Source organism: Tasmannia lanceolata, unplaced genomic scaffold, assembly GCF_043159265.1.
Source record: "Tasmannia lanceolata isolate RefF3 unplaced genomic scaffold, GAP_Taslan_0.1 ptg000037l, whole genome shotgun sequence".
NCBI lineage: Eukaryota > Viridiplantae > Streptophyta > Magnoliopsida > Canellales > Winteraceae > Tasmannia > Tasmannia lanceolata.
The window spans coordinates 8,114,031-8,257,082 of record NW_027518714.1 but is presented as its reverse complement, the minus strand read 5'-3'; the positions used below and the strand labels follow the sequence as shown (position 1 = coordinate 8,257,082).

The following is a 143,052-nucleotide window of genomic DNA, read 5'->3' as shown; positions in this document are numbered from 1 at the left end:
ATATTAGTTTTTTTCCCCCTTGTTCTCTCTTTCCTTTTCCTTTTAATAAAGGGGAATGATGTTCGTTCTCTTGTGGTCACGGATTCGAGTCATGGAAACAGCCTCTCTGCAAAGCATGCGTAAGGCTGCGTACATCTAGCCCTCCCCAGACCCCTCAATGGCGGGAGCCTCGTGCACTGGGCTGCCCCCTTTTGATGTTCGTTTTCTCTCTGACTTTGAAAATGGAACTCCTTACCTATTGATCACTTTTTTGATTGGCTGTCGATACTTTTCTGGGAATTGTAATTGCTTTTATCAGCCAATTAGAAAAAGAGTAAAATGGAGAGAGAAGTATCATTATGGAAACAAGGGAATATGGATTTCATTTTCCTTTAGGAAAATCAAATTTATCATACTAATAACTGTATTAATTCAATTGCAGGTTTGCTTAACAATGGCGATTTTGAGACAGCTCCAGCTAATGGATTCCCAAGCGGTGCTCTAGGACAGGGGCCGGTTACTATTCCTGGCTGGAATATGAATGGAACAGTTGAACTGGTTGAATCAGGGGAAAAACAAGGGGGGATGATTCTTATAGTCCCACAAGGTATGCTAGGGGTTGATTCTGCAACTTAAATTTCTTTTTGATTACTAATAGCTGATCCAACAGTTTTAACAATTGGATTATCTTAGCCATTTGATTAGTCATCTCATCAGGCAGTTAAAAGGAGTACGTCAAAAAATGAGCAATGACTTTAATCTATAGATGTACAAGTATTCTTGTAGAACTGCCATTTGTCCCCACGAACACTTAAAATGTAATGTAATGGACCATTCATTGACCACACAGCTTGAATTGCTGGATCAATGATATATTTTGTGTCCCTCCAAATAAACCGCCCACATGTCCGGACCATTATGTCACTGTTAATTGTTTGCTTAAACTGAGTATCATATAAACTTCATTTACAATAATATATGATTGGTTGCATTTTGTATCTAATCACAAGGGCTCACAAATCACAATGTCTGTAGCTACTTGATTTTACCACACATTATGTGAATGTAGAAACAGTTCCAGTCATTCAAGTGATATGTTGCTCAATTTTGCAAGGACTACTACCTTCTTGGGATGGTCAATAGTCCAAACTGTCGGATTTTGTGGGCATGGCCCATCCAAGGTGATTTCCAAGAAGGGATAGTCTGATGATTGGGTTCCTAAAGTTGGTGTTGGACAGTTGTGAAAATAGAAAAAACAATCATATAATAGAAGAGATTTATGGAGTTCGTTGCGTTGTTTCTCTACATCCACAGGCAAAGGCAATCCAAGAGTCTCCAATATACGTGAAAATTTTAAGTTACAAGATAAGATTCCCAACTCTAATCGCAGTATTACAACGGTTTCTCCCAATTGATTGTGCTTATAATTTTTTTCATATGGCAAATATCCCATTATAAGGTGCAAGGTAAGATTCCCAACTCTAACCCCAGTACAACAGTTTCTCCCAAAAGATGGTACCTATGAAAATTTTCCTTGACAGATGTCCCATTCTATGGTACAAGATTAGATTCCTAACTCTAATCCCAGTACAACAGTTTCTCCCAAAAGATGGGACATATAAGATTTTTCATATGACAAATATCCCCTTTGTGCTTCTGACCCCCTTCCCGGCAGAGTTTATTTTGGGTGGGGAATTCTTTAGGCCTCCATTGTAATTGTAAGAGGATGTAGGGATATATGTGGGATTGAATTCGATACATATACCGAACATACGGCGAAGCTCATTGCATGTGAACATTCTCTTCTTACTGAACACTCTCAAAAGCTAAAGATTGTCGTGGACATGTTAAACTGCTTCAAATTTTCTGTAACTTGATAAGTTCAAGGGTCATCCAAAGTATTTAGTCTTATATAAAAGATCAATTTTTGATTGAATTACATTGTCAAACTACTGATAATTTTTGGATTGAATTGGGTGAAAGGTTTACATGCTGTTAGGCTTGGCAACGATGCGGAGGTGAGCCAAGACATTAAACTAGAGAAAGGGTCTACATACTCCATCACCTTCAGCGCTGCTAGAACATGTGCCCAGTTGGAGTCTCTTAACATATCCGTTCCTCCATCATCTCAGACCATTGATCTCCAGACACTCTACAGTGTGGAAGGTTGGGATTCATATGCATGGGCTTTCCAGGCCGAGTTGGATGGTGCACGGATAGCATTTAAGAACCCAGGAATGGAAGACGATCCCACATGTGGACCCATCCTGGACGACATTGCCATCAAGAAGCTTTTCATCCCTGACCAAGCTGAAGGTACTGAAATATCAGTTCCTGCAAAAATACCATTATGCCCCTAATTTTATTTCTAATGGCAAAGTTAGTTTGTCCTTTTGGAAAGATCATGCTAGAGTTGATTGCTTATAATTTAGAGGGAAGAAATATCAATTTAGAGCTGCCCCTATTCAGTTATACTCTACCCTTCAAGATGTGATTGAAGGGCATTTTTTTTCGTTTTTATCAAATCTAAGATCTCATCAATGACATTCGGAGAATCTCCTTATACCAGTATCTAACTTCTTAACAGAAACATCTTTTGAAAAAAATCTGGTCTGGTGAGAATAGTTAGACTGAAATTTCATGAATCTTATCCTTTTTAAATTTGCATCTTACCCAAAGTATCTTCACAAAAATTCTGTAGTGGAACAATAATTTTACCTGAATTTCGTTATTCTTTGATCCTCGTGGATCCAATACTGCCATTAGTACTTTACGTCATTTCTGACATCTTAACAAGCATGGACTTATGAATTTTATTGGAATCGACTATAGGATCTCACTCTTGTTAATATATATGTATATTTATATGCATATGTATGTAGATTCTATTTACTCAGCTAGCATTTGCAATTTTCCTTTCTACAGACAATGCTGTTATCAATGGTGATTTTGAGGAAGGACCATGGATGTTCAGGAATGATTCCTTGGGTGTTTTGCTTCCAACCAACCTTGATGATGAAAAATCACCCTTGCCCGGTTGGATCGTTGAATCTAACAGAGCAGTAAGGTACATTGATTCCTACCATTTTGCCGTTCCCCAGGGGAAACGTGCCGTGGAATTGCTCTCTGGTAAAGAAGGCATCATCTCTCAAATGGTCGTGACCAAGCCCGAGAAACAATATAGCCTAACATTCTCATTAGGACAGGCCGGGGACTCTTGCCAGCAACCCTTGGCAGTTATGGCCTTCGCTGGGGACCAAGCCCAAAACTTTCATTACATGCCCACAGGGAACATGACCCACCAAAGTGTCAATCTGACCTTCACGGCCAAGGCCGAGAGAACACGTGTTGCCTTCTATAGCGTGTATTATAACCAGAGGAGTACTGATAAGAGTTCACTGTGTGGGCCCGTGGTGGATGAGGTTAGAGTATCGGTGTCTGGGTCCACAAAAGTGTGGGCAGGGTTGGGTCCAGGGCTTCTAGGAATGGTTCTTGTTTGTGTTTTAGCTTTGTTTTAGAATCTTAAGAATCTATAAGCCCGGTGAGGAAATAGCTTCCTGAGTCATATCATGCATGGTAATGATTTTGGATTGAGTTGTAGTCTTTGTGGCGTTTCTGTTAAAGAGAGGTCGTATTGTATATTTTAGATGTGTTGGGTGGGAAGAGGAATAGATATATCTGTTAGTCTTTTTTATGAATTTTGATTTTTTGCTGTGTGGGTGTTGCTGCTATCCTGTATCATGCATGGGAACGTTGGTAAACCATCTTCCCGGCTCTTTGTTCTATAGACCTTTTCTAAGACTCTTGTAACATTTTCTCATTGAAGGCATGAAATGTGTCTGAGCAAAGTATAATTATCTGGAAAGTTTGGTGGATTTACCTGGAAATACATTAGTGGGCAAAAGTAAATGTGAGACTTGTTTTAACTTCAAAACCATTTGCGTAACTTTTGGAGGGAGCCAGAGAGGCCCTACGTGTTTGAAAAGAGAGGCAGGGGTCTTCCCCTTTATCTCCTCATAATCACCTATGAGGTATTAATAATTTGATCCATGGCATTGTTAGAGTAATCAAGTCAAGCAAGAGGTTGCTTGAAGCATTACACCCAAGGTATCTAGTCTGGGATATCAAGTTTGTTGCCTTCAGCCCCTATATATAGAGATACACTAGGGTTTTAATAGGTTAATGGACTCTAGCCCAAGTAGGCCCACTATACCGGTCCGTTATTTTATTGGGCTTATATTAGAACATAATATGGTTATATTATATACCCAACAATCTCCTCCTATGTTCTACATATAGCACAATCCAATATATAGTTAATGTGATGTCCAAACAAAATTATTGAATCATCCATATCACCATATCAATAAAGATCTGTACTCAAACTGAAAACAAGAATACTTTATGATTAACCAAGAGTTTGAGATACAATCTAAACTCAACCAAAGGTAGTTACACATATAAGTGAACCCCACTGATCTTAGAAGAATTCATTCATGGGGTACGATTCTCATCGAGATCCAAAATAAAGTTCCACAAAAAAGTGAACTCGATACATACTGAAATGAAAGTATAGTCTTTATGACTTTAGAAGATTTACTTATCAAGTAAGTCATCCTCCTCAAAGTCCAAATCAAGACAAGTTCCTCCTTTTTCGTCAATCCCTGTGAATTATCAAATATGGATTTCATAAAAATGAATCCAACCAATATTATAAACATGAAAGTATCTAGTTCTACCTAAAGAAAAACTTAGTACAATTCCATAATTCATGAAAGTATCTAGTTCTACCTGAAAAAGAACTTTGTACAATTCTAAAATGGCTGAAAAAGTATCACTATCACTCTCACCATAAGCATCATTGTCAAGTTTCAATAAAGAACAATACCTAAATAGCTTCTTTTGCAAAGAACCATTACTAATTGTCAAATTTAAATAAAGAACAAGACCAAATAGTGTCTTTTGCAAAGAACAATTTCATGTTTCTTTTTGGAATGTTACAATCATCTTATCTATATTTGAGTTAAGATGTATCATCAAGTTTGTAATGTACAACCTTTCCCAAAAAAGGACATGTCATCAAATGTGAAATGACACACAACAACTGTAAACATCATCAAAACATATCAAGTGCCTATCTTGGCCAAAAGGGAGGTTCGAAAATTTAAAATAACATGAATGTAGGTTAAGTCTTGTCTATACAGACTTTAACCCCATCTCCCCCACAGTTTTGAATATTCGATCTTTGTTCAGTCCCTTGGCGAGAGCATCGGCCATATTATCCTTCGATCTCTCATCAATCAAAGTGATAATTCCGTGTTCAATGAGATAATTCAGCATGTCTTGTTTCAGCCTAAGATGTCTCCTCTTACCATTAAAGAGAGTTCTTTACAATCGTAATTGTAGCTTGATTATCACAGAACACACTTAATGAACTAATCTTTAACTGGGTCAGTGGAATGTCCATAACCAGAATCAGAATCTTTATCTCCTCTACTTTCATTTGCAACTGAAGCTAGAGCAGAAAGTTCCAATTCGACTTCCACACAACAGCAGTAGATTTGCTGTCCCATGATTCTGATCCGCATGATTCATCAGAATATTCTTCCACGATAAGTGGATGGCCACCATAGTTTTGAGCATACTCGTGAGTACACGAAAGGTATCTCATCAGCCTCATAAGGGCATTTCTATGCTCATGGTCAGGATTGTTAGTAAAACGACTCAGCATGCCAACTATAAAGGCTATGTTTGGCCTAGTGCAACACAAATCATACATGAGACTACCAATCAGTTTAGAATAAGCTAACTGATTCACACTGTCTCTTTCATTAGAAATCAGCTTCTTGGTATAATCAAATGGTGTCTCAATCGGTTGGCACTTACTGATTCACACTGTTTCCTTCATTATAAATCAGCTTCTTGGTTGTTGTTCTACTGTTTTGACTCACTCGTTTTGGGCTCTCTTGGTCGGTGTTATTTGGACGAAATCCACTCTCGATTTTAATTTTCTTTGCCGTTTCTAATTTGGACCAAGTTCTTTGCCGAATCACTTTTTGGGTTACAACAACAACCCGAGGGTGAGATTGTAAAGTATTTCCTTGCAGTTTGTTAGAGTAACAACCCGAGTGAGTCAAGCAAGAGGTTGCTGATTCACACCGTTTCAATTTGCTAGCCACCTTTACAGAAAAGTATTTCCTTGCAGTTTTCACCGCGTCTAATAAGACAAATCTCTCCACACATTTGTTGCAAAGGATGGGCAAGAAGTAGCTTTTGGAGAAGGTGGCTAGCAAATACCTATAAAAACTAAATACAACAGAAAAAGCAAAAAATTACTAAAACACGGGTCAAACTCGTGTTTAGTTCTAAAGAAAAACTTAGTACAATTCCATAATTCATGAAAGTATCTAGTTCTACCTGAAGAAGAACTTTGTACAATTCTAAAATGGCTGAAAAAGTATCACTATCACTCTCACCATAAGCATCATTGTCAAGTTTCAATAAAGAACAATACCTAAATAGCTTCTTTTGCAAAGAACCATTACTAATTGTCAAGTTTAAATAAAGAACAAGACCAAATAGTGTCTTTTGCAAAGAACCATTTCATGTTTCTTTTTGGAATGTTACAATCATCTTATCTATATTTGAGTTAAGATGTATCATCAAGTTTGTAATGTACAACCTTTCCCAAAAAAAGACATGTCATCAAATGTGAAAAGAGACACAACTGTAAACATCATCAAAACATATCAAGTGCCTATCTTGGCCAAAAGGGAGGTTCGAAAATTTAAAATAACATGAATGTAGGTTAAGTCTTGTCTATACAGACTTTAACCCCATCTCCCCCACAGTTTTGAATATTCGATCTTTGTTCAGTCCCTTGGCGAGAACATCGGCCATATTATCCTTCGATCTCTCATCAATCAAAGTGATAATTCCGTGTTCAATGAGATAATTCAGCATGTCTTGTTTCAGCCTAAGATGTCTCCTCTTACCATTAAAGAGAGTTCTTTACAATCGTAATTGTAGCTTGATTATCACAGAACACACTTAATGAACTAATCTTTAACTGGGTCAGTGGAATGTCCATAACCAGAATCAGAATCTTTATCTCCTCTACTTTCATTTGCAACTGAAGCTAGAGCAGAAAGTTCCAATTCGACTTCCACACAACAGCAGTAGATATGCTGTCCCATGATTCTGATCCGCATGATTCATCAGAATATTCTTCCACGATAAGTGGATGGCCACCATAGTTTTGAGCATACTCGTGAGTACACGAAAGGTATCTCATCAGCCTCATAAGGGCATTTCTATGCTCATGGTCAGGATTGTTAGTAAAACGACTCAGCATGCCAACTATAAAGGCTATGTTTGGCCTAGTGCAACACAAATCATACATGAGACTACCAATCAGTTTAGAATAAGCTAACTGATTCACACTGTCTCTTTCATTAGAAATCAGCTTCTTGGTATAATCAAATGGTGTCTCAATCGGTTGGCACTTACTGATTCACACTGTTTCCTTCATTATAAATCAGCTTCTTGGTTGTTGTTCTACTGTTTTGACTCACTCGTTTTGGGCTCTCTTGGTCGGTGTTATTTGGACGAAATCCACTCTCGATTTTAATTTTCTTTGCCGTTTCTAATTTGGACCAAGTTCTTTGCCGAATCACTTTTTGGGTTACAACAACAACCCGAGGGTGAGATTGTAAAGTATTTCCTTGCAGTTTGTTAGAGTAACAACCCGAGTGAGTCAAGCAAGAGGTTGCTGATTCACACCGTTTCAATTTGCTAGCCACCTTTACAGAAAAGTATTTCCTTGCAGTTTTCACCGGGTCTAATAAGACAAATCTCTCCACACATTTGTTGCAAAGGATGGGCAAGAAGTAGCTTTTGGAGAAGGTGGCTAGCAAATACCTATAAAAACTAAATACAACAGAAAAAGCAAAAAATTACTAAAACACGGGTCAAACTCGTGTTTAGTTCTAAAGAAAAACTTAGTACAATTCCATAATTCATGAAAGTATCTAGTTCTACCTGAAGAAGAACTTTGTACAATTCTAAAATGGCTGAAAAAGTATCACTATCACTCTCACCATAAGCATCATTGTCAAGTTTCAATAAAGAACAATACCTAAATAGCTTCTTTTGCAAAGAACCATTACTAATTGTCAAGTTTAAATAAAGAACAAGACCAAATAGTGTCTTTTGCAAAGAACCATTTCATGTTTCTTTTTGGAATGTTACAATCATCTTATCTATATTTGAGTTAAGATGTATCATCAAGTTTGTAATGTACAACCTTTCCCAAAAAAAGACATGTCATCAAATGTGAAAAGAGACACAACTGTAAACATCATCAAAACATATCAAGTGCCTATCTTGGCCAAAAGGGAGGTTCGAAAATTTAAAATAACATGAATGTAGGTTAAGTCTTGTCTATACAGACTTTAACCCCCATCTCCCCCACAGTTTTGAATATTCGATCTTTGTTCAGTCCCTTGGCGAGAACATCGGCCATATTATCCTTCGATCTCTCATCAATCAAAGTGATAATTCCGTGTTCAATGAGATAATTCAGCATGTCTTGTTTCAGCCTAAGATGTCTCCTCTTACCATTAAAGAGAGTTCTTTACAATCGTAATTGTAGCTTGATTATCACAGAACACACTTAATGAACTAATCTTTAACTGGGTCAGTGGAATGTCCATAACCAGAATCAGAATCTTTATCTCCTCTACTTTCATTTGCAACTGAAGCTAGAGCAGAAAGTTCCAATTCGACTTCCACACAACAGCAGTAGATTTGCTGTCCCATGATTCTGATCCGCATGATTCATCAGAATATTCTTCCACGATAAGTGGATGGCCACCATAGTTTTGAGCATACTCGTGAGTACACGAAAGGTATCTCATCAGCCTCATAAGGGCATTTCTATGCTCATGGTCAGGATTGTTAGTAAAACGACTCAGCATGCCAACTATAAAGGCTATGTTTGGCCTAGTGCAACACAAATCATACATGAGACTACCAATCAGTTTAGAATAAGCTAACTGATTCACACTGTCTCTTTCATTAGAAATCAGCTTCTTGGTATAATCAAATGGTGTCTCAATCGGTTGGCACTTACTGATTCACACTGTTTCCTTCATTATAAATCAGCTTCTTGGTTGTTGTTCTACTGTTTTGACTCACTCGTTTTGGGCTCTCTTGGTCGGTGTTATTTGGACGAAATCCACTCTCGATTTTAATTTTCTTTGCCGTTTCTAATTTGGACCAAGTTCTTTGCCGAATCACTTTTTGGGTTACAACAACAACCCGAGGGTGAGATTGTAAAGTATTTCCTTGCAGTTTGTTAGAGTAACAACCCGAGTGAGTCAAGCAAGAGGTTGCTGATTCACACCGTTTCAATTTGCTAGCCACCTTTACAGAAAAGTATTTCCTTGCAGTTTTCACCGCGTCTAATAAGACAAATCTCTCCACACATTTGTTGCAAAGGATGGGCAAGAAGTAGCTTTTGGAGAAGGTGGCTAGCAAATACCTATAAAAACTAAATACAACAGAAAAAGCAAAAAATTACTAAAACACGGGTCAAACTCGTGTTTAGTTCTAAAGAAAAACTTAGTACAATTCCATAATTCATGAAAGTATCTAGTTCTACCTGAAGAAGAACTTTGTACAATTCTAAAATGGCTGAAAAAGTATCACTATCACTCTCACCATAAGCATCATTGTCAAGTTTCAATAAAGAACAATACCTAAATAGCTTCTTTTGCAAAGAACCATTACTAATTGTCAAGTTTAAATAAAGAACAAGACCAAATAGTGTCTTTTGCAAAGAACCATTTCATGTTTCTTTTTGGAATGTTACAATCATCTTATCTATATTTGAGTTAAGATGTATCATCAAGTTTGTAATGTACAACCTTTCCCAAAAAAAGACATGTCATCAAATGTGAAAAGAGACACAACTGTAAACATCATCAAAACATATCAAGTGCCTATCTTGGCCAAAAGGGAGGTTCGAAAATTTAAAATAACATGAATGTAGGTTAAGTCTTGTCTATACAGACTTTAACCCCATCTCCCCCACAGTTTTGAATATTCGATCTTTGTTCAGTCCCTTGGCGAGAACATCGGCCATATTATCCTTCGATCTCTCATCAATCAAAGTGATAATTCCGTGTTCAATGAGATAATTCAGCATGTCTTGTTTCAGCCTAAGATGTCTCCTCTTACCATTAAAGAGAGTTCTTTACAATCGTAATTGTAGCTTGATTATCACAGAACACACTTAATGAACTAATCTTTAACTGGGTCAGTGGAATGTCCATAACCAGAATCAGAATCTTTATCTCCTCTACTTTCATTTGCAACTGAAGCTAGAGCAGAAAGTTCCAATTCGACTTCCACACAACAGCAGTAGATATGCTGTCCCATGATTCTGATCCGCATGATTCATCAGAATATTCTTCCACGATAAGTGGATGGCCACCATAGTTTTGAGCATACTCGTGAGTACACGAAAGGTATCTCATCAGCCTCATAAGGGCATTTCTATGCTCATGGTCAGGATTGTTAGTAAAACGACTCAGCATGCCAACTATAAAGGCTATGTTTGGCCTAGTGCAACACAAATCATACATGAGACTACCAATCAGTTTAGAATAAGCTAACTGATTCACACTGTCTCTTTCATTAGAAATCAGCTTCTTGGTATAATCAAATGGTGTCTCAATCGGTTGGGACTTACTGATTCACACTGTTTCCTTCATTATAAATCAGCTTCTTGGTTGTTGTTCTACTGTTTTGACTCACTCGTTTTGGGCTCTCTTGGTCGGTGTTATTTGGACGAAATCCACTCTCGATTTTAATTTTCTTTACCGTTTCTAATTTGGACCAAGTTCTTTGCCGAATCACTTTTTGGGTTACAACAACAACCCGAGGGTGAGATTGTAAAGTATTTCCTTGCAGTTTGTTAGAGTAACAACCCGAGTGAGTCAAGCAAGAGGTTGCTGATTCACACCGTTTCAATTTGCTAGCCACCTTTACAGAAAAGTATTTCCTTGCAGTTTTCACCGCGTCTAATAAGACAAATCTCTCCACACATTTGTTGCAAAGGATGGGCAAGAAGTAGCTTTTGGAGAAGGTGGCTAGCAAATACCTATAAAAACTAAATACAACAGAAAAAGCAAAAAATTACTAAAACACGGGTCAAACTCGTGTTTAGTTCTAAAGAAAAACTTAGTACAATTCCATAAGTCATGAAAGTATCTAGTTCTACCTGAAGAAGAACTTTGTACAATTCTAAAATGGCTGAAAAAGTATCACTATCACTCTCACCTTAAGCATCATTGTCAAGTTTCAATAAAGAACAATACCTAAATAGCTTCTTTTGCAAAGAACCATTACTAATTGTCAAGTTTAAATAAAGAACAAGACCAAATAGTGTCTTTTGCAAAGAACCATTTCATGTTTCTTTTTGGAATGTTACAATCATCTTATCTATATTTGAGTTAAGATGTATCATCAAGTTTGTAATGTACAACCTTTCCCAAAAAAAGACATGTCATCAAATGTGAAAAGAGACACAACTGTAAACATCATCAAAACATATCAAGTGCCTATCTTGGCCAAAAGGGAGGTTCGAAAATTTAAAATAACATGAATGTAGGTTAAGTCTTGTCTATACAGACTTTAACCCCCATCTCCCCCACAGTTTTGAATATTCGATCTTTGTTCAGTCCCTTGGCGAGAACATCGGCCATATTATCCTTCGATCTCTCATCAATCAAAGTGATAATTCCGTGTTCAATGAGATAATTCAGCATGTCTTGTTTCAGCCTAAGATGTCTCCTCTTACCATTAAAGAGAGTTCTTTACAATCGTAATTGTAGCTTGATTATCACAGAACACACTTAATGAACTAATCTTTAACTGGGTCAGTGGAATGTCCATAACCAGAATCAGAATCTTTATCTCCTCTACTTTCATTTGCAACTGAAGCTAGAGCAGAAAGTTCCAATTCGACTTCCACACAACAGCAGTAGATTTGCTGTCCCATGATTCTGATCCGCATGATTCATCAGAATATTCTTCCACGATAAGTGGATGGCCACCATAGTTTTGAGCATACTCGTGAGTACACGAAAGGTATCTCATCAGCCTCATAAGGGCATTTCTATGCTCATGGTCAGGATTGTTAGTAAAACGACTCAGCATGCCAACTATAAAGGCTATGTTTGGCCTAGTGCAACACAAATCATACATGAGACTACCAATCAGTTTAGAATAAGCTAACTGATTCACACTGTCTCTTTCATTAGAAATCAGCTTCTTGGTATAATCAAATGGTGTCTCAATCGGTTGGCACTTACTGATTCACACTGTTTCCTTCATTATAAATCAGCTTCTTGGTTGTTGTTCTACTGTTTTGACTCACTCGTTTTGGGCTCTCTTGGTCGGTGTTATTTGGACGAAATCCACTCTCGATTTTAATTTTCTTTGCCGTTTCTAATTTGGACCAAGTTCTTTGCCGAATCACTTTTTGGGTTACAACAACAACCCGAGGGTGAGATTGTAAAGTGTTTCCTTGCAGTTTGTTAGAGTAACAACCCGAGTGAGTCAAGCAAGAGGTTGCTGATTCACACCGTTTCAATTTGCTAGCCACCTTTACAGAAAAGTATTTCCTTGCAGTTTTCACCGCGTCTAATAAGACAAATCTCTCCACACATTTGTTGCAAAGGATGGGCAAGAAGTAGCTTTTGGAGAAGGTGGCTAGCAAATACCTATAAAAACTAAATACAACAGAAAAAGCAAAAAATTACTAAAACACGGGTCAAACTCGTGTTTAGTTCTAAAGAAAAACTTAGTACAATTCCATAATTCATGAAAGTATCTAGTTCTACCTGAAGAAGAACTTTGTACAATTCTAAAATGGCTGAAAAAGTATCACTATCACTCTCACCATAAGCATCATTGTCAAGTTTCAATAAAGAACAATACCTAAATAGCTTCTTTTGCAAAGAACCATTACTAATTGTCAAGTTTAAATAAAGAACAAGACCAAATAGTGTCTTTTGCAAAGAACCATTTCATGTTTCTTTTTGGAATGTTACAATCATCTTATCTATATTTGAGTTAAGATGTATCATCAAGTTTGTAATGTACAACCTTTCCCAAAAAAAGACATGTTATCAAATGTGAAAAGAGACACAACTGTAAACATCATCAAAACATATCAAGTGCCTATCTTGGCCAAGAGGGAGGTTCGAAAATTTAAAATAACATGAATGTAGGTTAAGTCTTGTCTATACAGACTTTAACCCCATCTCCCCCACAGTTTTGAATATTCGATCTTTGTTCAGTCCCTTGGCGAGAACATCGGCCATATTATCCTTCGATCTCTCATCAATCAAAGTGATAATTCCGTGTTCAATGAGATAATTCAGCATGTCTTGTTTCAGCCTAAGATGTCTCCTCTTACCATTAAAGAGAGTTCTTTACAATCGTAATTGTAGCTTGATTATCACAGAACACACTTAATGAACTAATCTTTAACTGGGTCAGTGGAATGTCCATAACCAGAATCAGAATCTTTATCTCCTCTACTTTCATTTGCAACTGAAGCTAGAGCAGAAAGTTCCAATTCGACTTCCACACAACAGCAGTAGATTTGCTGTCCCATGATTCTGATCCGCATGATTCATCAGAATATTCTTCCACGATAAGTGGATGGCCACCATAGTTTTGAGCATACTCGTGAGTACACGAAAGGTATCTCATCAGCCTCATAAGGGCATTTCTATGCTCATGGTCAGGATTGTTAGTAAAACGACTCAGCATGCCAACTATAAAGGCTATGTTTGGCCTAGTGCAACACAAATCATACATGAGACTACCAATCAGTTTAGAATAAGCTAACTGATTCACACTGTCTCTTTCATTAGAAATCAGCTTCTTGGTATAATCAAATGGTGTCTCAATCGGTTGGGACTTACTGATTCACACTGTTTCCTTCATTATAAATCAGCTTCTTGGTTGTTGTTCTACTGTTTTGACTCACTCGTTTTGGGCTCTCTTGGTCGGTGTTATTTGGACGAAATCCACTCTCGATTTTAATTTTCTTTGCCGTTTCTAATTTGGACCAAGTTCTTTGCCGAATCACTTTTTGGGTTACAACAACAACCCGAGGGTGAGATTGTAAAGTATTTCCTTGCAGTTTGTTAGAGTAACAACCCGAGTGAGTCAAGCAAGAGGTTGCTGATTCACACCGTTTCAATTTGCTAGCCACCTTTACAAAAAAGTATTTCCTTGCAGTTTTCACCGCGTCTAATAAGACAAATCTCTCCACACATTTGTTGCAAAGGATGGGCAAGAAGTAGCTTTTGGAGAAGGTGGCTAGCAAATACCTATAAAAACTAAATACAACAGAAAAAGCAAAAAATTACTAAAAACACGGGTCAAACTCGCCCCGCCCCACCTGTTTGCCGGGCCTAGGTGCAGTGTCGACTGAGAACTCTATGTTTGGTTTCTGCCTGGAATTATTTTTCATGCGGGTTTTACTGTAGGGGAATGATATCCACACTCCGGTTTTGATAATGGCACTCCACACTTTATTAATACTATCTTGGGGTTGTAAATTAGAAAAGTGTAAAGATTGGAGTGCTACTATCGAAATAAGGGAGTGAGGATATCAATTCCCTGTTATTTGCACGTGTGTTTTTTACCAATAAATTCATAATCTATCAATATCCTCCAATTAGTCATCGTGAATCATGTTTTAGTAAAAAAGTTCAGCCTTTTAAAATATATATATTTCCAAATCCATCCTTAGAGACTTCTTTTTTCAAAATCTGCCCCAGATAGGCAGATAGTCAGATGCTACTTTTTTCAAGCATTCACTTGTACTCTCACTCCTTTTTTTTAATAAAGAAGTGTTTCAAGTGACTCTAATGGCACGACTTATTTTCTCCAACAAATTTGTTTTTATAATCTTATGAAATTCTAAATCATTTTTAATAAGAAAAAGCGTGAGATCAGAGATTTTAGACCAAAAAAAAAAAAAATCACGAATTAAGAATTGGCTTTGAAGGGCATTTTTTGACAGCATTGATTGATGTAGTATTTAGGGTTAGGAAATATTTCTAAGAAGTTAATTTTTGGCCATTTCACCCTTAAAAAGGGGGATCCGCCCGCGCTGGGAACCGGGATTTAGAAAATTCCCAGAAGTGGGACGGGGCCCGCCCCGATTCAATACCTTACATTATGCCATTATAAGTACATAACTTGCATTATAATTTTTTAAAAAAAATTCCCAATCTGCCCTTTTGGACTTTGTCTTTTAGTGTGCGGGTTGGGGACATGGCGGGGATGGGGCGAGGAGTTTTCCTTGAGGCGGGGACAGGGAATGCAACATCCGGCCCCACCTTACCCCGTTGCTAGCCCTAATAATTTCCAATGACTAAAAGAAAATGGTCCGCATATTAGGGATTTATAGGAAAAAATCCCTTTATTTTTTGAAATGTTATATGATCCAATTGCAAGCGTGCGAACCCACATCACTTGAGTTGTGATTGTGAAACAAGTAGTTACTTCAAAAGCTTAATTAAGCTGTTAAAGTTGGTGCTATTTAATCATTTATACTTCGTGACTGGTTAGAATTTGGTTGGACGACCACACAAACACATATAAGATGGTGACATGGTGTGACAATATCCACATAGTTAAGGTGTTACATGGTGATCATTCACTTTGCAAACCGACATGGCTTGAGCCATGCTGCCCGGACAACCACTCACTATTCACAACCCCCTTATTTGCAAATGAGGTGTTATGGTATATCCGCCCCTTTTGATCACCAGGAACACCCCCTGTCAGTGTATCAATGACTAAAGAGGGGCTGTTGTACTTATGTCAGAAGAATTCAATGCCCCATTGCTACAGACACTGACAGGGGGTGTTCCTGTGATCAAAAGGGGCGGATATATCACTTCCGTTTCTAAAGCTATTATAATGCAAATAATCATAATTTAACTTCCAAACCATTTGCATATGAGATTATGAGCAAGTATTTTTTAGCAGCAAAAGACACGCATAGGCTTTTTTCAGAGCCATTAATTATTTTATCATTCTGAATTTACTGTAACCATTATTTGCAAATAACAACATTTAGGGAAATTACATTTACACCCCCTCTAGTTTCTGACACATCCACTTCTACCCCTATAGTTTAAAACGTGACAACTACACCCCCGGTAGTTTCAATTTGTATCAGGTAGGCCCCCTCAGTTGACGGTTTGTCCACAGATTGAAGGGTTAGGATGATCCTATGGATCTGATTTTTTAGGCACACCCTTTCTATGTCAGGGCCCATCCAATGAATTCGGGTATGGGCCCACATTGTTTGGATGATCCAAAGTGTTCATTTGATGGGCCCTGACATAGATAGGGTGTGCCGAGAAAATCAGCTCCATCGGATCATCCTAACCCTTCAATTTGTGGACGAACCGTCAACTGAGGGGGCCTACCTTATACAAATTGAAACTGCATGGGGGTGTAGTTGTCACGTTTTAAACAATAGGGGTAGAAGTGGATGTGTCAGAAACTAGAGGGGGTGTAAATGTAATTTTTCCTAACATTTAACTTCAAAAACATTTGTATGTAAAATTATATGTAAATAAATTTTTAGTCCCTGTTTGTTTTGGATTTTTAGAATTGATTTCCAAAACTGATTATTGGACTCAAAATTAAACGCAATTTTGAATAGGGATTTTTGCTAATTAGTCCCAATATGGCAAAATAATTGCTTATTAGTCCCTAAGAAAAGCATATTAGCTGTACAGTTGGACTTTTAGAAAATATTTGCTAAAAGGTCCAAAAAACTCCCGAACTTCAATTTTATTCCTTTAAAAATTTTAAAATGGCAAATTTACCCCCCAACCCGTTTAATTAGTTTTAGCGTTTTTTATTTCCCTTCCAATATTTTTGGAAAAAAACTAGGAAATAAGTAACAATATTATCTCTTCCATTATTCTCGTAAAAAAACCTTCAACAAAAAAATCATTTTAGGGATTAAATAAATTAAAAATCCCTCTAAAATAAATTAAATAGGGTCAGTTTGAGTTATCTTTTCTTCATAGATAAATAAAGTAAGAAATTTTAGGAATATTTTTCGTTTCCAACTTTTTGAAGAAATTCCTATCTTTGTTGGATTGCAAGAAAATATCTCTGATGGAAAATTATTTCTATGACAATTTTTTTTTCATTGAGGAATTATGTCTGATTAATTTAGAGGGATAACATCATAAACCGAAGGTCCCTAACTAAAAATTTGAATAAGACTGGTTTACCTTATCTTTTTTTTTTATGTGTAAGAAATAAGAGATTTTAGATTTTTTTTTTCCTTTCCTAACTTTTCCCATAAAATTCCTACAAATCCAACGGGGCCATCTATGAAGAAAAGATAACTCAAACCGACCATATTTAATTTATTTTAGCGGGATTTTTAATTTATTTAATTCGTAAAATAATTTTTTTGTTGAAGGTTTTTTGACGAGAATAGTGGTTTTTTTTCCTTTCCGAACTTTTCCAATAAAATTCCTACAATTCAACATGGCCTATATATGAAGAAAAGATAACTCAAACCGACCCTATTTAATTTATTTTTGAAGGATTTTTAATTTATTTAATTCCTAAAATGATTTATTTGCCTTTTATACTTTTTTAACGAGAATAATGGAAGAGATAATATTGTTGCTCATTTCCTAGTTTTTTCCCAAAAATATTGGAAGGGAAATTAAAAAATGCTAAAACTGATTAAATGGGGGGGGGGGGTAAATTTGCCATTTTAAAAATTTTAACGGAGAAAATTGAAGTTCGCGAGTTTTAGGGACCTTTTAGGAAATATTTTCTAAAGGTAGGACTATTGAGCGAATATGCTTTTCTTAGGGATTAATTAAGCAATTATTTTGCCATGTAGGGACTAATCAGCAAAAATCCCTTTTGAATACAATAATCATTTTTGGAATAAAACCCTAAACAAACATGCCTTTAGTGGTTAGCAAAGATGTCCTAATAATCGAAGTCTTTGATCAATTGAACATTTATTTTCACGCTTTCCTTGTTTTTTTGTTCTCTTTGCTCTTGTTTCATTTAATATCTCTAAGAGACTTATCTTGGACCACCACCTTTCTCATTCATTGGCCCCCTTTTCCATCAAAAAAGAAGACTCCAAACTACCATTGTCTTCTTTCCTTGAACCTTTCCAAAAGAAAGGATCAAAATTATGGATGCATTCGTCTTTTCTTGTCTAAGTTGGGAAACCCACTCAAACTTCTTGAAAGCAATGCACTTGAAAGAAGTTACATGCTTTCATATAGAAGCCACGGATATATGATTGAGGGACGTCAAGTCAAAAGAGGCTTTTAGGCCCTAACCATGTGATCCCATTTACACCCTCTCTCTTCCCCCTCTACCCATCTTCATCTTGAAAGAAATGGATAAGTGCAAGTGCCACCACTAAATGAATTTCTTGAGTGTGGACCATTGAAACCTCCCCCACCACATGAAAGGAAAGTGACATGGATGTACATCCACATGACACGCCTTATTGGATGAATTTGGTCCGCATATGCATCCCAACAAGCGGTGTGAGTTTGTGCGTCCACGCACATTTGTGTGTGTGTGCATGCGTCCGGGGGGGGGGGGGGGGGTTAGGAGGTTGGGATGGCTCCAAACACACTGCAAAGTGTGTGAATCTAGGAATCAATTGAGAATCCCATCATGGATATTTATGGCATGTGCATTTCGACTTAGTCTTTGGCAGTTTGGGATATAAAGTAGAACTTGACTAAGTTAATAACCGAGGGCCCAGTACGACGATAGTAATATAGACGGGATTTGCTAGTCCATCGCATATGGCATTTTGCAGATGGTCTGTTGCATTTCAGACCAGCCACTTCATGATGACAAAATCTGCTGAACAGTGATCCTCTGTGGCTGGTCTGACTTGCGACAGACCATGTACGAAAGGCCTTCTGCAATGGACGCTAGCAAATCCCAATAGACAAGTTATTAACTTATCTATGGAGTATTTTCTGAGGACCTGCTTGTTTTGGATTTTGAGAATTGATTGCCAGTCCAAAACTGGTAATTGGATTAAAAATTACTTTTTTAGTTTTGAGTCTAATAATCAGTTTTGGACTCACAATTGGATCTCAAAATACAAAACAAACAGTGCCTAAATGTTAACTGTCATCTCAATTAAAAGTATAACACCCTCAACCAATGGTTATTCTGTCGGAAAAACACCCAGAGTACCAATAATAAAGGGGGCGATGATATTTTCACTCCCCCTGGTGTACGCATTCGCACCCATTACAATGTGAACTGTGGACAACTTTAATGCTTTTTGATGTCAAATCACGTCAAAAGGGGAGTGAATGCGTACTGCAGGGGAGTGATAATATCATTGCCCTCAAGGACCCCTTGAATATAAACTTATATAGGTTCATTAAATAGTAATCCTCCTAATGTTTTAAATAAATTTTCTTCCATTAACATATTTTTTTTGAAAAGGGCAACAGAATATGTATATATATATGTAAAAACAGAACCGAGGTGGTCCTGAAGGAACAAAGATAATACAAAGATAGCAGTACAATAATTCAAGGTATTAAATCATTGGGACTCAATAAAACCTTATAAAATGACCCATTCAATGTTGAGAAATTGACAAATTATTCATCAAATTCATGTTTAATTTGGAAATTTTGCCTTAAATTAAAAACAAATGTGAGACTTCTTGAATTATTTGTGATTTTTTAAGTTTAGAGGGACATAAAAATTGGGATTTAAAAAAAAAAAAAGGTATTTGAAGAAAGGAGAAAGCTTTATTTTATAAGCAATAAAAGTACCCTTATACAGTATATCAAACTTTCGGGTATACTAAAAAAAATAAAAATACAGCACTTAACACCCTGTGAGTTTCCATCATCCGCTGGGAGTGTTAAATTTCAAGGTATATTTTTTGGAAGCTTATTTTGTTTAATTTTTATTTTATTTTATTTTGAGACATGTAGTGAGGACAAAAAATGTAATTTTGTTTCCAAGGGCATCTTGATCATTATGCCTTATTTGCACATGTGAGTCACACGTTTGTTCCACTTTTTCTCAATCTTCTCATCTCCCTCGTATTTCAAATTCAAACCCTTCTTTGAGACTCTAAACCCACCACCACTGCCCTATGTCATTAAGGCCATGTCTGGGGAATTTATTTTATTGATAAATTAGTGTCTTCAATTGGTGAGAGAGGGCTAGGGCGGGTGGGAGAAGGAGAAAGATTTGAGAGGGCACAATTGACATGAGCATGGGTAGTGGCTAAAAATCAGGAAACAAAAAACTCTACTCAAAATAAGATTGACATTTTCCTAATTTTTAGCCACTTCTCATCCTCATCTCGGTCTCGCACTCTAAAATCTCTCTCCTTCTCCAACCCGCCCTACCACTCTCTCACCACTTGGAGAAACTAATTAATTTATCATGAAAAAAAAAAATTCTATGCTACCAAACATGAGCTAAGTCTCCACTTTCCCACACCCATTACCACTTTACTAAGCTACTAACTCTCTATTTTCCATTGACTAAGCCAATCTCCATTACTCATTTTAGTGGAAATTCTTCACTAAGAAGACCTCCATTAAAGTTCTCGTGTAAAAGTTGTAATTGAAGAAAAGTACCAACTTGCCCCATTCTCTTCTTGTTTTATTATTGCTCTTATCTTGTAGTGTTGTTCTTCTTCTATTTTGGTTGTGGATCTTGGGCTAGTGTAAACCTTGGTTTCAATATTGAGAAGTGGAGAGGTTTTGCAAAATCCGTCTCTCTTTATGGAGAAGGAACCAAAAAGAAATCTTTAAGTTTTGGTTTAGATTACCTCACATCAACAATTTGAAAGAAAAACAAATTAGAAGACCGAACAACTCTCTCTCATAGGAATTAGCTAAATTTTCGTAGTTGGGCATTTTGAGAATTAATGTTGTATCTACTTAGATAGGGAGTGGATTTGCTATCATTAGGGTGGGAACTCTTGGCTTGAATGGTACAGACATTTAAATAGTTTTTAAACTAAGAAAAGGTATGGGTTTTAAGAAGAAATGACAAAACATCAGGTTGGTCTCTGTTTGGTTGCACAAATTCCCGACTTATCGAGGAATTTTACTTGGGCTTTGGGTGCCACATCATAAAAAACCACTGTTTGACTGTGTAGACACCCCATTTTGACCGGACCCAAGTTCGCTATGCTTGGGCGAAACCCCATCCAATCATTTCCGCCATGTTTCACATTTTTCCGTTAAGTGTTGAGAGAGATTAATCATAAGAATCCGAGCAAGGGAGAATTTGGACCCGTTTGGTGGGCCCGCATTGAACATAATTCGAATCAACCAGGGGGCCCACATTGTTTTGATAAAAAAATGAGTTTCGAGCCTATGTCGATCCAGTGCATAAAAATGCCCATCAAGGGAACAATCAGGATTTCAGGGAGGTTACCTTAACAACCGAATTCTGTTGCGATCATCAAGTTGAGTTACTCGGATCAGCCCATTAAAATGATTTAGGAGGACACAACCTACTTAGGTAGGGGACCCATCAATTGGATGGTCTGGATCGTCATAGAGGAATGATCTAAGGGGGCACAACCCATTTACATTGCGACCCACCATTTGGACCGGTTGAGATCATCTTACGAAGAAGGTTTGAGGAATACAAATTGCTTTTATTATAGATCAATAAATTGGATGGTTTGGATCATCTAACGAAGAAGATTTATAGGGCGTGGGTAATCTATTGGATGGTTTGGATCAGCCCATAGGATTGATTAGTGGAGCACAAATTAAATCACATTGTCGCCCATCAAATGAACGGTTCGGATCATACTTTGAGTGAGGCATATGATTAGTCACAATTGGGAACTTGGTCACATATGGGACCCACTTGGGTTATCTTTTACCTACTCAAAAGGACTTTAAAAAATATGCATGGAGCCACACACATGTCAAAATTCAAACATGCATGGAGCCACGTACCATGGGATAAGTCCACAATGGTGGCCACCACCCTCCCATTCCTTTGCTATAAATGGTTCAATGAGGAGAAGAAAAAGAAGAAGAAGAGAAAAACCCCTCTCTTAGAAAATTCTCTCTCTCTCTCTCTCTTTCTCCCCATTCATAGTGAGGAGAGCAAAGAAAAAGATCAAGAGGAAGAAAGGCGGAGCGGATCGCACATAGGCGGGATTATTCGGCTTTTGGATTCGGCGAGGAACTCATCACAGGTAGGTACACTGTTTTCGGAATTTTTCAGAATTATTTGGTATATTTTTCGGATTTTTGCATGATTTTTAACGAAGAAAACTAAAAGATATACTAAACAGATTACAAAAATAATGAAATTTCGTGGGAAAATAATATGATAATGATACATTCTACCATGAATTTGTGAGAATTTTTGGATTTTGTTTGGTATATTATGTTACGCATTCTTTGAAAATTATCAGATTTTGGGAGAATTTTTACTGACGTCAAATTACAGATAAAATTCTCCAAATTTTTACAGTAGTCTTAAATTCTATACTTCTTGCTTCTGTAAAATTTTCAAGTGATTTGGATCTTGTTTCATATGAGCTGTAGTGTTAATTCATAATCTGGTTTGAAATTTAAAAAATCCGAAACTGATAGTAAATAGTTTTCTAAATTCATGGAAATCTCACAGCATGCTATTTTCACTTATCTATTACTACTGTAGAAATTTCATGGAATTTAGATTTCTATTTCTAGTATTTTCTGTGTTATTTTTGCAATCTGGTCAATTAATTTTTAAATCCAAATTAAATATGACTTTAATGTAAAAATCTGTAAAAATTTTCCAGTAAGTTACATCTCATCATATCTTATTGCTGGAGAAGTTTCAACTCATTTCGAGTTCGTTTGCAACAGCTTCACTTGTAAAATCACTCATATGATTAAAATTGATAAAATTCATTGAAAATCCGAAATTAATTGAAATTCATCTGAAAATCTCTGAAGAACCTTAAATCTCTGTCACATATTAACTCTTTAATCCTTTGAAACAGAAATCTTAGGATCATTAGATTTTTCCGGAAAAATGGCCAGTGCATCCATAATCGTATCCCAACTGCAACCGATCTTTGACAATTGGAATACTTAAGCTATAGCATGTTGTTGGCTCCGAGGTTACTGTCCACGGAAATCCTGAGATATGCCAGGCAATAAGATGTTATAACCTAAGTATTAAATTGCGCAAGGAAAGGGCGCACGATTCCCTTCCTTGGATGTTATTCTGGGCCGAAATTGGTGAACCCTAGAACCATTGGATTATGGTTTCCGTCATAAGAACCCTTATAGCCCAATTTAGGAACACTGGTGTCGTGTCGTGTCCTAAGTTTTAGGGAGTCTCTGACTCATTTATCCTTTAGTTGGTATTAGTGGAGTCTTTGACTTGTGTTTTCATTTCTTTTAGAGAGTCTTTGACTCATTTATCCTTTAAATTGGTTGTTTTGGAGTCTTTGACTCGCATTCCGTTTCTTTTAGAAAGTCTTTGACTCACTCGTTCTCTTGACTGGTATTAGAGAGTCTTTGACTCACTTGTCTCTTAGTTGGTGTTATAGATAGTCTTTGACTCATTTGTTCTTGTTAGGAAGTCTTTGACTTGGTTGTCCTGCTTATCAGTGTTATTAGAGAGTCTTTGACTCATTTATCCTCTAGTTGCTTTTATTAGAGAGTCTTTGACTCATTTGCTCTTATAATGGTATTATTAGAGCATAGTTTCCCTTATTCCCCCTAGGGTTTTGCTTTGTATATTCCCTCCGGTCTTTGGCCAAAAGGGTGAAAACATTAGAAATTTTAAAATCCATAAACATTGAAATTAGTAAAAATCTCAAAAACATTAGAAATTTAAAACATAAAAAAACATTTGAAAACCTCTAAAAAGCCAAAAGTGTTGAGTGTTTTAGAAATAACAATTAGGAGAGTTCGTTTCGAACTACGTTGGCTTGATCCTCTTTCACGAGGTACGTAGTGCAGCTTGGGATTTACATCCCAAGTCCAGCCAAACTTTTTTGTAAATAAACGTTTTAAACCTTCTTCAAAAACTTTTAAAATCTTGTTTTCAAAAGATCTTCCTCTAGAGTTAGGAGTTTCTCATAGATAGAGAGTTTTAGAGTTAGGGTTTTTCTTTTGATAGGTTGTTTGATTGTTGGTTTGCTGTGTGCTTGTTTTAGAGTTAGGGGTCTGTCCTAGAGTTATAGGAGCGCCTCCGTCCGGTCAGTCGGCGATCCACATCGCCGAGTGATGACTAGAGTAGAATACGCTAATCCACCATTGGTTTTCCTTAGGAAATACAGCCTAGTCACACATAGGTTGTAAGAACCACCTGCATTAGCGTAGGGCTAATCTGCATTTAGTTAGGGCATATAGGGTGTCCTAAAATTCACAATTCACTAGAATTTAAATAATCGTACAATAAACTTTAATAATTAGTCCGGTCTTTTAGATCGAGTTTAGGATAGAGGGCTAGGTGTCTTAGGCATCATAGCTTAGAATAGGCGCGAAGAACTACGTTGCCTTGATTCTCGTGGAGGCGGGGATAATTAGGCTTCTTTGGATGAATACCAGACCATCCGAGGACTCAGGCTAATAATTTAGAGTCTTAGGATTTGTTGTGTAGTCATCGTATGTTTTGATGTGTTTTCTTACTTTCTAGTAGTGATCCTATACCTTTAGCTATAGCTTGCATGTGTTTGCATATCAGAAATTAGATCATAGGGTGCATGTCACGTAGTTCGCACATTAACAGAGAGTTGAATGAGCCATTTAAAAAGAATTTAAAAGAGTTAACTTTTGGAATTGAAGACCAATTATCGGGCAGGAATGGTGCATGTGGTGGATAAATCCCCATACCTTCCATTCTTGTAACCAGGTAGCGAGTCTAGATTTCAAGTTAATTATGGGTCCTAGATCCCACATCTAGGTGGCGACTCTGTCAGTCTCTTTTGTGTGGAATTCGGATTGCCTTAGTGATCCCAAGTTCACATAAAAGACGAATTAAAATCAATAATAAAAGGCACACGCCAATCGCGTGGGTACGAGAGACCAAGGGAGAGATCGCGGCGGCTCACGCCCCACCACCCCTCTCGCGAGATCGGGTCCCACAGACTGCCAAAAGATGAATAAAATACCTAAAGACTACCAAGGATGTCTCCTGGTTGTCTGTCTAATGACGTGTCATCTCTCTCTCTCTCTCTCTCTCTCTCTAGGTAATGGAACCTGCTACACCACTTTACGAGATTGATAACCAAACGCTACTTATCACTATTCTACGATGTAAGTTCCAGGTATAACCCTGCCGCTACCTTGGAAAGATTTAAAAATGGCGCTCTTTATAATCGAGGGGACAAGATGTGGATAAGATCATCCAATCACGACGGGACCCAAGGCAATTGGCCGAACTAGTGGCTGTATACTAGATCAACTAATGTGATCATAAAGTTGCATGTTCAAGGTGATTTAGGTTTGTGTTACCCAAATAAGGGTACAAGATCATGTTTTCAATTCAACTCTCATTGTCTTTTTATAATGGAACCCTATCAACCCAAAAAAGAGTAACAATATCGTGTATACAGACGGACTCCCTTGTTTTAGCAATGATACTCTCTTAATTCTACAATTAAAATGTCAAAATGCTTGCCAAAACGCGCGCATAGACAAATGTTAAATTGGAGGGCGCCCTTAAAACTACCGACAGGGCCGTCCCCATTGGATACTTGATGACATGGATCCAATGAGGGCGCACTGGCAGCTGGTTTTCACAAGGGCGACCTTAAGTTTAGCATTCCTCGTATAGAACCCAAATTTCAAATACATGTCCCCAATATGTAGGTGGAGAAGGAAAACGGAGTGGAAGGCCGAGTCATCTCTTTTGTTGGATTGGCCGGTTTTTCAAATCTGCCATTATCCCTTCTCTTCTTGCAACGTGGGAGAAATCTTCCTCGTTTTGTGGTTTTCATGTCACCCGTTGCAAAAGAAAGCTTGAAAAAATAAAAATATTTATAAAATAGTTGAAGATTTAACAAGAAGGAATACAGAGAATGGATGATCCTTTAAAAACCTATGGGCACATATCCGTTTTTGGAAAGTAATTTTTTTTTTAATGCGTTTATTTTTGGGGACAACCCCCTGACGGATAAAATACCCCTCTTTAAGGTTATTCGTTAAGTTTTGAAGGCAAAGAAAAACGTTTAAGGGGTGAATTTATCCTCAAGCTTAGAAAATGATGTTATTTTATTTTCCTTCTACTTCTACCTTAGCGTGCATCCAAATGGGCCCTAAATGCTGTGTGGAAATACTGAAATAGCAGAAAGTGAGTGTGACAATTGCCGTTCGAGAGTGCTAATTGTTAACTTACCAACTTCTCCAAAAGCTTAAGCTTATGAAGGAAGGTGTTATTTATCTTTTAACACTCCCCGCACGTGTGACCCACTTGGTAAACATGTGGCACATGTGGTCCCAATTTAGGCTGATTATCGCGTGTGGATTTTTACTCTCTGAGAGGTTTGAACACGAGACCTTTAGCTCTGATAACATGTTAACTTACCACATTCTCCAAAAAGCTTAAGCTTATGGAGAAAGACATTATTTATCTTTTATACTTTAACACTAATTGATAGTGTAATCACTCCTAAATAGATAGCTAATTGATGGTATAATCACTGAAAGGACTCTAAGGCGCTGTTTGTTTAAGATTATGACAACCAATTGTGGATGCTAAACCGATTATTGGACTCAAAATTACATTTGAGTCCAATAATCAGTATGACTCTCAGAGTTGGTGGTTGTGAATACTATTTTAGTCTGATTATGCAAACGAACACTGCTAGGACCAATTTTAATGATCAAAATTGGGCCCCATTGTGTAATCCTACATGTGTGTGGAAGCGGGACCATTGATCTGGTGGACCATCATTAGGTCAGGTGACCCATACTGTCCTAGACTCACGTTGAGATATCTGATCCATAAAGATTAAAAGCCTATGAAACCCAAGAGTTCAGCTTCTCTAAGCGGAATCCTATACGAAACCTACGCTGAACTTCTGTCTGCTGGTCAGATCAACTGATAAGATCACGTCCACATGGCACAAATGGGGATAGAACCTAATTAGAATGATTCTCTTTTGAGCATTTCTTAAAAGTGCAGAGATATCCCCCAACCGGTGCAACCGTGCAACACTCCACCAAACCTCTCTCTCTCCAACATGAACCGTTGGTGGGCCCAGCAATTTGATTTGTTGAAATCTTTGATCAAAGGTAGGCCCCACCCATTTTTTCAAAAAGAACCTACGGCCCACACCATTGGATGATCCAAACCGTCCGTCTAATGGGCCACAACGTAAATAAGTTGCACCCCAAAATATCATTTCCATAGGATGATCGCAGCCCTCCGAATCTAAAGAGAAACTGTATATTATGGAAACCTCTATAGATCAGAGGGTTGCGATCATCCTTTGGGAATGATATTTTGAGGCACAACCTATTTACGTTGTGGCCTATCAAATGGACGGTTTGGATCATCCGATGGTGTGGGCCGTACAGTTCATTTTGAAAAATCTGAGTGGGGCCTACCTTTGATCAAAGATTTCAACAAATCAATTGCTGGGTTGGAGAGAGAGAGAGAGAGAGAGAGAGAGAGAGAGAGAGAGAGAGAGAGAGAGTGTTTTCCCGGTTGTAGACTTGTGGGGGGGTTAAAAGGGGAATGATATAGGCAAAACCATGTTTTGATAATAGGTGCAAATTCACCTTATCCTATATGCTTAACCAGCCGCTACAATTCCCATAAAGCTGTCAGCAGCCTTTGACAGCTAGTTAAAGCAGATGGGACAAGTTTTGTTCATGCCTATTATCAAAACATGGTTGGGCCTATATCAGTTGCCTTATAAAATAGTGGCGTAGATCAATATTCTAACATGTTTAGTTCTCTCACGAAACAATGGATTCTTTTTGCAGGTTCACATGCATTTCGTTGATGGTAATTGGCCTAATAAATAAGGTGATAGAAACTGCCCATCCAGATGGCAAATGCACTTATGACACGCAACTTGAAATCCGGCATTTACGAAGACAATGATTTTGTTAACTTTGAATGAAATGCCTCCCCCCCCCCACCCCCCCATGGTGCAGGACCTATTGTCCTAGCTTAATGCCAAGGGAAGGACCACTGAACAAGGAGGGATTAGGAGGGACCACTTTGCAGGACCACCATTTGGCCACCCAATGATCACGAAAATTCCATCTTCCTTGTGGGATTGGAAATTCATGACACTTGCATTCAGTGCTGATGGAAATTAGAGCTTTAAACCCATATAAGAAATCCAAAACTGAATTTTCTTAAATCTTAATCAAACCCTGTAAACAAAAAAATTAGTTTTAATTGGATTGCGTAACATATTTACATTTGTTGTGACTTGTGAGTGATGTTCCTCCTAACCACAGGGGCGGAGCCAGGAATGTGCACCAGAGGGGGCAAAAAATAGTTATTATACATCAATTAATAAATTATTATAAAGTAAAAAAATTAAAGTTGTACAAATTTCTATTCAAATTAGTTTCACTTTTAAAATTATATGATGGGTGGCTGTACAAACCTTTCAATTAAAAAATTATATGTTGGGTGGCCGTACAAACTCTTATTTTTCAAAATGTACAATACGGCCCACTCCATAGGATGATCCAAGCCGTCCAATTGTTGGGCCCCAAAAACCATTTCCATAGGATGATCCTAACCCTCCAATCTATTGAAGTTTCCATAATGTGCAGTCTCCTTATAGATCGAAGGGTTAGGACCATCCCATGGAAATGATTTTTTTGGGCACAACCGATTTACGTTGTGACCGAACACATGGGCGCTTTGGATCATCCTATGGAATGCGCCGTAGTGTACATTTTGAAAAATATGAGTTCGTATGGCCACCCATCATATAATTTCTCGTCAAAAGGTTATTACATTTCCGAAGAAGCTCTCAAAAGCCTACTAAAGAAGAAAATAGAGCTGGGTTTGTGCAAATATCAACATATGGTTGCGTTGATAACATTTCCCAAACTAGAAATATAATAATTTTCCTTGTATAAAAAAAATGGAAAGTAATGATCTATTTGGGACAGCCTCTCTAGTGCAATTGTGACTCCTCTTTTACAATAAAGTGGGCTGTCCCAATTAATAAAAGGGTCGAGTATATCATTTGCCTATATTTTATTCCGGAAACTTCTCGTTTAAGCGCAGCGAGTCCTCTTGTCACGTTTCGATTTTGAACAATGAATGGGACCCACATCAAAAACCTTACCATTATGCTGTTGGCTTACCTAGGGGTGCAAGTTTGGCCCCGTCAACCCTGACCCGCCCTGAGCCCGAACAGGGTTAGGGCTGGATTTTCCAGTCCTGAGGGCGGGTCAGGGTTCATTTTTTTAGACCCTGACTCAGGTCAGGTCGGGTTCTTCGTTAATGCCTCGGGTACCCTGACCCGGCCCGACCCTAAGTTTTCTATTATATAATTGAACCATCTGTGCATGTTTCTTTTGCTAATATTTTCTATTATCTTGAATTGATGTTTCTTTAGATTATTATTATTAATTGTCTTTGTTGCCCGTCATCTTGTTGAATTCATATTGTCTTATTTTATTCCCTTTCTTTGTTTATTGATCATTTTGTTCTATATGATAAGTGATTGCTTTATTTTTGGCACTCTTAACAGGTATTTGAACTAGGGTTAATTAGGGCCGGCCGCGCCAATCGGGGCCAATCAGGGCGGGCCAGGGCCAGCACTGAGCCCTGTAGGGCGGGCAATGGGTTGAGGTTTTTCGGCCTTGACTCAGGGCGGGTCAGGGCGAGTCAGGGCCGAGATAATGGGTTCTAGGGTTGGGTTAGGGTTTTGAAAAACCCGGCCCAACCCGAGCCTGTTGCAGCCCTAGGCTTACGTTTTGATTTTGAACAACGAATGGGACTCACATCAAAATCTACCACTATGTTGTTGGCTTTTCGTACTGAGGAAAAAAAAAAATTGGGCTTTCTAAAACCAGGCTTATCCAGTATCCAATCACCTCGACTCAGAAAATTTTATGCAAAAATCGAGTGCCTAACGAGGCTATTCTCCACTGGAATAGAAATCCTTGGATAAGCTGTTCTAGGGATTCACTACTTTGGAAGGGGCTGTTCTCGTCATGAAGGAAGGATAGTAAGCCTATTCAAGGATAAGAAAAACCCCAGCTTGCTAGCTCTATTGTTTAACAACCCTAATAAGACTAAACTATTTAGAGATAAGTATAAATTTGTTTTGGAAAAAGCGTAGCTCCCCATGTGGTCTTAAGTTCTATTGGTTGGAGCTAGGAGTGGACATGGTTCGGTTCGGTTCGGTTTTGGGGTATACCCAGAACCGAACCATATATAATCGGTTCCCTGAAATTGGAACCAGAACCGAACCATATATGTTTGGAACCAAATCGAACCAGAACCATATATAATCGGTTCGGTTCTGGGTTTACCCAACCTTCACCAAATGTAGATATTTTACCTAATCGTATTTATAATCATTTCGATCCTGTTTATATATGAACTACAAAGAATAACATGTACGAATTTGGAATAATCAGGCACAAATTTGGGCAATGCAAAAATTATATATGACCTACAAACATGCACAAATTTGAAATAATCAAGCACAAATTTGGGGGATGAATTAAAATTTTAAAGGCAAAGCAACACGTTAAAGAGGGGTGAATTAAAAGGGGGTGAGGTGATTTTATCAAGCGATGAGGCATTGGGTTTTAAGGTGAGGGTCGGTTCTCGGTTCGGTTTTCGGTTCCGGGATCCCAAACCCAGAACCGAACCGAATTTCCATCGGTTCCAGGATATCAGAACCGGAACCGAACCATATAAATATGGAACCGAACCGAACCGAACCATATGTGCCGGTTCGGTTCGGTTCCTCGGTTCGAACCGGAACCATGTCCACCCCTAGTTGGAGCAATGGGACCCATGAAAGATATGGACAGTATCATTAGCGAAAGTGATTGTGGACCACAGTTTCCATGATCCGTGCATTTACGCTTGCCTGCACAGCTCTTTTTGTAGACAAATATTGGCGTGGTGTTGAGTCTGATTGGGACCCACGAAATGGCGTGGAACGATGTGGATCCCACCCGTTTTGGTAGTGGGGATAGTTGGGGCAGAGCTTCTATTATCCTTGCTTTCTTGAATCAAAGGTATGTGAACGGGACAAAAGACAGAGATGTATGTACTAGAGACAAAAAGAAGACTCTTTAGTAAACTTTTTACTTTATTAGGGACTGATATCCGCACTCTCATATTTTGATAATGGCACTACTCAGAGGGACAGAGATAAGAGATTAGATACTTAGGACAAAATAAAGAGATTTGCATACTAGAGACAAAAAAAAGAGGCTTTAATAAACTTTTCCCTTTTTAGGAACTGATATCCACACTACCATATTTTGATAATGGCACTACTTTGTTTTGCACATTTTTCTGCCTGTTGGTAGAGCATCCTAAAACGAGTAGTGTCACCATTAAAATGTCGTAGCGAGTTAACAGGTCCCTTTTTAAGTAGGAAATATAAAAGTGGTATTGATATTTACACTACCATGTTTTGATAATTGCACTAGGTCGCTTGTCTTTTCTTTTCTAATTGGCTTCCTAGAGCTCTTTTGGAATTGTAAGGACCTGACTGATGCTTAAATAATAAAAGACGTGTTAGTGCAATTATGAAAACATTTTTTTTTATAGGTAAGCTGGGAACGAACCCCGGAGTGCAATTATCAAAAACATAAAGCTTCTTCGAACCCTGTGGCATGTCACAAGTGACATACATGTATTGAACCTCCTCCCGTGACCTGCCTAGAGCAATCTAAACCGTCCATACCCATTTCAATTAATTAATTCAAAGCTGGGATTTGTGCAGGAAAGTTGGTGCCTTAATTTTTAGCTTTAAGATGGATCTCAAGCAAAGATAAGATATATGGGGACTTGAATTTTAAATGCGTGATTGAGAGGACAGAAGCAATGCAGAGAAGAGTACCAACTAGCCAATTTTTAAAGCTCGGATTTCAGATGGATAACACCACGCGAATTCTTGAATTTTCGAGAACTCAAATGTAAAAGTTCAACCGGCCAGAAAATCCTTGTTTTTTCCTCACTACTTTGATGTGATATTCAGAAGAAATACAAAACCGTATCTTTCTAATTCAAGAGGAATCAACACACGCCTCTTGAAGGTTGAATCCACCTTCTAGAGAAGGCGAATGAAAATGAAACACGCATTCTTCAGAAATCTTATTTAAAACCTTGCCATTAGCCCATTACTACCTACCACTTCACTTCATCGAGGGGCCCCTGTTTTTTTATTTTTATTCTTTTCTCCTTTAATACAGATAAGCTTTAGTTTAAGCCCATCGTTGAAAAAAGAAAAAACCAGGCAACTGATAATGCCACTACCCACTTTGTTTTTAGTTTTTACACACTTTTTTTTATTAGCTTTTCATAATCATGGATATTCCACCACTCAAGATGCTATCAACGTCAAATCATAACAGTGCAAAGTGTCGCATTATCAATTATGAGTGTGGATCTCAGTCCCCTAAACAAAATTTGACACATTCACATTAGTCCACATTGACACCAGCTGTTCTGTTTGCATGTGGGGTGGGCCCAACTGTGCAAGCCAATGAGAGAGTCTGTTTTTGGGTCAAATGGGTAAGACTCATTACCCACAAAAATCTAACTACTATATAGAAAGGCAAAATGATGGGTTAAGTTTTTTCCACCATTTGCCGTTATTTCCGCTTGTGTCCCACTGCCATAATTCCAATTGTATCCTACATGTAAGGGCATTTGTATCATTTACCGTTATTTCCGCTTGTGTCTCACCTTTTGATCCACACGTCAGCTTTACTCTTTTACCATTAACCCCTTTGTTGATACTATGAGAAATTATTTGAGGGTAAAATAGTAATCTGCATACGAAAAGTACCGACACGGGTATCTGTCTATGACAATTACGGCAAAACACTACCAAGAAGAGGTAAAGACATATAATAATGACGAAAGAACTACTTTATATTACTCATGCAGGACACTTGGAAAGTATTGATGGATTCCGAGCACCTAAAGAGGAACAACAATTATGGAACCCCTATTAATTGGAGGGCTAGGATCAACCTATGGAAATGGTTTTACGGGCACAATTGATTGATGTCGTGTTCCATCACATGGATGGTTTAGATCAACCTATAACCCTCTATAGTCGGAGGGTTCGGATCAACCTATGAAAATTATTTTTGGGGCACAACCTATGTAACAAGTGGCCCATCCAAAAGAAATTTCTTTTCTTTTTGTCTGGGATTTACACGTCAGCATTACTCTTTTACCATTAACCCCTTTGCTGATATCAAACATCTATCTCTATGAGAAATTATTTCAGGATAAAATCGTAATCTACATATGAAAAGTACTGACACAGGGTACGGGCCATACCGTACATTTTAATAGAGTGAGGAGTGCGATCATCAAAATACGGTGAGTAGTGCCATTATAAAATATGGTAGTGAGAACATTATCACTATATATAATTTCAAACCGTCGTTACTTGGATGTTCCCACACAGGTCGGGTTCAACCCGAATTTGGGTTGGATCGGGTTAAGCTTTTTCACAGATCAAGTTGGGTTAGGAAAAATCAACCCCAATTGGAAATCGGGTTGAGTCGAGTTGGGCTGTTGGGCAACCCGGCCCGACCCGAAACCCGAATTTGGATTCCATATGAAGAAGTTATGTATATGTGTGTTTTTCTTTTTCAACATTGAAATAGTCTCCACAATCCACAATGGACGGTTTGGATAATCCTATTGTGCAGGCCATACCGTACTTGAATAAAGTGATGAGCCTATGGAAATGATTTTACAGGCACAACCTATTGATGTTGTGTTCTATCACATGGACGGTTTAGATCAACCTATGATGTGGCTTGAACAATTTTAAATGGATAGCACGTGCGATGCACGCGCATTTTTACTAGTAAAATAAAAGGCCAAACAGTAGGGAAGATTTTTGTTAAAATATATTGACATCATTGTGTTTTCTCTTTTAATTCTCCATGAGAATAAAATAAAAGTAAAAGAAGCTTCCCACAACTAAAATCTAGGAGACTCCAGAGGTGGCTCGGATAGCCGTTTCATGCTAGAGAAGGAGAGGGGGTGCGTAGCCTCAAAATCCAATTCCCATTGGTCCACGTGACATCATGATTTAAACATCTTAACCTCAAAGCCCTGTCTGGCTCACTTTTGGATATCAATTAATGAAAACACCATTTGTTACATGAATTCCATTGTCCTTTATCCTTCGAAGGTTTGTATTCTTCTAACCACCACCTCTGTAATGGAGCTCCCACCATTATCCTCACCAGTACACCTCTTCCTCAGACCTCTGCAATACAATTGCAGAAAACCCATGTCTGCCACTTCCAATACCATAACCTAACCCATAATTTCACTTCTTTCTTTTCTTTCTCCAGACAAATGGAAGCTTTGCCTTTTCTCTTTTGATCTTTTAGACCCACTAATCGCTTTTTTGCGGGGCTAATCCTGCTGATTACATTCAAACTCACGTCGGCCCTGCTATTTATAACAGCTCTACCATAACTAACACACAAAAGTTTTGCAGCATATAGCAGTAGGCTTTTCAAAGCATTGCAAAGAAGATGTCGTTTTCTTGCGTAAAATCCTTCATAAAGAGGTTCTGTAATGACGAGTTCCGAATGGAAAGCAGTGGCTACAGCTTCTCCAGCGATCTGTTGCCGTCCCTTGGAGCCCAAATCAACCAGAGAACCAAGCTTAGGAAACCCATTGTTTCTCCTTTCAATCCGCGTTACAGGTTACACAAAACTCTTCTTGTTTCCTTTTGATTAAAAAAAGATGAAAAGAAAATGAGTATCAGTTCAATTTTTTTTCTCCTTTCAGGGCCTGGGAAATGTTTCTGATTCTTCTGGTTGTTTACTCGGCCTGGATCTGCCCATTCGAATTCGCATTTCTGAGTTACAAGCCAGACACACTGTTCATCATTGACAATGTAGTCGATGGTTTCTTTGCCATTGATATTGTTCTCACCTTCTTCGTCGCATATCTTGACCGTAGATCTTATCTTCTGATCGATGATCCCAAGAAAATCGCAACCAGGTTAATACGAACTTGTTTTTTTTTACCAAATCATGAGTTGTACTTTTCTCAAAATATACGGGCTTACACAATTTGAGACCAGGTACATATCCACCTGGTTCATCTTTGACGTCTGTTCAACAGTTCCTTTGCAACCTCTCAGCCTCTTCTTCAAGAAACATAGCAGTGGACAGGGTTTTAAAGTCCTTAATATGCTCCGACTATGGCGTCTCCGGCGGGTGAGCTCTCTGTTTGCAAGGTCCAACACTGAATTCCAGTCTCAGCCTCTCATTTCTCCAAGTTCCAAATGATCTTTGAAGAACAATATTCACTAAGCCAGTTTGCCTTCTTACAGACTAGAGAAGGACATCAGGTTCAACTATTTCTGGACTCGCTGCACAAAGCTCATCTCAGTAAGTTTTCTGCATTTTTCATTTTCCTTTCTTTGGCTCATAACTGCATGGAAAATGTTGGAAAATGTTCTCTAAATTATACTCTTTTTTTTTTATGTTAGGTCACTCTGTTTGCAGTTCACTGTGGTGGATGTGTTAACTATCTGATTGCTGACAAATACCCAGACCCGAAGAAAACCTGGATTGGAGCAGTGATGCCGAATTTCAAAGAAGAGAGTCTCTGGGATAGATATGTAACATCAATATACTGGTCCATTACAACACTAACAACAACTGGTTATGGGGACTTGCACGCCGAGAATCCAAGAGAGATGTTGTTTTATATTTTCTACATGCTTTTTAACTTGGGATTGACAGCTTACCTTATCGGAAACATGACAAACCTTGTTGTCCATGGGACTAGCCGCACGAGAAACTTTGTGAGTTTTCTTTGATTCCCAGTTCAGGAAAGCTATCTGATAGTTATGCTGTTTCTGCTTTACCCACTTACCTGCTAAAAGGAACAGTTTAGAATATTATGAAATATTTGTGCCTTGTGAAAACAGAATGACAAGCAAACACAATTTCCTTAAAGGTTGAAAAATCTAAATTATCTCTATATTCATTTTAAAGAACTTCAATAGAGCTACCAAATTTCAATGTTTTCTTTTCAGAGTAACTCAAATTTTAAAGCATGTTTCAGAAAATAAAGAGGTTTATTAACAGATGATATTCGACAAGAACTTCAAAAGCGGGCCTATCTTTTCTACAACCATCACTACCAAATTTCAATGTATTTCTTTTCAAGAGTAATTAAAATTTTAAAGCATGTTTCAAAAAACAAAAAGGATTATTTGCAGATGATATTCAACAAGAACTTCAAAAGCAGGCCTATCTTTTCTACAGCCAGTTCGCTGAATCAATAATAGTACTCACTTGAGTTGATATACTGTCTTTTTCATGTGGTGGTTAACACCTTAATTTTTACTAATAGATTACCAAAGCTTGTCTCGTGGGGTTTACTGCTCAGAGAAAACTAGGATATTGCATTAGAAAAACCAATGGCCCTGTCATTATTGGAGTACTGGGACTCAGTTCACTGAGAATTTTGTATGATTTTCTACACTTTCATGTAGGAGAGTTATACTATGTTGATTCTGATAAGTCGTTCTTGCTTTTGATAATGTAGAGGGATACAGTCCGAGCCGCTTCCGAATTTGCAGCCCGAAACCAATTGCCCCCATGGATAGAGGATCAAATGTTATCCCACTTATGTCTCAGGTTCAAAACAGAAGGATTGAAACAGCAAGAGACTTTGACTGGTCTCCCAAAGGCCATTCGTTCAAGCATAGCTAACTACCTACTCTTTCCCATTGTTCATAAAGTCCATCTTTTTCAAGGGGTCTCTCTTGACTTCCTTTTCCAACTGGTATGACTTCAAAAATTTTATTGTATTGTTGACATCCCCCTATGTTACATAAAGTTTGATACAATCCTCCCTGCAATGGAAGGTTTCAGAGATGCAGGCCGAGTATTTTCCACCCAAGGAGGATGTGATACTACAAAATGAGGCTCCAACAGATATTTATATATTGGTATCAGGAGCAGTGGTAAGTAACACTTGAATTTACATTATGCCAGAACACTTAACAGTGGCAAAAGATCCTCCACAATCTAATTTTGACTCAGTTGAACTTGCTTGTGATTGGTATGTGGTTGCAGGATTTGATAGCATACATAGATGGCAATGAACAGGTAAGAATTCGTCTTTTATTGTTCTTTTCATGGATAGGAAAGTATGTATGGCATGCATGACAAACCTAATTTCAACAGTTTTGGATTCTAGGTTCATGGAACAGCAGTTGCAGGGGAAATGTTTGGGGAGATTGGTGTTTTATGTCACCGGCCGCAGCCATTTACAGTAAGAACCCGTGAGCTTTCTCAAATCCTACGACTTAATAGGACTTCGCTCATGAACATTATTCAGGCAAATACGAATGATGGAAAAATTATCATGAACAACTTTTACCAGGTACACATTAGATAAGGCAGCCCTACTCTATCCCATGCTTTAATTAATTTATTTATTTCATTTTTAGGGGAGATGTGGACTGACGTTTTTGTGCTCAATTTGTACAGGAACTGAAGGGAAGATTAGATTTTGGAGACCCAGATACAGATCCAGGGCTGATCCTCAAGGAATGGCTTGATGGAGGACCTATAGGAGGAAGGTATTTTTCTCATGTAGGACCATCGATACCGGAAACAATTGAAACAGGGATTCAGTGCAATGCTGCTGAGAAGAGTGAATTAAACACCGTCGGTGAACTTCTAAAGTACGAATCTGACACAAATTCAACAGATGCACTCGGGAAAACAGCCTTACATGTTGCCATTGAGAATGGGAATCTTGACAAAGTAAAGATTTTGCTAGAAAGAGGAGCAAACATGGATAGACCAGATGCGAGAGGGTGGACCCCAAAAACACTGGCAGAGAAATGGGGACATAAAGCCATCTATGATTTCTTACTATGGCATGAAAATAGAAATAGGAGTTTACAGGAGCATACAATAGAATTTACGGAGGCAGAGGCAGTTAATCATAGCAGGAATGATAAAAACCAACCTAGGAGAAAAGGGAGCTCTAATTTTGTGAACTCTTGGTTTGCCAAGACAGCAACAAATCCCGGTTCAAACAGTTACAACCATTGTAATGATCCCAGAGGCAAGGTATCGACCAACAAAAGAGTCACAATTCACATGCATGTCCAAAAGTCAAATAGATCAAAAGAGCATCTACGAAAATTAATTATCCTACCAGAATCTTTAGAAGAGCTCTTCAGGATTGGCGGTAAGTCTTACTTGCTATCTCAAAGATATTTATAATAAACCTGGAGATAACACTAGAGTAACTATGATTAGTTTAGCAATTCAATGATAAGCACATTTGGGTGAACAAAAAATAAATAAAATAATGAAACAAAGTAAAATGTCACTTTTAAAAAGTTCAAATGCAATAAAGCTATGTGAATTAGGAGCATTCTAGGCTATTTATATTCTCTTCATGCATCATAGGGTACCCTGAAATTGCAGGTCAAAAGTTTGGGGGCCGCCATCCTACGAAAGTGGTCAATGGAGAGAATGCAGAAATAGATGACATAAGCGTTATACGAGATGGGGATCATCTGTTTCTCCTTGAAAATGAGTGTGAAGGTGCACATAGCGATGTGGCATAATCATGATTGAAGACACAATGTATCCATGGAGATATTTGCAATTTTTAAGCAATGTATAATGAGCAACTGGTAACAAAGATTATATTTTTAAACCAAACTGGGTCGTTAAAGCCAGCAATGGTATTGTTGAGTATTTCAATTACATTTTGCTGCAGTTCCTGACTGCCCAAGAAAGCCCCCAAAATTAGACATAACATTAATGTGAGAAAATACATTAAATCTCAGGGTGGGGGTGTGCGGCAAAAGTGGTTGGAAGTATTACACATGGGAGAAAACAATTCGAAGGAATAATGCTTTGTGAAAAACTTTAAAGTCAACCTATTAAAAGGAACAAAAAGACACACAGAAATTTTGTGAGCCCACAGGCCTTCGAAGTCAAAATTGGCCCAATAGATAATCTTTTCACTAAGGTCCACAAAGAGAGAGCGCCCTTTCAGGATACACCTGAAACCTAGCCCATGCCAATCTTTTCGTCCCACGTATAACAGAGTAAGCATGTCAGTCAGGCTACATCTATGATACCAGAGGGGGCAACTGGGGGTGCTTACTCCCCAGGATAATGTGGAGATTCCTTGTGCTTTTCTTTGCACACTTTACTGAGGAAAATTATCGTGCCTTCCTAGTATCTCAGTTGACTGGTAATGGGTGAGCTTCTGTGTTGAAAACGAACTTATCAAGAGGAAGAATATGGTTGTGCCTGAACAACAAGTATAAATACTTCAATGTTTCCCCCAAAAAGAAGGTCTCCATCTTGTCTCCTCTACGAGGAGGCACAGTAGTGACATCATCCAAAGAACTATAACCCCCAGAATCAACCTTAGTATATTTTTCAAAGGCTTCAAAGATCTGCCAACCCCATTCAAGGTACCTGTAGAAGAAAAGTTAAATACAAACAAACAATCAGACAAGTTATTTAGTTTTCCAGTTTTGGTTGTTAAAAAAGAAATTAAATATTTTTTTGAGTAAAAAAAGAAATTGAATATTAATATACAGAATTTTCATATAAAATGAGAACAACCGGGAAAGAAAGAACAGCGGATCTTAATTTGGATCTTCAGTAATATGATGCAACACAAACAATGATTCCACAGTTTCAGGGCGCAAAAGATTGTGGCGATCAGCATGTTTAATTATTATATCATTCAAGTACTCAGAACTTTTGTTACCACCATCAAGGCCTCTTCGGAAGCTCCCTGATTCAAAGGAACACAAACGATCAGTTTTTTTTTTTGAATGGCAACACAATAGATCAGTTCACCAGACATAACCAAATCAAAGCGATGCAGCTCAATTATGCAAATATGAAATGGACTGAATGTTTAAAGAAGATAATTTTTCTAATATTAACCGTGGTCACCTCTACATGGAAGTAAGCTATTTCGGGAGCAAGACCGGTTGAGGTCACTGAGTACATCTGAAAGCATGTCTTTGCCAGCTCTTCAGCAAGGTCCAAATTTTCCAAATCTTCAAAAGTGAGCAAATTACCTTCCATCGCCTTTTTCTTAGTAATGTCATTTGTGGCACCTAGAGCAAGAGTGCCTGGCAGGAAACATACCTGCATAGGGCGGAAGATATTCCTACATCAAGAACTCAGAATTCACTGTAGATTTTGCGAGTATGGAAGTCAGTAAGAGCGAGTTTAGTATCTTTTATAGCTATATTTTGGGATACAATATAATTTCGGAAATGATTTTCGCACTCCTTTTTTCTGATAATGGCATTGCACACTATATCTGTTGGGGTTCCACGCAAAAGCAAATAGTCCCACATTGGATAAGTGAAATGGATGGGGATGAGTTATAAGGGAATGGGCACCCTCCTTCTAACGGCTAGCTTTTAGGGTTGAGTTCTACCCGGTTAAATTCCCTACCAATCACCTGTTTTTCTTGGATGTTAAAAGCATTTTGAGAATGGCATTAGCCTTCAGTAGCCAAAAGTTTTGCTACACCCAAATTAAACTGTACAACCAAGTCAGCGGTCACGTAATTGTGCATCTATACACGTCATGTGATTAAAATTTGATATTAACAGGATGAAAGGAAAGATACTATTCATCTGAACAAACTAGACAAAATACACGATCGAGACTTCAAGTTTGATTTCCAATTCATAAAAACCACAGATTCCAGGCAAATCAAGTACGCATTTAAATCTCAACCGAACCTAAATCAAACAAAGTTATCAACCTAGAGAGATTTGATTGGTGCGAGTGTGAGAAGCGTTTAAGACTTCTAGTAATTTCAGGCATTGAAAGAAAAGCTAGGGTTTGATACGAAGAAACAAATGAAACACACCTTAAAGAAAGAAAGAAAGATCTATGGCGGAACTTGGCGTTATCGTACACTATATCTTTCATGGAATATGGAAGAGCCTTCGACTTTCTCTTCCTCTCTATTGCTCGCTCGCTACCGATCTAAGGAATTTGGGGCTTTCTTTTATATGTTTTTATCAGAGGAGAGAATGAAAGTTGTCTTATATAGGAGTAGAGGTGTCTGATTCAAGATGAAAAAGGTCTACATGTTTGTTTGCTTTGATTGTAAGCCAACGAGCCTCCTCTACTCATACGAACCCAAGTAGGATTATGTATGATCAATTATCTTATTTTCGTCTTATTATATTTGGTATCTCATCATCTACACGCTCAAATTTTCATCGAAGTCATCAAGGGGGCAGAGTACAGGTGGGCCCAATGAAAAGCTTTCATCTGCTAGATTACATTACAAGGTGGGAGTGCATTTAGAGTTTCATGTTAGACTATATGCCCTGAAAAGCCAGTAAAATAATATTTATAAATTAATAAAGATTTATTTCATGACATGAATGGGTAATTATAATAATGAATATGTGTGATGCGCTTGTTTATTGACACATGTTCGTCCTTAGGTAGCATAGTAGAAATGCCATGCTCAAAGGATTCACAGATTCAAGGGAACAAGGAGATATGACATTTCGGTTCTATACAAGTCTTAATAATTCCTAGTTGGGAAAGAGACTGGACATCTCTGTATACAACTAGCACCGGTCTTGCCTACATGCACGTGTCGTGAGGTGACTTATCTCGGTCATCTGGGCAGTGTATCCTAAGCAAGAAGAGTGTGTACGGCGATTGGATCACGTAACCGAACTAGATCAAATAAAGAACAACTTGTGGACAAGAAAGTATAAAGTTGTTCTTCCAGACATTACCCTTAACATGTCCTTAGACCTGAGGGATATTATTGGTCTGTCGGCCCATTCTAGGGCCTTAGTCTATCTTATAGTGATTCTATTTTAGAGTCACATTCGGATAGAGGTATATCCTAGAGCAAGCCCTCGAGACCAATAGTGATACTCAATAAGGGATTCTTTGTCATAAAATTTAGGGATTGACATCTGCAATTTTGTCAGAGCGGTAGGTCTATTAAATAGCCTGGCCAGGCGGATTTGATAAAATGTTTATCGGAAAGTTTTATAAATATTGAATTATTTTTCAAAGGATTTTACAAATGCATTTGGAGGCCGAACACCGTTTGATCAAAATGGTATACCAAGAGTGGGCCAAGGGGGTAAATGGTGTCCACCTACCGTATGACTCAACTCAGTAGACGTGGTTACGAAGAAATGACTTCCACATACATGATGTGATTAGGGGTAAGATGATCTGACCGTCATCTTCAGGGTTACGTCTCGTTGGAGGCCACTGACCTAATGCGAGTGTAGTTTAACTACAGAGCGAGATCGCAGTGGGGCCTACCATAGGGTTCTGCAGGATTGACCGTCGGATCCCTGCGACGATCCCACTCACAACTCAAATGACCCGGTAATATCTAAATGGATCAGGGTTCCGCATTTTATGTAATTGCACGGACGGATATGATCCGTTAGATTAATGTGGATATTAATTATATATATATATATATATATATACATGTCTTTGTTAGGTAAGTAACAAGAGACAGTAAGAGAATTTTTCGAAAGCAAATTGGAGCCGAAATAACTCCTATTGGATGTGAGTAATCAATTAAATTATTAATTAATTAATTATTATACATTATTATGTATTATTAATTTGATTAATAATTAGCATAATAATGTGTACTCCAAATGAGGATAGTTATTCCCAAACCGGTTTTGCAAAAGTTGCAGAATTGGAACAAAATTAGGAATTGGGATAGGACTACACATTTTGATAATGTTTGTGGGGCCCACAACACTCCTAAATCAGTTGGAGAGCTTGGGAAAAGAGTCACAATTGCTCAAGGACTTTGAGTTGCACTCAAACTCCTTGTTGGATAAGAATTGCAAAATTGTAGGATCTACAAGCAATTTGTTTCCAACACCAACTCTTATGAGATAAGCCACAAGGCTGGAGGGAGGCATCCACACACGTTCTCCCATGTATCTTTAGTGTCCTCACATAGCCTTGGAGGTTTGGGAGAGTCTCATTTACTCGAGGAGTCTCAATTCAAGTCGGTTTCTCAATTGGATTGGAATTGGGAGAGAGAAACAAGGATTTATCAAACCAAAACTCTACTTTATATAAAAGAGAGAGGGGAGAACGAAATTTCAAGTGTGGAATACTCAAAAATTCGTTCTCCCTTGCTTCCCCCCTTTGGAAAATAGTTTTCCATCTATCTCTCCCTCTCTTCTAATTGAAATATTTTCAAAGAGAAAGGCTTCAAATTAATTTCTCTATTCTCTACAACAAAGGTACTGATTAGATCAGAACTTACATAAGTAAATAAGAGTTATTCACATCCACAATAGTCTATGCAAAGAAAAAGAATCCATCGGTTCAACTTGCGGGGTCCGCGACGTTTAGAACGATCGCAACCGTTCGAGGAGTAGATCAAGCAGCGTGATTCCTTGATTTCTTCTTCAAAGAGGTATTTATTTATGTTTGATTAACATAATTAACTAATCTAGACTCTAGGATTTTGGGCAAAAGCAAGATCAAAAGAAATTTTTTAAATTCTATGTGATTTTTGTTCCGCTGCGCATAACGATCTTGCCGGAAGGGGATAACCTTCCTTCATTTCAAACTATATTGCTCTGTTTGGTTGCCAAAATTTTTGGTTCTTGGGACTTTTGTGAAATTTCCATAGGAAACCCACGTTTGGTTGGTGACCTCAAAATAATCCCAGGAACCAAAATAATCCCGCACGAAACCCTAGGAAGGGAAAAAATACTCCTAGGAACCAAAAATAAGCTTGCAGAAGAATTTTTTTTCTTCCCAGTAGTTCAAGCAACCAAACAAAGCATTTTTTCCCCACCATAGTCCGGTCAACCAAACATGGGATTTTTATCTTATCGGGAGACTTCCAGGGAGTTTTTTTTCCCACCAATCTCCCAGGAAGTTTTTTGTTCCACAAAAATCCCAGGAACCAAAAAAATTCCGGCATCCAATATATGACATTACAATTGAGGGATTTTGCCTCGACAATACTATTCTTGTCTCCTCCCCATTGGCTACTTTCTACTCTACGAGGGTCACACGTGCATCCAAACGGACCCTTGGATGCTGTTTAAATCTAGAAACATGCAAAATTCAGGGAGGAAACGGGAATTATAAATGGGAATCCCTAGGACTTTTCCTGAGGTTTCCCCTGTTTGTTTACTAGTAAAATTGGAAGGTAGGAAAAAAACTAAAAAAGAAAAACAGAAGGGTAAATGATATTCTCCCGGCCCTGCTTGCTTTGATACCACTTGTTGTGACCCGGGTAGAACTCAGCCTCAAAAGCTAGATGTTAAGGGGAGGTTGCCCAAACCCTTATAAGCCCATCCACTGATACCGAGCACGCTCACTTTGATGTGGGATCTTTGCTTTCACGGAACCCCCACCAACACTCCCTTTTGAAATTTATAAAGCAGAGCAAACCAAATTAAGCATAAGACTCGCTCCTCAACTTCTAAAATCTAACTCCTTCGTAAGACTAAGTGCAAGACGTGGAATCTCATTAAAATGACTTAAACACCTTTGATAAAAAGGAGATACTTGTTTGGATGCCCAAACACATGATTCGAAGGAATAAAAAAAAGAAGTGGAGACGGTATTTAGGTGAGTTGGAACGAAATCATACAAATATTTTTGAGAATCAGCAAACGAATCACTTGCTTTGGCATTTTGAAAAGATCGAATATGGAATTCTGGCTACTTCTAACTTCATTATTGATTTCCTTCCTTTTCCTTTTCCTTTTCCCGGTATTTGGATCCAGAGAAAAGAAAATTATTGAGAACAATATTTTCCATGAAAAAATATTCCATAGAAAATAAAAGTTCTGGGTCTTTTAGGTTTACTGTTTACTTGAAAAATAAGGAACATTTTCATTCTTTGAAGAAAAATTCCATGGAAAATAATTTACCAAACAGTAGAAAATTATTTTTTCATGGACATAAATATTGGACTGGGATTGTCAATGTCATCCAGTGGCCCCATGACCCAAAACATAGCATTGATTTAATAATCTGATGAATGGTCTTTTGCATGCTGAGCCTACATCAATTTTTGTTCACTCATTCTTATGATCGTCCAACAATTGGGAAATGCCTTTTGCGATGGACATAGCAAATCCCATTTAATAATGTGTTTTTTACCCTTTCATGTAAATTGTGACTGATTTTTTAATTAGGGCGCGTTTGGTAACCATTCTTCTGGATTTTGCTTCTGAGCACGGAATTGGGAAATCATTCCAATGGATTCCAACTGCAGAAGTGATTCAATATCGTTTCTTTACGTAAACTCAGCTTTTATTAGGGTGAAATTGGGCTCGGCATTCCTTTCATCAAACATCATTCTTCGTTCTGTTTCCTTTTAATTATCTAGAGTGACAAAAACGAAACAATTTAAAACCTAGGAAGTTTTTAGTAAAATTTTCGTCCCATCCCATGTTTGGTTGCCTTTTAGCACTGGAATTTTTTTAATCCCACCCTTGTAATGATTGCTTATAAGTATGGCATGGACTCCTTGCCCCCTCTTTTTCTTTCCAAGGAAATGATGTCCTCTCTCTCTCTTCCTCTCTCTCATCCCTTCCCATAATTGGTAATGACACCCATAAATTTTGGCGGAAATTTTAGGAATTGTGGGAAAAAAAACCCTAGCAAATCCCGTCGACTTCACTGTTGGAATTAAAAAGCTCCTGGGATAAAAATATTACTGGCAACCAAACGGAGCTTAACTCAACTCGCTCTACTTTTTGGTGGACACATTTAATGATGAAAATTACATGCATTTCATTGACAAATTTGTTATATGATCCAAATCCTTGATCGTTATACGATCCAAATCCTTTATCTATTAGACCTTGCTATGGATTGCCATGCTTGAAAATTCACTATCATTGGATGATTCAAATCCTCCAATTAGTGGCCATGAATATAGACAGTTTATTACCATCTATTAGGGGGATTCAAATCTCAGGGTTAGAATCATCCAATGCATGGCCCACCCATAGCAATGCCGAACAGATGAAGGGTTTGGATCAAAGTACGAGTGGGCCTCGCTTGTACTTCCACCCGCTAGCATTCATCCTTGGCAAAATAATCCATTATATAATCTCTCCCAAATACAAAGGGTATTACGTATATTTACCACTAAACCCATTTATTTTCCTCCAAAAAAACCCAGCATCATTTCCCCCCTCCAGCCCCCATCTTCCCCTCGTAATTTCCACTAAAAGTAGTGTCATTTTCGTAGTCACAGCAATCCAGTCCATTGAACCCAACCTCTCCAAGGGAAAAGGACGTTTTAACTTTAAACACTTCACCCCAAACCCCTTGTCTGCTTGGCCTTGCAAATTTTCAAACCCTCTTTCCGCCCTGAATCTCGTAATTCTAGCAAACAACAAGGGTATTCTTGTGATCCACCACCCTCTAAACACCTATAAGTCCACCACCTTGTCCCTGTTCTCTTCAACAAGTTGGAATCCATTTTCTTCTTCCAACCTCAAAGAACAAACAAATGGGGTCTCAACAAATTGAAAATTACCGTGAGAACGCTGAAATATACCACGGAGACACCCTCTGCAAGAAGAAAGCACTAGAATTATTCCAAGAACTGAACCTCCCAAAGGGTCTTTTACCCCTAGACGACCTGGTAGAAGTGGGCCACAACCGGTCGGCTGGTTTCGTGTGGCTCCGGCGTAAAAAGAAGAGGGAACACTTTTTTCCGACGACCGGAAAATTATGTTCGTACACCCCAGTGGTGACCGCGTTCGTTGAGAACCGTCGGATGAAGAAGGTGACAGGAGTGAAGAGCAAAGAGCTGTTTATCTGGGTCACGATTTCCGACATTTATATCGATGGTCAGGATTATGGGAAGATCACGTTCAAGACTCCCTCCGGTCTTGGACGGAGCTTCCCGGTCTCGGCGTTCGAGTTGGTTGAGACTTGAGGAAGAGGAGAAGAAACCCCTGAAGGAGAAAAAATGATATATATGGCAAGACGGTAAATATGGGTTCATGTTTGGGTGTTTTGCTAGAAACTAGAAAGGAGAGAATAATTCCTTGTATTGGGTACGACTATTTTGTCTTGTTAGGGATTATGGTAAGCAGGAATATTATCATGTATATCGCCTTTGGTGTATCGAATAAAAGTAAATCGTTGGTTTTTATTTAGTTTGAATTCGGGGTTTTCTTTTCTCATGGTTACGTATCTCTATTTTCTAGTTCTTGATAATGCATATGTTCTTTAGTTTTAGTTTTTTTTTTCTCACCTTTGTTCACTTTAGTGAGGATTGACAAAAATACCCATAGTTCAAGGGTTTTGTTCTTGACAGTTATGGCTGTTGACAACTTTTTTGGGAATTGTAGCAGTTGGTTAAGCACTAGGGCTGCAACTCTAGCCGGGTTTTACCCGACCTGCATCGGCCCGACCCGAGAATAGCCTGGGTTGGGTTCAGGCTTCATGGGTTTCGGGTCGAGCCGGGTTGAGCATTCAAAAGCCCGCATGAATCTCGGGTCGAGCCGGATTTGAAGGGGCCCGACCCGACCCGACCCGAGTTACATAAGTTATAGTATGTACATTTTTTTCTATTGTTAGTTAAAAGTTAAAAAGTGAAAACCCACGCACCCACTGTTATTGTATGTGAGTGTAATTTCTGCTTCTATGAGTTGAGTTGATTCAAGTGTTTGATTCAGCATTGTTTGATTGTAATTACAACATTGTTTTATTCAGCATTGTTTGATTGTAATTACAACATTGTTTTATTACAACATTGTTTGATTCAAGTGTAATGTGAGTGTAATTACATCATTGTTTGATTCAAGTGTACTGTGAGTGTAATTTCTACTTCTATGAGTTGAGTTGCCTTGCCAAACAAGAATTTTCCTTAAAAAATTGCGTCAACGTGAAAAAACCCGACCCGACCCAACCCGAGATATTTCTCGGGTGGGTTGGGTTCTCCAAAACCCGACCCGCCCGACCCGTGTTGCAGCCCTATTAAGGACATAGGGCAAGGTGGATTCACGAGTATTATCAAAACATGATTGTGCTGATATCATTTTCTTAGGATGACGGCAAGTTTCCAATCCACTTATTAATGAAGTAGTTGGACAGTTGACTGCGTAAACGTGTGCAGTTCAGATAGTTTTTGAGCATTCTCAATCAGCAAGGCCACATTTGGATACCTCAAGTTTTTGTGTATTTGAGTTTTGGATACAAATACATCAATCATCCTCATGCTCATGTTGTACAAGAGAGGGAGGGAGGGAGGGAGTGAGGGAGGAACATCTTGCTGTTGCTGCAGCAAGGTCGAGGGGCAGCAAGGATGAAGACAATTAGATGTGGCTAAAAATCAGGAAACAAAAAACTATACTCAAAATTGGATCAGCCTTTGCCCGATTTTTAGCCACATCTAATCCCTGGAAACACTAAGTTTCCTGGATTTGGTTTCCAAATTTTTAGGGACTTCACCCTCATATCCACTTAGAGAAACCCATTTATCATGAAAACAAATTCATGGTAGCCAAATGTGCCATGAGTTTCAAGATTTAGAGGCTATTTTCAAACTGGAAACTCTTCACTATATATAAGCTCCCTACTTTACACCAATAGTTTGGATCTTGCCAAATGCAATCATTCAATGGTCGTAACTTGTAATTTGCAGGGGTTTCTAGAGTACTCCAAATCATGGTTTTAAATTTTGACCGAAATTTTGGATTTCGGTCAAGACTGAAACCGAAACGTTCTGAAACTGAAATAGCTGAAATTTCAGATATTTCGGTCAAAATTTTGGCTATTTCGGCAAAAATTTCTACCAAAAAGTCCGCAGTTTCGAGCACTTGTACCAAATTTCGGCTGAAATTTCAGTTCGGATAAGTTCGAAATTTTAGCCGGAACTGAAATTTAAAACCATGCTTCAGATAAGGATTTTAGCTGACACCTCTAGGTTTAGTTTGTATGCTACTTGATTATCTGTTTTTTCTTTTTGAAATGGATGTGCAATACCAGACTGGAGCTTGAGCTTGCAAAATGGTGCTATGCATAGTATCAATTCTCGGAGGGCAACACAAACACCTGGACACATGGTTGTATTGATATCATTTTTTTTGTTTTTTTTGCGATAAGTTGACATTATTGCATTAGCAAACATATGGGGACAAGTTGTCCAATGATCTTGCAACAGTCCCAAATTTCCACGATAATATTTGAGAGTTTCCAAGGGCCCAACATTGTTCCATTCGCCCAAGATATGATGTTGGAGGAGTCTCCTTCCACAATCAGGGGGCCAAGTCTATGGGAGACATACCACTTACAATAAAGCTCTCGCCTCCGCTTCATTGGCTTCGCATATCCCGGCCAAGCCAGAATACAGAAATATGGTTGTTCCCTCGATCGGCATCTTGAAAGAGTCCGCCAAACCCTGTCAGGCCCGACTTACCTTCTACGCTTCTATCAAAATTGAGTTTAAGCCATCCACCAGGTGGTGGTTTCCAAGTATAAAAGCCACAAAGCTCTTCGTGAAAAGAGTAATAGCAAGAGTGGCGACTCAGGTTTTGGGGTGTGTCAGCAACCTTAAGTGAGAGAGGAGAGAGAGAAGGAAGAGAGGAAAAAAAGAGAAAGGAGTACTGAAGGGAAAGAGGAAAAAAGAGAGAGAAAAAGAGAGTTTCTTCCCAGTTTTCTCTTGGGTTTTCTCCTGGGGTTTTCTCTTGGGTTACTCTCGGTGTACGGTGTTGGGTGGGAGAAGCAAGGAAAGGGTTGCGGGTTTGTTGATTTGGTTTAATTCCATTGTAATCCTTGTATATTGTTTTTCTCATAGCGGAAGATCATGTCTCTCACCCGTGAATGTAGGCTTAGCTGGACCATGTAAATCTTGGTGTTCATTTCGTGGCCTGTTTGTTTTATTTTCTAATGGTTGGTCTTATGATTGTCAGTCAAATCATAAGAACCGTGCCATTATTAAAACATGGTTGTGCTAATATAATTTCCCTAAATATTAACAGTTTTGTTTTTCTTGATAGAACCCTAAACCAGAGTTTTATGGATGAAGTAGCAAGGATAGTCTGATTGGTGTGGGATTAATAGAATGGGTCGGTCTTATGATAGTCAGTAGGATCAAGAGGCCCTACAATAATATTGACTTGAATTTTTTCATTGGACGGGCCCACACTACCTCACACTATAGGGGACCATCCTAACCATCCAATCGAAGGAGCTGAAAGTGGGGACCATTGTTCAATTTCTCAAATAGTTATACCTGGCAAACGGATGGGTCGGGTCAACCCGCGGGTCATGCGGGTTTGGGTCACACAGGTTGCGGGTCAAAATGACCCGCATTCCTACAGGTCAGCAACCAGGTGACCCGTACCCAGTGCGGGTGGGTCAGGTCGACCCGCGGGTTACCCGCATGTTTTTCCAAAACAGAGTTTTTTTTGGGCGGTGATAAATTCACCCCCTTCTATGTATGAATTCACCCCCTAATTTTTAAAATGGACGGTACAGCCTACACCATAGGATGATCCAAACCGTCCATTTGATGGGCCACAACGTAAATAGATCGTGCCCCAAAAATCATTGCCATACGACGATCTCAACCGTTCGATCTATAGAAGTTTCCATATTGTCAGTCCCTCTTTAGATCGGAGGGTTAGAATCATCCTATGCTAATGATTTTTTGGGCACAACCTATTTACATTATGGCCCATCAAATGCATGGTTTGGTTCATCCTATGGTGTGGGCTGTACCTTCCAATTATCCATTTTGAAAAATAGGGAGTGTATTCATGCATAGTAAATTAGTAATGCTCATGAGCTGCTGGAAGTTGGGAGTCATCAAAAAGTGAGATGCTGTTAGAAGGGTTGATTTCCAAACACAAGTGCACTATTCCAGCTCAAAAAGTGAGATGCTCTTAGCCCTTGATCTCATTTTCTATTTTAAAATAAAAAATGTTAAAAAATCAAAAAAATCATGGGTTCCCGCAGGTTGACCCAACCCGACCCGTGTTTTTACGGATTGGGTCACCAGTAGATCGGTTTTGGTGGGTCACTAAAACCCCGACCTGTGCCCTCAAATTTGCGGGTGGGTTGGGTCGACCCGCGGGTCGCGTTTGCCAGGTCTACTATTCTGAATTGGATTCTTTGTGTAAAAGGCTTGTTTTTATGCGCAAGGAAATAAGATGCTTTTGTGAACATTATTTGCCTGAGATTGTGGTTGAAAATGTTCCTGTTATCACTTCATCCACTCTACGGTAGATAGCTATCCGACCACGTGGAACTACACAAGCCGCAAACAAGTAAGACCCTCGTGCTTGTATTTTAACTATGCGTACGAAAATACCCTTGTTGATAAGAACGATAAATTGACGAGGGTTAGTTCAATTAGCCCAGAATGTTTTCGTAATTTCATCAAAAGTAGTGACCATTACATAGTCCTCCCTACTTCCATATACGTAATAGATACGCATTATCTCTATATAGAGAAATGTCCTAGCAAACTTGTAAAGTCTATAGAAAGTTTAAACCATGGCCACCTATCTTCTTAAACTATCCTTTCTCTTCCTCTCAATTTTCATCCCATATACTTCCTCACGTTTCACTTTTCCGGCATCATCTTCGCCGGAATCCTTCAAAAATGGGAGGAATATCCGAACTTTTCCGGCCAGTTGCAAAAGCATCGAGTGTCCTAAATATGATGTGGTTCATGAAGGAAATGGGTTTGAAATCCGTCAATATAATTCAACTATGTGGATTTCTACTGCACCGATTGAAGATATCTCCTTAGTCGATGCCACAAGAACCGGCTTTCTACAGTGAGTTATTTCATACCCATTTTACCCCCATTAATTTTCGTTATGCCTTTGATTTTGTAGGCTTTTTATTAACCTTCTTGTAGAGATTTAGGGCGTTTTTGGATACCTCTAAAAATATTTTGCATATAATCTAATAGTTAATGGCTTTTAAGAGGCGTTAAATAATCTTATTTGCAAATAAGGATCAATTTAGGTGGAATCCAAAGGGACACTTTCCTGCTTAAGTAATTCTCATAGCTTCGAATTCCTTTCAGTGTTAATGAAATTACATCGGATAAACGGTAATTTGATATTAAGTTAGTTGTTTTAGATTTGGGTATCTCTAATTTCCTCAATGGAGACAATTAGACTCTAATTTCGTGTTTACCATGATGTGTACAATCCACTCCTGATCTTTAATTTATCAAAGGTTATAGACTATATAATGAGACTCGGTGTTTGCATCTGTACAACCATTTCTGCCGTCTGGTAATTGTTCATGTTCAGTGATCTAGACCGTCCATTTATTTGGCCTTTCTCATGGGTCAACATTCTAAACCTCACGCCAATGGAATGATCCTACCTGTCCATGTTAAATTTAAAGTGTTTTTTCTTTTGAGAAAACGTTTTCCACACACGTGTAGCTACACACTAGCTTAAAATACAGTTGAGGGCATATTGTTTGGGTGATCCAAACCATTCATTTGATTGGCCCTCACATAGATAGGGTGTCCACAAAAAATCAGATCCATAGGATCATCCCAACCCTACGATTTGTGGAGGTAAAATGGACGTGTATGAACCTTCACAAATCTGTCCATTTTTTTGCCTCCATGGTTCCAAGGGTGAGGATGATCCTGTGAAGCTGATTTTTTGGGCACACCCTATCTATGTGAGGGCCATCAAATGAATGCTTTGGATCACCCAAACAATGTGGGCCCCACTGTATTTTAAGCTAGTGTGTAGATAACTTATCTACACTTGTGTGTAGAAACCGTTTTCTCCTTTTAGAGACTCATTTTGTTTAGTATTTTTATTTTATTTTATCTTTGAAAGATGTAGTGAGGACAAAATTATAATTTTGTGTCCAAGGTTATTTTGGTCATTTTGTTGGCCTAGCTCTAAACCCATCACTGCTTCCCTAAGTCATTAAGTCTCCACTTTTCCATACCCACTACCACTTTCCCAAGCGATTAACTCTCTATTTTTCATTGACTAAGCAAGCCTCTTATTGCTGGTGAAATTTGACCTAAGGTTGAATAAGTCCCAACTGGTAGGACACCTGAGGAGGTGACCTGCGCTCACGAACAAAGAGTTAGAAAACCACCCTAAGTTTGGACTCCGGGGAGGCTCTCTGATGCTTCAGTCAGAACCGGCTACAATAATATGAGCTCTCATATGAGAATTCTAGAATTGACTGAATGATAAAGTGATGGTGTCCGATACCTTGGAGATTGTGCCTCTGTTTATAGGAAAGATTAGACTCATTATCTGCTATTGGTTGGGTGCCCACCACCTGTCTGTTTCTGATTGGATGCCACATGTCCACTCTTAGTTTGTGCCATGTCTCCACTCCTGATTGGTAGCGAATTTTACCCCCAACACCTCCATTTACTCACTTTTACTGGGATTTTTTTTGTGGAGATTCTCCACTGGGTAGACCTTTATGGAAGCTTCATTGTGTGCAAGCTTGTGATGTGAAGCAAAGTACCAACTTGCCCAATTTTTTCTATGTTTTGATGGTTTATTCTTTCTATTGTTTTTATCCCGTGGTGTAGTTTTTCAATCACATATTGGGTACATCTTGTTAGTGTTTGTTTTTCTTCTACTTTGGTAATGGATCTTGGGCTAGTGTAGACTTTTGTTTCACTATTTGAGAAGCGGATACTCCGTTGTTGTGAAATCCATTTTTCTCTTTAATTCAGTCAATAAGATTTCTTATGGCTAGTTGCCCATAACTTTTGTTGGTTGTCACTAAGCTGGTAGATTATTAAGAACATACCATTGATGCAATTTTAGCCTATGCGTTGCCCAAAAGGTGGCAAGTCAATTGAACAGTCTTGATCAATAGGAATGGTCACCAATTATGGGCATGGATGGCTTATACTCTATCTTTTAGGCTGCGTTTGTGTTCCCAGAATCAGGAAGGGATCGCTTCTACTCTGACTTCAATGTATAGTTTGTACACAGTACAATTACAGTTAGGGCTCTACTAATTAATTTTGTTTGAGACCATTAGAGTTGGGACCTACTAATTAATATTGTTGGTGGAAACAATTTATGTAAGAAATTGAAGAGTCTTTAAGTATCAGATACGTGTAGTATGAACCTTGTCCTACCCCTAGCTAGTCATGTGACTCTTCATCCAACATTTTGCCCACGTCCTGCCCATGCGGCCATGCCCACATTTTGTGCATTGGGTTTTCCACATGTCCGTCTAATAAGAAAAAAAATCCAATGACCTCCTATTGTCATTGTCACGTGAGTGTCGGTGTTGTTGCCTTGTTTGCATCTGTCATTGGTGCCACTGCCATTGTCACGCACTAATTTATGGCTTTTGCGACCACTCCAACGAATTCCACTAAAGAACATTTTGTACGTTCACTTAGATATAGTTTGTACTTTGAAAAACATATTGTTCACCTTATGTACTTTGAATAAATTTTCCTAAGAAGATGCTTTTTTATATATTATATCACTAGATATTGTATGAAGTATTGGAAATAAGTTAGTATAAAAGGGAAGTGATAAATTCACCCCCCCTTTTTTTATACTTGGGACATCCCCTTCTATTATATGTCCCAAGTTACCTAATGGGGGCGAATATATCTTTTCCCTATTTTAAAATATCAACATAGGAATAATGCTAATTCCTAGCTGAGCAATAAGATACCAGAGATTATAAATTTACAGAGCATTAATTATTAGAGCCTCAATTGCACTCTTATATTTACTGGCCCGTGACACCACTTAGTTTACACTCATGACCCCAAATTATGGTGATAACTGTGAAAAGTCGGCGTAGCTAAACAAAGTGAAATTAAAAGCTAAATTATCAGGGTCCCTTTAATACCTGGGAAATGATTTGTTTTGAAACATCTTCCCAGAAATCTATCTTTTAATGGTGTCTATAGCGTGGCACGTCATGGTAACCGATCATCAACTGCTTTCGATCTTGAATGCTCATCACTTTCTGGGATGACAGCCCAGACTCCTACTCCATGAGAAGTCTGGGAACAGAGCTTCCCAATAGAACTAGTCGTTTACTGCCCCTGAAATGAAATGGGGGATCACCAATAGAGAAAACTCGCCTTCCCTTTATACTTCGAAATGATTTATTGTGAAACCCCTACGGCAAAGACTAGCCGTTGGTGAATCTCATTGCCAAATCGATCAAAATCTTAAGTTTGATGAGAAGTAGGGCCCAAATTGCTTTGATTGTGTAACAGGATATAATGGCCCCCACACATTTCCACCGTCCAATGTTTCATCAGACAATGATTAGATTCATCAAGTTTGTCTTTTCACTGTTGGTGTTTCACATTTGATCATTATCTTTTATACTGTGTATGTATTAACTCAATTACACACTTGAATTGTTCTCTATCAGGCTATTTCAATACATTCAAGGGAAGAATGAGTACAATGAGACCATAGAGATGACTGCTCCAGTGATCGCTGAAGTCTCCCCTAGCGACGGACCGTTCTGTGACTCATCGTTCGTCGTCAGCTTTTATGTACCAGAAAAGAACCAGGCCAACCCACCTTCTGCACAAAACCTCCATGTCCAAAAATGGGGCCTCAAATACATTGCAGTGAGACAATTCAGTGGATTTGTGAAGGATTCCAATGTTGGAGAGGAAGCTGCCGCATTGTATGACAGTCTTACTGATTCCAGTTGGTCAGGCTCCATCATTAAACGTGGGGATGCCAATACTACATATATAGTCGCGCAGTATAATTCGCCATTCGAATTTGAAAACAGAGTGAATGAGATATGGATGATGGTTGATACAGAGGGTGTTAATGCAGTTTAGAGAAGTTTAGAATCAAAAGAAGATGAGGGAACTCCTAACCTAAGATATTGGCCACTGTATGCCTTGAATCTGCATTCATCTTCCTTTTTGTATTTCTTAAGTACTTGATGAGAATATGAGATACATTATGTTATAAAAATATGTCCTAGAATTTACGATTTGTTTATGAAAAGACCTATCTTCAAATGCAAATGTGGGATATGATGTACTATTTATGCCTTCCTTGGGCCACTGGTCAAAGGCAGACCTAAAACAGGGGAACCCAAATTTTTGAATAATCAAAACACACTTTTTCTTAGCCACTCATTGGGGACTGATAAATCGACTCCCTAATATCTTAAATCGACTCCCCATGTGTTTTTCTCTGTCCACTTTCTCTCTCTAACCCAGAGGAGAGAGAAAGACACATGGGAGTCGATTTATCACTGCCCTATAGTCTAATGTGCAATAATAGACAACTGAAGTGTGACCCTAAACACTTTCAAGATCTAATATCTAGACTACATGTCCACATCATTGCCAATGGGTTATTAGCTTATTACCAAAGAAAATGCAAGAAAATATTCCCAATACGAAAATCTACGGGTGTAAATGGATATTCGAAAATTCGATTACCGTCCGCATCCGAATCCGTTTAAAGCGAATATTATCCGAATCCGCTTCAAGCGGATATTATCCGAATCCGTTTAGGAGATATCCGGTTCTTAACGATCTGAATCTGGTAAATGGTGCATCCGATCCGTTTAACATCCGAATCCGACAAGTACATCCGTTTATCCCGAATATCCGCATCCGTATCCGAATTCGTATTCGGATATCCAAATTCGCATGCAAACTCGGATATCCGGTTACGGATGCGGATATTTGCATTCGAATTCAACTTCAATTAGATAATTTTGTATATTTAACCAGTTGATTTAAAGTTACAGACATGAATCGAATTCGGATACGGATACGAATTCAGACATTCGGATATGATTTATTCGAATTTGAATATTCGGATACGATTTGAATCCGGATAAACGGATACGGATAATATCCGAATTCGAATAATATCCGTCGGATGTGAATTAAGTAACGAATAATAATTATCCGTCGGATTCGGATACGGATACGGATATTGAATGTTGTAATCGAATTCGAATTCGGATATAGCACTATCCGATTCGATTTCGATCCGTTTACATCCCTAGGAAAACCCATGGATTGTGTGACCATTAAACTGTTCGAGTAATTTTTTGTTATTGCTTCCCAGGCCTTATATTGCTAAGTTGATCTCAATCTCAGTTATACTTTCCAATTCGCAGGAAAATCAAACTGTCTCCTGTTAATTCCCAAGCACTGGAAAAGAATCATCCGTAATCAATTCCTATTTTGTTAATATCTTTCTTTCCCTTTCAAGACTGTTTTCATAACTTTATGTCTCCTCCTTTTCAAACATTTTAACCACCAATAATAGCTAACATGTGTACGCTAGAAAAGATGTGGCCGAAACCATAATAGAAAACTAAAGCTAGTTTCCACTGGATCCACCACATTTCCAATCACACAGTAAATGAATCATCTTTAGGCACTTTCAATTTTTTCGCATGCAAGCCCATCTATCTTCCCATTCGTTCTCTCCTTCTTCTATTCCAGGCACATACAGAACGTACAAATGATATTCTACAATCCTGGCCTGGCCATGTTATAAAGTTACTTGTATTTTATTTATCAGCTTTAGCTGTTGACATTCCTAGATGTGTAAGCTAATCACATAAGTAGAGAGGATTGTAGTAGCATTTTGAAAACAATAGAAGCTCTTGATTTCTTCAAATCAGCAGGATTTACCTATGTAATCATGGATCTAAATATCGTCAGTGTTTTTATCTCTAAGTTCAGCACGGAGATATCGTTGGGATTTTATGGCATTTTATGTGGCCTTACAAGACTATTTTTTTTTGCCAGTAATCTAATTATCTCCTATTGTACTCTAATATTGATCATGTGATTGATTTTTTTTTTGAATGGCATAGATCATGTGATTGATGGAATTAAGAAAATCCTCTTAGCCAATTAGGATCTATGTTTCCACAATGAGCGGGATGTCATGAATTTGTGTTGATCTAATTAGTTATGGGCCAAGACCCCGGAATACCTCGGCAGTAGTTATATGACCATGGTACCTATGGATGGAATTTTAGCCCTCGATATGATATTAGAATGTTCTATTAGGATTTGCTTGAAGGGTTTGGCTCGTGAAGATTGCTGACCCAATGTGTTTGAGGAAGCACATGGATCGTGGGTTGGTGTGTTTCACACTCGAATGTACTCATTCACAACATGTGAAAACACACCCATACATACGCGAGAGATCCGGTAGTAATTCAACATAATTGGCCTCATGTACATTTTTTCAAGAATATGTTAAATTGTGTGCACGGCATCACAATAGTTCGTATACAACATACTTAAGTAGAGACGTCGTTGTGGTGAACTCTTTTATATGATGACATGGGGCACTACACGGTACAGAGTGAAGAATGCCATACTTAAGTAGAGACGTCGTTGTGGTGAACTCTTTTGTATGATGACATGGGGCACTACACGGTACAGAGTGAAGAATGCCTATGATGAGACTCATTGTAATGTAATAATGATCGAAGTTGAGGAGTTATCTGTGGAATTTCTAATCATTTTATATTTAATTTGGGTGCATTAAGAGCGTTCAATAGATGCACGGTCATTAAATATAATTACCTTGATAATTCTGATGATTGATGATGACAGATTAAAATTTGTATTGGAATATTTTTGAAGAAAAATAAGTGACGTAATTTTTGTAAGATTAATCTATTATTAAAGATTTAATTTATCAAATGATTATGTTGTGGTAATTTGCAAAATGATTAAACATTTTGGTTGATCGAAGTCAAGGAATATTTTGAATTGAGTAAGTATGAAAATAAAAGGAAAATTGAAAAGTAATAAAATCCCTTGATTAAGTCAATTCAAAATGATGGCTTGATAAATATATTTCTAAGGGTTTAATAAACATTGTGGCTCAAGAGAAATGATCAATTCATGATAGCTAGATTGATAACTAGAGTACTGGTTAAAGGGTCGACCAATTTTTCTCTTTCAAATTGGGAAATGCAAATATAGCCGTAGATCCAGGGCTTAATTAGGGGATCGATGTCTATAAAATCCAAAGAGATTCTAATCCCTGGGGCTTTTTAATTAGCATTGAAAAATTAATGAATTTTAGGATTGGAAGAGAGCAGCATCGATCTCAAAGGTGAACATGGAGTAGATTGATTTGGTTGATGAATCAAAACGTCCAGATCTCTGTTCGTCTATCCGTTGCAAATAAATCGATTTAATCCCTCTTGCTTTCGAACTCTTACGATTGTTGCTTTCACAAGTCCATCGAAACCCTCGAACTGAGGTTGGACTTTTGCAAGACAAGAGTCTTCCTTAAGAAAGGGATCTAATTAGATGACTTATTAAATGCCACCATTGTCCATGTTTACAGAGATGGCAATTTAAATATCACTTCTTAAATGCTAGGAAGGTTTCTAGTTCTAACGTGGCATATTGGGAAAGAGAACATAGGTCCATAAAAAAATATTCAAGATTTCAAATACATGGTCGAGGTAGCCATTTGCATGTATGGAGTATACACTACGGAAATCATCCTTGCCACAAAAGTTTTTAAAAAATCCCAAACGATGCAAAACCACTTGCTTCCCTTCTCTTCACTTAAATACCACAAGACAGCTCAAATGTCATATATCTAACAAAAGCATATTTAATTTTCACGAATGAAAAAGGGAAAACACCAAGAAAATTAAAACCTCGTAAGTTTCGGGTAATGGATCATATGAAGACACCATCTCTTATTATCCTTGATCACATCGAAACTCAAAAAAGCATATCTTTATTCATTTCCCTAGCACCATCGCTCGTTTTTCCTTAAATACATGAACAGATGCATGAACAACAAATTGCCTTTACTAGATTCAAATCCACCCTTTAAATGGCATCCTTAAATAACCACAAAATTCACCATAAAAGAAGACACCCCATCCCCTCGGTCTAATTCGAGAAAAGATAAAGAAAGAAAGAAGACCCATCAGAATAGAACATATTAGTTAGCTTCCTGATCTTTCATCAGTAAGGAAAAAATGTGTAGAGAGAGAGAGAGAGAGAGAGAGAGAGAGAGAGAGAGAGAGAGAGAGAGAGTTGGGTTTACAGATTCGTCCACGAATAGTTGCAGAAGAAGGCGACCGAATCAGGAACATAATCTATCTTTATTCATTTTCCTTAGATACATTGACAGATACATGAACAACAAATCGCCTTTACAAAAGTTAAAGCTATCCTTTCATTGACAGCTTACATAACCCAAAAAATTAATCACCATAAAAAACCTCACCACACAACCCTCAATCTAATTCATGAAAAAGAAAAGAAAAAAAACACCCATTAAGACTAGAAAATCTTAGCTTTCAAATCTTTCTTCATTAAGAAAAAATATACCCAGAGAGAGAGAGAGAGAGAGAGAGAGAGAGAGAGAGAGAGAGAGAAGCAAAATGATAAATGAAAACGAATTGGGTCTATGGATTTGTCGTCGAATCTTCGCAGAAGAAGGCAACCGAGTTGGGAACATCATTGTGGCACAAAGAAGAGCCAGAAGGAGGGACATAACCTTTTGGTAACATGGCTGAGAAAGGCCTTGATCCCAAGTTCTTGACATTCTTCTCCTTCTTACTCTTCTTGAACTCTTCATTCAAGTAAGGCCTTGTGCTCTTGATCTTGGGCACTTGGTATCGGGTGTGCACTTGTGAATGAACATTGGGTTGGATTGGCCGTGATAGAGAAGGAGAAGGCAAAGCAATGAGGAGAAGGAAGTGGAGAAAGAAGAGAAAGGCCCAAGAGGCAAAGGAGTGGTTGAAGCCCATGGGGAGTTAGGGTTTATGGGGTGGTGATGGATTAGCATTAGTGCAACAAGAGGAAGAGATGTAACGTATATTCAAAGAGTTAGATATATTATAGGTTATATAAGACGAGAAGGGCAGTAAACAAAACTAAAAACATTCTTTGTTTTTTTTCTTTCTTTTATTATATCACTCTTTCTTTTCTTTTTCCTTTTGGGTTATGTTATTATCTTGGAAATTATTTGTTTATGTTTTAAAAGGGTTTTTGTTTCCCCTTCTTGGGGGGTCTTGCCTCAATACTTATTGTACTTCATGGTCCCTTTATTCCTTCTTTTTGACCTAAAAAAAGGAGAGATGTCCCCATTTCTTTCAATTATTTTTCTTCTTTCACTTTTGCAAGCCTGGTTTATTTTGTTAAGACAATTACATGATGGAAATTAAATAAGTTGCACAGGAAAAGGGTAGAGGGGAATGTTACAGTATAATTTTTTCATCGATCAAGGTGGTGCGATCTCAACTGCACATCTGGTGGACTGACCATAAATTAGAAATAGCCCGAGAAGTCACAATAATGGGGTGTACTTAACCATTTGAACCAAGGATTTTTACTCATTAGTGTAGATTATATCATCATTTATAGTTTTCTCTAATTCCAAGATTCCAATTTAGAATCACATTTCCAATCGCAAGGGATCATAGTTTCAGTTGGTCCAACTAAGTCTCAGCTGGGAAGATTTTCTCACAGGAACAATGGTGAAAATCATGAGTTCAATCGTTACTATTTTTTTTTTTATATAGTGAAGTGCATTTGGAACATTTAGAAACATTAAAATTATTTTCTTCTAATAATGTAATTAAATGGATAATCTTCTGATTAATGATGGTTTAAGTAAGTCTAAAAAGCTTAAATTTCAAAAGATTACATAAAACTACCTTAACATGATTAAAAAAAATGAAAATTGGACATCCTTAAAGGCCAAAAGTAGCCTCGAAGACAGAACCTGGATGAGTGAGAAGTAGGACAGTTGGTGTTTGTTCACCCATATTTTGTTGGGTGAACTTTTAACTTGTTGAGGGTGCATGGTTCAATTAGAAGGGTAAGATGGTGCCTAAATTGCACCAATCAAGGATCGCCACTTGGCATTTCGGGAGGTATGGGTTCTTTTGGGCACGTGGATGCTTTTGGGCAATCATGAAAAACACTGGACTATATAATCTCATTAATGAAAAATAGTAATAAGTGTTTTCAATGTGTAGTGAAAATGTAGCAATCCTCTTTGGAAAATATATGTACTAGTAGGTGAGATGAAAAACATTAGGAGCTGTTTGGATGTATGGAAAATTTTTTCCATAGAAAATGAATTTTCCAATATTTGGTAATATTATTTTTCATGATTTTTTTAATAAATAAAAAACCTTTCGATGGAAATTAAAATTTTCCGTATTTCCCCCCCTAGATCTAAACAAGTTTTATTCTTGGAATGAAAGGCAGATCCCAGAAGTAGGCTTTCAAGGTATTTGATTTTTTGGGTGCTCATTTTACTAAGTTAACTTCTAACCTTTTAATCAATCTGATACATTTTCAAGATTAGGGCTGTGATTTTCTTGCTAATTAAGTCGTAAGCGGATGAGATTGGCACCATATGATACTAAACAATGGTTTCTATAAAATGATAGAATGGCTTAATCATAGTCGAGTCCGACAAGTCCCGTCCCAATCAATCCTAATGATCAACTTTTATGTCTCACGTGGGCTGTTGATCTTGTAGACCATGATGAGGGGCCCGCATGGTCTTGGTCCCATGCCTACCTAGCCTTTTCTAAAATGATGTTTGATAGATCTATGGGTTAGGATCATCCAATCAAGGTGGTCAGATCAATGAATCCAACCAAGTCCACTTACACTATTACAAAAGAGCCTAAAAATCGCGTCTTTTTGGGAATTTTCGTTACAATTACTCAATGCAAGGATAGTAGATGAGAATATGAGAACAGCTATTAGTTAGGAATATGGGTTTTTAGACAACTGGAGGAAAACCAATTGGATGGTCAGTAGTTCATACATTCGAATGCCGTGATCTAATCTTTGATTGCTGATAAAATCTCCCCGGCCTTATATCAAATCGTGGCCATCAAATTTGTCCGCATAGGTTTCAAGTTCAAATCGCTCCCTCGTAATTAATAAAATGTACCAAATGAAGGATTGAAGGAATACCAGTTAGCGTGCCCTACATTCCATGGTAAAAAGTTGAAAGAATCGGTGCAGCTGAGGACAAGTGAATCCATGTTTACCTACCATAAAAAAAAAAAAAGGTTAATCCATGTAGTTGGCCAACTAGGCTCTCATATGTATGGACTATGCCGTGGAGTGTTAGACAGGCAGGCCGCCTTCATAACGCAACAAGCATCGCCCATGGTTAGGTTAGGACTGTTGCAGATTGAACTACCTTCTGATTTTTGGGTGTTCTAACAGTAGCCCCTATATGTAATGGACCCCACGGACAAGTCATGGCATACATGTTTGAGGTGGGCCCATTCATCTGGCGGCTACATAACGCCAGGTCTTAAACATCTTTTGATCAAATGAATGTCTTTTGGGATTTGCTAGGGTCGATCGCATAAGTGCCTTTTGTGATGGACCCTAGCAAATCCCGTGTTATTATTATTATTTTATTATTATTATTATTTTAAACGGTGAGATTCATTAGAAAGCAAAAGACCAAGAAAGTCTGAGGTAGCAAAGATTACAAGGGAAAGAGGTGAAAAAACAACCAATACTACAAATCTCAAGGTGGGATGAGATAAAAAGTCTTCTAAGCTGATCTTGACACACACACATGCGAGCAAGTCGATCCGATCACAGACCTCACCTACTAACTCTGAAAATTGCCAACGAGAAGGAACTCTCCTATCTAATCATCTGATGAGATTGAGGGAGTTGCCCTCCACAATGAGATTGTCCACGTATCTCTCTGCCTCCAATCTAATACCCTGAAGAGCTGCCTTGATTTCTGCCTCATTAGAATACTTAGTACTGATCAGCCCAGAGAAGACCCACTTTAGTGAGCCACCACCATCTCTTAGAAAACCCCCAATTTCTGGCAGTCCAGGATTACCCAAACTGGAACCGACAAAATTTAACTTTAAATACCGGTTTTAGGAAGATTTCATCTTGGGGCCACTACCTCCTCATATTCTTAACCATAGAAAATCTTCTTCAGCATTGTTTGAAGTTAGGCCGGATATAGGCTTAAGGTGGGAAGGACTTTAGCCCAAGAAATGAGTAAAGATGTGATATTTTTCTATGACATAGGGTATCCCAACGCCAATTTTTAGGGAGGGGCTATTCCCTACGGATGCACGCAATCACCTGTAAACCACGCGCATCGGGTAAGCCCGGGGGGATTCGAACTCGCATCAATGTGAACTTTGCAAAGGAAAAGGATGCACTTTTGATAACATTCTTGAATGTGCTAGCGTTCATCTCTTTCCAAAGCACCCAAATAAGGGCCATAAGGATGAGTTTATAAAGGATCCTTTCTTTGCTAGGCCACGACACCAAAAACCAACTATTAAGGATATCTGAGAGGAAACCCACAAAATCCAGAACAAGTCCAAAATTTAGCCTAAACATCTCTAGCGTACCTACAATGGATAAACACATGGTCCACGGTCTTGCATGTCCCCACGCTTACAGCCATGGTTTAAAATTTCGGTTTCGGTACCGATTTCGGACCCTTCAGAAACCGAAATTTTGTAACATACTTTTTTTTTTAAAATTACTTTTTCTCAAAATTTCAGACCGAAATTCTCGAAATTCAAGCCGAAATTCAAAATTTCACCAAATTTCGGTTTCAGCCTCCACTGAAATCTGAAATTTAAAACCATGCTTACAGCACAATGGCCGAGTATAATCATCATGGCAACGATGATGGTAGCATATGGTATGGATATATCCTGTATCAACAGGTTGTTCATCCAAAAGCCCAAACTTTAGGAGCTGGAATGGACCAAACTTTAGAAAGCTACAAGGAAGGAGATGAAAATTAAAAGTAAGATAGCTAGAGGCAGTACGACTTGACAAAGAACAATCTAGCTAGATGCGTTCAAGATCCAAACCATTTTATCACTTCCATACTTCCCAATGCAATAAGACTATCACGTCCATGAGAGTAGATCAACTAATTTTGTTAAACGGTGCTATTCTTTGATAAAATCTTTGGAGTTTAATCTTCAGTACTTGTAGAATCGATTAAACCAATTTGATTTGATCGAGACTTATCATACTAAATAGAAGTATTTCTATGATCATAGCGTTAGATCGATATCTTATGCATAGGTTTCACAATATCAAATTATGTTATACTGATTTCAGTTTACCTAATCATTGAGGAGTTAGTGAGAGGACTCTTTTTTGTATCTAAAACACTAGTGAGATTAAGTTGGAAATGAATTACTTTTAAGGCATTAGAAATAGGAGACAAGTACATTAATCAAGATTGGTAGTAATGCATCCCAAATCAAGGGTATAGATTAACTCATGCTTGGCTAAATCTCAAACACAGTGTTACATAAATTCCTAGCACAGTTGTAGGGTTCCAAGTATCTTCATGAAGTGGCTTCAGCACCAAACCCCTAAACTAAGATTCAAGCTTAAGAATTAGTCTTTCTTCAAGCTTATTTATAACAATTCACGAACCCAGAACAAGCGATCGAGGCATTACCAACCTTGGGTAGCAAGTACATAGATAAGTCCTATGACTACGTGATAATATAGTGCATGATATTCACCTAGGAGCTTTAATAATATAGTCCACTGGATGAACGATCCTAATCGTTCATCCAGTGGACCCACTACAGATATATACGCCGCATCTAAAAAATCTCACGGATTGAAACCCCCTCGATAGGGCCCACCAATCGATGGAACCTCATGAAAGGTAGACACGTAGTCCCCCTTGTAAGGTCCACATTATAGCATTCATTCCAAAAAGCTACGACTATGTTTTTTTTATTATCAAGGGCAACATCACCGACTTTTCCCACCCCCTATAATTTATAACCGCACCACCGCCTATGTTGGTGCGTCTTATCTTCATTTATATATAAAACTCTAAATCACTAATCTTATAGATAACAAATCACACTCCATGATTTCAGTCTATCCCACCTTTTTCTCGTTCGAGACACGTGTATTGTATATCTCTATTATGCAAATAAACACGCCATGTGTTTCTTCATGGCAGGGGACCTAGTGGAAAAACTTGTCACTAATCTTTTCCAACATGACATATGGACATCATGCAATAATTTTAAACGTCTTTACATCAGATACTTTGATATTTCCACCCCCTTTTCGCTATCAAACCCTCCTAGTATCATACTCTTTAGAACGGTGGCGCCTCGCTTGTGCGACGCGTGCCCTTCTTATGACACATGCGCACCCAAACCCCAGTTAACGTGAGCCACGACGTGCCACGCACTCACCTCGCCTTTTCCCAACAACTGGTAGGGCACGAGGAGGACTGTATTTTATTTCTTGGATTTTGAATATAGATAAAGGTAAATGATATATTCGCACCCCTGCAGGATTATTCGCACTACTGTAACTTGAATTGACGTCAAAAAGCGTTAAAGTCTACTCACGTTACCGTCTTTTTTGACGTTAATTCACGTTAAAGGGTGCGAATAATCCTACAGGGGGGTGCGAATTTATCATCTCCCTAGATACATCTGTAAAACAAAAAAGAAGAATGTTTAGATAAGAGAGAATGTTTATAAATGATTAAAACGAACTTGCCTTTTAAACTTAATATTAATCTCATACACAAAATAATACTAGCTATTTGATTTATAGAGATCTTTGAACTATTAACTGAGGAATGATAAACTGATTACTCTTGCAAAAACCCAGCCACAAGTGCACCACATTGGATCCACGTCACCAAATTTCATTTATAATGGGCATCTATCAAACAAAGGATTCCTGTTTATCAATAAAAGAAGAGACCAACAATAGTGTAATGGGGTGCTACATTGTATTTCAATGTGGTCGCACCCTAATGAGGCATTCATCTTTGATAAAGGTTGCATTTAGATCGCTATATTCAAGAATCGGAACCAGCATCCCATTACGATTCTTATTCAAATTGCCCGCAAACAGAATGGAAAAAATTAAAATGAAAAATTTTAATTAAAAAAATTTCATTCCAAAAGGCGCGGAATCGGAATAACACCTCTTGAAGCAGGAAACATATGGTGGCATTTTCTACTTTAATTATGCCCCGGTGTCATTCCATTATTTGTTCTTTTTTTTAACCAAATGCTAAAATTAGGTGGAATCGGAATAAGATGTTGATTCCCGTGCCTGATTCCGGCAATCGGAATAACACCTAATTGGAGTCCATTGTGTAGTACTTAAGGTTTAGTCCTTCATGCAATTACAGCCACGTCATACTGAAAAATGAATTTAGGGCTCAACAGTTAAATATTCCTTCTATTAATCTTCAAAACCTTCTTTTGCCACTAGTATATTTTATTGAGATGGCCTGCCTTTAAATAGGCCTGATTATCCATCACCACCACCACCAAACGAAGTGATTTGGCTTAGTTGTTTTGTTGAAGCTTAAGATGAATTTCTGCGTTTCCTCCTCTGTTTCCAGTGTTCGTATGCCTCAAGAACATGGGATCGTATTTGGTGGGCCCTTTAAAAAAGGTTGCACCCTTGGTCACAAGTGGTTGCACTTGGGCAAGCCAAGGTTGGTAGTCATAGTCCATGCATCTAGAGACAAGGGTGGTATCAAGGGTAGGAACAAGAAGGCCGAAAGAGATGCTTACCTGTTTGCTGCTCTCGCTTCATCCATCGGCATCACCTCTATGGCTGCTGGTGCTGTTTACTACCGTTTTGCATGGCAAATGGAGGTTTGCCTTCACAACCACCCACATACTTACATATCCTTACACATACATTTTTGCATGCATATATAAATACATACATGTTGTGTTACGCGGACCTGCCTATGCATGAGAGTACGGGACTAGGTGAGACCCAACCTGGTATGGGACAGGCTTAAAGGGAGTATGGGACTAGGTGGGACCCAAACTGGTATGGGACAGGCTTAAAAGGCCTAGCCTAAGACGTTCCATCATCTCTAAAGCTTCTGTTAGGTATTTGTTAGGTACCTTACATAGTGCATGTGGTGAAGATGGCCATTAACAAATATCTCCCCGGTGGAAAACACCTTATCAAAGAAGGGGTGTGTCTCACAGACTCACACCCACTATCAGCACTCCCTTCTTTTGACAATGACACTCCTCACTTTATTAAACACTTTCTTTGTTTCTTGTTCATAGGTTTTCATGAACTGTATTTGGTAAGAGCAAATTACAGGTACAAAATTAATAGCGGAATTGGCGTTATTATGAGAAGGGAGTGTGGATATCAATTATCTTATATGAATTATGTATCATATGTATGCACATGGTAGGCATATATGTATGTATTTTGTTTCTCTCACTATATCAATTGTGAACTATATAGGGTGGAGAAATTCCGTTGGAGGAGATGTTTGGGACGTTTTCTCTAGCGGTTGGAGCTACGGTGAGTTTGTTTTTGGTTAATAGGGTCTTCTTTCGGTGCACGATTATTTTACTACATATGTTTTAGTAAAAGGGGTTTAGAGGATGAAATGTGTGGTGTGTAGGTTGGAATGGAACGTTGGGCTCGTTGGGCTCACAAAGCATTGTGGCATTCTTCACTTTGGAGTATGCACCAGGTATTTAAACTTGAAGCCCTTTTACGAAATTGAAAATGTTTAGGTTAAAAAGTGATTGTTTTCTAGAGTTTTAGGTTAAAAGACTAAGCAATAATAGTTTTGCAGTCTCACCATAGGACGAGAGAGGGTCCATTTGAGTTGAATGATGTGTTCGCCATCATCAACTGCATTCCTGCAATATCTCTTATTGCCTATGGCTTCTTCAACAAGGGCCTTTTCGCGGGACTCTGCTTCGGGGCGGTATGAACAACATCAAAATCATCATTATCATAACCATGGTTTTAAATTTCTGATTTTGAAATCTGAAATTTCGGATTTTGGCTGGGATCGAAATTTAAAACCGAAATCGCAATTTAAAAATTTCTGCCGAAATTGTAAGTTACCACCAAAATTTCGTTTTCGGCTGAGGCTGAAACCAAAGCCAAACCGAAATTTCAAACCATGATCATAACCATGATCATAGTCAGTATTATAATTTTAATAGTTCGTGATCGCAAATTTTCAGGGGCTTGGGATTACTGTCTATGGAATGGCCTATATGTTCGTACATGATGGTCTTGTTCATAAACGATTCCCAGTGGGCCCAATAGCAAATGTCCCCTACTTGCAAAGGGTCGCAGCCGCACATCAGGTTTGTTCCTTGCCTCTATATCATCCTGCTTTCTACGGGGGTGCGAGTATCAAAACAGAGGTGCAAATTATAGTTTCCAAATTATACATTGCCATTATAGAATACAAGTTATACAACATAAAAATCCAACAGAACACCTAGCGCCTGACAAAGTCAGGGAACCTAGATGATCCCCAATTTTTCTAACGCAAGGTTTCCTTTGCAGCTCCATCATGCAGACAAATACAATGGAGTCCCATATGGACTCTTTCTGGGGCCAAAGGTAATTCCTCTCCATTCATTCACACATACATGATGACTACATATTTATATGTAACACTCGCATGTAATGGGAACTGATATTTCCAGCCCCATGTTTTGGTTCTACCCGCTCTTTTAGTCATTGTTTAGAACTCTTTTCATTTCCAATAAACTGGACTGGCCAATTAAAATTGTTCCGGATAAAAGGTCTGGAAATACCAAAACAAGGGGCTTGAAATATTAGCATATGCAATATAGGTACATATATGCTCTGTTGTGCATCTGATAAAGCAAACCGTAGCTCAAATATTGGTGAACTACTTCAGGAACTTGAAGAAGTAGGTGGTTCGAAAGAGCTGGAGAGAGTGATCAAGGCAAGAAATCAGCAACATGAAGACCCCTCCTAGAAATGGATAGATGCAAAGGAAAGGCCCCTTCTCTCATTATGGGGATAGTATATATAGTCTTACAACTAGAGCTTGTATCCTCCACATTTTGTGTTCATACAAATATAGAGATGTGAAGCAAAGTAGTCCTTGCTACAATCCCACTGCTCATGATGGGTGTTTTTTTTTTTTCCATTTTGATACTTCATTTTCATTTTCAAGGAGTCCAGGAGTCCACACTGTCACAGACAATATGTCTAATAAAATTGGGCGTTATGAGACAACCTTTAAGTAAACATGGTTTGTCGACGGCTAAGACACTGTTTGATTTGGAATTTGACGAGCGACATGTGAAACCAAACTTGATTATCGGACTCGAAATTAAACTAACTTTGAGTGCAATTATCAGTTTTGGATTCACAATCGGTTCTCAAGTTCCAAAATAAACAAGGACTGAAGGATGAATGTATTTGCAGCATGAACAATAATTTTAGCTCCGGGATAGAAGCCTGATTTCCAATTCTAAGAGCAAATTGTTGAAATGCATTCCAGAATTGTCTTATGCTTGTAGATTAAGCTAGGCCGAAGATGATCAAATCCTTAAACGTCTCCAAATCAGGACGGGCAAAGATTGAACCATGCAAATGTATATGCTATTGTTATTGATGCCATTGGCTGACTAGTCCATGGCTATTGCCACACCAGAGTCCATGGCTGCTGCAACGACTATAACATATTCCACTGGAGACTGAAGAATGTTTCCTCTGTACCTATGTAGAATAGTACCTATGTAGAATATGTATTTTGAATATTATTAATGTTCACTTGTATGCATGGTTTAAAATTTCGACCAAAATTTTGGATTTCGGTGGAGATCCACAAATCTGGCCGTTTCCTACACCATCTTTGCTCCTCAACCTCTCCCTCCAGTAGGAAGTACCCCTTTCCCTTTGTCTCTCTCTCTCTCTCTCTCCCTCAACATGAGCAGGCAGATCTATTCATTTTGTATTCAAAACTCATTTCCAATTCCAAATACAAAATACGAGGTATCCAAACAGGCCCTAAATGTTACTTTTTTATCTTGTATCATTGGATTTTCATAGAGTATTAGAAATAACAGAGTAAATTATCAGCATAGGAACAATGCAGGTTCCTGGTCCGTGCATGAAGATATAAGGGATTATAAATTTATGAAGTATTAATTATTAAAGCCTCAATTATATGAATAAATTTTTCCAAAATAAAATAAAATTTGGTCTACAAATTTTCTTATATTATATCTTGACTTTCTTTTATTTTTACTCAGATCATTTACTTGTGGGGATTTGCTAGGGGCCATCGCACGAGTCATTTCGCAGGCCGGCTGTTGCATGAGAGAGCAGCCACATAGGCTCATTTTTCGACAGATATTGTCTAGTTCATTTAATTCATCTGAGGTGGCTGCTCTCTCAAGCCACAGCCTGCCTGCGAAATGCCTTCTGCAACGGTCCCTAGCAAATCCCTTATTTGTGTATTTCCTTCCTTGATCATTTGCGTCATCTATAGTTTTGAAGCAATTTGTTGCCGGTAAAAGAGTGCCTACTTACATAGGTTCAGAGAAAGAGGAATGGAGACTCAGCAGTGGAAATTGGAAATGTTGGTATGTGAATCCTAGAAAAGTATAATAATAACGTAAATAAACATATTGTTCCAACGCCGTGAGACATGACTTTTTTCGTAGTATGAAATACCTTTGTAATATGAGCATGCAACAGCCAGCCGTGAAATGCCTTTCCGGTTCATGGCAAAGATTGGGTCTTCGGCATAAGTCTCGGGTTTGCTCCTGGAGACGTGTGATCGATTCCCACCCGGGCTTACCCGATACGCGTGGTTTACGGGCTATTGCGCGCATCCGTAGGGAATAGTCCTACTTCCAAAGGGGGTGGGGACACCCTACGTCACCACAAAAAAAAAGAAAAAAAGATTGGGTATTTTTGCTTGAAAGGACAATGTACACGGTAAAATTCTGATTGGATGACTATAAATATATGATTGATGAATGCCTTGTCTTGAGTAGTTCCAAATCAATTATTTGCCTCAGTTCAATGGACGGATCAAGTGTTATGGCAACCAGATTACAGAGTGCATATATTTTAGATTGACAATTTGAGAAAGCATCAATGTTGGCTGATTCAAATCTATCACGGATGGATTCTTCATCTCAAGCAGCTCCAAATCGATGTAAAACTTTCCCCAATCAAGCACTTAGCTCAAAGGTTATGACAGCTAGATGATGAGTACTAGGATCATTGATATGAATACACAGTACTTGTTGTTTTGTTTTCTTAACTTTTGATCTGATCATCGGAATGAGATAAATTTTGTATCAGTATAGGGATACTCAAAACAAGAAATTGAACTTATGATCATTGTAATTTTTTTTTTTTTGGGAACTGTTACTTATGATCATTGTATTTTTTTTTTTAAAATGGCAGAAGTATATTATGAAAGGGAAGACGACCGAGATGGACCGCACCCAAAATTACAAGGAAAGAAAAAGTAAAAAAGAAACAAAATAATAAAAAAACGAAAACAACATAATCAGCAACGGAGAGAGAAAATTGAACCACTCCAACTCCAAACGGTCAACCCCACTTCTAGCCAACCAATCCGCCTCCCCATTAGCACTCCTCCCCACGTGATTGAAGGTAATAGACGAACCCGATATTAGATCCTCAATTTCATAAAAAATGGATAAATATCTCTGAGGAGGCAACACTACTCTTTTCAACCATCGAATCACATTGAGGGAATCACCCTCCACAATGGTATTATCCAAACACTCACTATCTAATCTCTTAATACCATGATACGCCGCCATCACTTATGCCTCCGAGGCATCACATCTCCCCAAAGGGCCGGAGTAGGCCCACACAACTCCACCACTTTCATTACGAAGCAACCTGCCAACCCCAGCCGGACCCGGATTTCCAAAACTCGAACCATCAAAATTCAATTTCTATTTCCCAAAAGGAGGAGCCTCCCAGCGCTGAATAATCCGAGGCCAATTTTCCCTACTGATCGAAGCAAACTACCCTCCATCCCTCCCATAGATCAAATGTCGATACAAATCGGAAAGACGGAATATATTTCACCCAAGATATCGATAGGGCAATAATTTTCAAGTAAAGCCAATGAGGCGATTTAGCAATTCCTTCAAAAACTCTAGAATTTCTTTCTTTCCAAATCACCCACCACACCGCAAGCAAACATATATTCCACAAAGTTTTTCCTTTCTTACTCCATGGCATACAACCCTATTGCTGCAACAAACTTGGAATAGAGAATGGGAACACCCAAGCAATACCAAACCTCATAAATAGGAAACCCCATATCCGACGCGTGAATGAACAATGCATGAAAAGATGAGGCACAGATTCCCCATCTTCCAAGCATAGAGGGCAATGGTCAATAAGCAACATACCACGCTTTCGTAGGAAGTTAACTGTTTGAATCCGATCGCGGCTTACTGCCCACCCGAAGAAACAAACTCTTGGTGGACATTGAAATTTCCATACCTTGGATGAGATGGAGGATACACCATTAGGCATTAAGGTAAGATAGAAAGATTTGACGAAGAAGATGCCCGAAGATTCCGCGGTCCATTTTCTTTTATCCAAACCATTCCTCTTAATGTAACACCCATCAAGAAGCTCAAGAAAACGGGATGCCGACTCTAACTCCCTATCAAAGAAATTCCTCCTGAAAACCGGTGTCCAAACAACTACACCCCCAATAAGGGGAAAACAGTCCCCCACTAAAGCCTCTTTATCGGATGCAACTCTATACAAATCTAGGAACAAATTCATAAGAGGCTTCTCCGCACACCACACATCATTCCAAAATTTTATCCTATCCCCCGAATAGACCCTAAATCTAATGTTCAGATTAAAAGAATGAGCCATTTTCAAAATATCCAGCCACACTGTCAAACCTTTCTTCTTAAAGCAATCCTCTGATTCCCATGACCCTAGCAACCAACCATATTTACTCACAATCACTCTAACCCACAATTGAGAGCATTCATCGCCAAACCTCCATAACCATTACTCTACAGAGCATGGTTAAATTCTTTAACTCTCATAATACCCAAACCACCATTTTTAATGGGAAGGCAAACTTCATTCCAACTCACTAACGAAATACCTTTTTTCTCATCATTTCCTCCCCATAAAAATCTCCGTTCAATTTGTTCAATCCTCAATGCTACACTAATTGGGCACTTGAACAGAGACAAAAAATAAATTGGGATTATTAAATTGGTTAACGATAGAAAGCTGGGTTACATATGCTTTATGGATGGGTGAACATAGGCCACATCAACCCTTTCAAGTAAAATTTTTAAGTTATAATAATAATAATAATAATAATAATAATAATAATCATGGAATTATTCTATTCTAAACTCTGTTTAATTTTTTTTTGGTATTAGTAACTTTAGTTGTGACATATAGCACATGAGCACAATATCTAGACCCTTCATATTGTGGCCCCACAATCTCACTTTCACTGTGGAAGAATCACCCATTAAATTTTCAGTGGGACTAGCCATCATATCACTTGTATATCTATACCATATAATGGAAGCCCCTACTACATTTTAGCAGGGTTTATTAAAATTAATTTGCAAAGTTCAGGATGGATGCACTCACCCTCTCAACCCCTAATAAAATTCTAAAATCCCTCACCCCCTCACCCCCACCCCCCCCACGCCCGCTCTCTCTCTCTCTCTCTCTCTCTCTCTCTCTCTCTCTCTCTCTCTCTCTCATATATGGTTGCATGCCTTTTGTTTGCTAGTTAACATGATATCATCAAACACTATACAATTAAACCTATACAGTAAGGTGTCTAAAATGTATTTTCAAATAATCTTATACAATTAAAACTCATCTTTGCTTGATAACAGTCTGGTTCAGAATCTACCGAGGAAAGCTATAACCAAAATCTTTTTTATTTGTAGCTGACTTGGAACCAGGTGTGCCCAATTTATTTATCCAACAAAAGATCCTCCACATCAATGTCAACTTTGCTTTAACCTAGAAGAACCATGGCGAGTTACACTAGAATGGCCTATTTTAATATGGAGATTTGATCCCCAGATACAAAGAAAGGAAACTTCACTGCAAAACCGCACCCTATCGAGGAAGACGATGCATTAATTTTTTTTAATAGGTTTCATAGAAGAAAGACCATAATCAATAAATAAACTCACCTAATGGACAGTTGTAATCTCATATGCGTCCCATGTTACAGACACCCTGCACCCGATGTTCCTTTTTAGGTAGAGATGAGCTATATATGGTGGAGAGCCACGAATGTAATCCCTTCCTAAAATACATGTAAAGAAAACATAAAAATCATGAATAAGATTTTGCCCTCTACGTAACACATGAAGCTCATGAGGTTATATTAGCAGACAGATAGGCTAAAATTGGTATTATCTAACAACCAGAAATTAATCTATGGTGTTTCCGGGCGCATTTTATAGAATATGGTGTACTCGCGAACATGCTCAGTGTAGGGAAAAAAAATACAGTGGGACGCATATATGTCATGAGACCCAATTCATATATGGTGGAACCATCTATGCCTGTGTCATGATCTATTTAATTCTTAACATGGTTGGGTTCTACTCGGCCGGATTCACAGATCCTACTATCATTGTCTGTCAAAATCTAATTAAAAATTAAAGCTTCAGATATTCTACTGCTATTTTATATAGTTAAAATTTTGCACATATATAGTTAGAATTTTCGATGTATGTTTTAGTCTGCCAATCAGCAAATCGGAGAATGTACTCAGAATGACGAATAGAGCTGAATGAGGGTTTCCATCATTGACTAGTGATCGACAAGGGGTTTTTGGCTTAGAGAGAGAAAGAGAGAGGTCAGAGCTTTGCTATGTAATATGATAAATATTGAAGAGAAATTATATGGTGTCCGACCGTTAAGTCCAGTGCAGTGGCACCACCCTTGATATTTGATCCAACGGCAGCCCACTTTATAAGAGCCTGCTGTTGGATCAAATATCAAGGGACGAACGTCAAATGTACTGCAAATGTATTGCCTGCACTAGACTTCACGCTCGGGCACCATATAAAAAAATCATATATTGAAAACACCCCCTCAAATTTACCGTCTAAGTGAAAATATATTCGGGGCCAATTCAGGGGACATTTTCAATAGTGTCTCCATCCTAACCTTCCTTCTTTTTTTTTCTTTTAAATGGTTAATCTTTATTAAAATGGAGACACCTTGACCAAGGGGATCATGGGAACCTAGAGTACAAAAAAAGAAACCAAACAAACAGAACTTAAAAATCCTCAATGGGGGAGAAACTCAAAAATCTCTAAACCCGCTCTAATCACTCCTACTCGAGCTAGGCGATCTTATGTGATGAAAGCAGACCAAATGACCCTAGATCCGATCGAAGATCACACCAATGAACTCTGAAAATCTTCATGGGTGAGGAGATTGACCTTCCAACCATCTGATGACATTTCGGGAATCCTTCTCCACAATAAGATTGTCCATGTCTCTCTGACATCAATCTTATACCTAGCTAATTAATTAAGGGTTGGGTCTGTATCCACATGGGACACTCCAAAGGACCCATATCCCCTGTGTACGTCCGACCGATAAAGGTCCCACCTGTTTAGATTCTGATCCAAAGGATGCGTAGGACCCCTTGTGTCCATTGCCAGGCATACTTCTAGAATGATTCTTGGTGGGAAATGGAATAATACTAGGTGTAATCTATGTCACTTTTCTACTAGTTACGAATTTACGATAGCTTGTTTATTGAAATAGAAAGGTCACCTCAGCATGATTAAAAATCATTGAGGAGACAGAGAGCTATGTGAATTATAGATATTGAAATAGAAAGTTCAAGTAAGCATGATTAAGAATTATTAAGGTGACAGAAACCTATGAGTAGTATATGTTAGAATATGTGGGATCCAACGGTTGGATTGGGTTAAGATCTCACCGTTGGATCATCTCGGTGGTAGATTGGGTAAGTTGGCTAAATGAGGAGACTAGATAAATTAGGCGAGTGGATAAAAACAGGCAAGGAAGAAAGATTAGGAAAGTAGATTTAATTAGGTAGATTTGATTAGGATTCCTTCCCTTCCATAATTATCTTGATTTTCCTTCTATGCTTATCATGTAAGTGCTTTATATAAGCACCATTTGATTACTGTAATTGCATCTAAGAATTAGTGAAATTTCTAAAATTTATCATGGTATCAGAGCGGGACGATCCGACCCGTCCTTGACCACAGCTTTCGCAGTTCCGTTTTCCGGCGGATGGCTAACTCGGCCGTCTGCCAGGCTAACATAGCTCTCCAATTTATCCGCTGCAAAAACATCCCCTGCAAATCTAAATCCCAACCTTAGAATTCACTTCCTTTGTGTTTGCCTCATTTTCATCTCTACTTTCCCATGTTCCATCCATGGGTTTTCATCCATGCCTTCACTGCACTCGCAGCCATCTCCCCTTAAGTTCATTTGATCAGCCTCATGGAAAGAGAATGAAGTCCTCAATGTTTGTCCAAACATCAAGCCTTGAATTCCAATATCATGAAGAGAAGATGAGGGATGCCCACGGAACACAGAAGCCTATGGTGTAGACACGACTAACTTTTTCTCTGTTTTCAATGCATCCCATCTCTTCAATCTATCTCCTAAATTTTGATATTTGCACCCTCCTATTCATGCAACATTTAAATTCGTAAAGTCATTGGCTATTGTTTATGTGCCGTTAGCTTTTCCGCTATTATTCGTCGCCCATCTCTATACTTCCATTTTTTTCTCTTTAATTCCTTGATCCATTTCAGTTGAGGTATCTCTTCGAGGTGCGTGCCTGAAATAGGAGCTCTACTCAGTTGAGGGGCCTCTCTCCTCAAGGTTTGTGCTTGATAGAGCAATTTGAAATTCCCATGAAGATTGGTATTCTAAAACCAACCCATGTTGTCATGCCTATCGAGGCTCATTCTTGCCCATTCCGGCATCGGTCCATAGTGACCCAATTTTACTCGTCCATCGAGGCTTGAGTCTTCTCTAGCTCATTGAGGTTGTGATCTATTGATCCATTGGTTTTTTTTTAAACCCTCTTTGCGACACATCAACAAGCGGCATCTTCTTCGGCAACCATCATTGGTGATCATTGATAGCAACATCAGTCTTCACCATCAACTTTCGGAAGTGTGCATCAAATTGGTGGATTTTGATTAAATTTGTAATTTGGGAATTCTATTTTCCATATTTGGCAATTTATTGTAATCAAACGTATATCGATTTTCAATCCATATACGTTTGAGGGGGCATGTTAGAATATGTGGGATCCAACGGTTGGATTGGGTTAAGATCTCACCGTTGGATCATCTTTGAGGTAGATTGGGTAAGTTGGCTAAATGAGGAGACTAGATAAATTAGGCAAGTGGATAAGAAGAAGCAAGGAAGAAAGATTAGGAAAGTAGATTTAATTAGGTAGATTTGATTAGGATTCCTTCCCTTCCATAATTATCTTGATTTCCCTTCTATGCTTATCATGTAAGTGCTTTATATAAGCACCCTTTGATTACTGTAATTGCATCCAAGAATCAGTGAAATTTCTAAAGTTTATCAAGTGTTAAAGTATAAAAGATAAATAACGCCTTTCTCCAACTGCTTAAGCTTTTAGAGAAGTTGGTAACTTAACATGGTATCAAAGTCAAAGGTCTCGAGTTCAAACCTCCCGGATAGCAAAAATCCACATGCAATGGTCAGCCCAAAGTGGGACCACATGTGCCACGTGTTTGCCAAGTGGGCCACACGTGTGGGGGAGTGTTAAAGTATAAAAGATAAATAACGCCTTTCTCCAACAACTTAAGCTTTTGGAGAAGTTGGTAAGTTAACAGTATAGACCAGAGGTGGTTACCCACTCTTTTAGTAATTTATCCCCTTTTATTTGGGAGTTATTTATTATACAATTGAAGTGACAAAAGCATCTTCATCTTACTATATACACACAAACCCCAAGACGCTACTGCTAATTAGGTGAAATTTTTGCCTTTTTATTTGATGGGCACTTAATCCTCCTTATTAAATAGAAAAGCATTTGAACCCCACTTCTTTTCAAAAGATGAGCTCTGAAGCAATTCATCTACGGGTCGAGCTTGTAGCTCTATTGGTTAAGGCTTTGGTTTTCTACCTGGTTAAGGCTTTGGTTTCCCCCATTATCAGCAATATAAAAAGGAAATGTTATTAGCACTATTGTACTTTGATAAGGGCACTCCTCACTTTATTAAAAGTACGTTATGGCACACACCATAGGATGATCCAAACCGTCCATTAGATGTGCCACAGCCTAAAAAGGTTGTGCCCCCAAAACCATTTCCATAGGTTGATCTAACCCTCCGATCTGAATGTTAGAGGGTTGACCCTAACCATCTATAGATCGGAGGGTTAGGATCAACCTATGGAAATGATTTTTCGGGACCAACCTATTTAGCCTGTGGCCCATCTAATGGAAGGTTTGGATCATCCTATGGTGCTGGCTATACCGTACTTTTAATAAAGTGAGGAGTGCCCTCATCAAAATACAGTAGTGCTGATAACATTTCCCTACAAAAAAAGCACAGATATGCAGCTGAGATGTATTAAAGAACGCAGATTATCCTCCATCTATAGAGTGGAGAGGAGAAGAGGAAGGAAAAGTGGAGTGGATAATAGATGGGAGAGAAGGGTGAAGTGGAAGGAATTGTTTTAACCCTGATTTTTAGGGATATTGAAATATCATGTCACTTTTAGGAATGCTAGAATGAAGGGAGCCCTTGCAAAAATGAGATAAAAGGGCTTCCCCATTGGTTGTACATCACCAAAGTGCATTTAACACTAGTTGACTTTTACATTTGATTAGGGTGACATGCAAACAATGGGGGAGTCCTTTCATCTCATTATTTCAAGGGCTCCCTTGAGGCTAGCATTCCTCTAAAATAAAATAAAATAAAATCCAAGCAATCTTAATACATCTAAACTAACTGCCATTTGGAATGCCATTGTACTGCCATGTGTACATGGAGGATCAAAATAGGAAAAGTAGTGTGAAATCACAAGAAAAATCAAGTTTCCTTTAATTACAAGAAAAGTTATGAAAGGCAAGAGTCCATTATACGGCTAGGGGCATCTTTGGTAATAAACACCATAATTTAAGTATTCTCTGAACCAAAAAAACCGTAAAAAAAATAAAAATAAAAAACAAGTGAGAGAGACTCATGCCACCTCCTCTTCTCTTCCAATCCAAACTCCTCTGTTTTTCTCTTCTCTATCTCTTCACCACCTTCTTTCTTGCTCTCTATGCTTCAATCTCTCCAATAAGATGCATCTTTTCATCTCTACCGTTGGATCCCATCCCAAATACCCTCTTCTCTTACCCCACCACCTATGGAGAACACAAATATGCAATCCCAACCGTCCATTCATCATGCACTTCCCCCATATATTTCTCAGGTAATTCCTTCAAATCCTCACCCAATTCTCATGTTTCAATCATCATATAAATCTGAATTTGATTTTTTGTTGATGGGTTTTTGTTCTCTTGTTTAGATTATGGGCCGGTTTTGGAGGAGATCCAAAATTTCTGCAGGAATTCTTCATTTTCTTCACCTTATTTGAGATATCTATCAGAGAAGAGAGAGAGTTTTGCAGGGAATTTTAGTGCTTATAAGAGGAAATCTTATTTTAATCATAGTGATGATCAAGTGGAGGTTCCTTGTGGATTTATGAAAGAATTTCCAATCACAAATTCTGGTTAGTTTCATTTGAACATAGACCCCTTTATGGGATTTTTTTTATCGTTTTCAGTTCTCTTTTTGCTTCTCTCTTTTTTTTATTGATGTTAATACATATTTTGCTTTGGTGATGAGATTGGTTAGATGGTATAGTTGTAGAACTTCTAATGATATTTCAAAAGATGATCAAATTTTCAGAATTTTTGGAAAATTTAGTTAATCCAGACCTCTCTGAATTTTGCATCTATTGCTGTCTCTCTCTTCTATCTTTTATATAAAATAAGCAGATTAAACTTGATATTTCTAGAAAGATCTGAATTCCCACAATTTTCTCATCACCAAAAGGTAAAACAAAATTTCTCTTCAAATTCCAGCTACATTGATTCAATTAGAGACATTTTAGACGTGAAGAAAGTCATCTGATCAGAATAGATAAAGAAAAACAACAATATTTAGATTTCTTTTACTTGTAATGAAATGTATGGTCTCTTGGACAATCTTCCATTGCCAAGAATATCATTCATTTCTTCAATTACTAATGTAATTTTAATTCTCTTTAACTTCAACTATTTTTTAATTTAATAAATAATGAAATCTATGGTTTCTTTGACAACCATTTTTTTTTTTTAAATGGTGAAATTATATGAAAAAACCGCAAGACAGAGAAGACTTTTGCAGAGAAATACAATGAAAATCATCCATTTCTTCAATTACTACTATAATTTTAATTCTCTTTAATCTGAGCTATCTTCTAATATAGTAAATACATTTTTTTTTATGGATCTGTTTTTTTTTTAAATCTTTCTGTTATTACCCAGATAGATTAGCCATGGAGGACTGCAGGGAAGTGGTAGTAGTGTCAGCTATTTTCGGCGATCACGACAAAATCAGGCAGCCAAAAGGCTTAGGAGCCAAAACATTAGATGCTGTTTGTTTCTTCATGTTCATAGATGATTCGACTCTCGGCAGCCTTAATTCTCACAACATTCTTTTAAACAAAGACAAGGAAGATAGGATTGGGGTATGGAAAATAGTGAGAGTTTCTAGTCCATTGCCTTATAATAACTCTGCCATGAATGGAGTAATATCCAAACACCTGATTCACAGGCTCTTCCCAAATTCAAAATTCAGCATTTGGTTGGATGCAAAGCTACAACTAACAGTAGACCCATTACTGATGATACACTCTCTGATTATTTCGGCAAACGCTGACATGGCTATTTCTAAACACCCTTACAATATTCACACCATGGAAGAGGCAATTGCGACCGCAAGATGGAAGAAATGGGATGACATCGAGTCCTTAAAGATGCAGATGGAGATTTACTGTGAGAATGGTTTACAGCCATGGACATCAAAGAAACTCCCATATACTACAGGTGTGTAGAAACATATGTACATAGGTTAATTTACCATATGTAAATAGGTTTTAGAAACATATGTACATAGTTTAATTTATCCTATGTACATATGTTTTTATTAATCACAAATAGATTTCTAAGTTTTTATTTAAATTATGAGTTTAATTTATCATAATATTTTTCTTTTTTAAGCAAGAATAGATCTCTAATATGTTTCAAATGATGGGTTTTATTTGGATGCAATGCTTCTGTTCTTACTCTTTTGTGGGATATGTAAGACAATTTGTCTCTTAAAAATAGGTCACCTAATCTTCACAGATAAAACATAACTGAAAAAAGAACTTTAATGAATTGTTTTTTTTTTTTTTTTGGTAGGTAAGATGGGGTTAGACAATTTTTTTTTTCACCAGTAGCCACAGAGGTTAAGAGCATACTATAGTATGTCTATAACTCATGTAGGATATGGGTCCCATAATCACCACAAATAGTGGTAAATTGCATACACACTGAATTTATTTATTTATTTATGGGGTTTGCTCATAGAACTTCTATCAACTAATTTGATTGTGATGCAGATGTTCCAGATACTGCTCTGATAATAAGGAGACATGGAACTGGTAGCAATCTCTTCTCTTGTCTTCTATTCAATGAACTGGATGCTTTTAATCCAAGAGATCAGTTGGCTTTTGCTTATGTAAGAGATCTCATGACCCCAAAGATCAAAATAAACATGTTTGAGGTACAAGTGTTTGAACACATAGCTGTGGAGTACAGACACAATCTCAAAAGTAGTGGGCAAACCTCCTCCTCTTCTGACTCTACAAAAGGACTGTTGAAGACAAAAAGAGCAAACCCAGAAACAGTTAATGGAAGCAGATGTGAGGGTTACCTTTTGAAGATGTGGGGTGAATCTCATGAGTCATGAGTCATGACTGAAATGTGAGAAACCTAACCCAATAAATAAAGGGAAATGATATCAGCACAACTATGTTTTGATAATTGCACTAGCCCATCTTGTCTTTTATTACTTAAATAGCTGTCAATGGTTATTACAGCTCCCAAGAAGCTCTTACAAGCCAATTAAAAAGAAAAGACCAGCCGAGTTTTAGCAATTATTAAAACATGGTTGTGCTGATATCAATTCCCTTAGTTAAGAAAATCAAGTCGATCTAGCCAATTCCCACCTACCTTGAAAAAAACAAGCCCAGAAACAAAAGCTGCTCGGCGAAATGTCGCTTTTTAGGTTTTTATTGACAACCAACTCCGTGAAGGGGAGGTCGTTAGTGTCCCCATGAATTGATTTATTTTATTTATTTGACGTGGGTTTGAACGTGGGAAGGCATGTATATTCATCTATTCTTGTTTTTATGTATGAGTCAACTCAGTTCTATGTTGTATTTCATTTGGAGATTTTTCAACACAAATATCAAAATAAGGGGAACACCCAGTAAATGAACATGTTTTTATGTATTAGTCAACTGAGTTCGTGCACAGACATAAGCCTTTCCCTTTTCTGTGAAGGACTGTGTTGGGAAAGTTGCATTGTTTCCTATTTACAATGGAAAACTAATGTTAGATTTTTTGTGATTTAAAATTTAATAAATCTATTTTTTTTTAATTTTACTATTAATTAGGAAAGTTAGATGGGTGTGATATGAGATATTTGAGGGGCATGAACCTATGAAACTTCCCACCCCTTAGATTTCTGCAACAACTCTCTCCACTCTCCCTTCTCTCTTATAGCTACCCGTCTTCGTCATCCTCAATATCTCTCTTCCCAAAAGCAAATAGTTTCGATGGAAAACACCTGCATCATATTTTAATCTTGAGTTTTCACATTTAATCATCCTTTTATATTTTACCTTTGCGATATGAGAGATGAAGGGGGCCTATCGTCCCTATGGAGAGCACGTTTTCTGGTGTGCCTCAATCCCTAAACACGGGCTATTTCTAAACTTTTTCTTATGATTGATTTTTATGATCTTTATTTATTATTATCGATTATATAATGAGTAATATTTAAAATTCCTATTGGATTATTAGACATAGGGCTATGATAAATTCCTACTAGATTATTAGACATAGGGCGACTATGAGAGAAAAAGAGAGAAAAGGAGAGAGAAAGAGATAGATTTCTCTTGGATCTTGTCTTGTTTTCTCTTCGGTTTGCTCAAGTGATTTTTCTCACGGTTCTCTTGTGTACAAGACAGGTTGGTTGAAAAAATAAGGAAAGAGTTACGGTTTACGTGTTATCATGTTAATCCCATTGTTATCCTTGTAATTTTGTTTTCTCATAGTGGAACATCGTGTTCTCACCTGTAGACGTGGCACACTTAGCCACAAACGGAGGTAAGGAGGTAAAATAATCTCATGATTTATATGGTTGACGACATCAAAATCTCCTTCACTACACACAAATTCTATGGAGAATACCTTGATTGGATGATACTATTGCTAAGAAAAGCTAAACCGTTGATTTTTCAGTCCTTTTCTATAGTCTTTTATTCTATGCATAGGATGTCCTTACCACAGGACCAAGACTTAGGGGTGCAACTTGGGTCGAGTCGGGTTGAGATTTTGTAAGAAAATGAATTGGAATCAATCCAGAAGGACCCAATTTTATGGTACAAGCTCGACCTGAATTCCCAAAAAATCGACCGGGTTGTACCCCTACCAAGACTATTTGGTCTCCTCGTGATATTCTACAAGATTAATGATCTCGCATATGAGAACCCAAAAAATCGACCCTTAGCATTGATCCGACAGTGAACACTAGTGGTCCTAGAAAGAATGAAAACGTATCTTACAATATCGATCCTTAGTAGGAAACTAGGAACACCTTCTGATACACTCAAACTTCTTTACTTGTGACCCAAAAATTGATGATTAGTTGGGCTTCTTGTGAACAGCATCGATTTCTAATTTAAGATAGTCCACGATCTTTTGGAATTTGTCAAAATCATGTTCGACTTCGTGGACTGGTGGTGCTTCAGTATTGGAACAATCAGGCCACTGATATTGCCTACGAATTGTTTGAAATTCGTTCCAAAACTCCTCAGCAACTCTTCTATTTTCCAACATCACTTGAATTACCGCCTGTAAGCATATGTTTCCATACAAATGTAAGTGAAGAGCTCTATCAATAAACACACACGCACACGCGCGCACACAAGGAGAGAGTAAAGAATCTATTTCATATTGCCAAATCTCTATCTTTATTTGTCAACTTCCCTATTGCTGCATTTGGGAATTGTAAGAGCCAATCAGATGACTTTAAAGTTATTTTATCAGATAAATTTAAAATAAATTTAGAGCCATCGCTTAGGCGGTCCTAGCCATCATTTCACACTCCATTGTTTTGATAATAGCATTTCTCGCTTTTTTAAACACTAATTAAATGGAGGTGCCAATATTGAAGTAAGTACGTAAATATTAATCAATTGCAGTATTCTTTTTATTCTTTTCTTGAGAAAATGATAATGCTTTCCCTGCCCATTCTAGGGTTTGGAAGACTCAAAACTACAAACATGTAATCACGGCAATCCATCCATACATACAATCATGTGGTAGATAATCTTGTGTTTAGAATGTAGAGAGGAAAAAGCTTTTGATGGAAAGAAATTCGTGTATAAGATTACTAACCTGTTTGTTTTAGATTTTGAGAACCGATTGCGAGCCAAAAACTGATTATTGGACTCAGAATTAAGGCATTGCTCATTTTAGATTTTGACAAGCAGTTCTTAGTCCAAAACTAATTATTGGACACATAATCACATTTAATTTTTAGTCCAATAATAGGTTTTTGACTCACAATCGGTTGTCAAAATCTAAAACAAACAGGGTCAAAATTTAAATTCGAGTCCAATATTCAGTTTTGGACTCGGTAGTTCTCAAAACAAAAACAAACTGGGCCTAAATTAAAATAATCTTGTTTTCAAATAATCACTTGACTTTGGTGGCATCAAGGAGGCTTAATAAACTACCAAGCAATAGCCTGACACCAAGTTGAACCCTTTGATCTTTGTCATCGCGGATCCTATTAGTCGATAACACATCATCCCAAATGGATGGTGTCATAGTAAAGGAATTCCCCTCAGAGTATCTTAAAATTTAAACTATATAATTATGTACTTAATTTGGCTAATGACTATGATGTCACATAATCACTTCACTTATTAACAAGAGTAATGCAATTCACCTTATAGAGAGGGCGCCGAGCATCGGAAATCTCTTCACCCTCAAGACATTTGCACTTCAGAGCGTTTATATAGTCTCCCTGCAGATATTAGGTTAAGTACAAACAAATAACTAGAATAAACGAAGTTATGATCATTATTTTTAAGCTAACAATTACAATGTACATGAAATTAATCAATCAATTTGATTTACAAATTATGATAAAACATAGAGGAGCACCAAAGTAAAGGAAAAGAGAAGTAATGGAGGACCTTGTAGATAAGCACTTCTACTATCATCATTTCAAGCTCATAAGCTTCATGGTGGTGTCCTTTCTTTATGGCATTCTCCCGTGCCTCTTTTAGAATTCCCAATGCCTTTGCTTCCTTTCCGCTCATCTCTAGTTTGGCTACAACACTCTACTAAACACAATAGATTGGCAAGGTACTTAAAGGTTAGAGAGGGATTTGCCACCCATAAATTTAGGAGCTTCCACCCATATCAATATTTTTTCTTTTTTTCGCGAAGGGGGGGGAGTATTTATCCATGACAAATACTAATTGTTTGGATCTAGAGAAATAAAATTTGTGAAAAATTATTGCATAGAAAAGTATAAAATCTTGCAAGGAAGAAAGTTTTAAAAGTTTACGAGAGTTGGAATCTTCAAAGAAAACAGAACATTTTCAATTATAGGAAACAATTCCATGGAAAATCAGTTAACAAAATGCTGGAAAATTCATTTTTTTTGAACGATGATTATATTAATGAAAGTCCAAAGGCCCAATGACCGAGGTGGTCACATGGTAGATTATAAGCACATGAAACTGAGGAATGAAGTCTATTACATAAGTATCTCCAACCTAACCGAATTACCAAAATAAGGACACATTCCCAAAGCCCCTAATAAAAACTCCCCTTGGGTACATGTCCTCTTAGGGAAGTAGTGTTGGAGATTTTAAAGAATTTGAAAAATCAAAAGAGTTTTTTGCCTAGTCTTTAAAATTTAGAAAGAAAGATTCAAAATTTAGTTTTCCTCTTATTTCAAAAGCTAGTGACTTTTGAGTGCTATATTGGGTTTAAATAAAAAGATCTTTTTAGTACCCAAACGGTTGTGATAATAACACCCATTAAAGTTGAAAAACCGTTTCATCTCCAACGGTCACAAATGTGAATGTTTGAAGAGAAATGTTCAAGGCTATTAATGGTGGCTTTTCTCAACGGTCATACACATAAATGAAGGCTCTTTCCAACAGACACTTTGAAGTCAATAAAAAGGGGAAGAAACATATTTGCAAAAACACAATGATGTAGGCTTAAGATCTTTGGACGGACATTTGGGGATGGCTTTTGCCAACAGAAAAAGAAAGAGATTTACACAGAAAAAGAGTTCTGTTTTTCTGGTTTTGCTTCATCTTCTTCCATCCGTTTCCTTCCGTGTCTGAGCACATTTCTAAGGTGGTTCTGGGTGGACCAACCAACGAGTGCACATGGACTGGAGCCATATTTGGCTGTTTTATCTTGGAGCGTTGATTCGCGGATCCCGGTTGCACTGGTAGGGGGCGGATACGATTCTTAAGGAGAGTGACCAGTGGCACGACTCAGCCTTCTCTCTTTAAATCTGATTTTTCCAAACGGTTTTCATCAAAAGAGATAAGTTCAATATGTTTTTCCATGTTTTATTTCAATTATGGTTTGATTTACAGTACATGAATTTTTGGATTCGAGTTGCACTATTTTGAGGTTGAGTAACATGTTTTGGGTTCAATTCACTTGTTTTGACTTCAACTTTCTATTTGGGTTCGACTAAGCCATATATTATTTCTTCATTATTTGTTTATAAGATCTGTAGAAATTTGATCAGTCCATTTTATCCAACAATCTTAAGAACCATAATATTTGGACTTCTTAAGATATGGATTTTTCCAACAGTCTTAAGAATCGTAATATTTGAGCTACTTAAGATATGGATTTTACCAACAAGTAGAAAGTCAAATATATTCCAAGTCCCTCCCTTCTCAAGCCTATCCGCCTTGGCTTTAGCTGATCGCCACAAACGTCTTATCTCGTTCCTAATCTCCTCAACGTTGTCTGTGGAACCCTAGAAACTCATTTTCTATTGATTTCTCGCTACATTTCCTTTCCATGAATATGTGGGCTTGTTTTGAGGAGTATAGATTATGTTGGGTAGACCCATGGTTATATAATGTTTAAACATTTTATGAATATTTGGACTTGTTTTGAGAAATGCAGATTATGATGGTTGGACCCCATGCCTATATATTTGATTGGATTTAAGCAAAACCTGAAGTTGTTCGAAATCGAGTGGGTCCTCCTTGAGTAGATCCTTCAGCAGTGCTGCGGCACCATCGATAGCTGATGGATTGACTCGAACATGTTGAGCATCCAATATCCTTTGCATGGCGACTTTGCCACCATGGACCGCTGATAGGGACAATGACCTATGAAATGTACGAGCCGTGGGACGCCTATTCTCCCTCTTCTTCCCTATGCGATTCTTGTACATATGTGAGGCGAAGAAGCATGTGGAGATAAAAATTGTAGCGGCCACCATGCCCTCAAGGTGTGCTCCGGTCACACATTTGGTCTTAGATGCCATCCAACTTAGCACTTGTGAAATGGGGTGGTCGGAATTCTTCTTTTTATCTGGAGATTCTTGACCCATATGAAAATCATCGAATATGGTCAATAGAAAGCCAAATTATCAATAAAGAAGGAAGAAAATGATCAATAACTTTTGTTTCTGTTTTTGTTCTTTTGGAAGAACAAGAAGAGGGAGGGGATGAGGGGAGAGTAATGGTTTGAAAAATGCAAGTATAGAATATTGATGTTGAAGGAGTTGCAAAGTTGATTGATTTATTTCTAGGCGAGCAAGGGACTTTTTGTACACGGAGAATTGCTGAGATTCAAGGGAAGGAATGTGCACTTTGCGTAAAGAAGGTGAAGCAGAAAGAAAGAAGAGATACCCTTCCCATTTTCTTTAATTATACTAATCTGTACAATGGGCATTGATTCCATGCGAAAATTAGATCTTGTGGGCTTGATTAAGCCATGAAAAATGAATGGTTGAAACGCGCTTGCTTTTAATATTGTTCAATCAAACCTAATATCAAGGGTCACATACTCTTCTTAGACACTAATAAAAAAAAGTTGGTACAATGGAAATCCAAACTTGTTCCACAACTGTTTGCGTCTATGCGGCGCATCCAAGGATAGTCGACCTCAACGTGCATTGCGCAGAGTAATTTTGGCCCCAATTAGATGGATCGATTATGTAGTGTTGCGATCATACAGCTCCACCAAAATACAAATCTAAAACCAAAATAAAAGACTTTTATATATCAAAACAACTTACAAAAAATATCTACACTTCTTCTCTCCCTTGAAACTGTACCCTTGAAGCTTCTCTCGCTTACAATCTCTACACTAATCTCTTCATACTAATAGACCCCTGGCACTCCTAAAATAGCTATATACATTAAACACCTTGTTGAAGTCCCCATGAGTCCTTTAGGTATCGTAAGCAATATCATAGGAAATCTCTATTGACTCATTGACATTCTAGCCTAGACATTTAAAACTTTAGAAAACATACAATGACTATTACATTTTCCACTCATGACTTTTCACAAACCCATAACATTGATTTTGATTGACAATTTCCAACAACTAAAGATTACTTAGTGGCACGTAAGAACCATGGGTTTAAATTTCGGCCAAAATCCAAACGGTTGGGACTGAACCCAAAATTTTTTGAAATCCGAAATTTCAAGAAATTCAATTTTTTAAACAAAATATTATTTTTCGGAACTTTCAACCAAAATTTAGTAAACATTAAAGGAAAATGATATCTGCACCAAGTGTTTTTTATAAACATGCGCTCCACTTGTTTGTCGTGTAGTATTTAAAGGGATGTCAGAGGATATTACTGTTCTCAAAAAGCACTTAAAACCCTTAAAATGCTGGACGACAAACAAGTGGAGCAACATTTTTTTATCAAAACACTTGGCACATATATCATTTCCCAATATTAAAATTTTACTTTTTCTGGTGTACCGGATTTCAGCCGAAATTTCGGTGTCAGCCAAGGCCAAAATTTAAACCGAAACCGAAATTTAAAACCATGGTAAGAACTGATCCGGGCCATCATTAATAGTAGGTAGATCAACATATAGATTAGAGGAACTAATTAAAAATGAAATCACCCCTAATACCATTGACATGATGTGATTATAAGGCTATTTGGATTATTGGCACTCCACTTTCCTTCCCTAATTAACTCAAATTAAACTGTCCATTGGAGGTCCTACCTAACTAGTACACAGTTATTCAAATATTACAATAAGAGGGATCCCAGATTCACAGGAGCCATTGCAAAAACCGGCCACAAGGGCAGTAATAACTAGAAGCAAATAACGTGGATCCGAGCTAGAAGCAAATAACGTGGATCCGAGGGAGGATCCCTTGTAGCCGGTTTCTACAAGGGCTCCTGTGAGTTTAGTACCTTATCCCTCATAAATAGACATAAATGCAAAAAATACAAAGGGTGTTTTTGTAGATTGGCCCCTCCATTTGAATCTACGGTGCTCCATCAGATTTTGTGGCTAAGGCCCTGTTCGTTTCGTATTGTGGCAGCTGATTGAGGCAGCCGATTATGATTATTGGACTCAAAATTAACATAATTTTGAGTCCAATAATCACAATCGGCTGCCACAATCGGCTGCAACAATCTCAAACAAACAGGCTGTAAGTCTTGTCACTATCGGAAATTATCACGAACCTTCCAATGGACACTCTCGGAACCAGCTGTTGTGCCCAAGTCCTGTCCATTAAGGTTCTTATTATCATTTGGATCCATTGTTCCCTCTCGCTATACTTTGGTCCTAAGACAAATCATGGTTGAATTAGCTCCCTTCCAAATGTAACCACGCTAATTAAGCATTGTCCATCGTCCAGCGTCCATTTAGGCATTCCCTAGCATAATAACCTTATAGAAGGCACTGCATCCTCTGTTTGAGTGGATTTAAGTCACGGAAGGAGTGGCCTATGATAAGGACTACTTGGAGCATCTCTAGTGAAAGCAGTCACGGAGTGCGCCACTGAGCGAAAGGGTCAACCTGGAAAGGGCTACCTAGGGAATTAGAGTGAAAGCCATCATTGAGTGGGCCATCGATGAAAGGGGTGATCTAGGTTACATGGAGAACAACTAAAGTGAGTTGTTAGAGTTGGGCAGGCGATGATATGATATTGGCTGGGAAGCTTGGATGAATGCAATGTTCCAAGGTGGTTTAAGGGCCTAGCCCAAACACATTCCATCAGTCATGGGGCTTTTGACGTATTGGTTATCTACCTAACAATAGCATTTGATCTGCAGTAACCGATGGCCGGAAGAAGAAGAAAATCAGTGAAATGTTCTATGTTTAATAGACCAATTAGATGGAGAAAAAAAATGCTTTTTCTGTATCATATTTCTTATTGCACACTCACAAAATATAATATAATGGAAGAAAGAATTTCAACAAAGAGAGGTTAAATGGTGAAGCCCAAGTACAAATGTGTTATTTACTTCTTTTTCCTAGCATCTATTGCTTGTTTCAAGTCCTTCATCACATTCTTAAGCTGATCGAAATCCTTCCAAATTTTAGCCTCCTCAGGCGTTAGAGGATCCATAATCGGCTTTGTTGTTTTGAATGATTCCCACCTTTTCTCAGCCTCCAACCACCTTTTCTCAGCCTCCAAAGCTGATAGTGTACATGAAGCAGCCTGTTAAAGAAAATATTAAATAGGTACAATTACACTATGCTTTGTCTATCTCTAAGCTACAAAAAGAAAATGGAAAAGCTATACTTATTTAATAAAAAGAATTAATAAGATATAACAAGCTATATAGATGTAAATTGGCTTATTGGTCGGTAATGTATTGGTAGTTAAAATGAAAATTAATTAAATAATAATACAAGAGGAATGCTAAACTGAGGGGCGCCCTTGCAAAAACCCAGCTGCAAGGGCAACCCACCGAGCCACATCACCCAACTACATTTAATCATAACGGCATTGAAAATCATAAAGTTTTGTTACTGAGTTTTGACAGGGCCCCATTCAGTTTTTTTTTAAAATAAAAATAGTACTAAAGTAAAATTTATTTTAAATTGGCAATATGTTCTAATGGTCGCTAGCAGATCCCCCATAAATTTATTATCTCTTATATCTTATTGCTCAGCTCAGGAACCCGCATCGTTTTTCACAGCCAAAATGTTTTTCACAGCCTCTGTATATAGATATAAGAGTGTACCAAAATGTTGTTCAAACTACATACACGTGAATATTAACACTTTTCAAAGTGCATACTCCGTGTCACTGCATATAAAATGTTTTTCAGCTTCAGTGGAATCCGCTGTGATAGTCATAACAGCCTTTGAACCCTAGTACTAGCACCAATGGCTAATGCAGGTTGGGAGGCCCGACCTCTTGCCCGGCAGTTGGCAATAGGGGGTTGCCAAGTTTTCTTCTTGCCAAGACATATGTCTAAAACCTAGTGCACCATAAATGTGGAAGGGACAAAGACAAAGAGTTAGATAAAGAAAGTGCCACATGGTAAGAGGTAAGGAGCAGGTCAGGTCAGGTCATGAACAACACCTATCTAATAATTAATATTCTCTAATACCTTATGTAAAATGCAGTTACTATCCATATTAATTATTAGAGCCCCAACAGTATATCATAGATATATCCGGATATAAAGGTGATACAATAAATACCATTCTATTGGATTAAGGTCATATCACAATGTGTTGCCCTGGGAAAATGAAACCGAGATTCACCTGATATAAGGAAAGCCGAGGATCAATCCCATTGTCATCAGGCCTTCCACCTCCCACTTGTGGAAGCTGCTTCAGGCACTCGTGATTCATAGCTTCTTCTTATGCTCCCTGAAAATTAACTCAAGCATGAAAATTAAAAGAAAAGACTGTGTGCATTTATTTCCTGGGTACAAGTGGGGGCCTCTCGTTCCATGATCCAAGCCATTCACTTGTTGGGTCCTATTAGATTTGGCTATGACCGAAAATCGAATCCGTCCAGCTAAAGATTTGGCTACGACGAAAAATCCAATCCGCCCAACCAATTGGAAAATACTTTGCAAACTAGGGATTTATAGCCAAAATTCTCTTTCTTTGGTTACAATGTTACATCACATTTTTTTGGAATGGTTTTGGTTACATTACTCTGTTAGGACAGAATATGGAAAGTGGATTTTCTTGATGTTTTTTTTCACTGTCAGACCACTTGGTCAATTAAAAAGTTTTTCCATCCAAATTTTTTCAATAACCAAGCTGTTTGACTGTCAAAAAATCCATCAAAATCCACTTTCCACGTTTTTTCTTAACAAAGTAATGCAACCAAATGTACCCTGGGATTTAAGAAACTCTTTTACTTTTGATAGGTGAGCATGAACTTCGAAGCCCCTGTCCACAAATTTTAGAATAAGAAGGTTGTGGAATATACATTGTAAATAAGCATTTCCACTAATAACATGCCAAGCCCTTGATTCATCTCTGCGTTTTTCATATTAACTTGGTATCCTTTTTTGCAATACTGCTACTGCGTCATCTATTTTTCCACTCATCATCAGCTTCAACGCCACTTTCTGCAAGCAAAGAAGAAGAATCAGAAGAGTTAGAATAAAAAGAAGGGATTTTACATTAGAGAGAGGTTTGTTAGATACCATGTACGTGCGAATTTGTAATTCGTCTATAATTCGATTCACTCCGCGGTTAGTCTCAGAGCCCCCAATCCAGTATCTGAATTCTTCCATTGCTTGGTCTAAACCTGCCATTGCGTTGTCCAGATTTCCACCCATTGCTAGGCCCAATGCATCCTGGTTCCACCACAAAGCATGCTCTAATTAGGATCCATGTGAGTGTCATTATAAAAGAAAGGAAGCATTGTTTCTACCACTATAACCTTTGAAGTGTTCAACAAAGAAGTGCTAGTATTTTTATTTTTTTCCCTAACCCGGAATTGGTAACGGCCCCAGGGCGGACCTTCTTAATATATTGAATAAGAAACAACAGGGGAGGACATTAACCAAGCCTCTACATAGGAAAGGGGACAGACCCTAATTACATTGATCTTAGGAGAGGAGATCCTACCAGTTAACAGGGTGGGAAACGAATTCGGGAAACGAATTCGGGAAACGAAACGTGAACGGAAACGGGAAACGCATGAAAAAAAATATAGGGGAAACGAGAAACGAGAAACAATAGAAAATCGTACGAGAAACGTCTCAGGAAATGATGTGTTTTTTCCAAAATGAATTTCGTAAGTTCCACACATGTTTCCTACACGTTTCATATGTGTTTTATACGAGTCTTGCATACGTTTATCACGCCTTTACATATTGTTTACATAAGTTTTCCATATGTTTCTCATGTGTTTCAGAAACATTTCTCCAATTCTGTATCATATTTTGGAAACGTTTCCGAAACGTATTTCCCTCGTTTTAGGGGAAATGAGTTTCCCACCCGCGAGAAATGCGTTTTAGGGGAAACGGGTTTCCCACCCACCCAAGGAGTTTCTGACAACTATGGATCCTACCCACACTCCACCTTAAAGCTTTACGGACCGAATATTGGGAAGGCCCAAAGCGTCACAACGACCAGCTCCTCGAGCTTTGTTCAATTGTTCGCCAAAGCATCGGCCACTGAATTGCGTTCTCTGAATTGATGAAGAACATTCGGACTCATAAGATCGAGATGAGCAAGGATTTCCTTCCAAAAGTAGTGCTAGTATGAAAACAAATGTGCCCGGATATCTCTTCTATTGGTTTTGGTGAAATGAAATCATCTCATTATCTCAAAATGTAATTAGCTGATTTTATATCCTGCTTAGTCATCTGACTTACATGCAATTTCTAGTTGTTCATACTCCACACCGTAGATCAGACTATGATCGGGTGAGATTTTTATGCCATGGCCCACCCGTATTGGGAGCTCTCCGTTGGGGGCCCACATGCCTAATCAAGACCCACATCTTCTATTGTGCACTCGTATGCTAGGAGGAGAAGAAAGTTTGAGAAATACCTTGTACATGCTTATTTGTGCTGATATAAACGTGTATATTACAAACTCCCACCAGTCCAGGGCCCCTGGATTTTCTCTCTTTGTTCTCTCCAACGCATCCTGCTCAATGCATAACATAGTTATAAGGATCCACCACACCCATAGAAGAAGAAGTAGAAGAAAAATAAATTACCCCGAGGGTGCTTATTTCATCACTTATAGTGTATAAATAGAGCCGAGCTTGTGGATTATCCGCATTACTCTTTTCTGATTCTTTTATCTTCTGCGATGCGGCCCCTATTTTTCCCCTAATTGAAAGCTGTGTCGCCTCGTCCTGTAATTAAAAACCATAATTTTAAGCTATCAACCGTCCATATGTATTTGGACAATCATCACTCAGATCCAACGGTTACGGATTGTTAGCCATTTAGATCCGGGCAGGAAAGCGGCAATGGAGGAGAAATTGGGGAAAGTTAAATTTCAATAGAAGGTGGAATTTCAACGTCCTCTCGTCCGTGACCCAGAGACCCCAATTGGCAACTGTTCCAAGGATATCAATCCCCTAGCCAAAATGCCCAATTAGAGTTGTTCCCAATGGGGAAAACAAGCCCATGTTTATTTTATACTTGGATAGGATTGAAAAAAGACACTTTTCAAATTGCCTTTGCCGTCCCACCTAAGTAACCCACTGTGGGTGGGAAATAAGGCAACTTTCCCAACAATAATCTTGCATTGGATGCTTGGAATAGCCCGATGTAATTAGATTTGGTGCGTGACCCATTTATTAGAAGGCCTAGCAAATAAATAGGCCAGTGTTGACAATTGGTGAGAGAGATAAATTCATCGTTGTTTCCTTGAATTTCTGTTGCGAAAACCTTTAGCAATGCCTTTTTTTGAGACGAAATTTTTTCGTCCCTAATTATCTACAGATACGATTTACTAGAATTTGCTAGGGATCACAGAAGACATTTCACGGATTTACTAGAATTTGCTAGGGATCACAGAAGACATTTCACGGACCAGCTGTTGCATGAGAGAGTAGCCACCTTTAAATGAATTAAATGAATAAGACAATATCTGTTGAAAAGTGAGCTTACGTTGCTGCTCTCTCATCCAATATATTGCCAAAACCTATGTCTTCTAGTGACAATTGCAAAATACTCTTGTGAGTGTCAATACCAATTTTCCTTTTAGAGAGAGAGAGAGAGTATACACATATCGAAGGAGAGTATGTGAATGTTGGTGAGTAGCCTGAGTCAGATTGACATAATTCTTGGCATTGGATAAGCGTTTGCACACTTCACTAACACTGAAATGAAACCAGCGTGGTAGTTCATTAGGAGAAGGTTCGTCAGAATCCGACCACGGTATATCTCTCCAGCCGGGCTTTGACATAGCGATTGTTAACATTCTCCGACTTGAACACATGACCTTAGCGATCATAGCCACAGCCGACGCTCCGGCTTTGTCACAACCAACATTACCCCCTTTGTTCTTCTCATGTATTGAGAGCCAGGCAAATGGTGTAATTGAACACCCAAGCATGTGGGTCAGTCTCGACGCATATGTGTTGGCATAGGAAAATGAAAGAAAAGGGGGTGATCGATTGCTGAGATGAACTCTGGTAGGGGTGGTTTTTTGGACGTAGGAATTTAAAAGAAAGGGTGATTTGAGACAAGGGTGGTGGTGGTGTTGGTGTTGGTGGTAGCCTAGACGAAATGCAGTTTCCATAGCTCGCTCCAAAGGGTGGTGTTTTGTGTGGCATTCCCGATGTGGACACTACAAATAAAAGGGAGTTTGGCTTTTTTAGTTATGCAAGTAACGTATAAAACTGATTAAGTGGGTAATCCTCTTGTCCAAACTCCAAAGCAAGCGAGGAATGTGATTTTTCATACAGGACTGCAGGTAAAGCATTCGTGTGTAACATGGCCAATCTACTATGGGACCCACGTCTGAAATTGTCAAGATTATCCTATTCAGTATATATCCACGTGTATGGATGCAATGGGATATTGAGCATCTTGATGCACTGGAAAGGAGATCAAGGTACGAGGGCAACTAATACTATTTTTTAAACTTAATTCTTAATTTAATAATGGCCCTACACTATTCACTTTACACCTTTCAAATTAACTTTTAAATATTATTAAGGGAAATGATATATGTGCCAAGTGTTTTTTATAAACATGCACTCCACTTGTTTGTCGTGTAGTATTTAAAGGGATGTCGGAGACTCGGAGGATATTACGGTTCTCAAAAGCGCTTAAAACCCTTTAAATTCTAGACGGCAAACAAGTGGAGCGCATATTTATCAAAACACTTGGCGCGGATATCATTTCCCTATTATTAATCCCCAAAATGAACTCAACAACTGATTTCTCTTCACAAGAGGCAGATATTTAACTTGGGGGTGTCAATGGGCCCTGACCAAACTTTAATATGGGGCGAACATTTATAGGACGGGTTGGGCGCAATTTTGAGTGTTTAGATGCAAAACCTAGTCCACTTGATTTTTACAAAGCTGCTTGGTACTTTTTTATAGTTTGTGATAACTTGTGGCTAGCAAAATCACATTGCACAATTCGATTTGGGTAAAAACCGAGCCTGACAAGGTTTTACATTTAAAAACCAAAAAAGGAAATGATATATTTGTCCCTTTTCTTTACTTAGGCCATCCAATTGTAGTGTGAAAGGGTAGTCATAAACATGGTTTTAAATTTCGGACCGAAATTTCAGATTTCGGTCAGCACCGAAACTGAAACATTCTGAAACAGAAACTGCCAAAATTCGGAAATTTCGGCAATTTCAGCAAAAAATTTGATAAAATATTAATTTTATATTTCTTTACAGAATTTCAGTTGAAATTCAGCGCAAAAGACCAACATTTCGAGCGCTTCTACCGATTTTTGGCTGAAATTTTGGGATTTCGGCCAAAATTTCGGTTTCGGTGAGGACTGAAATTATATCCGAAACCGAAATTTAAAACCTTGGTCATAAATACACTAGAGGGGGCTGGCCTAGGGAAGAAAAGGGGGTGAATATATCACTTCTTTGCTAAAAATTGGACTCAAGTTGTCCTATGGTATGGGCCCCGATTTTAAAATCTTGTCAGGAGTGAGGACCCAATAGCCCCACATTGGTTGCCTACCCCATTCACACACGCCAAAAGTTGAATATTTGCTCCTAAAGAAAGAAACTGGTATTCCCACTCCAATGTTTCAATAATGGGCAGTTTGCCATTTCCCATGAGATATTGATATCTCTGTCATATAATAAGAGATGCAAGGATTTTGTCATTTTTCATGCGTTATGGATATTTTACTATTTTAGTCATTTTCAATGAGATTGGAGACTTTGCTAATTTCTCATGAAATATGGATATTTTATCATTTTTAATGAGATGGGGGTATTTTGACTATTTTTCATAAGATATTGTCACTTTGGTCATTTTTCATGATGAGATATGAGCATTGTTCGTCATGAGATTTTAATTGACGTGTAGCTGTATAGTCCCATATTTTCCAAAAAAGTGTTGTATGGCCCACTTCATAGGCTTCATAGTATGATCCAAACCGTAATGTGCAATCTCTCTATGGATCAGACGGTAAGATCATCCATTGGAAATGATTTTTGAGGCGCAAATTGTTTACGGTGTAGCCCAACAAATGAATACGTTGGATCATCCTATCAAGTGGGCTGTACAATACTTTTTTAAAAATATTGAACTATATGGCCGCACATAGTGGCGGAGCCAGGATTTGTACATAAGGGGGGCAGGCTTCGAAATTTAAAGGGGGCTGGGCCCAATTGAGCTGGGCCTACTAAGGAGTTTGGCCCAACTCAAGCTGCCCCCCTTATACTACATGTAGCTCCGCCCCTCGCACACTATATAAAATCTCATTTGTCATTTATGAGATTAGGGTTGTTTAGTCATTTCTTATGAGATATGGACACTTTTGTCATTTTATATGAGATAGGGAATTTTGTAATTTTTCATAATGAGATCCTTCTGTTTGGGTATTTCTGTTTGGGTATCTTGATGACAAGTTGTTTTTCAACATCAACCTAGTCATTTGCATATTCTCAAAGAACAGTTGGTTATTTAAAAAAATACTCAATACTTAAAAAAGCACCGATATGCTGCTGAGATGTATTAAAGAACGCAGATTATCCTCTCTCTATAGAGAGGAGAGGAGAAGAGGAAGGAAAAGTGAGGAGTGGATAATAGATGGGAGAGAAGGGTAAAGTGGAAGGAATTATTTTAACCCTGATTTTTAGGGATATTGAAATATCAGAAGTCATTTTTAGGAATGCTAGAATGAAGGGAGCCCATGCAAAAATGAGATGATAGGGCTCCCTGATGTGACCAAATCTCCCATGAAGCCCACGTCTCCTTTAATTGTGAGGATAAGGGTTAAAAACCCTACTAACCCAACACGTCTCTTTGGTAAGATAGGAAAAAAAATTTAAACTGAAGAGGTATCTTACTGAAGAGGTATCTTATAGGAGTCATAATGTTGATTACAAATTTAGTGTTGATAGTGGAGTCCAATTTGCATAGGGTACAAGTCTAGTTGTTATCTCATCCGTTTGAGTAGATTAATTGTTGGGAGGAAGTCTTATTTAGGGTAAAAGCTTACATTCTATAAAGCCTATGTGCGAGGGCTTTGTTTGCACAACTGATTATATTTTTATGAAATAAAGTGTTTTTGCTTTCTTTGATTAGAAGAAACTCTTGTTCTTTGTGGATTCAAAGAGCCGCTCTTCTTGGATTCGACGAGCAACCCTTCGTGGATTCGAAGGTTTATTCGAACGGAGGTCGACGCGTTCAACCCCCGTCTTGTTCTTCGCGCTTCCGGCTACTTCACTCCCCATTGGTTGCACATCACCACTAGTTGACTTTTACATTTTAGAGTGACACACTGACATGCAAACAATGGGGGAGTCCTTTCATCTCATTATTGCAAGGGCTCCTTCAATCTAGCATTCCTCTAAAATAGAATAAAATCCAAACCATCTTAATATATCTAAACTAACTGCCATTTGGCATGCCATTGTCCTTCCATATGTGTACATGGAGAGTCCAAATAGGAACTCCGTGGAAGGTCAAAATAGGAAAAGTAAAATTGAAAAGTAGTGTGAAATCACAAGAAAAATCAAGTTTTCGTTAATCACAAGAAAAGTTATAAAAGGCGAGAGTCCATTGGCTAGGGGCATCTTTGGTTATAAATACCTTAATTTAAGTATACTCTGAGTCTCTGAACCAAAAAACGTAAAAAAAAATACAACTGAGAGAGACTCATGCCACCACCTCTTCTCTTCCAATCCAAACTCCTCTGTTTTTCTCTTCCCTATCTCTTCACCACTCTCTTTCTTGCTCTCTATGCTTCAATCTCTCTTATAAGATGCATCTTTGCATCTCTACCGTTGGATCCAATCCCACATACCCTCTTCTCTTACCCCACCACCTATGGAGAAGACAAATATGCAATCTCAACCGTCCATTCATCATGCCCTTCCCCTCATATATTTCTCAGGTAATTCCTTCAAAACATCTCAATTCTCATGTTTCAATCATCATATAAATCTGAATTTGGTTTTTTTGTTGATGGGTTTTTGTTCTCTTGTTTAGATTATGGGCCGGTTTTGGAGGAGATCCGAGATTTCTGCAGGAATTCTTCACATTCTTCACCTAATTTGAGATATCTATCAGAGAAGAGAGAGAGCTTTGCAGGGAATTTTAGTGCTAATAAGAGGAAATCGTATTTTAATCATAGTGATGATCAAGTGGAGGTTCCTTGTGGATTTATGGAAGAATTTCCAATCACAAATTTTGGTTAGTTTCATTTGAGCATAGATCCCTTTATGGGATTTTTTATCGTTTTCATTTCTCTTTTTGCTTCTCTTTTTTTCTAATCTGAGCTATCTTCAAATATAATAAATATTTTTTTTTATGGATCTGTTTTTTTAATCTTTCTGTTATTACCCAGATAGATTAGCCATGGAGGACTGCAGGGAAGTGGTGGTAGTGTCAGCTATTTTCGGCGATCACGACAAAATCAGGCAGCCAAAAGGCTTAGGAGCCAAAACAATAGATGTTGTTTGTTCTTCATGTTCATAGATGATTCGACTCTTGGCGGCCTTAATTCTCACAACATTCTTTTAAACAAAGAGAAAGAATATATGATTGGGGCATGGAAAATAGTAAGAGTTTCAGGTCAATTACCTTATAATAACTCTGCCATGAATGGGGTAATACCCAAACACTTGATTCACAGGCTCTTACCAAACTCAAAATTCAGTATTTGGTTGGATGCAAAGCTACAGCTAACAGTAGACCCATTACTGTTGATTCATTCCATTATTATTTTGACAAATGCCGATATGGCTGTTTCTAAACACCCTTACAATATTCACACTATGGAAGAGGCAATTGCCACTGCGAGATGGAAGAAATGGGACGACGTCGAGTCGTTAAAGACGCAAATGGAGACTTACTGTGAGAATGGCTTGCAGCCATGGACATCAAAGAAACTCCCATATACTACAGGTGTGTAGAAACATATGTTCATAGGGAAATGATAACCCCACTCCCCTGATTGGATAATGGCACTCCGTACTTTATTAACCACTATTCTGATTGGTTGTTTAGAGCATCTTGGAAATTGTAGGAGCCTTTAAAAGCTGATTAGAAAAGTAGAAAGTAAGGAGTGGAGTGCCATTTTTTAATCAACATAGTGATGATATCAGTTCCCATTAATTTATCCTAGAATTTTTTTTAATTATGGGTTTAATTTATCCTAGAATTTTTGTTTTTCAAACAAAAATAGATTTCTAATTTGTTTCAAATTTGGGTTTTATTTGGATTCAATGCTTCTCTTCTTATTATTTTGTGAGATGTGTCTATGGAAAACAAGTTCTTTCTTTTAAATTTAGGTCACCTCACCTTCACAAATAAAACACAAAGTGAAAATGAACTTTAATGAATTGTTTACCACTTGCCAGAGAGGTTTAGAGCATACTGTGGAAACCAAAGAAAGGTTTAGAGCAAACTGTAGTATGTCTATAACTCATGTAGAATGTGGGTCCCATCATCACCACAAATAGTGGTAAACTGCATACACACTGAATTTATTTATTTATTTTTGGGGTTTGGTAATAGATTACTAAGTTTATCAACTGATTTGATTGTGATGCAGATGTTCCAGATACTGGTCTGATAATAAGAAGACATGGAACTGGTAGCAGTCTCTTCTCTTTCCTTCTATTCAATGAACTGGAGGCTTTTAATCCAAGAGATCAGTTGGCTTTTGCATATGTAAGAGATCTCATGACCCCGAAGATCAAAATAAACATGTTTGAGGTACAAGTATTCGAACACATAGCTGTGGAGTACAGACACAATCTCAAAAGTAGTTGGCAAAGCTCCTCCTTTTCTAACTCTACAAAAGGACTCTTGAAGACAAAAAGAGCAAGCCCAGAAACAGTTAATGGAAGCAGATGTGAGGGTTACCTTTTGAAGATGTGGGGTGAATCTCATGACTGAAATGTGAGAAACCTAACCCAATAAATAAAGGGAATTGATATCACCACAACCATATTTTTATAATTTCACTAAATCATCTGGTCTTTTATTATTTAAATAGCCTTCAAAGGTTATTACAGATCCCAAGAAGCTCTAACAAGCCATTAAAAAAGAAAAGATAAGCTGAGTTTCTCCGATTATTAAAACATGGTTGTGCCAATATCATTTCCCTAAATAAAATAAACATAGAGTTAGAGAATCAAGTCTAACCAATTCCCACCTACCTTGGAAAAAACAAGCCCAGAAACAAAAGCTGCCATGGGCGTGGATTGTTTAACTGAACCCGAGCTACTATTCCGTTGGGTTGGATATTCTAACATTTTGGATTGAACCTTTCAGGATTGGATTGAACCTTTCAGTATTTGATTTCTTCTCCTTTTTTGGTTTAACTAAAATGGACCAATCCAATCCCATGTTCGAAAGGCAGCACTCTTGAAATTTGTAGAAAATACTTAGAAAATGAATAAAAGAGTCAGACATACAAAATGTTACGCCTTGAATCGGTATCAGATAAGGCAGTGACGTAAGAGCTGATCTGGCGAATCCTGATAGCTGAGTTGATAAAGAGGCGATGACCTGCACGACAGCACACGAGGTCAGAAGGCCAACCCGGAGTCCTTACTCCGGACGGGCACTTCGACACTCAAGTCAGAGAAACTAAACTGCCAAAGCGATGAATAGTGATTTTTTGGGATTCATGTCCCTTACCTTGTCTTTATGAGGGCTATTTATAGCGGGACTTTCAGTGTAAGTTTGCATGTCTTTTTAGGACAGGTGTCAACCCATGGTTGGGTGAGGCAAACAGATGATTCCCTCTTGTTTTGGCGCAATGACAAGAATACCCTTTAGGAGATGGGGGCTATTAGGGGTCTACCCTGGTGCCACGTGTTGCATGACGATTGGGGTTGTTTTGCATACCCCATCACAAAAGACAATGATTTATGGTTTGTTTCACCTCCAGGCTTCAACTGAGCTCGTGCAGACATAAGCCTTTCGGCCCTTTCCCTTTCCTGTGAAGGACTGTGTTGGGAAAGTTGCATTGTTTCCTATCTACAGTGGGAAACTAATGTTAGATTTTTTGTAATTTAAATTTAATAAATCTAATTTTGTTTTTTATTTTACTATTAATATTACTTAGGAAAGTTAGATGAGTGTGATAGATGGGTGTGATATGTTATGAGATATTTGGGGATTGAGAGATTTTAGGGACATGAAATGCCCTACTCCTTAAATTTCTGCAAGAACTCTCTCCACTCTCCCTTTATCTCTTAAAGCTAACCGTCTTCTTCATCCTCACTATCTCTCCTCCCAAAACAACCAGTTCCCATGGAAAACCCCTGCATCATATTTTAAACTTGAGTTTTCACATTTAATCATCCTTTTGTAATATTTTATCTTTGCAATATGAGCGATGAGGGGGCCTATCAGGTGGCATGTTGTCTCTAGGGAGCATGGTTTCAAATTTCGGTTTCGGAATGTGTTTCGGTCCTCAACCAAACCGATAGTTCTGGTGAAATCCGACGAAATCATTTAAAATAATATTTCGGGAAAATATTAAATACTTAACAAAATCGAGATTTTTGGGTTGAAATTCCTTCAATTTTGGACGAAAATTCGGGGAAAACGAAATTTCAACTTTTCGGTCGAAATTTTGTAACGTTTCTAGTAGGGTTGCAACTCGGGTCGGGCAGGTCGGGTTTCGAAGAACCCTACCCTACCCGAGAAACTATCTCGGGTCGGGTTTTTTTTTTGGAAAACCCACGATTCATAAACCCGGCCCTACCCATGATGGTTTCTCGGGTTCGGTCGGGCCGGGTCGGGTTTTCCCACATTATCGTGTTGTTTTAGCTTTATTTGAAGAATGCACAAGCATTATAAAATAGAAGTATGTGTTTACTGCCTAACACATAATTATGGCATTAGTTGTTGATGATGAATTTATATGCTTCTAAAAACAGATGGGAAGATGTTGAAAATATGAGAGATATGTTTGCTAATGGAGAGCTGGGTAAATAAATTTACACCTAAAACTAAATGGGCTTCATTGGAGAGGAGGAGACCTTACAGTGGTATAGAACTAAAAGCAGAGAACAATGCATAGATTACTGTATGATACGAACTGAAAGAAATATTAATCTATTTTTTTGAGGGGTAAGAAATATTATCTAATCTACTATGGAAAAAGTGGAAATGCTTGGATACAGAAGAGGATGTGGTGGAGAAGAATACAACAAGAATAAGTTAATCACATCACACAAAATTGAAGGGAAATCCATGCTCGGCTTCTTCAGTGAGAGGATGCCAGTAACACATTCCAACAAATACCTTAACTGGTACAGCATTACTAAACATAGCTTCTTACAACATTTCCTCAACTCTTTAGCCCAGATGCACATCCGTTGGTAGAATCAAACACTCATGATATTCTGTAAACATTAGCTTGTTAAAGCTTCTCTGGCAAGGACCCACTATCACTCTTGTGGCCATGGACTTGTCACGAGAACATGAATTGGAACAAAAATTGCAGACGTTCAAGGAGAATGTTAAGATCACAGTGATCCTTCTATAAATGGTAGACATGAGCAAAATATTTTGCAAATGTACTAGACACTCGATTACACACAACCATGAAATACAGCTAGCCTACAATGAAGTACATACACTAAAAACAAAAGAGAGTTATTAGGAGTGATGCAGTCAATATGAAAGACAATCAAGATAAATGGTTAGTGGATTTTGGGCTTGAGTTTGAACTTCGGGTCTGTATGGGATGGTGATTAGAGTTGACGATAATGGGAAATAGAACGGAATAAAACAGAGAAAGACCTGGAACGTGGAACCCCCGCCCCACCCCACCCCGCAATTATCTCAACCCTTTGTTTTGTTTTGGCCGATTCACTCTGTTGCTGCGATTTTTGTCAAAGAAGAAACCCTTCAAGACGGAGTTCCTTCCTTGATCAGGAATCAGAGAGAACTAGGGATCATTGGAATTGGTTATGGTTTGTTTTGCGTCGCCGATCGTTGAGCTCCGTTCTGCCTATCGTGAGAAATCACCGTTGAAAGCTTTCTTAAATGCCACGAGCTAGGGTTTGTCTTTGTGAGAATCAAGAGAGAAAGGGAGGTCAGAGAAACTTCAGAAGCTAGAAAGGCAAGAAAGGGGGGAAAGTCGGGCGCGTGAATAGATTTTCACGTATCTTTATATTAAAAAAAACTATGGAATAAGAAATAAGGCGGGTTTCTCGGGTTTTCGGGTTTTTTAACGCTAAACCCGACCCTACCCGAAATTCACTCGGGTTTTCAAATCTCAAACCCGGCCCTACCCGAGACCCGCCTCTTGGAACCCGACCCAGGGGTTTTTCGGGCCAGGCCGATGCAGGTCGGGTAAAACCCGACCCAAGTTGCAATCCTAGTTTCTAGTATTGGGGATTTCAGTTTCGGTCTAAAACCATGATAAGGGAGCACGCTTTCCTGCGTGCCTTAATCCCTGAACATGGGCTATTTCTAAACTTTTTCTCATGATTAATTTTTATAATTTTGATATATTATTATCGATTATATAATAAACACGGGCACCCTTTCCCTCTTTCTTTTTATTTTGCAAGGGCTCCTGTGAGTCTAGCACTCCTCTAATAGAGTAATACTTATAGAAAATTCCTATTAGATTATTAGACATAGGGCGATTATGAGAGAAAGAAAGATTTCTCTTTGATTTTGTCTCGGGTTTCTCTTCGGTTTGCTCTAGTGATTTTTCTCACAGTTTCTCTTGTGAACAGGTTGGTTGAGAAAATAAGGAAAGAGTTAACAGCTTACGTGTTTTCATTTAATCCCTTTCTTGTCCTTGTAATTTTGTTTTCTCATATCATGTTCTCACTTGTAGACATAGGCATCTTGGCCAAACAACATAAATTCTCAATATGCATCTTGTGTTATGTGTTTATTTTTTCTTTTTCTTTTGCTTGTGCATAGGGGTGTCAATGGACCCAGACGGTCCGATGGATTGTCCGAATCCGAACGTTAATGAACAGGATCTAAACATATGAATATGATCCATGGGCATATTTAGGATCATCAAATCTGAGATCCGAAAAATTTTGGATTGTGTATGGGCACGCCACAGAGACCCATTGGATAGTCACGATTCAAAATTGTTCCAAATTTTGTTAATGCTAACCATTCCATGAAGGGTATTTTGGTCAAAACCTCTCTTATCACTTAATGAATCGGATGGGAATGCGATTTCACTCATTTTAGTCGTTTCATTTCATACTTTCACGAAGGAAAAGAGAGGGGTTTTGTTCTTTATGCATCATATTATTTGATAATAGTTATACATTATATTTGTGTATGTAATTTTGATTAATTTTATTGTTTACAAGCATTATATATACATAGATTAAACATAGATAAATTTTTAATTTAGTTGAAGAAAATGCATAGAGACACACTAATAGTGGACTGCCATTCTGTCTCTTTTTAAAAAAAAGTAATTGTTTACTTAGCTTAGTGGGACATAATAGGACACTCTGATGGACGGTCATAATTAAAATGGATCGTGATCATGACATGGAAAGTAGGATCCGAAGAACAATCCGACTCCGACCCGACCGATAAGGAATTTGAATGGATCGCGACTGTGACATAGGTGGATCCGACCCGAAGTGGATCCGTTGACACCCTAGTTATGCATAATTGGATCAGATTTGACTGGTGGATTTTCTCAACTGACCGAAACAAAAAACAGTTTTTATAATGAAATTAATATCAGCCCTCAGAAAAGTGAAAGGCTGATTTCTAGGTGGCGCACTTAGTCACAACCGAGGTAAGGAAGTAAAATAATCTCATGATTTATATGGTTGACGAACTTGCATACATTAATGAGACAGCATCAAAATCTCCTTCACTACACACAGATTCCATGAAGAACACCTTGATTGGATGATACTAAGCCCTTGATCTAACAGGTCTCTCATTTAGAGTTTTGCTAAGAAAAGCTAATACGTTGATTTTTCAGTCCTTTTTAATAGTCCTTTCTTTTATGCTTTGGGTGTCCTTACCACAGGACCAAGACTTAAGGGTGCAACTTGGCTCGAGTCCGGTTGAGATTTTGCAAGAAAATGAATTGTAATCAATCCAGACGGACCCATTCTATGGTAAAAGCTCAACTTGCATTCCCAAAAAAATCGACCGGAGTTGCACCATGACCAAGACCATTTGGGTCTCCTCGTGATGTCTTCTACAAGATCAATGATCTCGCATATGAGACCCAAAAAAAAAAATCAACCCTTAGCATCGATCCCACAGTGACTGCTAGTAGTCCTAGAAAGAATGAAAACGTATCTTACAGTGTCGATCCTTAATAGGAATAGCTTCTTTACAACTGACCCAAAAATTGATGATTAGTTGGGCTTCTTGTGAACAGCATCGATTTCTAATTTAAGATAGTCGACAATCTTTTGGAATTTGTCAAAATCATGTGCGACTTCGTGGACTGATGGTGCTTTAGTAGTTGAACAATCAGGCCACTGATATTGCCTTTGAATTGTTTGAAATTCGTTCCAAAACTCCTCAGCAACTCTTCTGTTTCCCAACATCACTTGAATTACTGCCTGTAAGCATATGTTTCCATACAAATGTAAGTGAAGAGCTCTATCAATAAACACACACACGCACACACAAGGAGACAGAGTAAAGAATCTATTTCATATTGCCAAATATCTCTCTTTATTTGTCAACTTCCCTATTGCTGCATTTGCGAATTGTAAGAGCCAATCAGATGAGTTTAAATTTATTTTACTCAGATAAATTTAAAATAAATTAGAGCCATCGCTTAGGCGGTCCTAACCAAGGAACCAGGATTCTTCCCTGTGAGCCTTCGATTCCCGCTTCGATTCCCGCTTTCGATTCCCGCTCTATCCACCTTGAGTAGGATTTTTCCTTGTGAGCTTTCGATTCCCACTTTCGATTCCCGTTTCGACTCCCGCTTTCGATTCCCGCTCTGGCAACCTTGGTCCTAACTATCAATTTCCAGGCAAAAGGGCAGTGACATAAATGATATTCACACTCCATTGTTTTGCTAATAGCATTTCTCACTTTTTAAAACACTAATTAAAGGGAGGTGCCAATATTGAAGTAAGTATGTAAATATTAATCAATTGCAGTATTCTTTTTATTCTTTTCATGAGAAAATGGAAATCCTTTCCCTGCCCATTCTAGGGTTTGGAAGACTCCAAACTACGAACATGTAATCACGGCAATCCATCCATACAAACAATCATGTGGTAGATAATCTTGTGTTTAGAACATAGAGAGGAAAAGGATTTTGATGGAAATAAATTCGTGTATAAGATTAATGCCCTGTTTGTTTTAGATTTTGAGAACCGATTGCGACCCCAAAACTGATTATTGGACTCAGAATTAAGGCCTTGTTCATTTTAGATTTTGACAAGCAGTTGTTAGTCCAAAACCAATTATTGGACACATAATCACGTTTAATTTCAGTCCAATAATAGGTTTTGGAGTCACAATCGGTTGTCAAAATCTAAAACAAACAGGGCCAAAATGTAAATTCGAGTCCAATAATCAGTTTTGCACTCGGTCGTTCTCAAAATCAAGAACAAACTGGGCCTAAATTAAAATAATCTTGTTTTCAAATAATTACTTGACTTTGGTGGCATCAAAGAGACTTAATAAACAACCAAGCAATAGCCTGACACCAAGTTGAACCCTTTGATCTTTGTCATCGGGGATCCTATTCTTCGATAACACATCATCCCAAATGGATGGTGTCATAGTAAAGGAATTCCCCTCAGAGTATCTTAAAATTTAAACTATATAATTATATACTTAATTTGGCTAAGGACTGTGATGTCACATAATCACTTCACTTATTAACAATTGCAATGCAATTCACCTTATAGAGAGGGCGCCGAGCATCGGAAATCGCTTCATCCTCAAGACATTTGCACTTCAGAGCGTTTATATAGTCTCCCTGCAGATATTAGGTTAAGTACAAACAAATAAGTAGAATAAACGAAGTTATGATCATTATTTTTAAGCTAACAATTACAATGTACATGAAATTAATCAATCAATTCGATTTACAAATTATGATAAAACATAGAGGAGCACCAAAGTAAAGGAAAAGAGAAGTAATGGAGGACCTTGTAGATAAGCACTTCTACTATCATCATTTCAAGCTCATAAGCTTCATGGTGGTGTCCTTTCTTTATGGCATTCTCCCGTGCCTCTTTTAGAATTCCCAACGCCTTTGCTTCCTTTCCGCTCATCTCTAGTTTGGCTACAACACTCTACTAAACACAATAGATTGGCAAGGTACTTAAAGGTTAGAGAGGGATTTGCCACCCATAAATTTAGGAGCTTCCACCCATATCAATATTTTTTCTTTTTTTCGCGAAGGGGGGGGGGAGTATTTATCCATGACAAACACTAATTGTTTGGATCTAGAGAAATAAAATTTGTGAAAAATTATTGCATAGAAAAGTATAAAATCTTGCAAGGAAGAAAGTTTTAAAAGTTTACGAGAGTTGGAATCTTCAAAGAAAACAGAACATTTTCAATTATAGGAAACAATTCCATGGAAAATCAGTTAACAAAATGCTGGAAAATTCATTTTTTTTGAACGATGATTATATTAATGAAAGTCCAAAGGCCCAATGACCGAGGTGGTCACATGGTAGATTATAAGCACATGAAACTGAGGAATGAAGTCTATTACATAAGTATCTCCAACCTAACCGAACTACCAAAATAAGGATACAATCCCAAAGCCCCTAATATAAACTCCCCTGGGATTACATGTCTTATCTCGTTCCTAATCTCCTCAATGATGTCTGTGGAACCCTAGAAACTCATTTTCTAGTGATTTTTCCCTACATTTCTTTTCCATGAATATTTGGGCTTGTTTTGAGGAGTATAGATTATGTTGGGTAGACCCATGGTTATATAATGTTTAAACATTTTATGAATATTTGGACTACTTTTGAGAAATGCAGATTATGATGGTTGGACCCCATGCCTATATACTTGATTGGATATAAGCAAAACCTGAAGTTGTTCGAAATCGAGTGGGTCCTCCTTGAGTAGATCCTTCAGCAGTGCCGCAGCACCATCGAGAGCTGATGGATTGACTCGAACATGTTGAGCATCCAATATCCTTTGCATGGCGACTTTGCCACCATGGACGGCCGATAGGGACAATGACCTATGAAATGTACGAGCGGTGGGACGCCTATTCTTCCTCTTCTTCCCTATGAGATTCTTGTACATAAGTGAGGTGAAGAAGCATGTGGAGATAAAAATTGTAGCGGCCACCATGCCCTCAAGGTGTGCCCCGGTGACACATTTGGTCTTAGTTGCCATCCAACTTAGCACGTGAGAAATGGGGTGGTCTGAATTATTCTTCTTAACTGGAGCTTGTTGACCCATGTGAAAATCAACGAATATGGTCAATAGAAAGCCAAATTATCAAGAAAGAAAGAAGAAAATGATCAATAACATTAGTTTTTTTTTTTTTTTTGAAGAACAAGAAGAGGGAGGAGATGAGGGGAGAGTAATGGTTTGAAAAATACAAGTATAGAATATTGATGTTGAAGGAGTTGCAAAGTTGATTGATTTATTTCTAGGCGAGTAAGGAACTTTTTATACATGGAGAATTGCTGAGATTCAAGGGAAGGTATGTGCACTTTGCGTAAAGAAGGTGAAGTAGAAAGAAAGAAGAGATGCCCTTACCCTTTTCTTTAATTGTGGGACCATCAATTGGCCTGACAACCTGCTTGATCAAGCTAGGCTTCCGAAATCGAAGTGGGACCAAATGGGTCTAAAATGTTCTGGATCCCATCTCTATCAAATATTCACGGCACATGTATATGGTGATCGGAGCTGTTGTGCAGCTAATCCACCACCAATCTGTACAATGGGCATTGATTCCATTCGAAAATTAGATCTTGTGGGCTTGATTAAGCCATGAAAAAGGAATGGTTGAAGCGCACTTGCTTTTAATATTGTTCAATCAAACCTAAAATCAATGGTCACATACTCTTCTTAGACACTAATAAAAAAAAAGTTGGTACAATGGAAATCCACAACTTTTTGAGTCTATGCGGCGCATCCAAAGAGACCCGAGCATCCAAGGATAGTCGACCTCAACGTGCATTGCGCAGAGTAATTTTGGCCCCAATTAGATGCCCCAATTAGATGGATCGATTATGTAGTGTTGTGATCATATAGCTCAACCAAAATACAAATGTAAAACCAAAATCAAAGACTTTTATATATCAAAACAACTTACAAGAAATATCTACACTTCTCTCCCTTGAAACTTTACCTTTCAAGCTTCTCTCTAAGCTTACAATCTCTACACTAATCTCTTCATACTAATAGACCCCTGGCACTCCTATAATCTATATACATTAAACACCTTGTTGAAGTCCCCATGAGTCCTTTAGTCATCGTAAGCAATATCATAGGAAATCTCTATTGACTTTTTGACAGTCTAGCGGCTAGCCTAGACATTTAAAACTTTTGAAACCATACAATGACTTGTACATTTTCCACACATGACTTTTCACAATTCCATAAACATTGATTTTGATTGACAATTTCCAACAAGCCAAGATTACTCACAATGTTTGTTTCAGTGACACGTAAGAACCATGGTTTTAAATTTCGCCCGAAACCTGAACGGTTGGGACTGAGCCAGAAATTTTTCGAAATCCGAAATTTCTACAAATTCAATTTTTTTTTAAACAAATTATTATTTTTGTGAAATTCCGACCTAAATTTAGTGAACATTAAAATATTACTTTTTTTGGCATAACGGATTTGGGCCGAAATTTCGATTTTAGCCGAGGCCAAAATTTAAACAGAAACCGAAATTTAAAACCATGGTAAGAACTGATCGGGGCCATCATTAATAATAAGTAGATCAACGTTATAGATTGGAGGAGCTAATTATAAATGAAGTCACCCCTAATACCATTGACATGATGTGATTATAAGGCTATTTGGATAATTGGCATTCCTCTTTCCTTCCCTAATTAACTCAAATTAAACTGTCCATTGGAGGTCCTACCTAACTTGTACACAGTTATTCAAATATTACAAAAAGATGGATGCCAAATTTACAGGAGCCGTTGCAGAAACCGGCCACAAGGGCACTAATAACTAGAAGCAAATGACGTGGATCCAATGGAGGATCCCTTGTAGCCTGTTTCTACAAGGGCTCCTGTGAGTTTAGTACCTTATCCCTCATAAATAGACATAAATGCAAAAAAAAACAAAGGGTATTTTTGTACATTGGCCCCTCCATTTGAATCTAGATGCTCCATCGGATTTTGTGGCTAAGGCCCTGTTCATTTTGGATTGTGGCAGCTGATTGAGGCAGCCGATTATGAGTATTGGACTCAAAATTAACATAATTTTAAGTCCAATAGTCACAATCGGCTGCAACAATCTCAAACAAACAAGGCGTAAGTCTGTCACTATCGGAAATAATCACGAACCTTCCAATGGACACTCTCGGAACCAGCTGTTGTGCCCAAGGCCTGTCCATTAAGGTTCTTATTATCATTTGGATCCATTGTTCCCTCTCGCTATACTTTGATCCTAAGACAAATCATGGTTGAATTACCTCCCTTCCAAATATAACCATGCTAATTAAGCTTGATCCATCGTCCATTTAGGTATTCCATAGCCTAAATAACCCTATAGGCACTACATCCTCTGTTTGAGTGGATTTGAGTACCGGAAGGAGTGGCCTGTGATAAGGACTACTCTAGTGAAAGCAGTCACAGAGTGGATTACTGGGCGAAAGGGTCAACCTGGAAAGGGCTACCTAGTGTAATTAGAGTGAAAGCGATCATAGAGTGGGACATCGACGGAAGGGATGCTCTAGGTTAGAAGGAGAACAGCTAAAGTGAGTTGTTAGAGTGGGGCCGCCAATGACATTGGCTGGGAAGCTTGGACGAATGCAACGTTCCAAAGTGATTTAAGGGCCTAGCCCAACACATTCCATCAACCCATTCTATCAGTCCTAGGGCTTTTGACGTATTGGTTATGTATCTATCAATAGCATTTGATCTGCAGCAACCGATGGCCGGAAGAAGAAGAAAATCAGTGAAATGTTCTATGTTTAATAGACCAATTAGATTGAGAAAAAAAATGCTTTTTTCCGGTATCATATTTCTTATCACTCACTCACAAAATATAATATGATGGAAGGAAGAATTTGAGTAGAGAGAATTTAAATTGTGAAGCCCAAGGACAAAAGTGTTATTTACTTCTTTTTCCTAGCATCTATTGCCTGTTTCAAGTCGTTCATCTCATTCTTAAACTGATCGAAATCCTTCCAAATTTCAGCCTCCTCAGGCGCTTCGTGTGGTGTTAGAGGATCCATAATCGGCTCTGTTTTTTTAAATGATTCCCACCAACCAGTGGCCTCCAACCACCTTTTCTCAGCCTCCAAAGCTGACAGTGTACATGAAGCAGCCTGTTAAAGAAAATATTAATTAGGTACAATTACACTATGCTTTGTCTATCTCTAAGCTACAAAAAGATAATGGAAAAGCTATACTTATTTAATAAAAAGAATTAATGAGATATAACAAGTTATATAGATGTAAATTGGTTTATTTGTCGGTAATGTATTGGTAGTTACATGAAAAACAATTAAATATATAAAACAAGAGGAATGCTAAACTGAAGGGCGCCCTTGCGACAACCCCGCTGCAAGGGCATCCCACTGGAGCCACGTCACCCTACTACATTTAATTATAACGGCATTGAAAATCATAAAGTTTTGCTACTGAGTTCTGACATGGCCCCATTCAGTTTTTTTTTTAAATAAAAATAGTACTAAAGTAAAATTTATTTTAAATTTGCAATATGTTCTGATGGTCCTTAGCAGATCCCCCACAAATTTGTTATCTCTTATATCTTATTGCTTAGTTCAGGAACCCGCATTATTCTTATGTTGATAATTTATACTCACTAATTTTTAATACTTAATACAAAAATCCAATGATATAGATGTAAGAGTGACCCAAAATGTTGTTCAAAGTACAAATATGTGAATATTAACACTTTTTCAAAGTACATAATCCATGTAAGCATGCTATAAAATGTTTTTCAGTTTCAGTGGAATCCACTGTTATAGTCATAAGTCGTCATAACAGCCTTGAACTCTAGCAGTGGCACCAACGGCTAATGTTTTTCTGTTTCTTTTTCCCAGGCAGAGAGACCCGATGACTTGCCTGGTAGTGGCAGTAGGGCGTTGCCGAGTTTTCTTCTTGCCAAGACATATGTCTAAAACCTAGTGCACCATAAATATGGAAGGGACAAGAAGAAAGAGTTGGACGAAGGAAGTGCCACATGGCAAGAGGTAAGGAGCAGGTCATGAACAACACCTATCTAATAATTAATATTCTCTAATACCTTATGTAAAATGCAGCTACCATCCATATTAATTATTAGGGCCACAACTGTATATCATGAATATAGGGCACTTTAAGATATATGGGGGTCGATTTATCACTGCCCTAAACATATCCTGATATATAGGTGATAAAGTAAGGGAGATGATTTCAGCACAACTATGTTTTGATACATGACGCTCATGTTTCTTGTCTTTTAGCATTTAACTGACACGTAAGTGCTTTTTAGGTACGTAAAAACCCTTTTACAGCTCTTTAAATATAAAAGACAAGAAACATGAGCGCCATGTATCAAAATATGTCTCTGTTGAAATCATTTCCCTAAATTAAATACCATTCTAACGGCATATCACAATGTGTTGCCCTGGGAAAAAGAAACAGAGATTCACCTGATATAAGGAAAGACGAGCATCAATCCCATTGTCATCAGGCCTTCCACCTCCCACTTGCGGAAGCTGCTTCAGACACTCCTGATCCATAGCTTCTTCATATGCTCCCTGAAAATTAACTCAAGTATGAAAATTAAATGAAAAGAATGTGCACATTTATTTCCTACGTACAAGTGGGGCCACTCGTTCGGTGATCCAAACCATTCACTTGTTGGGTCCTATTAGATTTGGCTATCACCGAAAAATCAAATCCATCCACCAAAAAAGATTTGGCTACAACCGAAAAATCCAATCTGCCCAACCAATTGGAAAATACTTTACAAACTAGGATGTACTGCGAAAATTCTGTGTCTTTCGTTACATCAATTTTTCAATAATCAACCTGTTTGACTGTCAAAAAATCCATCAAAAATCCACTTTCTACGTTTTTTCTTAACAAAGTAATGCAACCAAATGGACCCTGGGACTTGAGAAACTCTTTTATTTTTTAGGGGTGAGCATGAACTTCGAAGCCACTGTCCAAAAATTTTAGAATAAGAAGTAAGGCTGTGGAATATACACTGTAAATGAGCATTTCCACTAATAACGTGCCAAGCCCTTGACTCATCTCTGCATTTTTCATATTAACTTGGTATCCTTTTTTCAATACTGCTACTGCGTCGTCTATCTTTCCACTCATCATCAGCTGCAATGCCACTTTCTGCAAGCAAAGAAGAAGAATCAGAAGAATTAGAATAAAAAGAAGGGATTCTAAAGACGAAGAATCAGAAGAATTAGAATGAAAAGAAGGGATTTTACATTAGAGGGAGATATGTTAGATACCTTGTATGTGTGAATTTGTAATTCGTCTATAATTCGATTCACTCTATGGTTAGTCTCAGAGGCCCCAATCCAGTATCTGAATTCTTTCATTGCTTGGTCTAAACCTGCCATTGCGTTGTCTAGATTTCCCCCCATTGCTAGGCCCAATGCTTCCTGGTTCCACCACAAAGCATGCTAATTAGGATCCATGTGAGTGTCTTTATCAAAGAAAGGAGGCATTGTTTCTATCGCTATAACCTTTGTAAGTGTTCAACAAAGATGTGCACGGATATCTCTTGTGTTGGTTTTGGACCTTTGGTGATATGAAATCACCTCATTATTTCACAATGAAATTAGACCCTGATCGGGTGGGATTTTTGAGCCATGGCCCACCCGTATTGGGAGCTCTCCATTGTGGGGCCCACATGCCTGATCAAGACCCCAAGGCTGCTATTGTACACTCATATGCTAGGAGGAGAAGAAAGTTTGAGAAATACCTTGTACATGCTAATTTGTGCTGATATAAAGGTGTATATAACATACTCCCACCAATCCATTGCCCTTGGATTTTCTCTCTTTGCTTCCTCCAACGCATCCTGCTCAATGCATAACATAGTTATAAGGATCCACCAAACACCCATAGAAGTAGAAGAAGAAGAAGAAGAAGAAGAAGAAGAAAAGTATATTACCCCGAGGGTGCTTATTTCATCACTCATAGTGTACAAATATAGCTGAGCTTGTGGATTATCCGCATAACTCGCATCTGAATCTTTTATCTTCTGCAATGCGTCCTCTATATTTCCCCTAATTGCCATCTGTATAGCCTCGTCCTGTAATTAAAAACCATAATTTTGATAGATCAACCGTCCATATGTACGTATTTGCCCAATCATCACTCAGATCCAAGGATAGCTATCCCCAAGCCAAAAAGCCCAATTAGAAACGTTCACCATGGGGGAAATAAGCCATTTTATCCTTGGATAGGATTGCTCTCCTCCGTTCACGTCCCCTGTGGGTAGAATCCACAATACAAGAAGGGTAGCCAATCCTAGGGTTTATTCGAACTAAAATTATTCAAGCAAGGTAGCCAATCACGAGAACAACTTATTCAAGGACTTGTATGCCATGACTAATTTAAGCATCTCAATACTATGTCTCACAATATTATCTATATATAAAATAAAATCAACATACTAAAAATCATGTCATATACTAAGAGAGTGTCTAGAATAATAGTGAGAGTTGTTATATGTTCTTCAATAAAATTTTACTATGGGTATATATCTCCGGCAACCATGAATTTTTTTTTTATGAAATTTTTATCTATCTAGTTGTGAGTGTTGGAAAGTTGCCTTATTTCCCACCCACCGTAGGTGGCTTGGGTGGGGAAGGCAAGAGGCAAAGATAGAAACTCTCTTATTTGGGTTTATTGGAAACAACTAAAAAGAGAAAGTGACTTTCTTCTTTGATGTGTGGAAAAATCAAGAGAGGGAAAGAGAGAAAAAGAAAAAGATGAGAGAAGAGAGAGAGAGACAAATGGAGAAGAAGAAGAATAGAGGGTTTTCTATTTGAGTTTTCTTCTTGGGATATTCTCTTGGGTTTCTCTTGGGATTTTCTCTCGGGTTTTCTCTTGGGTACGATCTTAGGTTTGAGAAGCAAGGAAATGGTTGCGGGTTTGTGGGTTTGAGATTAATCCATTGTAATCTTTGTATATTGTTTTTTTTTTCATAGTGGAAGATCGTGTTTCTCGCCCGTGGAGTAGGTTTTGCCGCACCACGTAAAATCTTGGTGTTCATCTTGTGGCTTATTTATTACTTTTATCATTTCCATTTAATTTGTGCACGATCCGATTGGATTGCCTAGCGGATTTTCTCAACAGTGAGATGGGCGTGAAAGGGCAGGAGAGATAAGGATTTGAGAGGGCCGGGAGAGAGAAAGGCATTAAAGTGGGGTAAAAATGCGAAAAAATCCGTCTATGCAGCATATTTTTCTCTAATTTCTACAAACATCTAATGCTCCTCTCACTTCCTTCTCAAGTCTCTCCCTCTCTCGCCCCTCCTCTCACGACTGGCCCTACAAATATTTCATGGAATTTTATTTTTTTCATGCTTGCCAAAGATGCCCTATGATGCATGTACATATTTTACGCAATATGGGTAGCTATCTAAGTGGGAGCAACTTGTTTGGTGATCTATAACATTTATTTGTTAAGCCTTCCTATATATAGATGTGCCATACACCAATCTCTAGGAACATTGGATGACTCAAAGCCTCTAATTCTAGACGGTTATATAGAGAGGCCCAACGATCTTTGTTCATAAGGAAAGCATGCATAGATTGGAGGCTCGGAATAGCTTGATGGAATTGGATTTTGGTGCATGACCCATTTATAGTCCAATTCACTGAATGACAAATTGTTGACAATCGGTGACAGAAATAAATCCATCTTTATTTCCTTGAATTTCCGTTGCAAAAACCTTTAGCGAGATGAAATTTTTTCGTCGCTAATTATCTACAGATGGGATATGCTGGGGACCATAGCTGAAGGCATTTCGCAGATCGGCTGTTGCATGAGAATTAAATGAATAAGACAAAAGATGTTGGAAAGTGATGTCTTATTGATTTAATCCATATGAAGTAGCTGCTCTCTCATGCAACAGCAGCCGGTCCATGAAATGCCTTCTGCTATGGTCTCTAGCAGATCCCTCCACAGATTTTTACTTTATGGTGTATGTTGCCAAAACCTATATGTGCTAGTGACAATTGCAAAATACTCTTATGAGTGTCAATACCAATTTTCCTTTTAGAGAGAGAGAGAGGGTATACACATATCCGAAGGAGAGTATGTGCTTCTTGGTGAGTAGCCCGAGTAGGATTGAGATAATTCTTGGCATTGGATAAGCGTTTGCGCACTTCACTACCACTGAAATGAGACCAGGATGGTCGTTCATTAGGAGAAGGTTCGGAATCCTTCCTCTCTGGCATCTCCGACCACGATTTATCTCTCGAGCCGGGCGTTGACATAGCGATTGTTAACATTCTCCGACTTGAACACATGACCTTAGCCATCATAGCCACAGAGGAGGCTCCGGTTTTGTCACAACCAACATTACCCATTTTGTTCTTCTCATGTATTGAGAGCCAAGCAAATGGTCGAATTAAACACCCGAGCATGTGGGTCAGTCTCCACACACGTGTGTTGCCATAGGAAAATGTAAGAAATGGGGGTGATCGAAGTCTGAGATGAACTCTGATTGGGGTGGTTTTTTGGACGTAGGAAGTGAAAAGGGGCGATTTGAGACTATAGTGGTGGTGGTGGCCTAGAGAAAATGCAGCTTCCATGGCTCGCTCCAAAGGGTGGTGTTTTGTGTGGCAGTCCGGTTGTGAACACTACAAATAAAAGAAAGAGTTTGGCTTTTTTAGTTATGCAAGTAACGTACAAAACTGAAGAAGTGGGGATTCCTCTTGTCCTAACTCCAAAGCAAGCGAGGAATGTGATTTTTCATACTGGTAAAGCATTCATGTGTAACATGGCCCATCTACTATGGGACCCACGTCCGAAATGGTCAAGATTGTCCAACTGTAAATCCACGTGTATGGATGCTATGGGATATTGAGCATCTTAACTCACTGGAAAGGAGATCAAGGTACGAGGGCAACTAATATTTCTTTTTAAAGTTAATTCTTGATTTATTAATGGCACTGCACCTCTCACTTTACACCTTTCAAACTAACTTTAAAATATCATTATAATCTCCAAACTACACTCAATAACCAATTTCTCTTCAGGAGAGGCAGATATTTAACGTGGGGGTGTCAATGGACCCTGACTTGACTTTAATATTGGGCCCACTGGGACAGGTTAGGCCCAATTTTGAGTGTTTCAATGGAAAATTTAGCCCACTTGAATTTTACAAAGTCGCTTGGTACTTTTTCATGGGGAAATACTAAACGACAAGATGTTTGGCGCATCTTTATCAAAACATTGTTGCGCTGAAATCATTTCACTTTTTATATTGGGAAAAATACACTTAGACCCCTGTGTTTCTGACACATTCAACTTAACCCCTAAAGTTTAAAAAGTTACGAGTAGACCCCCTGTGGTTTCACCCCCTCCGTCAACTGTCCGTCAGGTTCCTCCGTCAACTGTCCGTCAGTTTCACCTGACGGAAAGACTTAAACTAACCATGGTTACTATTTTGAGGACAGAAATACCCTCATTGGCAGAGGGATTAGGGTTACGCCATTTCCCGCCGCTGTCGCTGCCCCTCCGGCCACCACCTTCGTCGTCACCTCCGGCCACCGCCGTCACCTCCACCAGAGACAATCGAACCCCACCCCATGGCTACATCAAACCCACATTTCAAGAAAAAAACTTTGATAAAAAACAAAACTAAAGCCCTAAAACATTAGGGTTTTTGTGCAAATCATTAAAATGATGTGAATGAAGACAAATAAAACTCATAAATGGAGAGTTTATGTTGATAAATCAACAAAGGTTGGAATCAAACCCTAGTTTTTAGTGTTCAAGTATGAAAAAACCTAATTTTCAGTTGGGGAAGATGAGGGCATTTTAGTCTTTTCCCCCACACCGTCAGCTCCGTCCAGTTAAAAAAACCCAATGAAACCACAGGGGGTCTACTTGTAACTTTTAAAACTTTAGGGGTTAAGTTGAATGTGTCAGAAACCACAGGGGGTCTACTTGTAACTTTTAAAACTTTAGGGGTTAAGTTGAATGTGTCAGAAACCACAGGAGGTCTAAGTGTATTTTTCCCTTTTATAGATGAGTTTTGAATTTGTGATGACCTGTGGTTAGCTAAGGCACGTTGCTCAATTCGATTTGGGTAAAAACCGAGCCTGACAAGGTTTTGCATTTAAGAACTATAAAGTGAAATGATATATTCACCACTTTTTCATACTTGGGCCTACCAATTGTAGTGTAGAAGGATAGCCATAAGCCCATAACTCATACATACTCTAGAGGGGGCTGGCCTAGGGAAGAAAAGGGGCCGTGCGCACATATCCCTTCCCTACTAAAAATTGGGCTCAACTTGTCCTATAGTATGGACCCCAATTTTAACATCATGTCAGGACCCAATAGTTTGGGACAAAGGCTTAGTTGAGTTGAGTTGAGCGTTGGGACCCAATAGTCCCTCATTGGTTGCCTACCCCATTCACACACCCCAAAAGTTGAATATTAGCCCCTCCCGGCCAGTCCAATGTTTCAATAATGGGCATTTTGCCACAAGAAATTATATGATTCCTGATCCGGCACCAACACTGGCAGGGCATCTGCCCTTGATATTTGATCCAATAGCAGCCTCTTAAAAAGTTGAAAAGTGGGCTGCCGTTGGATCAAATATCAAGAGTGGACGACCCGCTATTGTACGTGCCTCGGGCACGGGCACCCTATAAAATCTCGCCAAGAGAAATTTGGGATATGGATATTTCTGTATAAGAGATACAAGGCTTTTGTCATTTTTCATGACTTATGGCTATTTTTAGTCATTTTCTATGAGATTGGATACCTTGGTTATTTCTATTTAATGGATATTTTATTATTTTTAATGAGATGAGGGTATTTTGGTAATTTTTTGTAAGATATTGTTACTTGGTTATTTTGCATGGAGAAATTATATGACGAGATATGATCATGTTGTAAACTTCTATATTATGAGATTAGGGTAGTTTAAGTCTTTTCTTATGAGATAAGGATAATTCACGAGAAATTATATGGTGCAAGGCCTTACAACAATAAGGCCCGTGTACGGCGGAAGTACCAACCTTGATATTTGATCCGACAGCAGCTTCTCAAAAAGTGAGCTGTTGTTGGATCAAATATCAAGGGTGGTACCCCTACCGTATTGTTGTAAGGCCTTACACTCGGACAATTTTGTCATTTTTATATGAGATAGGGAATCTTGTAATTTTTCATAATAGGATCCTTCTGTTTTATTATTTTTCATCAGATAGGGGTGTTTTTATTTGGGTATCTATCACCATGTTGGTGACAAGTTGTCTTTCAACATCAGGCTACAAAAGTAGGTAGTCATTTGTATATTCTCAAAGAACAGGTGGTTATTTAAAAAATACTCAAGACCATGTGTGGTCTTTTTTTAGGCAAGTGATATGGGCACAAAAAAGTTCTGATAATAGACACTAAATTAACTTGTCCTACACACTTTAATCATCTATCAAAGGCTGCTGGCAGGTACATATGATAAGGTGAGTTGTGCATATTATCATAACATGGTTCTGCTTATATCATTTCCCTTTATTTTATTAATCCTTTTTAAGGAATTAAAAGTCTGTGTATGTTCAAAACTGATATCTGCACGACCATGTTTTAATAATGTAACATCTACTTGTTTTACTTTTATAACCATCAGTCAAAAGCTATTATAATTCCCAAAGAAGGAAAGCACCCGCTTGAACGTACTCGGAACTCTACTAGCCATAAATCGCCTTGTTAGCACTCCCTTCTTTAACGATGCTTAATCAATCGGCAAAATAATAGGTCAAATAGTCGGCCCTGCTTGCATTAGTTAAAGAAGAGCCATAACATAAATAGGTCGTGCCCAATAAATCATTTCCATTGGCGATCATAGCCCTTTGATCTCTGGAGGACATGGATACAATGAAAACCTCTATAAATGATTTTTAGGGCACAACCTATTTATGTTAAGGGACTTATGGCCCATCAAATTGACGGTTTGGATCATCCTGTGGTATAGGCCGTACAGTACTTTTAGAAAAAATAAGGGACGATAAGGGCTTACACCATATAAAATCTCGTTTTGAGAATATTAAACAAGACGCGGATAGAAAGAAGCCTAATGGTTTACCGACTATTAACCGGAAGTGGGGAAGTGGGGGATTATTTATTGTAAGAGGAAGTGGGGGATTATTTTGGCATTGTATAACCGTAGTTAAAGGAAGGGAATGCCAGCAAGGTGTTTTATGGCCAATAGAGTCCCGAGTAGCTTCAAGCGGCTTTTAACCGCTTGACGCTAGACTTCCTCATTCCGAAAAAGCTGTTACAATCCTCCCATTATTCTTGTAAAGATTTGGGATGGATTCATTCTAAGGAAGTTGGGATTGGCCATGTATCAAAATTTGCTCAAGAGGGGAACATTCTAACCATCCAAATTGTGGCTGTTAAATGAACGGTGAGAAAACAAAGAAGGAAATGTCTAGATTCATGTTCAGAAATTTGTTTCTGATATAAATGGATAGGTTGTAAGATGTGGGTGCTTATGAGAGAAGGTGGTTTTAGTGGTAAATGGATAGGTTGTAAGATGTGGGTGCTTATGAGTTATGAGAGAAGGTGGTCTTAGTGATAAAGAATGGTGGCAGTTCCATTCAGTGGATTTCCATTCCCCCCAACCATCACTCGTTTTGTTAACATGCTCAAGTTTTTTGCTTCAGTTTACATGAATTTCGAGAATTAACAGAACATGAAATTCTAAAGCAGCATCATGCTTTCAAGTTATTTTTTTGGAAAGATGACAAATTTCATTAATGTCCATAAAGCATTCGGGACCAGTAGTCCATCCTGCGATACAAAATATTAGTTTGTACTGGGCTGGGCATACCTAGAGAAAAGTGGAAAAAAGAAACATGAACCTATCAATCCTTTCCTCAATTCTACTATATATGATTCTGGAGCAACCCCTGGCTCTATATTGGCTCTAACTCATTCCTCTAGTCCCTGATCTAATCCTTCTTGTTAACATATAGATAAATAAATCAGCATTCAGAAGACCAGTCTCTCACCATTCCAATTTCTTTTATCAGTACTCCACGCGATTGTCAACTTCTACCATTCGTCAATGCAATCCTAATTTTTTAACGCTCCCGCATAAATACAAGGCTCCCGCATAAATACAAGGAACCAGTAATCCCCATCAAAATGCAATCATGAGGCCTATGACCAGACCCTAAGCAAAATTCTCTATTCCTTCAAACCTTACCAAAAAGACTGAACCACCGCTCTGCACCAAAAACCCAAGGAAACAGGCTAGGAAGAGGTTTATTTAGTCTCAGGATGAGGCTCACAACCTCAAACACATAGACCTCCTCTTGAAGACCCAAAGCCAAGATCTCCTCATCAGATAGGGTTTTATCATCTAAAGCTTTCTTCCTAGAGATCATTGCCTCCAAATTTTGAATCCCTACCGTCCTTTCCTCTTCCCACCGCAGGCGCCTTCATGCATTCAAGTTATTGCACCCATCATTTCATCAAATCCTGAAAAAACTTTGATCAAATAGTCTTACGTGAAAATAAACAAAATAGTGTTTATTTCGTTGCCTTCAAGGCTTCAACCCAATATCTATTGTTTCTATTCTTCAAGTGGTTTAAAACAATTTACTAGGATAAAAAAAAAAAATCAGAGACTATCAAGACAAGATATATTTTAGGCATAATCCCTATCATGTTTATAGGACAAATGAGAGCAAAGTATTAGTAAAGATGGTTAAACCCAACAACAATTTAAGGGAAAATGTATGAACAAGAATTGAAAATCTTTACATCAGTTTCTCCTCTCTTCTCAACCTATTTTGTTTCATCACTTTCCTCAAATTATCAGCATCTTCCCACCTTCCCACTGCCGAATAAATGTCAGAAAGGAGAATGTATCCTGAACTATTATCTGGTTCAATCTCCACAAGCTTTCTTGCACAAATTTCTCCCAGACCCACATTCCCATGCACTCTACAAGCACACAAAAATGCCTCCCAGACTCCCCCATCACTTCTCAAATCCATGCTTTCAAGAATCCCATATGCTTCCTCTAATCTCCCATCCTTTGCAATCAAATCCATCAAGGAAGCATAGTGTTCTTCTCTTGGCCTTATGTTGTGATCTCTTATCATTGAATTAAAGCATCTCAACCCTTCATCTAACATGCCTGAAGAACGACAAGCTGACAAGACCGCGGTGAATGTGACTGAATCAGGATGGAACCCTGCACTCTGCATCTCATCGAAAACTCGGAGTGCAGCGGGGCCCTCACGCAGCCGACCAAGTGATGATATCATGCCCGTCCATGAAACAAGATCTTTGAAATACAATTTGTCAAAGAGTTGTTTACATGAGCTTGTATCAGATGCACATTTGGTGTATAAATCGATCAAACCGCTTGTCACGAACGCATCGGAATCAAACTGTCTTTTGATCACATACCCATGAATTTGAATTCCAGTCTGGAGAAATCCCAATTGAGAAATTGCACATAGAATACAACTAATCGTCTTTTCGCTGGGTTCCACACCTGAATTCACCATATCCACAAACATGTCTATTGCACCTATAGCATCACCAGCATCAATAAGACCCTTAATCAGTATTGTCGATACCACGGCGCTTCTCTCGGTCGTCCCATAAACAATTCGGTTCGAGAATTCTGTTTTTTCAAGTTTTGTATACATGTTTACTAGTGAACCAATCATAATTTCATTAAATTCAAATCCCTTCCTGATCAAGTAGCCATGAACCTCAAGACCATGCTTAAGACATCGAGAATCGGTTATTACCGACAAGATTCCAACAAGAGCAAATTCGTCAGGCAATACGCCCTCCCAAATCATCCTTCTAAAAGTTTGAATTGCCATATCAAATTGCCCTTCTTGATAATTTTGTCGAATGATCATTGTCCAAGACACGACGTCTCGCTGAGGCATTTTTTCAAACACTTGGTGTGCAAGATCGGTTGCACCGCATTTTAAATACCCGTTGAAGAGGGCAGTGGTGGCAAAGTTGTTGGAATCTAATTGGAAGCGGAGAATGTCGTTGTGAATGAGTCTTAGGGTTTTAAGATCAGTTAAGAGAGAGCATGCTTTGAGGACATGGACAAAGGTTGTTGAATTAGGGGTGATTTGTTGATCTAGCATTTGGTTGTACAAAGAGATGGAGACTTTGTAGTCACCCTTTTCCAGGTGGTGTTTGATTTTGGTGTTCCAAAGTTTGGTTTGGGGGGATTGGAGTGTGGTGTGTTGAACTCTTTTTGTGGTGTGATGTAGGCGTAGTTTTAGTGAGTGAGTGGTTTTTGAAGTGATGGGTTTGTGCGGGAAAATGAGGGATAATTTGGGGAGGTGAAGGAATTTTGATGGGATTGGAGTGGAGGAGGGGTGATAATGAGAGGGTTGAGGGAGATGGAGATGATGCATTTTTTCCATTTGAGAGAGAGAGAGAGAGAGAGAGAGAGAGAGGTCCTTAGTCCGAAGATCATATAGAGAGGAATGATTGATCGGAACCGTTCACTCAAAAGGCGTTACTTAGATATCGGATTGTCCAAAAATGGCACAAATCAGCCAATCCTAAGTCCTAACACGTAATGGGCTCTTCTCGCCGGGGAACAGAAATCATTGGATAAAGGGTCTTGGGATTGTCACCTTGACCATCTCTTGGGTTAGGGCTCTACCCAATTTCCGTCTTGTCTCAGCATATCTACGGTGAGGATGGTCTGAAATATGCACAAGTAGTGACCAGAGGTTTATGCATGGGAGCCTCCTAGTCAGGGCTATTTCGACGCGTCAAGTTTAGGGAACCCCGGGCCAGTTGGACAGGTGGACTTTTGCGAGGTGACAATGAAAAACTTTATGGGCATTTTTTGGCCCCATTGAGATTGCAGATTCCAACGAGGCCGAGATTAAAACAATTTATCAAGGGATTAGAATGATTGGGCCTAACATGATGGATCAAGTTATAGCAAAGGAATACATTATGAACATGATAAAAGGGGTTTAAGGGCAATCGTTCTTATCCTTGAGGTTTGAGCAGTGGATTGATGAGATCTTAGATCGGGTGGTTGGACCATTAAGGCGGTCAACTAATAGTGAGGCCGATAGACTAGCCACAGAGAGAGTATCAAGGGCGGTTTTGGAAACTTCGGATTTCCTTCCTCCTTGATATTTACTGGTCTTGTATTCTTTCATTTGTTCTTTATTGTTGCCTACTTGATCATCTCGATCTCCGTGGTATCCCCGGTTTTCTTTTCCTAATTGAATATAATCTTTGCCATTAAAAAAGGGGATTTCCTAGGGATGATCACAAAAGGCATTTTGCAGACGGGCTGTTTCATTAGAAAGCAGCCACATAGGCTCACTTTTCTACAGATTTTGTCGGTATTCATTTAATTCATCTAATGTGGCTGCGCTATCATGCAACAGCTGGTTCGTGAAATGCCTTTTGTGATGGTCCCTAGCAAATACCTAAAAAAAAACCAAATGTGTTCCTAGGATTGGTTAATGCTGCTTGGATAATTTTATCTCGATTCCCCTAGTATTTTATCCGAGGTTGATCCTAACCCTCCGATCTATAGAGGGTTAGGATCAACCCTCTAACATTCAGATCGGACGGTTAGTATCGACCTATGGAAATGTTTTTTGGGGCACAACCTATTTAGGCTGTGGCCCATCTAATGGACGGTTTGGATCATCCTATTGTGCGGTCCGTACCGTACTTTTAATAAAGTGAGGAGTGCCCTCATCAAAATACTGTAGTGCTGATAACATTTCCCAAAATATATATCATTGTTTGTTGGAACTGGATGATGGCCATGACTTTTGGGCCATGGGAGATCCAAAGCAAGGCTTACCATCAGTCGAAGGTAGAGGCAATGGATCGGGAACATCTGGGATGAGGTGTAGCCAAATAGCAAATATCAGATGATCCTAGCTCTTTGATGAATGAATTCTGCAAACTAGCTAGCCACAACTTCGTGGGCTGGGCACATGATGATTCTTTTGTTATTGTGGCATTAATTTACCAATTAAACTATCACCTGCTTCTATTTAATATCCCAACATTACAATTCCATTTTCGTCTACATTCCTGCGAGGATATAATATAGGTTGTGAACAGTAGGCAACTTTCTCACGTTGCAGAGGGGTGAAAATATCATCTCCCTAAAACAATTAAGGGAATGCTCATATCATTTCCCTTGAATTGAAACTCTAATTTGGGAATGTTGATAAAGCCTACTACCAAACTTTTGAAGACTAGGCGGCCTTCATTGACTATATATAGTCACAGTTTGAGTTGGTTTCAGGTCCCACCCACTTGGCTCGATTAGTTTTGGCTTCCATCACAACCATAATCTTGGCAGCTGGATCCAACGATCCAGACCACGCATTTGTAGACCCCATCAAGGCATCATTGATCTGCCAACATCTGAAAATCCCACCTATTTGTGGACTTCAAACCGACAGGGATAAACCAATATAATCCTCAAGCACGAGGCCCACCCGATCGGACGGTTAGAAACGACCAATTGGTGAGATTTTTGGTTATAGCTAATCTAAAATGAACCCCACTTGATGGACAGTCCAGATCATCAGACCCACTAGCCACATCTAATGGTCATGGAAGATGGACCCATTAATAATAAATCTTAAAATATTAGTTTGTGTTGTCTTATCTGTTGACTCATGGATCTATTAATTTAATTTTTTATTTCACTTGTGTGGACGTAGCTCCTAACTGATTGAGTATGGGTTAGATCCACACAATCAAAACAAAGGTCTATCACAAAGCATGGCTATGAATTCCATGTCCATGTATATGGTGGGCCCACCATGACTCCAAAAGTTCCATGTATATGGTGGGTCCACCATGCCTCCAAAGTCGTCCATTGACTACAAAAAAAAAATTCCTTCTTAGACTAATAGCCATGAAAACGACAACCAATAACATTGATTCCTTTTCAATCTATTTCATTCAATTGGAATCTGATTATGAACTAACATTTATCGAGAAAAATATTTAGTACAAACCTCACCACATCAACGAGCATTCTTTGAGAAAATGACGAGTCAAATATCTCAGGATGAAAGAAAATACAACAGAAAGTAAAAAGAGAAAAACCTTTCTATGCATCTACATATATCGCGGGATTTGCTAAGTGGGCTCCCTTTTTAGCAGATTTTGTCTGATTAATTTAATTCATCTGAGGTGGTTGTTGTCTCTTGCAAAAGTGAGCTGCCACACCGCATTGTGTGATATTCACGGCTCACTTTTGCAGGAGACTGATGCCACAATGGCTCACTTTTTAGCAGATTTTGTCTTATTCATTTAATTCATCTGAGGTAGAAGTTCACTTTTGCAAAAGTAAGCCGTAAAATGGCTTTGTACAAAATCGCCTTGCAAATCTCTATATATAATCATCAGGAATGCTAAAGCACTGTTTGTTTAAGATTATGTCAACCGATTGTGAGTGGCAATCCAATTATTGGAGTCAAAACTACGTTCGAATTTGAGTCTAAAAATCGGTTTAGCACTCACAATCGATTTTCATAATCTTAAACAAGAGAAATTATATGCTGACCGCCTTTACGTGTAAAGGCCGGAGAGAGGGGGGAAAAAATCACAGCCATGATTTTTATCCAACAAAAAGTCAAAAAAGGGGGGGCTCATGTTGATCAAAAATTAAGGGTGGGTGTTTTTTTCTCTCTCTCCGCCCTCTACACTTGACGGTCGGCCACCATATAAAAACTCTCTTAAGCAACCAGGGCCTAAACTGGAAGTGCCCTTGCAGAATCCTAACGAAAGGGCACGTCCTCCGTGGACACACCCTACACCCACACACCCACATATATGAGATATATATAAATATAAATGTGATTTGCTAGCGTACATCTCAAAAGGCATTTCGCGGATGGTCTGTTACATCTAACATCAGCCACCTCGTGAATGAAGAGAAATCTGCTGAAAAGTAAGCCTATGTGGCTGCTGTCAGATGCAACAGACCATCCGTGAAATGCCTTTTGCGGTGCACGCTAGCAAATCCCAATATAAATATATAGGCTACCGGCACAAATATATTTTGATAACAAGACGAAGCCTCCGTGTCATAGACCGGTGAGAGCTTTTTGAGAATTGTAACCAGCTTTCCGAAGTATACAAGACAAGGTGATTTCACCTCCTATAAAAACATGATTGTGTCGATATCAGTAGCTTCTGTATATAATTATTTTCTTGTCCTTTTTTACCAACTTTTCAAGCGATTCTCTATTTTGCCGAACAGATTTATTTATATGCGAAAACAACTGGCACTTTGGTTGCATGCGTGATGCGATGTGCACCACTAATACAGGGAGTGATAAATCGACTCCCCAAATTGATAAATCGTATCTTTCTCTCTCCTCTAGGTTAGATAGAGGAAGAGGAGAGATAGACACATGGGGAGTCGATTTATCACTGCCCCTAATATATTGTCAAATTGTTTTCTCGTTGTTTACAAGCTCCCCGAGTTAATCATCAACTCTGCCCGACTACTCTATTTAAACATGGCTGAGTTCTCCTTTGAGTCCAAGTTTTACCCAACAGAGTCAATCAAGAACTCCTTCGACTCGCTCAAATTATTGAAAATTTGATTGACACTAGTTATTGCCTTACCCCCAACTAGTTTGGGACAAAGGCTTTGTTGAGTTGAGTTGAGTTGAGTAGTCATTGCCTTACCCACATTAATGAAAAATTGATTGCTTCAATCATTTACTACCGTAAGTGGAATAAGTTTTACGTAGGCTAAGTTCTCGTCTTTAAACAATGGTAATTCGGCAATGAATAATGTTTGCATGTAATGATATTTCCTGATTCAATTAATATTAATATTACTTTTGGGGATTTGCTAGGGACCATGCAGAAGGCATTTCACGGATGGGTTGTTGCATGTGAGAGCAGCCACTCAGGCTCAGATTTTGTCTTATTCATTAGCCTGTGTAGCTGCTCTTACAAGCAGCAGCCCATCCGCGAAATGCCTTATGCGATGGTACCTAGCGTTGGTACCAGCGTAAAACAAAAGAAGTCTGGAAGTTAGTACTTGGGCCTATTATTATAAAAAAAAAGTCATTGTATTTCTCAAGATCAATGGAATCTTCACCGTTTTCAGAACAAGATGCCCATTCACATTGCAAAACAATTGCAATTTTTCACCACAACCCCATCCTTGTGCCAATCTTCTAGTAAATAACGACAAGCCTGACCCACCAGCTTTTGAATTAGCTGCTAATTTTGTCTGAATCACTAATATCAGGTCAACTTCAGCTCCTTGGCTATTTGGATTCTCTGAAACCAACCCTCCATAAAATAAGATCCACACCTTCTCACTATATTCACTCCACAAAGAAGAAAAGAAGCAAAACAGATAGCTTTGAGGTTTTGTACTCATGGGTTCAATGGAAGGGCCAGTTGATGAGGTTCAAGCAAAAAGCTATTGGAGATTCAGCAAAGAAGATTTCTTACCAGAGGAATCCTTCCAAACATGGGGCACCTACAAATATGCACTTTCTCAAACATATCACCGATTCAAGGACCGACTCCTAAGCCGATCCGACGATGAAAAAGAGATCGGAGAGCTCCGAAAACGAAGCGAGAACGATATGAAACGCTGCCTCACTTGGTGGGACCTCATCTGGTTCGGATTCGGCTCTGTAATCGGAGCTGGAATTTTCGTCCTCACCGGCCAAGAAGCCCACAACCACGCCGGCGCAGCCATAGTACTCTCTTATGTTGCTTCGGGCGTTTCTGCAATGTTATCAGTCTTTTGCTACACTGAATTCGCAGTAGAAATTCCGGTCGCAGGTGGGTCTTTCGCTTATCTGCGAGTTGAATTAGGAGACTTTGCAGCCTTCATTGCGGCCGCAAATCTACTGTTGGAGAGTGTCGTTGGTGGGGCGGCAGTTGCAAGATCGTGGACTTCGTACTTCGCGACCCTTATTAATCGTCACCCAAACAACTTGAGAATACATACCAATCTCGCGAAAGACTTCAATCTCTTAGACCCAATTGCTGTAGTAGTTCTAGTGATGGCTTCCACCCTTGCCATGATCAGTACACGAAAAACGTCAATCCTCAATTGGATTGCATCCGTCGTAAACAGTGTGGTCATAGTGTTTGTGATAATTGCAGGTTTTGCTCATGCCAACACCTCCAATTTAACCCCATTCTTTCCATATGGAGCTCAAGGGGTCTTCCAAGCTGCTGCCATAGTGTATTTCGCGTATGGTGGATTTGATAACATCGCTACACTGGCCGAAGAAACGAGAAATCCTTCGAGAGATATACCGTTGGGTCTACTCGGATCTATGTCTATAATTACAGTAATATATTGTTTGATGGCTCTGTCTCTAGCTATGATGCAGAAGTATACTGAAATTGATGTGAATGCAGCTTATTCTCTAGCATTTCAGAGTGTTGGGATGAAGTGGGCTAAGTATCTTGTTGCTCTTGGTGCTCTCAAGGGGATGACTACTGTCCTATTGGTGGGCGCGCTCGGGCAGGCTCGATATACTACTCATATAGCCAGAGCTCATATGATCCCCCCGTTTTTCGCTCTTGTACACCCCAAAACAGGAACACCCATATATGCTACTCTCCTTGTAACCATTTCTAGTGCCTTTATAGCCTTCTTCTCCGGTCTAGATGTCTTGGCGAGTTTGTTATCAGTCAGTACACTCTTTATCTTCATGATGTTGGGGGTTGCACTCCTGGTGAGGAGATACTATGTGAGAGGAGTTACTTCTCAATTAAACCTCTTGAAATTGATCATTTTCCTAATGATCATTATAGCTTCCTCGTTGGGTACTTCGGCTTATTGGGGGTTGAGGCCGAATGGTTGGATCGGTTACACGATAACTATTCCCATCTGGGTTTTGGGGACAATGGGTATTTGGATCTTTTGCCCTCAGCAACGGACGCCAAAGGTCTGGGGTGTTCCTCTGGTTCCATGGCTTCCCTCCTTATCAATTGCCATGAATTTATTCCTCATGGGGTCCCTTGGTTCTAAGGCTTTCATAAGATTTGGGATCTGCACAATGATCATGTTGATTTACTATGCGTTCTTTGGTGTCCACGCGACATATGATGTAGCCCACCAGAAGCAAAAGCCTGATCCCATGAATGTCATGGACCAAGCCAATACGGTAAAAGCAGAGCCTTAATACTAAAATTATTTCTGTACTGATCTCTTCTTGGGTGCCTGCAATGGATTTCTGTAATAAGAGAATTAAATCTCGAGGATACGAGTTAGGGCTTTCACAATCCAAACACTCATGGATGATTTATGTACTGAAGATTTGATACTCTCATGATGGTAATAGTAGAGACAGAATTTGGCAATTTATCATGCTCTGCATCAAGTTTTAAATTTCGGTTTTGGTTTCGGCCATCAGCAAAACGGAAATATTTCAGTTTTAATACGATAATTCGGCCAAAATCTTGGAAAATCACAGAACCATTTCGGTACGAAATCGTGGCCGAAATCCAGATAAGATTCTTCGCCACTGGTTTTTCTTTTTCTTTTTTGTCTTTTTTTTTTCACAAGTATCTTAAAAGATTCTCATTGTTCTTTGTTTTTCTATGAATGGAGTTGATTTTTGTCGGGGTTTATGTCGAAAGAAATTTTGCTTTTTTTTTTCATCTCAGAAGTTGCATATTTCGCATATTTCGACTGAAAGATTAACGAAATCCTGATATTTCAACCGAAATAACCTGAAATTTCGAGTGTAGTCTAGTACTTTTCCAAAATCAAACGGATTTCGTTTCAGTGGCAGCTGAAATCGAAATATTTCGGCTGAAATTTTAAACCATGCTATGCATATTGCACTTACTTGAAGAGAGTAAGCAGTTTAACTTTGGGAAATCTAATATGCACTTAAACCGTTTGTAAGTTATTAGGAATAAAGGCTACTACCCTTCTATTTTCAAGCTCTAAGCAGATGTGAATTGCAAACGGTGAACTGAGAGAAGTTAACCACAAATCAAGCAACAACGAGCCACCACCACTGCATTGAATTTATGAAGCCTGTTCGTTTTGGAACTTTGGGAATTGATTTTGGGTCCAAAACTGATTATTGGACTCAAAATCAATTCCCAAAAACCAAAACGAATAGGGCCTTGATCAATGCTGATATTTGCAAACATTCTGTTTTGTAAGTCTTACATAAGAATCTTCTTCTTGTATTATTATTTTATTTTTTATTTTTTATTTTTTTGACAGCCATCACTATGATTAAAAAAGAGATTACAAGTTCACATAAGAGGCAAAAACTGCCCAAGAAATGAGTCTAAGTTGGCAAAAAGAACAGCAAGTTGGTACTTTTAGGAATAAGAGAAAAAGAAAAAGACAGCATTCACCCCATGTACCTTATCTCATCAATAGTGATAGATGCGTTAATCTTGAATTAAGAACTAAATCTGTTTAATATTTTTTGTTTCAGCTTAGGACTTATAAAATGAATTAGAGAGTGATATATATAAATTTAAGTTTAGGATCAGAAGCAGAGATATTGAAACGAATCTCTTATAGACAAGCAAATGACAGCATTAAACCAATACCATTTTATAACATTGAAAAGAATACAAGAATCTACTTGAAGACAATGACCATATCCACCTGAACTCTAGAGAGAAAGCTGATCTTAAAACAGAGATAAAGAACTAATAACAGCAGGAAGAAATTTCCTCTTAATTAACCTAACATTTTTACATCTCAATCAGTGTATAAAAACGCAGATGTGACGCGAAACGTGGCCAAGAAAAATCCTTGTCGACTCGGCGCGGACGCGGGTTAGAATGCAGTTGACGCAGTCTAACTTGAAATAGTCAAAGAAGTTTTTATTAACTCTGTAGGGCAAAACACGGAATGCAGTACAATGCGGAAAGCAGCCAAGAAAAATCCTTATTGACTCGGGCGAGTTCCTTGTCATGTCAAAGAGTTTTTTAAATACTGATCTCAATAAGTGAACTTGATGTACTGTTTTTCTTCTTACCCCTACTTTTATCTAGCGACTGACTAGAACTCTTCTATAGTCAAAAGGGTCCTCAAAATTGTCAATGAATTAAGGCCTCAAACTAAAATAAAAACAGGTCCACATTAAGGAACAAAAGTCTTCCAAATCGAACAATTAAATATTGTTTGGTTGCTGGGTTTTTTTTGGTTCCTGGGATTTATGTGGGAGAAAAAAAATCCCAGGAGATTGGTGGGAAAAAAAAAAGTCCTAGAAGTATCCCGGTAAAATAAAAAACCCATGTTTGGTTGACCGGACTATGGTGGGAAAAAAAAAAAACTTTGTTTGGTTGCTTTAACTGTTGGGAAGAATTTTTTTTTTCTCAAGCTTATTTTTTATTCCTGGGTTTATTTTTGTTCTTGGGATTATTTTGGGATGAGATGAAAAGGCAATCATTACAAAAGTGGGATTTAAAAATTCACCACACAAGCAATCAATATAAGAGTGGGATTAAAAAAAACCTAGTGCTAAAAGGCAACCAACCATGGGATGAGACCAAAATTTTACTAAAACTGCCTGGGACAAACGGAGTTGGGGCATGGAGGATTTAGAAATGGCCCACCAACTCGCGAAAGCATAAGTGGGGACCACTTTTCAATGATCTAAACCTTCTATTTGTCCTTGCAGAAGATAGGCCATGCACCAAAAATCTTCCCTAACAGGAAATCCTAGCCATCCATATTGTAGGGTGTTAAATGGACGGTTTAAAAAAAATCCAAAAAACTAGAACATAGCAAATAGTAGGTTTAGGATTGTCCAATAATAATGATTTTTTGTTCAGCGGTTTTCAATGAAAAAAAAAAACATTGGAAGCGAGTTAGTCAAAATCTTGAAAATTCATTTTCATTGAATCGAATCCGGACCTGCCGACTACGGAAGAAAGAAAATTATTTTGAAATTTATAACTTAATATGCTCGTACCTGCCAAAACCGGAATAAAAAGATTAGTTTTTATATGATGAAAGGCCTTATACTCCATTATTTTTCAAAAAGTACCGTGTACGACCCACACCATAGGATGATCCAAACCGTCCATAAGATGGGACATAACCCAAATAGGTTGTACGCCAAAAATCATTTCCATAGGTTGGTCCTAACCATCCGATCTATAGAGGGTTAGGACTAATGTGTAGTCCCTCTATAGATCGGAGGGTTAGGATCAACCTGTAGAAATGATTTTTGGGGCACAACCTATTTATGGTGTGGCCCATCTAATGGACGGTTTGAATCATCCTATAGTGTGGACCGTACGGTACTCTATACCAATAATCTGACCGTCCACGTGTCCGGTACCCCGGACAATGAAGGTGCAGCACGCACCCACTGTTTCCTCATAACAGTTAATTCACAGCATCAACAACTCCTTAATTTTCGAATCCCATTAAATTAAGACTCCTCTCAAGGAATCTACAAAATCCCAAACCAAATTTCTCCACGGATTTTTAGAAATCTTCTCTCTCTATCTATAACTCTCCCTCCCAAAAAAATCTACCAAATAGAAATAGGTCTAAGAGAGATTTATATAGAGTTTTATCTTTTTTAAGAAGATTAGTACAAAAGTGGAAGGAAAGCCAACTCATAATCTTGCTGGCTACAGCTTCATATTGAAGAGTCCCATGAAAAAGATGAGAAGAGATTTTATAAAGTAAGAGAAAACCCAGTTCACATATCCCAGTCCACATAAGAAAAAGTAGAAGAGAAAAGAAGACTTCTTCCCTATTGGAGATGGAAGATAATGAAATTCAAGCAAGAAGCTATTGGAGATGGAGCAAAGAAGACTTCTTCCCTGAACAGTCATTCCAAAACTGGCCTAGCTATAGAACAGCTCTCTCTCAGACATGTTCTCGACTCAAGGACCGCGTCCTCGACCGGTCCGACGAGTCGAACGAGCTCGACGTTCTCCGAAAACAAAGCGAAAACAGCATGAAGAGATGTCTCACATGGTGGGATCTAAGTTGGCTCGGCTTCGGCTCCGTTGTAGGGACCGGAATTTTCGTCCTCACCGGCCTAGAAGCTCATGACAATGCTGGTCCCGCCATCGTCTTATCATACGCCATCTCTGGCCTTTCGGCATTGCTCTCTGTCTTCTGTTACACTGAATTTGCAGTGGAAATCCCGGTCGCTGGCGGATCATTCTCTTACTTGAGAGTAGAATTAGGAGACTTTATCGCGTTTATTACTGCTGGAAATATACTGTTGGAGAGTCTAGTTGGAGCAGCAGGATTGGCGAGATCTTGGACTTCCTATTTCGCGACGTTGATCAATCGTGATCCGGACTGTCTTCGAATCCATGTTGATAAGATCGCGAAAGGCTACAATCTCTTGGACCCAATTGCGGTATTAGTACTTGTAACATGTTCAACAATTGCCGTGTTTGGTACAAAAAAGACGTCGCTTATCAATTGGATTGGATCTGTGGTAAGTTCAGTGGTGATATTGTTCATCATAGTTGCAGGATTTGTTCATGCCGATACAGCGAATTTAAAACCTTTCGTTCCTTATGGGGCCAAAGGGGTGTTTGAAGCAGCCGCGGTGGTGTACTGGGCTTACACTGGTTTCGACATGGTCGCTACAATGGCAGAAGAGACGAAGAATCCCTCGAAGGATATTCCACTGGGTCTTGTTGGGTCAATGTCGATAATCACCGTGGTGTATTGTGTGATGGCTCTGTCACTCAGTATGATGCAGAAGTACACAGATATGGATGTTAATGCGGCCTACTCTGTAGCATTCACGAGTGTGGGGATGAATTGGGCGAAGTATCTTGTGGCTCTAGGTGCTCTCAAGGGGATGACTACTGGACTACTGGTGGGGGCGCTGGGGCAGGGGCGGTACACCACTCAGATTGCTCGGGCTCATATGATCCCCCCTTGGTTTGCTCTCGTGCACCCTAAGACGGGAACACCAATCTATGCCACACTCTTGGTAACCATTTCTAGTTCCTGCATAGCCTTATTCTCCAGTTTGGATGTCTTAGCGAGCGTTTCTTCGATAAGTACACTTTTTATATTCATGCTCATAGCGGTCGCATTGCTTGTGAGGAGATACTATGTGAAAGATGCCACTCCTAAGTCTAGTCTCTACAAATTTCTCGCATTTCTATCTGTGATTATAGGTTCTTCGATCGGTACATCAGCTTATTGGAGTTTGAGCCCTAAAGGATGGATTGGTTATGCAATAACTGTTCCATTATGGTTTCTGGGGACATTGGGGTTGGCAGTTTTTCTTCCTCAGCAGCGGATGCCAAAGGGCTGGGGTGTTCCTCTGGTTCCTTGGTTGCCATCTTTGTCGATCGGAACTAATTTGTTTCTCATGGGATCCCTTGGTTATGATGCTTTCGTGAGGTTTGGAATCTGCACAGTGGTGATGCTGGTTTACTATGTGTTCTTTGGTGTCCATGCAACGTACGATGTGGCCCATCAGAACAAATCAGAAATTATCAAGGGCGAGATAGCAATATAGAAATAACATGGGGCCTTGATGTATATACAATTTCAGATATCTTATGTGTTCTTCATCCTTGATGGTTTAGGTCCAAAGGATTGCTTATTCTATAACTAAACTCATATGTATCAGCAGAAACAAGAGAGAGGTATTCTAAGGACTATGAATGTGTAGACCATATGCTTCCATTGAAAAATGTGTATCCGAGAGTCAGTAAGGACACTAGCATATGGCATTGGTTTCTACTATTTGTAGGGAATTTGTGTGAATTATGTTGACAGGTTTGATGTCAGAAAACTATGATTTTCATGTGATAAGAGTAGAATATCATCATATTATTTTCAGTAGGAAAAGGTTTCTGAGCTCGAGCTCAGAAACCATATCTCCCATAGTTGTTTGATTGATCCAACCCATTCATTTTATAGGTTATGATTAGGATTATGGTTTATGGTTATCAGGTTATGGTTAGGATTGTAGGTTATCGTTAGGTTTATGATTTGTGGAGGTTTAAAATGGATGGCTATAAGATGTTCTTCTATAGATTGAATGGTTAGGATTATGGTATGGAGATGGTTTGTTAGGAACCCCCTATCTATATGAGGTCCTATAGAATGAATGGGTTGGATGAGTCAAACAACTATGAGAGATAGTGTATTATGAGCTCGAGCTCAGAAACCTCGCCCTCTATTTCCAGTGACAATGTTGAGAACTCATATTTTATCGATCAAGCACACCCAAGTACCAACCCATCTTATTCTCCTAAAAACTTGAATGATTCGAGTTTTGGTGTTTATCTTCTTGTGTCTCCCATCTACTCTGATAAAGAAGCCCCCAATTGCTGTAGGAATAGCCCCTTACTAATATAGGGCTTACCTAATAGGGCTTCAGATCCCAAATCTCACAAATGAGTATGACTGGTTAAGCCCAGGTTTTGAATTTGAAATATCTGGCACGATATAGGAGGCAATTATAATGTTGAATAGAGACATTGGCATATTCCTAAGCTCAATTCTCAGAAAACTGAAATGAAAATTTGAAAAAATTTAAGAGTCATCCAGCTCAACCCTTCAGGCCCATCTGTTTTTTTTTTTTCAGAGAAAAGCCTAAGCAGAAACAACAAAATGGTTTTCAGTTTCTACCATCTTCAAGTATTATGAGAGGTGGGCGAGTTCACCTTGAAATCCTGTCATTTGAAACCTATTTATTTTGCCTACCTAAAACCACAGAGTTACATTATTTAAGCATGTTCTAAAACTATACAGTTTCATGATCTAAGCATATTCTTTTCTAAGGTATTCCCTGGGACCCAAATCCCATTGTTGAAATCAAATCCAGCATACTCTTCCCAAACTGTTTCCATCATTTGGTGGACATCATAAATCCAAGTTTCACTCAGAAAACGTTCAGCGTTGAGTGCTTACAATATACGCATCCGCATAGGGGTAATGCTTTTCTTTATTCTTTGTATAAAAAAAGGTTGTTTTTTCTTGCCTGAATTGATTATATTATAGAACCCCACCGTCATTTTTAACATCCAAAAAAAACATAAAATTCTGACCTTTAATCCTCAAGTTCACAACGTATTGGAGACATCTCTCAGGATTCCTTTGATGATTTAGACGCTCATCAAAAGACCAGATGGACAGAATGCGGGTCTTCTTCTTCTGGCTGTTTCCCTAAGTTAGACAAAAATTCTTATCCATCAACTGAACTCTCCAAATTGGTTTCTTGTCATACCCTACAATAGATTTTATATTTCTTTTTGTCCAACACAGATATTTCGACATCTGTTTTCTGCATTTACTCAAATTACAATAAAAAGAAGAAAAAAAAAAGGAATTTCTTTCTCTCTGCCATCTTGATTTGTTTGAAATAATTCTGATGTTGATTTGCTCAAACATGTCTGCATGATCATGTTTTCCATGAAACCTCTATTTATTCCTTTCAATTTCTCGCTTTGCTTTTCCTATTTACACAACGTTTCATACAAATGAGTTCATGTGTATCATGGCTCTTTGGCCTCCATTTTCCTTCACGCATTGCCCCTGTTAAATCTTTCCCCCTTCCTTATGTCTCACATCCCTTTTATGTCCTCTTTCATATCGTTGATTCATCTCATCAGGTTTAGTGGAAAAGATTTGAGGATTTAATTTCTCTTCATGCAAATTTATTCTTTACAAGCAAAGTAATTCTTAGATATTCCTATGGTATTTCTTGCCCTGTGACCTTATCAAAGGCTTTGCCAAAAAGTAGGAAGAGAAAAATGGTATCCCATTCACATTATTTTGACACACTCAGAACCACATCTTGACATAACCTGTGAATCCTTGTTTCATTGTGATCTATGGTTATGTATTTTGCACCTTTTTAGGGACAGTGAAAGTATTCATCCTTTTTTTTTTAATGGTAGTGAAAGTATTCATCCTTCAAATCAAGCAAAGGTTCTACGTCCTATGGATATCTGACCATGATTCAACCTTCCCTTTCAAAGTACTTCCCATGACCATCTTCTACACTGTTGTAACTTGAGACTGTTTGAGACAATGGCAGCTACAGTTCATCGCACTAATAGTGTTAATGGTTGTGTATTAGGACAATAAAGTGATAAACAAAGAAGAAAGGAGAAAAGTGGAGAAAGAAGAGAAGAGACTCATGAGGTGAGAGACAAATCACCCTCACTCACAATTACATACTAAAAAAAGTGACGGACATATATGCCCAGCATTACAAACATAATCCAACACTCCCCCTAAAGCTGGAGAATATATATCATATAGTCTCAACTTGGTATAAATAGTATCCACACACCTGCGACTCGATGAATTAGAAAACAAATCAGCTAACTGATCCCCTGACTCCACAAATGGAGTAGATATGTCTCCACTCATACCATTCTCCCGCGCGACATGGCAGTCCAGTTTAATATGCTTAGTGTGTTCATGAAATACTGGATTGGAGGCTAGATGCACAGCAGCTTGATTGTCAAAAAAAATAAAAATAAATAACTTTCTTAAGAAACTTGACATGAAAGACAAAGTCCTATGGTAAATTCTTTAACCAAGTGAAATCACAAGAAGTATGAGGTATAGCCCGTTACTCTGCTTCTGCACTTGAATGAGCCACACACTTTGTTTCTTACTCTTACATGTCACTAGGTTGCCGCTGAGAAAGGTGCAATAGCCAATAGTGGACCATCGGTCAGAAGGTGAGCCTGTCAAATCAGCACCAATATACCCATTGACCTGTAAGTGATCATTTGCCTTATACAAAACTACACCTTGGAGCTCCCTTGAGATGACTCATAACCCGCACTGGAGCTTCCCAATGACGAGCTATAGGTGACTCCATAAATTGACTATAGTGCTAGCGGCAAAAAAGATATCTGATCTGATAGTGGTCAAGTAATTTAACTTCCCTACAAGACGATATCTACTTGGATCATCCAGTAACCCTCCTTGACCAATAGTAAGCTTAGTATTTAGATCCATGAGTCCAAGTCACCAGGTTGCAACAAGAAAGGTGCAATATCCAGTAGCAGACCTTCGATCAGAAGCTCTAAGCCTGCCAAATTGGCATTGATAAATTCAATGACTTGTAAATGCTCAGAAGGTCTAGGTAACTCCATAAACTGACTACAGTGCTGACTGCAAATGAGATATCTGATCTGATGATTATCAAGTAATTTAACTTCCCTACAAGACGATGATATCTACTTGGATCATGATCCAGCAACCCTCCTTGATCAATTGTAAGCTAAGTATTTGGATTCATCGGAGTATCAAGTCAACTAGTTTTGCGCCCAATAATCGTGTCTTTACATACTTCCTCTGCAAATTAATCCCAATGTTAGACCTTGCAACTTCAATGCCAAGAAAGAGTGTAACTTTCTTAGGTCTTTGGTGTTGAACTTGTGCTGAATAAATATCTTCAACTTCTAAATTCCTATAACATTGCTTCTCGTAATAGCAATGTCATCAACATACACAACTTGACTAAGCATACACCACTAGAATAATCTTCTCGAACTTTCAGTCGGAAAAAGAGAGAATTATCAGCACGGCACCGCTTCAAGACAGACTCTTACAAATTA

At 38.4% G+C, this 143,052-nt stretch overlaps 11 protein-coding genes, 2 long non-coding RNA genes and 2 pseudogenes across 20 annotated transcripts in view; 10 read left to right on the top strand and 5 right to left on the bottom strand.

The window, feature by feature from the left end:
- LOC143860318 (protein BIIDXI-like) overlaps positions 1–3,866 on the top strand; it is an 11,749-nt gene extending 7,883 nt beyond the window's left edge. Inside the window, exons 2-4 of the mRNA XM_077370897.1 lie at positions 422–586; positions 1,963–2,295; positions 2,905–3,866. Coding sequence (XP_077227012.1) covers positions 422–586; positions 1,963–2,295; positions 2,905–3,497 — 1,091 coding nt within the window. The 3' untranslated portion in view covers positions 3,498–3,866. The remainder of the gene's footprint in view (positions 1–421; positions 587–1,962; positions 2,296–2,904) is intronic.
- Positions 3,867–34,150: 30,284 nt separating this feature from the next.
- LOC143862721 (uncharacterized) lies at positions 34,151–41,428 on the bottom strand. Of its 2 annotated transcripts, XR_013240447.1 has the most exons (6): positions 41,185–41,422; positions 40,248–40,445; positions 39,909–40,083; positions 39,209–39,758; positions 38,473–38,545; positions 34,151–36,165 (listed from the first exon to the last, which is right to left on the bottom strand). It is a non-coding gene; the product is annotated as an uncharacterized LOC143862721 (long non-coding RNA). The 2 variants fall into 2 exon arrangements; XR_013240446.1 differs by having other exon boundaries at positions 38,473–39,758; positions 41,185–41,428.
- LOC143862720 (potassium channel KAT3-like) lies at positions 34,284–38,987 on the top strand. 2 transcript variants are annotated; one of them, XM_077373800.1, is made up of 11 exons: positions 34,284–34,981; positions 35,068–35,283; positions 35,366–35,521; positions 35,618–35,675; positions 35,777–36,094; positions 36,844–37,083; positions 37,166–37,264; positions 37,377–37,409; positions 37,501–37,686; positions 37,794–38,505; positions 38,748–38,987. In XM_077373800.1, the coding sequence occupies exons 1-11, from the start codon at positions 34,809–34,811 to the stop codon at positions 38,888–38,890; spliced, it is 2,334 nt and encodes a 777-aa protein (XP_077229915.1). In that variant the 5' UTR covers positions 34,284–34,808; the 3' UTR covers positions 38,891–38,987. The 2 variants fall into 2 exon arrangements, with proteins under 2 accessions (XP_077229915.1, XP_077229916.1); XM_077373801.1 differs by lacking the exon at positions 34,284–34,981 and having other exon boundaries at positions 35,114–35,283; positions 35,366–35,501.
- Positions 41,429–46,827: 5,399 nt separating the features above from the next.
- LOC143860363 (uncharacterized) lies at positions 46,828–47,259 on the top strand. Its single transcript, XM_077370950.1, has one exon. It carries the CDS (start codon positions 46,828–46,830, stop codon positions 47,257–47,259), a length of 432 nt encoding a protein of 143 aa, XP_077227065.1.
- Positions 47,260–51,797: 4,538 nt separating this feature from the next.
- LOC143860601 (uncharacterized) lies at positions 51,798–56,322 on the top strand. The gene is made up of 2 exons (XM_077371324.1): positions 51,798–52,114; positions 55,704–56,322. The coding sequence occupies exons 1-2, from the start codon at positions 51,828–51,830 to the stop codon at positions 56,128–56,130; spliced, it is 714 nt and encodes a 237-aa protein (XP_077227439.1). The 5' UTR covers positions 51,798–51,827; the 3' UTR covers positions 56,131–56,322.
- Positions 56,323–67,602: 11,280 nt separating this feature from the next.
- On the top strand, positions 67,603–70,227 carry LOC143862530 (beta-carotene 3-hydroxylase, chloroplastic-like). 3 transcript variants are annotated; one of them, XM_077373602.1, is made up of 7 exons: positions 67,603–67,970; positions 68,590–68,649; positions 68,753–68,824; positions 68,930–69,064; positions 69,330–69,515; positions 69,661–69,717; positions 70,022–70,227. In XM_077373602.1, the coding sequence occupies exons 1-7, from the start codon at positions 67,680–67,682 to the stop codon at positions 70,100–70,102; spliced, it is 882 nt and encodes a 293-aa protein (XP_077229717.1). In that variant the 5' UTR covers positions 67,603–67,679; the 3' UTR covers positions 70,103–70,227. The 3 variants fall into 3 exon arrangements, with proteins under 3 accessions (XP_077229717.1, XP_077229719.1, XP_077229718.1); XM_077373603.1 differs by having other exon boundaries at positions 67,610–67,970; positions 69,330–69,455; XM_077373604.1 differs by lacking the exon at positions 69,330–69,515 and having other exon boundaries at positions 67,605–67,970.
- An 813-nt stretch (positions 70,228–71,040) lies between these two features.
- Positions 71,041–72,489, top strand: LOC143862379 (uncharacterized). The gene is made up of 2 exons (XR_013240275.1): positions 71,041–71,720; positions 72,162–72,489. It is a non-coding gene; the product is annotated as an uncharacterized LOC143862379 (long non-coding RNA).
- Positions 72,490–80,303: 7,814 nt separating this feature from the next.
- LOC143861269 (alkaline ceramidase TOD1-like) lies at positions 80,304–83,725 on the top strand. The gene is made up of 4 exons (XM_077372211.1): positions 80,304–80,610; positions 80,707–80,910; positions 81,710–82,270; positions 82,828–83,725. Exons 1-4 carry the CDS (start codon positions 80,376–80,378, stop codon positions 83,175–83,177), a joined length of 1,350 nt encoding a protein of 449 aa, XP_077228326.1. The 5' UTR covers positions 80,304–80,375; the 3' UTR covers positions 83,178–83,725.
- A 1,091-nt stretch (positions 83,726–84,816) lies between these two features.
- LOC143861912 (uncharacterized) lies at positions 84,817–89,280 on the bottom strand. The gene is made up of 4 exons (XM_077372883.1): positions 88,731–89,280; positions 86,701–86,847; positions 86,451–86,528; positions 84,817–85,348 (listed from the first exon to the last, which is right to left on the bottom strand). Exons 1-4 carry the CDS (start codon positions 89,109–89,111, stop codon positions 85,139–85,141), a joined length of 816 nt encoding a protein of 271 aa, XP_077228998.1. The 5' UTR covers positions 89,112–89,280; the 3' UTR covers positions 84,817–85,138.
- An 11,526-nt stretch (positions 89,281–100,806) lies between these two features.
- LOC143860134 (alkaline ceramidase TOD1-like) lies at positions 100,807–103,090 on the top strand (annotated as a pseudogene). The gene is made up of 4 exons (XR_013239608.1): positions 100,807–101,042; positions 101,138–101,341; positions 101,496–102,055; positions 102,705–103,090. The product of XR_013239608.1 is annotated as an alkaline ceramidase TOD1-like (transcript).
- A 4,953-nt stretch (positions 103,091–108,043) lies between these two features.
- On the bottom strand, positions 108,044–111,706 carry LOC143861778 (uncharacterized). 3 transcript variants are annotated; one of them, XR_013240018.1, is made up of 5 exons: positions 111,155–111,706; positions 110,251–110,397; positions 110,001–110,078; positions 108,933–109,104; positions 108,566–108,696 (listed from the first exon to the last, which is right to left on the bottom strand). XR_013240018.1 is itself a non-coding variant. In XM_077372700.1 (4 exons), the coding sequence occupies exons 1-4, from the start codon at positions 111,533–111,535 to the stop codon at positions 108,487–108,489; spliced, it is 816 nt and encodes a 271-aa protein (XP_077228815.1). In that variant the 5' UTR covers positions 111,536–111,706; the 3' UTR covers positions 108,044–108,486. The 3 variants fall into 3 exon arrangements, 2 of the variants coding, with proteins under 2 accessions (XP_077228815.1, XP_077228816.1); XM_077372700.1 differs by lacking the exon at positions 108,933–109,104 and having other exon boundaries at positions 108,044–108,696; XM_077372701.1 differs by lacking the exons at positions 108,933–109,104; positions 110,251–110,397 and having other exon boundaries at positions 108,044–108,696.
- Positions 111,707–114,377: 2,671 nt separating this feature from the next.
- LOC143860210 (uncharacterized) lies at positions 114,378–117,553 on the bottom strand. Its single transcript, XM_077370773.1, has 6 exons — positions 117,419–117,553; positions 117,227–117,325; positions 116,751–116,903; positions 116,488–116,628; positions 115,929–116,036; positions 114,378–114,596 (listed from the first exon to the last, which is right to left on the bottom strand). Exons 1-6 carry the CDS (start codon positions 117,542–117,544, stop codon positions 114,384–114,386), a joined length of 840 nt encoding a protein of 279 aa, XP_077226888.1. The 5' UTR covers positions 117,545–117,553; the 3' UTR covers positions 114,378–114,383.
- A 7,045-nt stretch (positions 117,554–124,598) lies between these two features.
- Positions 124,599–127,239, bottom strand: LOC143861068 (pentatricopeptide repeat-containing protein At5g39350-like). Its single transcript, XM_077371955.1, has 2 exons — positions 125,263–127,239; positions 124,599–124,977 (listed from the first exon to the last, which is right to left on the bottom strand). Exons 1-2 carry the CDS (start codon positions 126,906–126,908, stop codon positions 124,971–124,973), a joined length of 1,653 nt encoding a protein of 550 aa, XP_077228070.1. The 5' UTR covers positions 126,909–127,239; the 3' UTR covers positions 124,599–124,970.
- Positions 127,240–131,818: 4,579 nt separating this feature from the next.
- Positions 131,819–133,850, top strand: LOC143860296 (cationic amino acid transporter 5-like). Its single transcript, XM_077370868.1, has one exon. It carries the CDS (start codon positions 131,898–131,900, stop codon positions 133,668–133,670), a length of 1,773 nt encoding a protein of 590 aa, XP_077226983.1. The 5' UTR covers positions 131,819–131,897; the 3' UTR covers positions 133,671–133,850.
- A 3,054-nt stretch (positions 133,851–136,904) lies between these two features.
- Positions 136,905–139,279, top strand: LOC143860957 (cationic amino acid transporter 5 pseudogene; annotated as a pseudogene).
- The last annotated feature ends 3,773 nt before the right edge of the window (positions 139,280–143,052 follow it).

Excerpts from the sequence above, each read along its gene's own strand:
- LOC143862720 (XM_077373800.1), top strand. The coding sequence starts at position 34,809 with ATGTCGTTTTCTTGCGTAAAATCCTTCATAAAGAGGTTCTGTAATGAC. Across the intron at positions 34,982-35,067 it reads CCTTTCAATCCGCGTTACAG|GGCCTGGGAAATGTTTCTGA; the intron begins GTTACACAAAAC and ends TTCTCCTTTCAG. Across the intron at positions 37,687-37,793 it reads TCATGAACAACTTTTACCAG|GAACTGAAGGGAAGATTAGA; the intron begins GTACACATTAGA and ends CAATTTGTACAG.
- LOC143860363 (XM_077370950.1), top strand. The coding sequence starts at position 46,828 with ATGGGGTCTCAACAAATTGAAAATTACCGTGAGAACGCTGAAATATAC.
- LOC143860601 (XM_077371324.1), top strand. The coding sequence starts at position 51,828 with ATGGCCACCTATCTTCTTAAACTATCCTTTCTCTTCCTCTCAATTTTC. Across the intron at positions 52,115-55,703 it reads ACAAGAACCGGCTTTCTACA|GCTATTTCAATACATTCAAG; the intron begins GTGAGTTATTTC and ends GTTCTCTATCAG.
- LOC143862530 (XM_077373602.1), top strand. The coding sequence starts at position 67,680 with ATGAATTTCTGCGTTTCCTCCTCTGTTTCCAGTGTTCGTATGCCTCAA. Across the intron at positions 69,065-69,329 it reads CGGGACTCTGCTTCGGGGCG|GGGCTTGGGATTACTGTCTA; the intron begins GTATGAACAACA and ends GCAAATTTTCAG. Across the intron at positions 69,718-70,021 it reads GACTCTTTCTGGGGCCAAAG|GAACTTGAAGAAGTAGGTGG; the intron begins GTAATTCCTCTC and ends GAACTACTTCAG.
- LOC143861269 (XM_077372211.1), top strand. The coding sequence starts at position 80,376 with ATGCCACCTCCTCTTCTCTTCCAATCCAAACTCCTCTGTTTTTCTCTT. Across the intron at positions 80,611-80,706 it reads TTCCCCCATATATTTCTCAG|ATTATGGGCCGGTTTTGGAG; the intron begins GTAATTCCTTCA and ends TCTCTTGTTTAG. Across the intron at positions 82,271-82,827 it reads GAAACTCCCATATACTACAG|ATGTTCCAGATACTGCTCTG; the intron begins GTGTGTAGAAAC and ends ATTGTGATGCAG.
- LOC143861912 (XM_077372883.1), bottom strand. The coding sequence starts at position 89,111 with ATGGGTCAAGAATCTCCAGATAAAAAGAAGAATTCCGACCACCCCATT. Across the intron at positions 86,848-88,730 it reads TCGATTTCGAACAACTTCAG|AGTGTTGTAGCCAAACTAGA; the intron begins GTTTTGCTTAAA and ends TGTGTTTAGTAG. Across the intron at positions 86,529-86,700 it reads TAGAAGTGCTTATCTACAAG|GGAGACTATATAAACGCTCT; the intron begins GTCCTCCATTAC and ends TAATATCTGCAG.
- LOC143861778 (XM_077372700.1), bottom strand. The coding sequence starts at position 111,535 with ATGGGTCAACAAGCTCCAGTTAAGAAGAATAATTCAGACCACCCCATT. Across the intron at positions 110,398-111,154 it reads TCGATTTCGAACAACTTCAG|AGTGTTGTAGCCAAACTAGA; the intron begins GTTTTGCTTATA and ends TGTGTTTAGTAG. Across the intron at positions 110,079-110,250 it reads TAGAAGTGCTTATCTACAAG|GGAGACTATATAAACGCTCT; the intron begins GTCCTCCATTAC and ends TAATATCTGCAG.
- LOC143860210 (XM_077370773.1), bottom strand. The coding sequence starts at position 117,544 with ATGGCAATTAGGGGAAATATAGAGGACGCATTGCAGAAGATAAAAGAT. Across the intron at positions 116,629-116,750 it reads TACAAATTCACACATACAAG|AAAGTGGCATTGCAGCTGAT; the intron begins GTATCTAACATA and ends CTTTGCTTGCAG. Across the intron at positions 116,037-116,487 it reads TGGAAATGCTCATTTACAGT|GGAGCATATGAAGAAGCTAT; the intron begins GTATATTCCACA and ends GTTAATTTTCAG.
- LOC143861068 (XM_077371955.1), bottom strand. The coding sequence starts at position 126,908 with ATGGAAAAAATGCATCATCTCCATCTCCCTCAACCCTCTCATTATCAC.
- LOC143860296 (XM_077370868.1), top strand. The coding sequence starts at position 131,898 with ATGGGTTCAATGGAAGGGCCAGTTGATGAGGTTCAAGCAAAAAGCTAT.